General features: G+C 41.4%; 1 protein-coding gene and 1 long non-coding RNA gene across 2 annotated transcripts; both read left to right on the top strand.

The window, feature by feature from the left end:
- Positions 1-24,712: 24,712 nt before the first annotated feature.
- LOC130886974 (uncharacterized) lies at positions 24,713-62,064 on the top strand. Its single transcript, XM_057789247.1, has 8 exons — positions 24,713-24,718; positions 24,984-25,112; positions 26,647-26,773; positions 39,871-40,386; positions 48,419-48,470; positions 51,582-51,733; positions 51,913-52,092; positions 61,935-62,064. The coding sequence occupies exons 1-7, from the start codon at positions 24,713-24,715 to the stop codon at positions 51,918-51,920; spliced, it is 990 nt and encodes a 329-aa protein (XP_057645230.1). The 3' UTR covers positions 51,921-52,092; positions 61,935-62,064.
- Positions 62,065-62,266: 202 nt separating this feature from the next.
- On the top strand, positions 62,267-143,680 carry LOC130886783 (uncharacterized). The gene is made up of 6 exons (XR_009058303.1): positions 62,267-62,446; positions 62,625-62,805; positions 67,909-67,960; positions 93,407-93,577; positions 105,298-105,359; positions 142,284-143,680. It is a non-coding gene; the product is annotated as an uncharacterized LOC130886783 (long non-coding RNA).
- The last annotated feature ends 499 nt before the right edge of the window (positions 143,681-144,179 follow it).

Genomic DNA, 144,179 nt, shown 5'->3' with positions numbered 1-144,179 from the left:
CTAACTGCCTGGGAACCCATAGCCCACGTCAAGAGTGAAGGAGGTAGAAAGGATGGAAATATAAACATGTAAACCTCTAACTCTGATCTTCAAGATCTCGTTCCCTGTCTCTATCCTAAGATAGTCAGTGGAACACACAGGTCACTGCTGCCAGTGACGCTGTAGCATGAACACAGATGTTGCCTTGTGTCTCTCATCCTTGTCAGTCGAGCCGAGTTTCATTTACCGATCCGCGGCAGGCTTCAAGCCTAAGGCCTCGCTCTATGGGACCATGGATGCACCCATCTCCAGTAGACCTCTTCGACATCTCCCATCCCCTCCCTCCTTGCACACATTGATTTGTCCCCGCCCTTGCCCTCGCCCCCGCCCCAGCCCCAGCCCCAGCCCATGCCCCAGCCCCAGCTTAGCCCCAGCCCCAGCCCCAGCCCCAACAATGGCCTGGAACTCCCTATAAAACCATATAGCTCTCATGGCAGTGAAGCAGGTAGGAGGAATAGAGATATACAACTCCACCTCTGAGCCTGGAGAGCGAGTCACTGAGTGCCTGAGTTCCGTTCACAGATCTGTAGCAGAACATCTGCCTATGAGTCCCTACACCCATATCCCAACTCCAGAAATCCCACACCCAACCACTCATTGATTGACACCAGTCCCCAAAGCAAGAAACTCCCTAGCACACATAAGGCCGCTCATACCGGTGATTCAAATAAGATGACTGTGGATCTTGAGCTGTAACTCTGAATGCCATGATCCGGTCCCCGTGGTTCATCCACTGATCTGCAGGAGGGTATCTGCCGCTAATTCCCCCTCTCAAGCAGACTACTCCTCCCCAGTAGATGCCACAGATGTGCATCTGTCACTTACCTACTCTGAGTCACCGATTGCTCACAGATACCAAATGCAAGAGGAACTCACTGGAGTGTACAGGCCACTCCTTACAGTGGAACTGGTAGTAGAATTACAGATTGTCAATCTACATCCTAGCCACCAGATCCAATTGCCCAGTTCGATGGACAGACCTGGAATCGAACATCTGTGTTTGAGTTCCTCTAACCCCACCGCCTGTGGCCATCTCCAAGAGATCCCAGACACTTTACCTCACCAGTAACCTCCTCCACCTCATGGTTATGTCCAGCCCCCAAATCCACCAGACACCCCTGCCAGTGAAGCAGATAGTCTCCTTAAGGGTTTCTGCTTCTACCTCTGACCCTAGCGGTCCAGGCCCCATTCTCATCCACAGTTGTGCAGTACAACCCCTGCCACTGATGCAGATAACCTGCCCACATTTTCAACTCTGTCCGATCCTTGAGATCAAGTCCTCTCGTTCCATCCATAATCTGCAGTAAAGCATGAGCTGCTGAGTCGTCGTATGACCGACTTTGCGCCTGCCATCTCAAAGAGATGCCAGATATCTTTAACCCTCAACTACCTCCTCCAACTAACTGATTCGTCCCAGCTCATAAATCACCAGGTGCTAACTGCCTGGGAACCCATAGCCCACGTCAAGAGTGAAGGAGGTAGAAAGGATGGAAATATAAACATGTAAACCTCTAACTCTGATCTTCAAGATCTCGTTCCCTGTCTCTATCCTAAGATAGTCAGTGGAACACACAGGTCACTGCTGCCAGTGACGCTGTAGCATGAACACAGATGTTGCCTTGTGTCTCTCATCCTTGTCAGTCGAGCCGAGTTTCATTTACCGATCCGCGGCAGGCTTCAAGCCTAAGGCCTCGCTCTATGGGACCATGGATGCACCCATCTCCAGTAGACCTCTTCGACATCTCCCATCCCCTCCCTCCTTGCACACATTGATTTGTCCCCGCCCTTGCCCTCGCCCCCGCCCCAGCCCCAGCCCCAGCCCATGCCCCAGCCCCAGCTTAGCCCCAGCCCCAGCCCCAGCCCCAACAATGGCCTGGAACTCCCTATAAAACCATATAGCTCTCATGGCAGTGAAGCAGGTAGGAGGAATAGAGATATACAACTCCACCTCTGAGCCTGGAGAGCGAGTCACTGAGTGCCTGAGTTCCGTTCACAGATCTGTAGCAGAACATCTGCCTATGAGTCCCTACACCCATATCCCAACTCCAGAAATCCCACACCCAACCACTCATGGATTGACACCAGTCCCCAAAGCAAGAAACTCCCTAGCACACATAAGGCCGCTCATACCGGTGATTCAAATAAGATGACTGCGGATCTTGAGCTGTAACTCTGAATGCCATGATCCGGTCCCCGTGGTTCATCCACTGATCTGCAGGAGGGTATCTGCCGCTAATTCCCCCTCTCAAGCAGACTACTCCTCCCCAGTAGATGCCACAGATGTGCATCTGTCACTTACCTACTCTGAGTCACCGATTGCTCACAGATACCAAATGCAAGAGGAACTCACTGGAGTGTACAGGCCACTCCTTACAGTGGAACTGGTAGTAGAATTACAGATTGTCAATCTACATCCTAGCCACCAGATCCAATTGCCCAGTTCGATGGACAGACCTGGAATCGAACATCTGTGTTTGAGTTCCTCTAACCCCACCGCCTGTGGCCATCTCCAAGAGATCCCAGACACTTTACCTCACCAGTAACCTCCTCCACCTCATGGTTATGTCCCAGCCCCCAAATCCACCAGACACCCCTGCCAGTGAAGCAGATAGTCTCCTTAAGGGTTTCTGCTTCTACCTCTGACCCTAGCAGTCCAGGCCCCATTCTCATCCACAGTTGTGCAGTAAAACCCCTGCCACTGATGCAGATAACCTGCCCACATTTTCAACTCTGTCCGATCCTTGAGATCAAGTCCTCTCGTTCCATCCATAATCTGCAGTAAAGCATGAGCTGCTGAGTCGTCGTATGACCGACTTTGCGCTGCCATCTCAAAGAGATGCCAGATATCTTTACCCCTCAACCAACTCCTCCAACTAACTGATTCGCCCCAGCTCTTAAATCACCAGGTGCTAACTGCCTGGGAACCCATAGCCCACGTCAAGAGTGAAGGAGGTAGAAAGGATGGAAATATAAACATGTAAACCTCTAACTCTGATCTTCAAGATCTCGTTCCCTGTCTCTATCCTAAGATAGTCAGTGGAACACACAGGTCACTGCTGCCAGTGACGCTGTAGCATGAACACAGATGTTGCCTTGTGTCTCTCATCCTTGTCAGTCGAGCCGAGTTTCATTTACCGATCCGCGGCAGGCTTCAAGCCTAAGGCCTCGCTCTATGGGACCATGGGTGCACCCATCTCCAGTAGACCTCATCGACATCTCCCATCCCCTCCCTCCTTGCACACATTGATTTGTCCCCGCCCTTGCCCTCGCCCCCGCCCCAGCCCCAGCCCCAGCCCCAGCCCATGCCCCAGCCCCAGCTTAGCCCCAGCCCAGCCCCAGCCCCAACAATGGCCTGGAACTCCCTGTAAAACCATATAGCTCTCATGGCAGTGAAGCAGGGAGGAGGAATAGAGATATACAACTCCACCTCTGAGCCTGTAGAGCGAGTCACTGAGTGCCTGAGTTCCGTTCACAGATCTGTAGCAGAACATCTGCCTATGAGTCACTACACCCATATCCCAACTCCAGAAATCCCACACCCAACCACTCATTGATTGACACCAGTCCCCAAAGCAAGAAACTCCCTAGCACACATAAGGCCGCTCATACCGGTGATTCAAATAAGATGACTGCGGATCTTGAGCTGTAACTCTGAATGCCATGATCCGGTCCCCGTGGTTCATCCACTGATCTGCAGGAGGGTATCTGCCGCTAATTCCCCCTCTCAAGCAGACTACTCCTCCCCAGTAGATGCCACAGATGTGCATCTGTCACTTACCTACTCTGAGTCACCGATTGCTCACAGATACCAAATGCAAGAGGAACTCACTGGAGTGTACAGGCCACTCCTTACAGTGGAACTGGTAGTAGAATTACAGATTGTCAATCTACATCCTAGCCACCAGATCCAATTGCCCAGTTCGATGGACAGACCTGGAATCGAACATCTGTGTTTGAGTTCCTCTAACCCAACCGCCTGTGGCCATCTCCAAGAGATCCCAGACACTTTACCTCACCAGTAACCTCCACCTCATGGTTATGTCCCAGCCCCCAAATGCACCAGACACCCCTGCCAGTGAAGCAGATAGTCTCCTTAAGGGTTTCTGCTTCTACCTCTGACCCTAGCGGTCCAGGCCCCATTCTCATCCACAGTTGTGCAGTACAACCCCTGCCACTGATGCAGATAACCTGCCCACATTTGCAACTCTGTCCGATCCTTGAGATCAAGTCCTCTCGTTCCATCCATAATCTGCAGTAAAGCATGAGCTGCTGAGTCGTCGTATGACCGACTTTGCGCTGCCATCTCAAAGAGATGCCAGATATCTTTACCCCTCAACTACCTCCTCCAACTAACTGATTCGTCCCAGCTCATAAATCACCAGGTGCTAACTGCCTGGGAACCCATAGCCCACGTCAAGAGTGAAGGAGGTAGAAAGGATGGAAATATAAACATGTAAACCTCTAACTCTGATCTTCAAGATCTCGTTCCCTGTCTCTATCCTAAGATAGTCAGTGGAACACACAGGTCACTGCTGCCAGTGACGCTGTAGCATGAACACAGATGTTGCCTTGTGTCTCTCATCCTTGTCACTCGAGCCGAGTTTCATTTACCGATCCGCGGCAGGCTTCAAGCCTAAGGCCTCGCTCTATGGGACCATGGGTGCACCCATCTCCAGTAGACCTCATCGACATCTCCCATCCCCTCCCTCCTTGCACACATTGATTTGTCCCCGCCCTTGCCCTCGCCCCTGCCCCCGCCCCAGCCCCAGCCCCAGCCCCAGCCCCAGCCCATGCCCCAGCCCCAGCTTAGCCCCAGCCCCAGCCCCAGCCCCAACAATGGCCTGGAACTCCCTGTAAAACCATATAGCTCTCATGGCAGTGAAGCAGGTAGGAGGAATAGAGATATACAACTCCACCTCTGAGCCTGGAGAGCGAGTCACTGAGTGCCTGAGTTCCGTTCACAGATCTGTAGCAGAACATCTGCCTATGAGTCCCTACACCCATATCCCAACTCCAGAAATCCCACACCCAACCACTCATTGATTGACACCAGTCCCCAAAGCAAGAAACTCCCTAGCACACATAAGGCCGCTCATACCGGTGATTCAAATAAGATGACTGCGGATCTTGAGCTGTAACTCTGAATGCCATGATCCGGTCCCCGTGGTTCATCCACTGATCTGCAGGAGGGTATCTGCCGCTAATTCCCCCTCTCAAGCAGACTACTCCTCCCCAGTAGATGCCACAGATGTGCATCTGTCACTTACCTACTCTGAGTCACCGATTGCTCACAGATACCAAATGCAAGAGGAACTCACTGGAGTGTACAGGCCACTCCTTACAGTGGAACTGGTAGTAGAATTACAGATTGTCAATCTACATCCTAGCCACCAGATCCAATTGCCCAGTTCGATGGACAGACCTGGAATCGAACATCTGTGTTTGAGTTCCTCTAACCCCACCGCCTGTGGCCATCTCCAAGAGATCCCAGACACTTTACCTCACCAGTAACCTCCTCCACCTCATGGTTATGTCCCAGCCCCCAAATCCACCAGACACCCCTGCCAGTGAAGCAGATAGTCTCCTTAAGGGTTTCTGCTTCTACCTCTGACCCTAGCGGTCCAGGCCCCATTCTCATCCACAGTTGTGCAGTACAACCCCTGCCACTGATGCAGATAACCTGCCCACATTTTCAACTCTGTCCGATCCTTGAGATCAAGTCCTCTCGTTCCATCCATAATCTGCAGTAAAGCATGAGCTGCTGAGTCGTCGTATGACCGACTTTGCGCTGCCATCTCAAAGAGATGCCAGATATCTTTACCCCTCAACTACCTCCTCCAACTAACTGATTCGTCCCAGCTCATAAATCACCAGGTGCTAACTGCCTGGGAACCCATAGCCCACGTCAAGAGTGAAGGAGGTAGAAAAGATGGAAATATAAACATGTAAACCTCTAACTCTGATCTTCAAGATCTCGTTCCCTGTCTCTATCCTAAGATAGTCAGTGGAACACACAGGTCACTGCTGCCAGTGACGCTGTAGCATGAACACAGATGTTGCCTTGTGTCTCTCATCCTTGTCAGTCGAGCCGAGTTTCATTTACCGATCCGCGGCAGGCTTCAAGCCTAAGGCCTCGCTCTATGGGACCATGGGTGCACCCATCTCCAGTAGACCTCATCGACATCTCCCATCCCCTCCCTCCTTGCACACATTGATTTGTCCCCGCCCTTGCCCTCGCCCCCGCCCCAGCCCCAGCCCCAGCCCCAGCCCATGCCCTAGCCCCAGCTTAGCCCCAGCCCCAGCCCCAGCCCCAACAATGGCCTGGAACTCCCTGTAACACCATATAGCTCTCATGGCAGTGAAGCAGGTAGGAGGAATAGAGATATACAACTCCACCTCTGAGCCTGGAGAGCGAGTCACTGAGTGCCTGAGTTCCGTTCACAGATCTGTAGCAGAACATCTGCCTATGAGTCCCTACACCCATATCCCAACTCCAGAAATCCCACACCCAACCACTCATTGATTGACACCAGTCCCCAAAGCAAGAAACTCCCTAGCACACATAAGGCCGCTCATACCGGTGATTCAAATAAGATGACTGCGGATCTTGAGCTGTAACTCTGAATGCCATGATCCGGTCCCCGTGGTTCATCCACTGATCTGCAGGAGGGTATCTGCCGCTAATTCCCCCTCTCAAGCAGACTACTCCTCCCCAGTAGATGCCACAGATGTGCATCTGTCACTTACCTACTCTGAGTCACCGATTGCTCACAGATACCAAATGCAAGAGGAACTCACTGGAGTGTACAGGCCACTCCTTACAGTGGAACTGGTAGTAGAATTACAGATTGTCAATCTACATCCTAGCCACCAGATCCAATTGCCCAGTTCGATGGACAGACCTGGAATCGAACATCTGTGTTTGAGTTCCTCTAACCCCACCGCCTGTGGCCATCTCCAAGAGATCCCAGACACTTTACCTCACCAGTAACCTCCTCCACCTCATGGTTATGTCCCAGCCCCCAAATCCACCAGACACACCTGCCAGTGAAGCAGATAGTCTCCTTAAGGGTTTCTGCTTCTACCTCTGACCCTAGCGGTCCAGGCCCCATTCTCATCCACAGTTGTGCAGTACAACCCCTGCCACTGATGCAGATAACCTGCCCACATTTTCAACTCTGTCCGATCCTTGAGATCAAGTCCTCTCGTTCCATCCATAATCTGCAGTAAAGCATGAGCTGCTGAGTCGTCGTATGACCGACTTTGCGCTGCCATCTCAAAGAGATGCCAGATATCTTTACCCCTCAACTACCTCCTCCAACTAACTGATTCGTCCCAGCTCATAAATCACCAGGTGCTAACTGCCTGGGAACCCATAGCCCACGTCAAGAGTGAAGGAGGTAGAAAGGATGGAAATATAAACATGTAAACCTCTAACTCTGATCTTCAAGATCTCGTTCCCTGTCTCTATCCTAAGATAGTCAGTGGAACACACAGGTCACTGCTGCCAGTGACGCTGTAGCATGAACACAGATGTTGCCTTGTGTCTCTCATCCTTGTCAGTCGAGCCGAGTTTCATTTACCGATCCCGGAAGGCTTCAAGCCTAAGGCCTCGCTCTATGGGACCATGGGTGCACCCATCTCCAGTAGACCTCATCGACATCTCCCATCCCCTCCCTCCTTGCACACATTGATTTGTCCCCGCCCTTGCCCTCGCCCCCGCCCCAGCCCCAGCCCCAGCCCCAACCCATGCCCCAGCCTCAGCTTAGCCCCAGCCCCAGCCCCAGCCCCAACAATGGCCTGGAACTCCCTGTAAAACCATATAGCTCTCATGGCAGTGAAGCAGGGAGGAGGAATAGAGATATACAACTCCACCTCTGAGCCTGGAGAGCGAGTCACTGAGTGCCTGAGTTCCGTTCACAGATCTGTAGCAGAACATCTGCCTATAAGTCCCTACACCCATATCCCAACTCCAGAAATCCCACACCCAACCACTCATGGATTGACACCAGTCCCCAAAGCAAGAAACTCCCTAGCACACATAAGGCCGCTCATACCGCTGATTCAAATAAGATGACTGCGGATCTTGAGCCGTAACTCTGAATGCCATGATCCGGTCCCCGTGGTTCATCCACTGATCTGCAGGAGGGTATCTGCCGCTAATTCCCCCTCTCAAGCAGACTACTCCTCCCCAGTAGAAGCCACAGATGTGCATCTGTCACTTACCTACTCTGAGTCACCGATTGCTCACAGATACCAAATGCAAGAGGAACTCACTGGAGTGTACAGGCCACTCCTTACAGTGGAACTGGTAGTAGAATTACAGATTGTCAATCTACATCCTAGCAACCAGATCCAATTGCCCAGTTCGATGGACAGACCTGGAATCGAACATCTGTGTTTGAGTTCCTCTAACCCCACCGCCTGTGGCCATCTCCAAGAGATCCCAGACACTTTACCTCACCAGTAACCTCCTCCACCTCATGGTTATGTCCCAGCCCCCAAATCCACCAGACATCCCTGCCACTGAAGCAGATAGTCTCCTTAAGGGTTTCTGCTTCTACCTCTGACCCTAGCGGTCCAGGCCCCATTCTCATCCACAGTTGTGCAGTACAACCCCTGCCACTGATGCAGATAACCTGCCCACATTTTCAACTCTGTCCGATCCTTGAGATCAAGTCCTCTCGTTCCATCCATAATCTGCAGTAAAGCATGAGCTGCTGAGTCGTCGTATGACCGACTTTGCGCTGCCATCTCAAAGAGATGCCAGATATCTTTACCCCTCAACTACATCCTCCAACTAACTGATTCGTCCCAGCTCATAAATCACCAGGTGCTAACTGCCTGGGAACCCATAGCCCACGTCAAGAGTGAAGGAGGTAGAAAGGATGGAAATATAAACATGTAAACCTCTAACTCTGATCTTCAAGATCTCGTTCCCTGTCTCTATCCTAAGATAGTCAGTGGAACACACAGGTCACTGCTGCCAGTGACGCTGTAGCATGAACACAGATGTTGCCTTGTGTCTCTCATCCTTGTCAGTCGAGCCGAGTTTCATTTACCGATCCGAGGCAGGCTTCAAGCCTAAGGCCTCGCTCTATGGGACCATGGGTGCACCCATCTCCAGTAGACCTCATCGACATCTCCCATCCCCTCCCTCCTTGCACACATTGATTTGTCCCCGCCCTTGCCCTCGCCCCCGCCCCAGCCCCATCCCCAGCCCATGCCCCAGCCCCAACTTAGCCACAGCCCCAGCCCCAGCCCCAACAATGGCCTGGAACTCCCTGTAAAACCGTATAGCTCTCATGGCAGTGAAGCAGGTAGGAGGAATAGAGATATACAACTCCACCTCTGAGCCTGGAGAGCGAGTCACTGAGTGCCTGAGTTCCGTTCACAGATCTGTAGCAGAACATCTGCCTATGAGTCCCTACACCCATATCCCAACTCCAGAAATCCCACACCCAACCACTCATTGATTGACACCAGTCCCCAAAGCAAGAAACTCCCTAGCACACATAAGGCCGCTCATACCGGTGATTCAAATAAGATGACTGCGGATCTTGAGCTGTAACTCTGAATGCCATGATCCGGTCCCCGTGGTTCATCCACTGCTCTGCAGGAGGGTATCTGCCGCTAATTCCCCCTCTCAAGCAGACTACTCCTCCCCAGTAGATGCCACAGATGTGCATCTGTCACTTACCTACTCTGAGTCACCGATTGCTCACAGATACCAAATGCAAGAGGAACTCACTGGAGTGTACAGGCCACTCCTTACAGTGGAACTGGTAGTAGAATTACAGATTGTCAATCTACATCCTAGCCACCAGATCCAATTGCCCAGTTCGATGGACAGACCTGGAATCGAACATGTGTGTTTGAGTTCCTCTAACCCCACCGCCTGTGGCCATCTCCAAGAGATCCCAGACACTTTACCTCACCAGTAACCTCCTCCACCTCATGGTTATGTCCCAGCCCCCAAATCCACCAGACACCCCTGCCAGTGAAGCAGATAGTCTCCTTAAGGGTTTCTGCTTCTACCTCTGACCCTAGCGGTCCAGGCCCCATTCTCATCCACAGTTGTGCAGTACAACCCCTGCCACTGATGCAGATAACCTGCCCACATTTTCAACTCTGTCCAATCCTTGAGATCAAGTCCTCTCGTTCCATCCATAATCTGCAGTAAAGCATGAGCTGCTGAGTCGTCGTATGACCGACTTTGCGCCTGCCATCTCAAAGAGATGCCAGATATCTTTACCCCTCAACTACCTCCTCCAACTAACTGATTCGTCCCAGCTCATAAATCACCAGGTGCTAACTGCCTGGGAACCCATAGCCCACGTCAAGAGTGAAGGAGGTAGAAAGGATGGAAATATAAACATGTAAACCTCTAACTCTGATCTTCAAGATCTCGTTCCCTGTCTCTATCCTCAGATAGTCAGTGGAACACACAGGTCACTGCTGCCAGTGACGCTGTAGCATGAACACAGATGTTGCCTTGTGTCTCTCATCCTTGTCAGTCGAGCCGAGTTTCATTTACCGATCCGCGGCAGGCTTCAAGCCTAAGGCCTCGCTCTATGGGACCATGGATGCACCCATCTCCAGTAGACCTCTTCGACATCTCCCATCCCCTCCCTCCTTGCACACATTGATTTGTCCCCGCCCTTGCCCTCGCCCCCGCCCCAGCCCCAGCCCCAGCCCATGCCCCAGCCCCAGCTTAGCCCCAGCCCGAGCCCCAGCCCCAACAATGGCCTGGAACTCCCTGTAAAACCATATAGCTCTCATGGCAGTGAAGCAGGTAGGAGGAATAGAGATATACAACTCCACCTCTGAGCCTGGAGAGCGAGTCACTGAGTGCCTGAGTTCCGTTCACAGATCTGTAGCAGAACATCTGCCTATGAGTCCCTACACCCATATCCCAACTCCAGAAATCCCACACCCAACCACTCATTGATTAACACCAGCCCCCAATGCAAGAAACTCCCTAGCACACATAAGGCCGCTCATACCGCTGATTCAAATAAGATGACTGCGGATCTTGAGCTGTAACTCTGAATGCCATGATCCGGTCCCCGTGGTTCATCCACTGATCTGCAGGAGGGTATCTGCCGCTAATTCCCCCTCTCAAGCAGACTACTCCTCCCCAGTAGATGCCACAGATGTGCATCTGTCACTTACCTACTCTGAGTCACCGATTGCTCACAGATACCAAATGCAAGAGGAACTCACTGGAGTGTACAGGCCACTCCTTACAGTGGAACTGGTAGTAGAATTACAGATTGTCAATCTACATCCTAGCCACCAGATCCAATTGCCCAGTTCGATGGACAGACCTGGAATCGAACATCTGTGTTTGAGTTCCTCTAACCCCACCGCCTGTGGCCATCTCCAAGAGATCCCAGACACTTTACCTCACCAGTAACCTCCTCCACCTCATGGTTATGTCCCAGCCCCCAAATCCACCAGACGCCCCTGCCAGTGAAGCAGATAGTCTCCTTAAGGGTTTCTGCTTCTACCTCTGACCCTAGCGGTCCAGGCCCCATTCTCATCCACAGTTGTGCAGTACAACCCCTGCCACTGATGCAGATAACCTGCCCACATTTTCAACTCTGTCCGATCCTTGAGATCAAGTCCTCTCGTTCCATCCATAATCTGCAGTAAAGCATGAGCTGCTGAGTCGTCGTATGACCGACTTTGCGCTGCCATCTCAAAGAGATGCCAGATATCTTTACCCCACAACTACCTCCTCCAACTAAGTGATTCGTCCCAGCTCATAAATCACCAGGTGCTAACTGCCTGGGAACCCATAGCCCACGTCAAGAGTGAAGGAGGTAGAAAGGATGGAAATATAAACATGTAAACCTCTAACTCTGATCTTCAAGATCTCGTTCCCTGTCTCTATCCTAAGATAGTCAGTGGAACACACAGGTCACTGCTGCCAGTGACGCTGTAGCATGAACACAGATGTTGCCTTGTGTCTCTCATCCTTGTCAGTCGAGCCGAGTTTCATTTACCGATCCGCGGCAGGCTTCAAGCCTAAGGCCTCGCTCTATGGGACCATGGGTGCACCCATCTCCAGTAGACCTCATCGACATCTCCCATCCCCTCCCTCCTTGCACACATTGATTTGTCCCCGCCCTTGCCCTCGCCCCCGCCCCAGCCCCAGCCCCAGCTTAGCCCCAGCCCCAGCCCCAACAATGGCCTGGAACTCCCTGTAAAACCATATAGCTCTCATGGCAGTGAAGCAGGGAGGAGGAATAGAGATATACAACTCCACCTCTGAGCCTGGAGAGCGAGTCACTGAGTGCCTGAGTTCCGTTCACAGATCTGTAGCAGAACATCTGCCTATGAGTCCCTAAACCCATATCCCAACTCCAGAAATCCCACACCCAACCACTCATGGATTAACACCAGCCCCCAAAGCAAGAAACTCCCTAGCACACATAAGGCCGCTCATACCGCTGATTCAAATAAGATGACTGCGGATCTTGAGCTGTAACTCTGAATGCCATGATCCGGTCCCCGTGGTTCATCCACTGATCTGCAGGAGGGTATCTGCCGCTAATTCCCCCTCTCAAGCAGACTACTCCTCCCCAGTAGATGCCACAGATGTGCATCTGTCACTTACCTACTCTGAGTCACCGATTGCTCACAGATACCAAATGCAAGAGGAACTCACTGGAGTGTACAGGCCACTCCTTACAGTGGAACTGGTAGTAGAATTACAGATTGTCAATCTACATCCTAGCCACCAGATCCAATTGCCCAGTTCGATGGACAGACCTGGAATCGAACATCTGTGTTTGAGTTCCTCTAACCCCACCGCCTGTGGCCATCTCCAAGAGATCCCAGACACTTTACCTCACCAGTAACCTCCTCCACCTCATGGTTATGTCCCAGCCCCCAAATCCACCAGACACCCCTTCCAGTGAAGCAGATAGTCTCCTTAAGGGTTTCTGCTTCTACCTCTGACCCTAGCGGTCCAGGCCCCATTCTCATCCACAGTTGTGCAGTACAACCCCTGCCACTGATGCAGATAACCTGCATACATTTTCAACTCTGTCCGATCCTTGAGATCAAGTCCTCTCGTTCCATCCATAATCTGCAGTAAAGCATGAGCTGCTGAGTCGTCGTATGACCGACTTTGCGCTGCCATCTCAAAGAGATGCCAGATATCTTTACCCCTCAACTACCTCCTCCAACTAACTGATTCGCCCCAGCTCATAAATCACCAGGTGCTAACTGCCTGGGAACCCATAGCCCACGTCAAGAGTGAAGGAGGTAGAAAGGATGGAAATATAAACATGTAAACCTCTAACTCTGATCTTCAAGATCTCGTTCCCTGTCTCTATCCTAAGATAGTCAGTGGAACACACAGGTCACTGCTGCCAGTGACGCTGTAGCATGAACACAGATGTTGCCTTGTGTCTCTCATCCTTGTCAGTCGAGCCGAGTTTCATTTACCGATCCGCGGCAGGCTTCAAGCCTAAGGCCTCGCTCTATGGGACCATGGGTGCACCCATCTCCAGTAGACCTCATCGACATCTCCCATCCCCTCCCTCCTTGCACACATTGATTTGTCCCCGCCCTTGCCCTCGCCCTTGCCCCCGCCCCAGCCCCAGCCCCAGCCCATGCCCCAGCCCCAGCTTAGCCCCAGCCCCAGCCCCAGCCCCAACAATGGCCTGGAACTCCCTGTAAAACCATATAGCTCTCATGGCAGTGAAGCAGGGAGGAGGAATAGAGATATACAACTCCACCTCTGAGCCTGGAGAGCGAGTCACTGAGTGCCTGAGTTCCGTTCACAGATCTGTAGCAGAACATCTGCCTATGAGTCCCTACACCCATATCCCAACTCCAGAAATCCCACACCCAACCACTCATGGATTGACACCAGTCCCCAAAGCAAGAAACTCCCTAGCACACATAAGGCCGCTCATACCGGTGATTCAAATAAGATGACTGCGGATCTTGAGCTGTAACTCTGAATGCCATGATCCGGTCCCCGTGGTTCATCCACTGATCTGCAGGAGGGTATCTGCCGCTAATTCCCCCTCTCAAGCAGACTACTCCTCCCCAGTAGATGCCACAGATGTGCATCTGTCACTTACCTACTCTGAGTCACCGATTGCTCACAGATACCAAATGCAAGAGGAACTCACTGGAGTGTACAGGCCACTCCTTACAGTGGAACTGGTAGTAGAATTACAGATTGTCAATCTACATCCTAGCCACCAGATCCAATTGCCCAGTTCGATGGACAGACCTGGAATCGAACATCTGTGTTTGAGTTCCTCTAACCCCACCGCCTGTGGCCATCTCCAAGAGATCCCAGACACTTTACCTCACCAGTAACCTCCTCCACCTCATGGTTATGTCCCAGCCCCCAAATCCACCAGACACCCCTGCCAGTGAAGCAGATAGTCTCCTTAAGGGTTTCTGCTTCTACCTCTGACCCTAGCGGTCCAGGCCCCATTCTCATCCACAGTTGTGCAGTACAACCCCTGCCACTGATGCAGATAACCTGCCCACATTTTCAACTCTGTCCGATCCTTGAGATCAAGTCCTCTCGTTCCATCCATAATCTGCAGTAAAGCATGAGCTGCTGAGTCGTCGTATGACCGACTTTGCGCTGCCATCTCAAAGAGATGCCAGATATCTTTACCCCTCAACTACCTCCTCCAACTAACTGATTCGTCCCAGCTCATAAATCACCAGGTGCTAACTGCCTGGGAACCCATAGCCCACGTCAAGAGTGAAGGAGGTAGAAAGGATGGAAATATAAACATGTAAACCTCTAACTCTGATCTTCAAGATCTCGTTCCCTGTCTCTATCCTAAGATAGTCAGTGGAACACACAGGTCACTGCTGCCAGTGACGCTGTAGCATGAACACAGATGTTGCCTTGTGTCTCTCATCCTTGTCAGTCGAGCCGAGTTTCATTTACCGATCCGCGGCAGGCTTCAAGCCTAAGGCCTCGCTCTATCTGACCATGGGTGCACCCATCTCCAGTAGACCTCATCGACATCTCCCATCCCCTCCCTCCTTGCACACATTGATTTGTCCCCGCCCTTGCCCTCGCCCCCGCCCCAGCCCCAGTCCCAGCCCCAGCCCCAGCCCCAGCCCCAGCCCATGCCCCAGCCCCAGCCCCAGCCCCAACAATGGCCTGGAACTCCCTGTAAAAGCATATAGCTCTCATGGCTGTGAAGTAGGTAGGAGGAATAGAGATATACAACTCCACCTCTGAGCCTGGAGAGCGAGTCACTGAGTGCCTGAGTTCCGTTCACAGATCTGTAGCAGAACATCTGCCTATGAGTCCCTACACCCATATCCCAACTCCAGAAATCCCACACCCAACCACTCATGGATTGACACCAGTCCCCAAAGCAAGAAACTCCCTAGCACACATAAGGCCGCTCATACCGGTGATTCAAATAAGATGACTGCGGATCTTGAGCTGTAACTCTGAATGCCATGATCCGGTCCCCGTGGTTCATCCACTGATCTGCAGGAGGGTATCTGCCGCTAATTCCCCCTCTCAAGCAGACTACTCCTCCCCAGTAGATGCCACAGATGTGCATCTGTCACTTACCTACTCTGAGTCACCGATTGCTCACAGATACCAAATGCAAGAGGAACTCACTGGAGTGTACAGGCCACTCCTTACAGTGGAACTGGTAGTAGAATTACAGATTGTCAATCTACATCCTAGCCACCAGATCCAATTGCCCAGTTCGATGGACAGACCTGGAATCGAACATCTGTGTTTGAGTTCCTCTAACCCCACCGCCTGTGGCCATCTCCAAGAGATCCCAGACACTTTACCTCACCAGTAACCTCCTCCACCTCATGGTTATGTCCCAGCCCCCAAATCCACCAGACACCCCTGCCAGTGAAGCAGATAGTCTCCTTAAGGGTTTCTGCTTCTACCTCTGACCCTAGCGGTCCAGGCCCCATTCTCATCCACAGTTGTGCAGTACAACCCCTGCCACTGATGCAGATAACCTGCCCACATTTTCAACTCTGTCCGATCCTTGAGATCAAGTCCTCTCGTTCCATCCATAATCTGCAGTAAAGCATGAGCTGCTGAGTCGTCGTATGACCGACTTTGCGCTGCCATCTCAAAGAGATGCCAGATATCTTTACCCCACAACTACCTCCTCCAACTAAGTGATTCGTCCCAGCTCATAAATCACCAGGTGCTAACTGCCTGGGAACCCATAGCCCACGTCAAGAGTGAAGGAGGTAGAAAGGATGGAAATATAAACATGTAAACCTCTAACTCTGATCTTCAAGATCTCGTTCCCTGTCTCTATCCTAAGATAGTCAGTGGAACACACAGGTCACTGCTGCCAGTGACGCTGTAGCATGAACACAGATGTTGCCTTGTGTCTCTCATCCTTGTCAGTCGAGCCGAGTTTCATTTACCGATCCGCGGCAGGCTTCAAGCCTAAGGCCTCGCTCTATGGGACCATGGGTGCACCCATCTCCAGTAGACCTCATCGACATCTCCCATCCCCTCCCTCCTTGCACACATTGATTTGTCCCCGCCCTTGCCCTCGCCCCCGCCCCAGCCCCAGCCCCAGCCCCAGCTTAGCCCCAGCCCCAGCCCCAACAATGGCCTGGAACTCCCTGTAAAACCATATAGCTCTCATGGCAGTGAAGCAGGGAGGAGGAATAGAGATATACAACTCCACCTCTGAGCCTGGAGAGCGAGTCACTGAGTGCCTGAGTTCCGTTCACAGATCTGTAGCAGAACATCTGCCTATGAGTCCCTACACCCATATCCCAACTCCAGAAATCCCACACCCAACCACTCATGGATTAACACCAGCCCCCAAAGCAAGAAACTCCCTAGCACACATAAGGCCGCTCATACCGGTGATTCAAATAAGATGACTGCGGATCTTGAGCTGTAACTCTGAATGCCATGATCCGGTCCCCGTGGTTCATCCACTGATCTGCAGGAGGGTATCTGCCGCTAATTCCCCCTCTCAAGCAGACTACTCCTCCCCAGTAGATGCCACAGATGTGCATCTGTCACTTACCTACTCTGAGTCACCGATTGCTCACAGATACCAAATGCAAGAGGAACTCACTGGAGTGTACAGGCCACTCCTTACAGTGGAACTGGTAGTAGAATTACAGATTGTCAATCTACATCCTAGCCACCAGATCCAATTGCCCAGTTCGATGGACAGACCTGGAATCGAACATCTGTGTTTGAGTTCCTCTAACCCCACCGCCTGTGGCCATCTCCAAGAGATCCCAGACACTTTACCTCACCAGTAACCTCCTCCACCTCATGGTTATGTCCCAGCCCCCAAATCCACCAGACACCCCTGCCAGTGAAGCAGATAGTCTCCTTAAGGGTTTCTGCTTCTACCTCTGACCCTAGCGGTCCAGGCCCCATTCTCATCCACAGTTGTGCAGTACAACCCCTGCCACTGATGCAGATAACCTGCCCACATTTTCAACTCTGTCCGATCCTTGAGATCAAGTCCTCTCGTTCCATCCATAATCTGCAGTAAAGCATGAGCTGCTGAGTCGTCGTATGACCGACTTTGCGCTGCCATCTCAAAGAGATGCCAGATATCTTTACCCCTCAACTACCTCCTCCAACTAACTGATTCGCCCCAGCTCATAAATCACCAGGTGCTAACTGCCTGGGAACCCATAGCCCACGTCAAGAGTGAAGGAGGTAGAAAGGATGGAAATATAAACATGTAAACCTCTAACTCTGATCTTCAAGATCTCGTTCCCTGTCTCTATCCTAAGATAGTCAGTGGAACACACAGGTCACTGCTGCCAGTGACGCTGTAGCATGAACACAGATGTTGCCTTGTGTCTCTCATCCTTGTCAGTCGAGCCGAGTTTCATTTACCGATCCGCGGCAGGCTTCAAGCCTAAGGCCTCGCTCTATGGGACCATGGGTGCACCCATCTCCAGTAGACCTCATCGACATCTCCCATCCCCTCCCTCCTTGCACACATTGATTTGTCCCCGCCCTTGCCCTCGCCCCCGCCCCAGCCCCAGCCCCAGCCCCAGCCCCAGCCCATGCCCCAGCCCCAGCTTAGCCCCAGCCCCAGCCCCAGCCCCAACAATGGCCTGGAACTCCCTGTAAAACCATATAGCTCTCATGGCAGTGAAGCAGGGAGGAGGAATAGAGATATACAACTCCACCTCTGAGCCTGGAGAGCGAGTCACTGAGTGCCTGAGTTCCGTTCACAGATCTGTAGCAGAACATCTGCCTATGAGTCCCTACACCCTTATCCCAACTCCAGAAATCCCACACCCAACCACTCATTGATTGACACCAGTCCCCAAAGCAAGAAACTCCCTAGCACACATAAGGCCGCTCATACTGGTGATTCAAATAAGATGACTGCGGATCTTGAGCTGTAACTCTGAATGCTATGATGCGGTCCTGTGGTTCATCCACTGATCTGCAGGAGGGTATCTGCCGCTAATTCCCCCTATCAAGCAGACTACTCCTCCCCAGTAGATGCCACAGATGTGCATCTGTCACTTACCTACTCTGAGTCACCGATTGCTCACAGATACCAAATGCAAGAGGAACTCACTGGAGTGTACAGGCCACTCCTTACAGTGGAACTGGTAGTAGAATTACAGATTGTCAATCTACATCCTAGCCACCAGATCCAATTGCCCAGTTCGATGGACAGACCTGGAATCGAACATCTGTGTTTGAGTTCCTCTAACCCCACCGCCTGTGGCCATCTCCAAGAGATCCCAGACACTTTACCTCACCAGTAACCTCCTCCACCTCATGGTTATGTCCCAGCCCCCAAATCCACCAGACACCCCTGCCAGTGAAGCAGATAGTCTCCTTAAGGGTTTCTGCTTCTACCTCTGACCCTAGCGGTCCAGGCCCCATTCTCATCCACAGTTGTGCAGTACAACCCCTGCCACTGATGCATATAACCTGCCCACATTTTCAACTCTGTCTGATCCTTGAGATCAAGTCCTCTCATTCCATCCATAATCTGCAGTAAAGCATGAGCTGCTGAGTCGTCGTATGACCGACTTTGCGCTGCCATCTCAAAGAGATGCCAGATATCTTTACCCCTCAACTACCTCCTCCAACTAACTGATTCGTCCCAGCTCATAAATCACCAGGTGCTAACTGCCTGGGAACCCATAGCCCACGTCAAGAGTGAAGGAGGTAGAAAGGATGGAAATACAAACATATAAACCTCTTTTTTATCAGTGATGAAATTAACATATTATGTAAGTATAGTTATCCGTAATGAAGATATAATTCCAATTCATTTGTGATATTGTAAGAGCTGCCATACCAAACGAAAGAAAATTAAACTTATAAAGAATGGTAATTGTATTCCTCCTCACATTGTATGAGACATACTAGTACCTTTTATTCTGTGCTAATGCAAATAAATCATAAAGTACATGTTTAAATCCGATGGTTTATGCAGAGTAGTACAAATAACTTATTGTTCTGTCAAAAGTCTGAATTATGTTCTACTGTCATATTTCTACGATATTTTAAAGTACTTCTCAACATAGTTACCAATTTGTAACATGTAGAATCTTTTTTTTCATATTTATTCTGCCGAATTTGTATCAGATAATACAGAATTGACTTCATATTTATTCTTGTATAAGATATAATTAGGAATAGGCTTCGTTCCATATATATAACATACATATAATCCCTTACAGTTCTTCCAGGTCCTCTATCACAGTTTATTTCTGATATTGATCAATTATTTTTTGGAAACATTTGAAGTTCTCAGAATTTTACAAAAATCATCATGTCAATAACAAAAGTTTTATTAAGGACTTTTTATTTCATGACAATAAGCCAATTATAAGTCGATTCTTACTTGTTTTTTATATAACTAAGTACCATTACCAGCTGAAGTAACCCAAAGGCACTTAAAAAAGTAATCTAATGCCAATGTGTGTGTTCTATTTTGTAGCACTTGGAAAATTAAAACATGTATAGCATACCATTGATACCTATTCAGTTTTTCAATGGGCATCTGCTTTGAGATTAGAATGGGCCATTCGGTAATCACACATTTGCTACAAGTTATGGCCACCATTAGTATACTTGTCAAATGAAGATAGGCTCTTCTGCAGTATAAGTTATTATCAAAATGAAACAGTTTTTTGGTTATTATAAAACATATTACATTATACCAAACAATCCTACAGGTCAGGCAGTTATAGAAAGATAAAGTTGAATTATCAAGTCTATATGAAACAGAAAGGAATGATAGACTCCCAGAAATAGATTGTTGAAATGCTTAATTAAACTTGAATTTTCTTAATTCTAATGAGAAATGAACAATGGCTTCACAGAGACATTCTATACTAGAAAAAATTTCTGAATTAAACCTGCCAGTGTACTTCAAGGATGTGCTGACCTCATAACGGAAGCTAAGAGATGTGGGACAATAGGAAAGATGTTTTGTTCTGTTTTCCTCAGGAGAAAAAAAGCTATAAATATCATCAAAATTAATTAAAATTAGGTTTGAAAAGGAGAAACTTCTTCAGAAAGTGAAATGCTAACTCATCCAAATAGGTGGAAACATCATAAGGTTTTTGCAGAGATTTGTTCTTGTCTTTGAGGCAAAAGTCAAGAGCCCTTGTACATGTAACTGCCCAAAGAAGGAAAGATAGCTATCTAGAAAGAATCAACAAGCAAAGCAAAATTTGACCTATAATACTATTATCTCCAACAGGGCAAAATTTCACTGCCTAAATATATAAATTTCCCTGGTTCTCTGTATGATGGTAGCCACGACTCACTTAAAAATGAAAGCTGTCTTTGAAGTTGTGTGGTGGTTCTCCTTCTCCAAATCCAAGCAAGATGTTAAATGAAATCTTCATGGATTCTTTCATATGAGGAGTCATCTGTATGGGACAGAAGGAAGTTAAAATCTAGGGACTAAGGTTATCAAAAATTTTACTTCTCATACCCATTTTTCTCTGTGGGGTCCCTTTCTTTGATTATATATCTATTGAAATTCACACTTACTATTTTGATTTAAACAACACTTAAGTTTTCCACAGTGGACAATAACTTTTCCTCCAGTAATCTTTGAAGTCTCCTGGAAAAACATGGGTCCCCACAATGATTTCAACTGGGTCATATGATGCCATTGATCTCATAGCTGAGTGAGGCTATCCAGACCCAGGAAGACAAATATGGTATTTATTGGCTCACATGTGGTTATTGGCAGAGGAGAATAGAATAGGTAGTTATAGATGAATAGGGGTTGCTGGAATTGGGGGCATTAAGTAGGGAGGGGGAGGGAAGAGTGGGTGGAATGAGGTAATAATGAGACAGCTAAAATTAAGGGGGTATTTGAGGAGGAATAAAGAAATCTAATAGAGTGTAAACTTCCTAAATTATACATAGTTATGAAGGTTATCTAAATCTAATTGTCACATAATTCTCTCGTAACCAAATCAGTACTGTCACTGGGTTACATCTAATTGAGCTTTTGGTCAAAGGGGTTCTGTGGGAGTCCCAGAACTACCAAGTCTGTTGCTAAGATAATGGCTTGTTCCTCATAAACTGACAGCAAGGCCACAGTACTCAAGAAAACCCATACACAATTCGAACATAGAGAAGCAGAGTTGGTACTTACATAGAGCCTTCACCTCTTTTTGCTAGGATCTTTGGAACAGGAAGGTATTTTACATTCTACCAATGGAGAAACATCAATTAACAATCCAGTTACAACCCTTTTGATCTACATCCTGGTTAAAAAATACATTATTGGAATAGTCACAAAAGCCTTGTAGGGATAAGCAACCAATGGTTCATTTTTTTGAGACCCACTTCATGAACTGTAACCCATATTCAATGCTGCCTGGGTGACAAAAATCAGAGATTGGACAACCCAGGGACCTATGGTAAATCCAAATACTACGCACTGATCTAAAAAAAGAAAAGACAGCAACATAGTGATAAAATGACTCCTCATGATATTCAGCTATAATCATAGATCAATGCCTCATTCAGCCACTATCAGAAAATCTTCCTCCTGCAGAAGTTGGGAACATATACAGAGACCCATACCAAACATTACACAGAGAATGAAATACTTGAAACACTCAGTACTGAATAGGATGTCTTCATCAAATCCCTTCCATTTGAGTTCAATGATTCTAGTTGTCCTTTTAAATGGGATTGCTGAGTCTGAAATGAGTGGATCTCTGATACCTATGCCTTCTCTTGAACTATTTTTCTCTTCTTGGTTTATCCTGTTCAACTTTGATGTGATGGCAGTATTTTTATCTTACGGTAGTGTATTTAGTTATACTATTATTTATTTTCGTTATTATCCCTTAGAAGCCTTTTCTTTCCTAATGAGAAACAGAATAGGACTACATTTAGATTGCAGGAGATTTAGGGAGGAAGTGGCAAGTGTAAAGGAAGGCAAACTAATCAGGATACATTATGTGAGGGTTAAAAATCTATTTACAATGAAAGGAAAAAATGAAGCACTGCAAACTGGCATTGCAGAACGTTCAAGTTTAAACACCTACTCTTTTTAAGTATAGTATAGTTGTAGAAAGAGTATTTTACACACCTCACACTCTACTATGTTTATTTTATTTGTGTACATGTGTTTTACAGAACACTTAATAAAGTCAGAGACTTTATTAATGCCTTTCAAGCATTAATTTTCCTCTAAATATCTGTACATACAGTATCCAGTGAAACATTACTGTATGTTTCTTAATACTCTATTTCTGTCATGGTTTCGACATAAAATAAAACTAAATGTTCACGTGTTGTAGTTTGGTGCCTGGCAAGTGGTAGTAATAGACAATTGACTTACCCTGTCTCCTCTTGTGTGTCATGTGGTGGCATGGGTGAGAGAAAGATCTTTTCCCTCACCCATTACCCCCTGCAGCAGGTTAGAGGGCTGGGGAGAATCAAAGAATTAGCCTTGCCCTTCACCACACACAGGGAAGCAGGCCCTGTACCCTACCTGGGTAGCCTACTAGAACTAGACTTTCTATCATGGGCTTCAGTTAGCCAGCCCTGTGGTTTTGAGAGTAGGAGCTCTGGCCTCATTTGCTTCCTCCCCACCACAACAATCAGGAAAGAGGACCCTCATCTCTCCAGGGAAAAACATAATGTATGTAATGTGCATTCAAAGAGCTGGTTGTATGAGCATGGGTTACTGGGGTCTGACTGCCTTGCTGACAGCTATGCTTGGTGAGCTAACAGAGACAGTGGTGGAGAGCTCAGCATTGTAGTGAAAATGAAGAAAGTCTGGCAAACTGAACAATCTAACTCAGGCCCAGAACCAGGAGTATGAGTTGGCCCATCCCAACAGTCACATTATCTGTGAAGTGTTGAAGTATGTGAAGGGGATGGACCTACAGATCAAAACCTGTAGAAACTCAGGGACACAGGACAACAACAGCATATCGAAGAGGGACCCCAGTTAGAGCCCATTATTGGTGGTGTAACAAAAGGCAGAAGCCTCCAACCAGGACAAAGATTTATGAGTTGAAATGAACACTTGAAAGTAAATAAGAAAGCACTAAGGGGTGAAATGTGTGTGTTAGTGGGCCTCCCTACAACTTACATAGTCAGATTCTTCTTTCTCTCTCTCGGTCTCTCTTTGTTTCTGCCTCTATCCTGTTAGTTTTGGTTTGTTTTTGTTTCTTTATTTTGTTTGTTTTGTCTTTAAAATTTATTTTATTTTATTAGGGGAGGTTGCAAGGGCAGAGGGTGGATTCAAGGGGACTGGGAGAAGAGGGGAATAACAATGCTTGATGTGAAGTCCACATTGATTCAATGAAAGTTGACAATCTAAGTTTTCTTTCTTAAAAATTAAATAAAAGTAGGTAATTGAATCTTGAGATGGTCATGGTAACACTGGAGAAACCTAAAATGTGCTCACGGATGAATCAGCTTTTATGAAATCAGGACTTTTTATCTAGACTCCCTTTGTGTTTGCTTCCTGGCCATCGTGGGGTGAGCAGGTTCCTTCACCCTGTGCCCCTGCACCAGGGTGTTTTTCTTCACCCCAGGTTCATAGGAATGGGTTGGTGCCTTTTGAAAGCTGAAATCAGTCCTTCCTATCTTATATTGCTTATCTTGTGCCTCTGTAAAAGTGCAGAGGGGAAGCGACCAATCTTCCAGCTGTGCATTCAAAGAAAATTTACTCATATTCATATCTTGTTTTGGCGAGTCTTGATAGTAGATTTCTGAGGCTCAGCAGAAAATAAGTGACAGTTGCAATTTTTATTTATTTTATGCTTCCCTTTTATTTATTTTCCTTTCAGCAACTGAAAGTATTTTGGTCATCTTAAGAAAGAATATCACATGTAAATATAATAACTTCATCTCAAATCCCAACATAATCTGCAGGAAAATGAGCAATGTGGAATGTAGACACATTCAGGAATTTCCCCCCTCTATTTGATACTTTAAGGTTTTTGCCCCATTTTTTTTCTAATTTCTTTTTTCTCGTGTTTGTTTTTCTCATTTAATGTTTGTTTGCTTTGTTTTGAGACAGGGTCTTATGTAGGTTTGCCTGGCCTTGAGGTTTGCTATTTAGTAGAAGCTGGCCTTGGAGTACAAATCCCCCTCTTCTACTCCCCAAGGGCGTGAGCCACCACTCTCTGGATCAAACCCTTGGTTATAAAACTTTCACACATGCAGGTAAGTCTTTCCTTTCACAGGTGCTAACTACTTGGCCAAATGAGGCCATCTTTGAAGAAATACATGAAAGTAATAGAGAGGATGCTGAGGCTGAGTCCCAGGAGCTAGAGGCATTTGACCTTCAGGCCAGGTGAAATCCCTGAAAGCAGAAGGAGTGGGACAGACAATCTAGGGTCTTCATGGAAGGGCTTCCTCTCATCTTATAAAAGCAACATTAACCTTTTTAAGACTGTACTTTGATGTATTTAGCCTGTCTTTGAAACAGAATGACATTGCCAGGCAAACAATAGCAGCTGCTGAGCATAAAGGACCAGAAACTGCTTTTAAACACCAGATTCAGAACCTAGTTTGGAACATTACCAAGGGGTTTCCACTCCTGGAAAAAGTCATCAAGGTAAGTCTTGTGGGCACTAACATTGATGGAGAAGGACCTTGCTGTTTCCTGCCCAAGTAAGAAGCTTTTTTCTTTTTCTTTGTTCTTTGAATAATTCATCTCCTCCCCTGCTTATTCCTGACTGTTTTCAATTTTTCTTTTCTCCTCATCCTGAAGTCCACCTGGCATATCTTAACAGCGCATCAGCTTGGAAAGTCGGGAAGTTACATGTATTAAGGATGCGGACCCTAGCCCACCTTGTACTTGGATCTGTGCATGCAGATGGATAGGATTTTATGTCATCAGAGCTGCAGCAGAAAGAATCAGTGCTGTTCTGCGTTCAGTTTCAGTAGTTGGAATCCTAGGCTGAAGGTTAAATTCTGACTATTAATTACATAAATATGTACACTGTTGTAGAGTTCTTCAATTTTATAGTCATTTGATTTAACCTGGGAGATATTGGATGAGTGTTTTTATTTATTTAATCTCTCTCTCTCTCTCTCTCTCTCTCTCTCTCTCTGTGTGTGTGTGTGTGTGTGTGTGTGTGTTACACAGGAATGGTGTTTACATGTTAAAATCCACGTGTGGTTGTCAGGGGATAACTTGTGGCTATCTCTTAACTAATGACATGCGACTAGGGTTTAGGTACTTTATCTGCTGAACCACCTCACTAATCCTGTGTTTAACAGTTAGCCAGCTTCTGTTTCAATTAAATATCTTTTTTATGTTTATTTTTTATATTGGAGGGTGTTTTAATACAGGGTTTTTACCCTGTATCCTAGAACTTCCTGCATAGTTCAGATCTTTCTAGTCAACATCAGTTATCCATATGCCTCTTCCTCCCAGGTGCTGAGATTACCTGGCTTGAATCATCACTGCCCTTTAATTTAAGTTTTATTTCTTCTTTTTTCATTTTTAAAATATGTTGACTATACTTAATCCTACTCCACACCTTCAATATCCTTCTTTGCTTCCCATCCAACCATGTCTTCTTTTTCTTTTTTTTAACCTGTGAAGTCCAATTTGTGCTGCCCATAAACTCTTGTATTTATTGGGAAACAGACAAGGGGCTACACTCTTAAAGAACATTGATTTTATTTTTCCCTGCAGCTATCAATTGTCACTAGGTTCTTAACTAGCAGTGAAATTAGATGCCCACTTCCCCTCTCCATGTTAAAATTTTTCTAGCTTGAATTGTTTAGCTCCTATGTAAATGTTATCCATGTGTATATATAACATGTACATAAATATGTATTATATATTGTTTATGTGTAAGAAAGACATGAGGATCATAAGTTGTGGTGGAGTCATTTAGCCTTCTACGCTGTTACTCTTCCTGTGCAAACCATCACTGTGAATTGTAGTACCAAAAATTGCTTTTTGTTTTCCTTTTCCTTTCACATCAGTGTCTGTCTTCTTTTCAGCCCTGACTTGCTAATAGTCAATGTGTTGCTCAATTTATTGTCAACTTGGAATATGTCATGGTCTCCTGAGAATAAGGATACCTCAATTCAGACAGTGCCTTAATCCGATTGACTTATTTACTTGTCTGTAGGGCAATGTCTTGATTGGTGATTCGTTGAGAAGGGCACAACTCACCGTTGTTGTTGCTATTCTTGGGCAGGTGATCTGGAAGCTTATATTAAAGAAAACTGAACAAACTGACAGGAGCTATAAAACAGGTATGCAGCATCTCTTTATGTTCACTGCCTTAGTGTTCATATCTGTAGCTTCCTGCCCTGATATCCTTAGTGATGGATCGATTTTAATACATAAGACAATTAATTTCTTTCACTCTCCAAGTTGCTCTTTGTCATAACTTATCAAGAGAAAGCAAACTAATATAGTTACCCATTTTTTTATTGGGAGCCTTTGAATTCTGTTCTCATTGTAGGTGTCCTAAGAGTATTATAACGTCTCCAGACCATCAGCATCAGTGTTAGAAAAAAAAATTGCTAGAAATAGAGACTCCTGGCATTTGTCATGGAGAAGCAAAACCTGTGCACAGCATTTAGCTTGTTGAACCTTAGCATCCCTATAGGTTGTGACTTTGAAACACATATATTTTAAGCTGAAGGCCATTTGCCGGACCTGGAGATCTATCTTTGACCATTTATCTTCTTACTAGGAGTTCATGAGTGACCAGAATTTTTGCTTCTCCATGGTGGATTATATAAGTAGGAATATAAGTCCATTTTCTCTATGTGTTTATGTATGAGTTTGCCATGACAGAATTTCTTGACCCATTTTTTCTGATAGAAGGCCATGGTATCCTTTTTCCATAGAGGTCTTGTTTCATACCTAGAGGAAGGATGCTTTAGAGAATTTGGGAAAGTCTCCTTAGGCTTTGCTGGGTTTCTTTCCTCCCTTTGTCAGACCCTCGGTACAAATGCATTTCTATGTAGGTGTCATGTGTCAGTCACTCTAAACATAAAAATATGAAATCTACATTATGCCTACAGGACTCAACATTTTTGATGGCTTCCATGCCATGTAGATAAATTTTCTTCTTTCTTTATTGCTGCAGTGCAAGCCATAGAAGATCCTGCTGTTCTATAGCCACGTGGTTTTAATATACACTAACATCTGGAAATGTCACTATGTACTAGTTTTTCCCTTGATTACATTGTGTTGAGTTACTAGGAAGCTGATAGACTTCTGGGCTGCTTTTTAAGTGAGGATAGTATAAAAATCTTTGATTGCTCTAGCATTTAACATTTGGTGATAAAGAAAATGCAAGACCTTTGAGCATTTGCCAAGGAGTCTAATTTCTGAGTCCTAGGAGAAGTTTTGTACTGGATAATTCAGTAGATATCTTCATTCAGCTACCAATTGACTGCACTAATCTCTATTCTGCAGCAGGGGATGAGATTTGCAGATTATTAACCCCCCCCTCAATCTCCAAACACACTTGCCATTTGTCTTATTTTTAACGTTCTGTTGGTGGTTAACAGCATTCTATGTGGATTTCCCCAGCTACTAGTAGCACATCACATGTCTTTCATTTGTATGTCTTTCTCAAAGCAGGTTTTCTACCTTTCTTCCTCTTTCTCTGGAATCTTCTACCTTTATCTCACTATCATTCAGACATAGGTCTTCTTTCATAAAGAGTTCTCCCTCCTTTTTGGTATATCTGGTAATTGTAAATAAGCATTCAGCTGAAAACAAGCATACAGCCTGAAAACATGTCTTTGGAGATATTTTTTTTTACATCGCTTTTTCCAGTGGTTCACTCACCTACATTCTTAATGATACTTTGTTCCATTGGATAGCCCATTCTCATTTCATTGTATATAAATCTGACTTTATGTTAATAAAACCATGTAAAAAGTATTTATGGCACGTTAATATCCTATAGCAAACTCCACAGAAGTCTATGTATAGAGTGTATGTCCGTATGTATTCTAAGTGTCATAATCTCTACACCATCCAATAGCTGGATCCTAGGTGTCTTAAGTAACAAATTGTGGGCTGCAAAAGAGTTGTAACACACCTGGGAGTAATGAAGGAGATGACTTAATGAAGAGAAAAGAATTGTAGCTATTGTTAGGTTAGTTAGATGAAAGCACATTCAGATTTTGTTTTCAAGACATTCATGAATATTAGCTCCAAAGTAAAATGAAAGTTAAATATAAAAATTCTCACTACAAGGAAATAGAATATAATGTTTGTTAATGTTTTTTTTTACATCTTCATGGTATTGGAAATCTAAATGGGAAGATATGCAGATTGATCCATGTGTTAATTGAATACTTTGAACTTTTCAAAGCAAATGATTTAAGCAATAAAAATAAAACTAAAGTAAATATTTAAACTTTGAAGATATATGTCTGAAATAACATTTTTAATATGCAAATATCATGAATATCTGAGACTCAATGATTAAAGTACAGAGGGAAAGAGAGACAGGTAATAAGGGAGGGTCAAGAGACAGAGAGGAAAAGAGAGAAAGGAAGAGAGGGTGGAGAGAGGGAAGTGAAATGGGAGGATAATAAGGAAGGAAGAGGGTGGGAAATGCGGAAGAAAAAATAGGACAAATTAACAACTATCTTTTAATTTAAAGATGGTCTTTGTTTGTCTTTATTTTACATGTATGTCTGTTTTAACTGCACATATATTTGTGCATCACATGTATACAGTTCCTATGAAAGTAGGAGGAATTCACTAAATTCTCTAGAATGTAGTTACAATTATGAAACACCACCTGGTAGCTTAGAGCTGAACCAAGGTGCTCTGGAAGAGCAACAAGTGTCCTTAACCACCAGCTCAGCTCTCCAGTCCTAGTTCCATTGCTGCTTTTAAATAAAAATGAGAAAAAAAAGAAACTCAAGAATACATAAAGTTATTTAAAAACAAATGTATTTCCAATATGGTAGAATATTTATGACCAAAGGTAGTTTGGATTAAGGCCAAAAAAGCCTTCTGTAGTAAGAAATCTGCTTTGGCACTTGTTTTTTTCCCTGCCTCCCAGATTCTTGAAATAACCATACAAAAATTTTATTAATTAAATCACTGCTTGGCCCATTAGTTCTATCTTCTTATTGACTATCTCCTACATTTTAATTTAACCATTTCTAGTAATCTGTGTATGGCCATGAGTCTGTGGTTTACTGGGTAAAGTTCTGGCTTCTGTCTTTTTTGGGGAGCTAAATGCATTCTCCTGACTCCATCTTCTTTCTCCCGGCATTCAGTTTAGTTTCTCCCATCTTGTTCTACTCTGCCCTATCAACAGTCCTAAGCAGTTTCTTTTATTCATTAATTTATAAAAGCAACACATGTACTTAAGGACCTATCATGCCATTTTCTCTTTTCTGTTCAAATTAAAAGGAAGGTTTTAACTTTAACATAGTAAAATTACATATAACAAAACAGGTGTCAAGTAAGAATTACAGTTACAACATTTATATCTACTTTATCTTTCATTATAACTAAGAAAAAGTATAATTATAACTATCTATTATTTTCTAGAAATACAAGACCCACAAAAATGATTGCTGAAGTTGCCAGAAAAAGAGAGACAGTCTTTTGGTGTTCCTGCTTCATGAAAGAATCTGCAAGACATTCTGCCACGCACAGAAGAAAGCGACTGATGGAATTTGCCATTACAAGGCAGAAAAGGTCTTTAAATTTCCTGCTTTATTGAAAAACCTGCTAGAAACTATGGGCATTTGGGTGAAGATTGGATGCCCCAATGGTACAGAAGAACTTTGGGTGATTGTATAGGCAGTGAAATGTGTCTGTCAATTCTAGAATTTTGGAGGTGGCTTTCAATACACTTCATGTTTACTTCAGTAATATTAAATTTTTCTGTAGTTTTTGCTGGAGTTCAAAAATACGTATTTATAGTTGTAGTTTTCCTTAGTTATGATAGAGGAAAAAGTAGATGGAAATAATGTCACTGTAATTCTTACTTGATACTTGTCTTGTTATATATAATTATACAATGTTAAAGTTACAAATCTTCCTTTTTATTTAAACAGAAAGGGGGAGGTGTGCTCTGTATGCTCTGAATACCATTGGTTAATAGAAAAATTGCTTTGAGCCTATAGTAGAGCAAGCCAGAACAGAGCTAGATGAGGAAATCTCAAATGAATGCTGGCACAAAGAAGGTGGAGTCAGTGAAAAGCCAAGTAGCCCAGTTGGAGACTGATGCGGGAATGTCACCTGGTAAGCCACAGAATCATGGCAATATACAGATTAATGGAGATGCGTTAATTTAAGATATGAGTTAGCCAGAAATATGCATAAGCTGTTGGCCATGCAGTATTGCAAATATTATAGTTTTGTGTGATTATTTCAGGACTGAGCATCGAGGAACAAACAACATGGAACAGCCTTCTTCCAGGTTTCTATGATAGTGAACATACTAAGAAACATACAAAGGGCAAAGGGACAGTATGCCCTTTCCCTTCGTATGCCATTGAAAAACTGGGCATGGAGAGGTTGGGTCATAACCCCGAACCAGTAACTCCAGGAGTGGTGTGGAAAGGAAACAAGGAAATTTGGGGGAACAGAGATACACGAGTCTAGGGATGCTCTGAGGTCATCACTAATTAGAACTGGAAGTGAGTAGAGAGTGGAGGGGAGCCTAGTCTCTTGTATTTCAGAAACATCTTTCTTCATGTTGAACACAATCTAGGAGTCCAGGCTGGAATGAAGCTGACAAAGATGAATACAGCGTGTTCCTGCTTTTAAGGTGCTTAGACTGGTGAGTTGATAATCTGAATAAGATATTGATGAGATAATTAGAAATTGGCCTCTTGAATAAGATTTTATTAAATTTACCTAAAGCACTTCTACCCAGTCCCTTGCAAATGCTCCTTCCTACATGTCCCAATTCATATGAAAAACTAAAGTTGATCATGATAAAATGGATTCAATAGAAAGTATGAAATTGAACTAGTTATATTGTAAACATTACAAGCTATGAAAGTGTCTATCTTCCGAAGATTTGAAGTAAAAGTGACATAAAATAATTATTCAGACTCTGAAGAGTTAAATTTCAAGCTACACACATCTGAGTCAACTCAAAGCTCTGCAGTGTTAGGATTAGGTTTTGTCTGTGAATGCAAGACAGAAGCCTTCCAATGAACTCTTCCTTTTACTGTCTTTGAGAGCAGATCAAATATCAAGGAAGGAGAAATAGGACATGTTTAATTTTTGCAGCACACCAATTTGCATAAGGACAATCACTTCAGGAAAAGTCAAAAGTGAGGATGTACACATGGTACTAAGGACATCAAAAAGAAATCTGTTGTTTCTATGAACCAATACCATAATTTCAATTGTTTCTTACTGCTAGTACATACGTCATTTTCTGCGACCTCTGCTTCTCTTTGCAATTATGTAGTGCAGTTTATTGCTATTTCTACCTGAGGATATGTTTCACATTGTGATGCAAAATACAGTCTTTGTTTTTGTAAATGTTATGTTTGGGATATAATCATAAGTTTTGTGTGTGTAGAATTAGAAGGAGCATTCCCAAATGAGATCCAGAAATACAATTATTAGAAAGGAAAAAAAATCTTTCATGCATCATGTAACTGATGTTATGTGAAATAGTCACCCATTGTTTTCATAGTAATTATTGCATCATGAAATTAAAACTATTTCAGTACTAAAGTGTTTTTAAAACAATTACCCAGAATTGAAATTACTATATATTTTCTTCTAAAATCAGGTTTTTTGGTAGGTACAGTTACATGAAAAATGATGGACCTTTGGATTCAGCTCCACAGTTATCTTCCTTAAATTCACATCCTAAATTCTTGCCTTGGTTCCTAGAAAACCAGTGGCTATGCTGAATGTCTGCTCTGTATGCAGGTAGACAGGATTCCTCTTGTTTAAGAACAGACCTGTTTCCTTTCCTTACCCAGTGCTCCCCTTTTGTGCTTATGTCTTCCAGTCCCAAATTGCACTGACGTCCCAAATCGCAGAATTAATGTGTCTGCGAACAGACCTCTTATGCCTCCAAAAGGAACTTCTCCTTGCTAATTTCTCTTCAAGACACCAGCTTAATTGCCTTTTAAACAAATGGTCTGCTTTGCTGGCAAAATTCTAAATGAGATAACAGCAATGTTCACTCTCCAGCAGTGATGAGTGCCTCGCCGTAGATGCATAACTCCATTCAATAGCAGGTTTAATCTCACACCAGCAGATTTACTGTAGAATAAACTATGACTAAGATCATAATTAGTAAAACAACAACAACAAAAACCCAGCCCACTAAATATTATTTTTCAAATCAGCAGGAAACGTTGCGGTGGAAATTTCCATTCCTGTTCTTTGTGTGTTTTATTGATTTTGTGTATAATATTGGGAATTCATGCTATTATTTAAGGTAATGTTGTCTTATTGATCATGTAAGCACTTATTTAACTATCCAACATGAAAATGATGTTCTCCTTCTCGGAGCTAGTGACTTGCACACCTGGGAGTTAATAGTGTGACTCACTTTTAATGTCTCTTTCATTTCTATCATTTCTATGGTGTAAACGAGTATTCATTGTTAGAAAACAAAAAAAAAATGAGAGCTTTCGAAGCTATCTTCTCATAATTTTCTGTATTGCAGCTCTCAGTGACTGATTGTGATTCAGTGAAAACCGTGTTCTACAAACAGATGTTGCACAGGGATGCTCTGCATACTTTATCTAAACAAATACTAATGAGGTAATGGGAAATATTAGGGAAGGGGGAAGAGTGCTCACTGTGTACTCATCATCTAAGACAAAACTCTGGACCTTTCTAACATGTCTGTTTATCTTACACGATAGTAAAATGCATTGTAATGACATACCAAGGGACTTAGTTCTCATAATTGTCTCAAATACATGTGTAAAAATGCATGCTACATGAGTTTAAAGAGGCTCATTTGTAAGCAGAGGTGAACTAAAGCTTTTAAGTTCAAGTACAGGAAGGCATATGTATATATACATACATATTTATGTTTATATGTATTTATATGTGTTTGTGTCTCAATATAACATAAACAGATTTCAGAAAATGTTCCTGTTGTTTTGCAAATGTAGAAATATATACTATGTGATAATGAGGTAGAATAATAACAAAGAAGGCTCATAAGTAGCCTCTGTAATGTGGGTCTTTGTGCTCTTTCCAAGAGTTTTTCACCCAGAGTTGTTCCCTGCAAGCACGCCTGCTCACCTCCCATGTAGTAATGGCATGTTAGGCTTTCTTTATTCCTGTCATTAACCTATGGATAATGAGGGTTTCATCAAATGAAATTTGAGGAATCTAATGATACTGCTGTTTGGTTTATTTTTTAAGACCCCCCAAAGCAAATTAAACCTCAGTGAATCATTTATCCTATTTGCAGACAATAGCAGTGGGAAGCAGGGGAGAGGGTGCCTGAACTGGCCTTCTCCCATAGCTACACTAATGAATGTCTTGTATATCATCATAGAACTTTCATCTGGCAATGGATGGAGATAGAGACAGAGACACACATTGGAGTACAGAACTGAGCTCCCAAAGCCCAGATGAAACAGCAGAAGGATGAAGAACATGAGCAAGGAAGTCAGGACTGCAAGGGATACAACCACCCACTGAGGTGGCAGGACTGATGTAATGGGAGCTCATCAAGGCCAGCTGGACTGGGACTGAATGATCATGTGATCAAAGCAGACTCTCTAAATGTAGCTGACAATGAGGGCGGACTGAGAAGACAATGATAATGATACCAGACAACGATAATGATACAGAAAGCATGTACTGGCTTTTTGTGAGCCTAGTGTGTTTGGCTGCACACCTTCCTAGACCTGGATTGAGGGGCAAGGGCTTCGGACTTTCCACAGGGTTGGACACCCTGACTTCTCTTAGGACTGGAGAGGGAGGGGAGGGGGAGTGGCGGAAGTGGGAGGGAAATGTGAGGATGGGAGGAGGTGGATGTTTTTAATAAATAAATAAATAAAAAAGAAATAATTTCAAAAGTACCAATATACAAATCAAGCTTTTAACACTGTCCTTTTTCTTAGTGCTCATTCAAAAATTTATTCAGTTTTTTTTCTTATTGGTAAGAAAAAGAAAAGGGAAGAAATCCTGTGAGTTCTGTCCCCAGGCAATTACTCTGGTATTTGTAAGTCATAAACCCAGAGAATTTCAGTGGTCCATGGTCACAGGAGTTTCCCTAATTCACCAAAGAGGCATATAACATTCTGGAGAATGATTTGATAAGCTGTACACATTTCTTATTTTCTTCATGGTTTGATGGAAAGTTTACTATGCAGTAATATTTGAGAACAAATTACTATAAAGTCAACCCTCACTCCTTGCTGGCCCCTCTTACAACCACTTTCTAATATGAGATCATTTAGCTCTCCGAATAGTTCTGAGACAGGAGCATACTTCTCTTGAGTGCATAGAAGAGAAAATGGTGACATAATAAGGCACAGGATAGACACAAAACCAAGAACTTGAAACACACCCTTTGTGAATCTGGAATCTGAAATATTACCTGTTTTATGCATAGTGCTCAATGAAGCATATGTGTATTCTCGTGTGTATCTGACTGATCACATAGCACGCTATCGATGTTGCATACATATTTCATAAAAAACATCTATACTTTTGACAAAAAATGGCTTACATTTATGTTGAGTTTTTCAGTATTTCCATTTTAGAAATGAGATGCGGATAGGGGTTTATCAATCTTGTTGATTTTTCTCCAAGAACCAGATTTTTGTTTCATTGATTTTTTTGGATTTTTTTCTGTGTTTCTATTTTGTTGATTTCAGCCCTCAGTTTGATTTTTTTCCAGTCTTTTACTCCTCCAATTTGAGTCTGCTTCTTTTTTTCTATACCTTTTATGTGGGCTGTTAAGTCTCCAATGTGTGCTTTCTCCGTTTTCTTTAAGAGGGTACTTAGTGCTATGAACTTTCCTCTTAGCACTGCTTTCATAGTGTCCCATAGGTTTGAGTATGTTGAGTTTTTATTTTCATTGAATTCAAGAAAGACTTTAATTTCTTTCTTTCTTTTTCCTCGATCCAGGTGTGGTTCAGTATTTGACTGTCCTGTTTCCATGAGTTTGTAGGTTTTCTGGGTGTAGCACTGTTCTTGAATTCTAACTTTAATCCATGGTGATCTGATAATACACAGATGGTTACTAATATTTTTTTGTAACTGTGGAAGTTTGCTTTCTTACTGAGTATGTGGTCAATTTTCGAGAAGGTTCCATGAGCTGCAGGGAAGAGGATACATTCTTTCCTGTTTGGTTGGAATGTTCTATAAATGTCTGCTAAGTTCATTTTATTCATTACCTCCATCAATTCTCTTATTTCTCTGTTAGGTTTCTGTCTGGTTGACCTGTCTTTTGGTGAGAGAAGAGTGTTGAAGTCTCCTACTATTAGTGATTGTGGTTTGATGACTGCCTTGAGTTTTAGTAATGTTTTTTTATATAATTGGGTGCATTTTTTATTAGGGGCATAGCTATTCATGATTGAGACTTCATCCTGATGAATTGTTCCTGTTATGAGTATAAAATGTTCCTCCCCATTTCTTCTGATTGATTTTAGTTTGACGTCAACTTTGTTAGAAATTAGTATGGCCACACTTGCTTGTTTCTTAGGTCCATTTGCTTGATGAACATTTTCCCAACCCTTTACTCTGAGTAGATGTCTGTCTTTGTGGTTGAGGTGTGTTTCTTGTAAATGGCAAAATGTTTGATCCTGTTTTCGTATCCAATCTCTTAGCCTGTGCCTTTTTATAGGCGAGTTGAGTCCATTGATATTAAGTGATATTAATGACCAGTGGTTGTTAACTCCAGTCATTTTTTTTTTTGGTAGTAGTGTTTGTGTGTTTAGCTTCTTCGTGTTGTGCTGGTGAAAGGTCATTAGATGTTTGAGTTATTGTGGGCATTGTTGGACTCCTTGGTTTGTGATTTTCATTCTATTACTTTCTGGAAGGCTGGATTTATGGCTACGTATTGTTTAAATTTGTTTTTATCCTCGAAAATTTTGTTTTCTTCATTTATAGTGAGCGAAAACTTGGCTGGATATAGTAGTCTGGGCTTCGATCTATGGTCTCTAAGTTTCTGCAGTACATCTATCCAGGACCTTCTGGCTTTCATGGTTTCCATAGCGAAGTCAGGTGTAAGTCTGATAAGTTTACCTTTATAAGTTACTAGAACTTTTTCCTTTGCAGCTCTTAATATTCTTTCTTTATTCTGTATGTTCTTAGACCATCAAGTGTTTTATACAGGCAAAGAATCACAACTTCACTGAGTTATACAAATGCAGCATAAACCAAAGCAACATGCCTTAAAATAGTATTTCTCAGTACATATTACTACCAGGTTATAGGGTGTTGGGGGTTGTGTAGAGAAAGTAATCACTTATCAACTAAGCAAGAAAAAATTTAAAGGGATAAAACTGGGGATAAAAATAGCTTTGAGTATGCTGGTTAGGATTACCAAAATAAGATAGGAAAAATATATTCACAACTGACTGATAACATTTGTTTGTGATTTAATACAAATTTCAAAAGTGTGGTGGTCTGAATGAGAAACATCTCCCATAGGCTCAGACATGTGAATACTTGGTCTGCAGTTGTTGGCACCAGGAGGGTTTAGGATATATGGTTGTGCTGGAGGAATGTTATAAGTCACACATTGGGGTGACATTTGTCATGGTTCAGCCTTGATGATGTTCACACATTCCAGGGTAGGGGCATGAGGATTAAATCTATTAAGCAAAAGGAACAGATATATGAGAGAAATAAGAGACAGAGACACAGAACATCACTGGGAGGGAAATTTAGTGAATACTAAATCTGCCACATTTATTTTCCACATGCTTATTATATACTCCAGTCTAAAAGGGCAGGGGGAGGCAAGAGACTTCATTAACATGATATAAGGAATAGACGAAGTATTCTGCAGGCAGCCACTCCCTGGAATCTCCTGCCAATTCCCCCCCTTTAAGGAACAGGAATAGATTTGAATTCTCTAACCTTTGGTGAAGGTGGAACAAATCCACCTCTGTATTCAAACTACTAATTAACCACTCCCTAGGTCAGGATCTCTTATTTGGAGCCATACCTGTTGTCAAGTTTCTAGAAAATTCTTGTTGCAGATTGTCAGTGAAATTTTTGCACTCACTAGATCGTCTATGATTATAAATTCCTTACTAAGAACAGAAAGGAGTCATCCAATATGATAGAGGGAATATTTTGAGATGTAATTTCTTAAATTGCCTGTAACTGAGAAATGGAAATGTATTTGAAATATTTCCCCCAATTTTTTATTCAAGTAAATGCTAGACTAAGGGGAGTTACAAAGCAGGACAGAGAAAATTCACAACCAAGAGAGAAATAAAGTCAACTTGCCAGTTTTCAGAAAGTGACCTAATTGCCAGACAGTCTACAGCAGGTGAACAATTAGCATGTCAGACTGTGTTTCTGAGAAGGGGAAAATCCCAACAAGGGAAATGCTAATTTTAAACCTCTTAGTAAAGAAATTCTACAATTTCGTGAAAGAGGAAAATCTGTTATGGTTCTATAAATTTTAATTCATAAAGCAATCCAGATTAACTAGTCGTTGTCTCTTTTAAAGCCTACCTGCCCCCAATTTGTTTGAATTAGAACTGGAATGCAGGAACAATTTTTCTTTCAAAAGCTTTTACATTTATTTACTGCACTGTATGTCATGGCATGCATGCAGAGGGCAGAGGATAATTTGCAGGAATATATGCTTTCCTTCCACCACGTGGGTTCTGGTCATTGTACCCAGGCGATCAGACTTGGCAGCAAGTACTCTTACCTACTGAGTCATCTTTGATGACCATGGAACAATTTTTCCCTCTATCTTCATGAGCTCTCAAGTTGTGGCCCGCAAGGTCTTGATCTGTATCATATTCATTAAATCCCTTAAGAAAAGTTATTTGCTTCGATGGTACTGAAGATTGTGTTCCCACCCATTCCTGTTTCACGTGGTTCCAGGACTCCAGCTCTTTTGACATCCTACCTTAAAGGACAGTTTCCCCATCACCACTGAAGAACCAGGTGCTGAATCATTAATTTCATATGTCAGATTAGGGCCAAATGTCTTTGATATTCAACGCCAAAGTGAAATTACTAAATACGCTTTTATTGTGAATCACACACCGCTAAGGAAAAGATTTCTGCATGGTAGATGTTTGTCAGTCCATTTCTGTGAGTTCAGATTGAACACCTTGGGAAGAGCCCATGGGTTCTATTCTCTGCCTGTACATCCCCAATGATGGGATTGATTAATGCCTGTCAAATGGCAAGCTTTCAACAAATTGATTAAATTGACCTTCCCCCAACCAATAAATTCTAGTCATTTATTCATTCAAAGTTACTGGAACTAGCGCGTTAGCTAATCTCCATAGAAAGTGTGAAGGATTTTCTCCCCAAAGGATCTCTAAATGAAACAATGCATGGGTCGTTATTAAAAAAATAAACATCACGTCTAAACCTAGTGCTATGTTTTTGTATTTCTGCCCTAGGTTGACTTCTGTTCTCCCCGGAGAGTCGGATTAAGGATGTGCTTGCTGCCCTTGAGTCTCCTTCCTTTGTAGTTATTTTGGCTAGTCTGGTTATACTAGCGCCGCCCCGCCCCCCCCCCCCCCCCCCCCCGGCGGTTTCGGGGTGCGCTGCCAAGCCCGGGAGCACGTAGCTCACGCAGCAATGTGGGTGGGGCCTCCAAGAATGGTCGAGCCGCTCATTGTGGGGCGCTGCCCTCTTCCTCACCACCTCCCTTTCCCTGTGGTTTGTGGCATCGCAAGAGGGACAGAAGGAGTCCTCCTAGGTCCAGGCTCTGCCAGGCTGCCGGGAGTGCGAATGCCCGCAAGCGTGCGCCCGTGGGAGGCGACTGCGCTCTTCCCTCAGGGGCCCAGCGCTGTGGTGAGGATCCTCACGGTCAGCCTGGCCTCTCACTGGCCGTGGACCAGGACTCCAGGCCGCGCAACATAGCCCCGAGGCGCCTCGTCAATGCTCGCGCTCCACCTCACCCCCTCAGCTTCCTTCCTCCATTCTGCACTCCGGAGAGCAAGCGCGGGCTGGATCCGAACCTGGGCAATCCTCTTGCCCTTTAACTTAGTGGTTCCTGGCCCGCTGCCCGCGCGCTATTTGTGAGGTGTGACCCGGCGAAGGAAGCGCTTGTTGGGCGTGGGGCTCCGCGGCGGTGACGAAGAGGGGGCGCGGGATAATGAGCTGGGCAGCTACAAGCTGCAACCGCTTTTAGCTTGCTGAGCGGGTCCATCAGCAAGCATGGCCATGCTCGAACCAGGTGTCCCAATGCTTTAAGGCCGGAGCACCCAGATCTCGGCGCACTGCGGCTGGGGCTGTTGGGACGTTCCTTTATTAATTTATTTGTGGAGAGCTATCTCTGAGCATCCGCGGTGGCCAGCACCAGGAGCATTGAGCTGGAGCAATTTGGAAGAACGGGACAGAAGGCCACGGCCAGGGTCGCGGAGAGGTGCTCCCAGCTCCTCCGGGGCCAGCAGCATCTCTAGCCCCAAGGGCAATGGGCTCTTCCTCAGCCTGGTGCACATTGCTCACTGCAACTTCTACTGCACCTCGGATTTGCAGGACTTAAACTCAGAGAAGAAGGCCAAGAAGGCATGCTTCTACCGGAATGGGGACCGTTACTTCAGAGGCCTGGTCTTTGCCATCTCCAATGATCGCTTTCATTCCTTTGATGTGCTCCTCATAGAGCTGACCTGCTTCCTGTCTGACAATGTGAACCTGCCTCAGGGCGTCCGCACAATCTACACCATAGATGGCAGTCGGAAGGTCACCAGCTTGGACAAGCTGCTGGAAGGTAGGTGGGTTAACTCAGTGGTAGAGGGCTGCTTTACAAGATTCCAGCTCGTGGTTCTAAGCCCGTGGGTCATGACCTCCTGTGGCTGAATGACCCTTTCACAGGGGACATAACAGATATCCCGCATATCAGATATTTTGATTGCAATTCATAACAGTAGCAAAATTGCAGTTATGAAGTAGCAATGATGTAGCATTAATTCTAATTGCTATTAATAATAAAAACCGAGAGTCAGATACTGGGAGTTAATGCTGAAGATCAGAGAAACAGAGTGTCAGCCATTACAGATTTTTTACCTCTACCAGGGCTCAAATTGAGGTGCATCTCCAGACTGTATCTGTCTCCACTAAACCTTCAGACTGCAGTGCTCTTGACTCCTCCCTCCTTACAGTCCTGTCTAGTCCTATCTACCTCCCTATTGCTGGGATCAAAGGTGTGAGCCCCCACTCCCTGGCTTCTAGTGGTTTAGCTCTGCACTAGAATCTTCAGACAAGCTTTGTTCAGTACACCGTGAAATATGGACTGGGGTCACCACAGCGTAAGGAACTACTTTAAAGGGTCACAGCTTTAATAAGGTGGAGATCCACTGCTCTAGCGCACCACCACCAATAGTGGTAAAACAAACAATCTACATAAAAATCTTGCATACAAATGATAGATATTGCTAACTGAATTGCAATTTAAAGATATTTATAAATATAAATACGATATCCAAAGGTTCCATACTGCAATGCTATCCAAGCACAGTGGCCATGAAAGAACTGGGCAACCTTCACAACCTGTGAAAATGTAAGCTTGCAGGATAAAGCTGCAGGTACTGTTTGTGCTAACTGAACTGCTATTCACGGTTCCCTTCAGTGCTTAATGCTATGTTGGTGTGTAGAATTGATGTAATGGCCTTCAGAATGCCATGCACTGAGCCAGCTATATAGCTAACTGACTTCTATTCCTAGTAAGTGTATGTTCTCTGCCCTTAACTTGCTGTGAGCATATCTTTATATTAGGTATTATCTTATTTTCCCAACCATTTTCTCTCCAAGTTACATACTTTGCACTCAAAGAGTTAGAGCTTTGGGTAGTAATTTGTGTGTCTGTGCTTCATTTAGAAGTAGTTATTTAGATGTATTTCTCAATGGGGTGATGCATACATTTTATCATAAAAACCAACACAAAATTAAAATTCCCATTGTGAACTCTAAGGATATCTTACCCTTGACCAGGTCTGGGGAACTGAAGGCAGACCACGGATCTGTTAGTTTACACTACTGCATGAGAATTATTTTTGTTCTCATTAGTAGAATTTCAGTTTTCACATTTAGCTAATTTCTTAGGTCTTAAGACAAACTTCTGTATTGTCGTTTTATTTGTATTTTAAAAAATAAAGCTTGCCTGAAGCTTGGAAAAGTAAAACAGCCATGTTGGCCAGTCTTACTTACTATGCAGCATACTTTAATCCCAGTAGTTACAATGACATACACCTTAAATCCCAGTAGTTACAATGACATACACCTTTAATCAGTAGCCATCCTAGTTTACCATAGAAACCAAGCAGTGGTGGTGCATGCCCTTAATCCCGGAACTAGAGATGATTATAAAAAGGGAGGCGACAGCTCTCAGTCACAGTCTCATTCTGAGACTTCCCGGAGGCAGCATCACCATTTTCAGACTGAGGTTAAGGTCAGAGTCAGTGACTGACTGCTTTGCTTTTCTGGTCTTCAGGTTGAACCCTAATACCTATCTCTGAGTTTTTATTAATCATGCTCCCACTCCTATATCTCTATGTGGAAACCTCTGTATATAGACATACCTTTCTTCATATCTGCATCCACAGTAGCTTCTCTGCACCTTCCCTGGTGGAAAGGATCATAAACCCAACAGTTGGATGTATCTTCAGGAGAGGACTGTGCTTAGCTTTCAGATGTGTTGAAAATGTGGTCATAGAGGTCACCCACCTCCTTTTGTGTCCACCACAGATGGAAGTGACAGGGATGCTCCTGGGGCCTGACACAGGGGTTCAGTGCACATAGTACTGCAGCTGGAGCAGGGGATTTTGTGTTATCTTGATGTTTCCCATAATTTTTACTTCAGCCAGTGCACAGTTTGGTTAGAAAACCCAATTAAATCGTTTGACACAGTAAACGAATAAAACAGTCTTACTTTTTCCTACTCTGTATTTTTCTTAGCAACTATGTGGGGTACTCATCTTCTGATGTAAATGAGCATCTTTGATTACAATCCACTCAGAAGCTCACCCACATTAGGCTTCACTAAGAGCACACATAACTGAATGTGGTTTTCCTTGGTTGCATTCTTTTGGGGAAATTTTTCCTTACGTTTGAAAATTAGGAAAGCATTGAAATTCCTAAGATTTACCAGTATTAACTATTAAATGTCTTTCTACGTTTTCTTCTGCATTCCCTTGTTTAAGTGTGATGAATGCATGTCTTTCAATATGTCCGTCATTTTCTCCAGGAGTGAAGAGCCTGTGTTTCAGGCTTAATCAGGTTTTGTTTACCTCATAAGGTTGTCTGCTTGCTCCTTCTACAAGAATGAAGTAAAACCATGGGCTCCAGATTTCATGTCACAGAATTTGACTTGAATGTCAGGATTATTTATAAACTAGTTAGTGACCTAAATAATTAAATTGTAGCAAATGTGAGAACGATATTGACTTACACACAAGTAGTCTAAAACTGCTGGTGTATGAATTCCCTACTTTGTAAATCATATGTAGTTCTCCCACAGCCAGCATCACTCTCAATAGTGGAAAACTTCAAAGCTTCTACTTCAGGAGGCGGAGGATATACTCACACTCACCCCATAAGCAACTGAGGGCCCCCAAAAGAAGAGATTATTTAATTTTTTTAATTTTATATTTATTTATTTATTTATTTATTTATTTATGTTTTTCGAGACAGGGTTTCTCTGTGTCTTTGGAGCCTGTCCTGGAACTAGCTCTTGTAGACCAGGTTGGTCTCGACCTCACAGAGATCCGCCTGCCTCTGCCTCCCGAGTGCTGGGATTAAAGGCATGCGCCACCATCGCCTGGCGAAGAAGAGATTTTTTATAAAGCCAAAGGTGTTGGAAGAAGTGGCTATGTCAGCAGTTCTCAACTAGTGGGTTGTGATTCCTTTAGAATTTGGACAACTCTTTTGCAGGGGTATTCTAAGTGTCTAAGACCACTGGAAAACAAAAATATTTACTTATGACTCATGACACTAGCAAAATCATTTATGAAGTAGCAATGAAAATAATTTTATGGTTGGGAGTCAACACAGCATGAGGAACTGTATTAAAGGGACACATCATTAGGAAGGTTGGGAACCACTAGTATGTCCTAGATTATAACCAGGCTTTGTTTTTTGAGTAACTAGGGAAAGTAAAAACTTTACCTATGCTTTTATAACCTGTCTACTAGTGATTGTTTCAGCTGGACCAGGGTGAGGCTTGGATCTGCTGAAGGAACAAGATCACCTAATTTATTAAAAATAAAAAAACTTTCTTAACTAACTAGAGAATGATGAGAAACCAATATCTTGTAAGCTCAGTGTGCAGAAAACTGTATGTGCACATGCACACCATGGAAGCGTGAAGCTCTATTCTGTGGACACCTTGACTCAGAAATTTCCAAATTATAGAATTGGTCTACATGTTTCTAGTAGGGACATTATGAATAGAAAGGGGGGACAGGGAAGGAGTTAACTACCTGTAACTGCACAATCACATGAAGGGCTTGCTCTTATTCTTGTTTCTGTTCTTCCAAGCCCATGCACAGAGGGAAATTAAGACATGAGTTGAAAAGCGTGTGTTCTGGGTGGTTTGTTAGCTGTGCAGGGCCTGGTTGATCAAAGGAGATGGACATAGAAAATCTGTTCACTTTCTTTTTACCTTGTTTTTTTTTTTATTTTTAAGAAGACTTTACCACTGACTTAATATCTCCCTGTCTTAAGAAACAAATATTTTCTCTTGCTAAGGTTATTTTTATATAGTCTTCTATTACACATTTTGAGTCAGACCATTCATCAAGTTTTCATCAAAAATAAAAATGGCAATAATTTTTTTGATATGGCTTGTATTTTTTTTGTAAAATTGAATGATAGCACCATCATATTTTTCTCACTAATACATACATGTGCATTGTATGGCTTTATTAATTTGATATCTACTTTTGAAATTTTGTACAATTTTCTTACTGTCAAATGGTTCTATGGAGACGACAACTTGGGTGATGATGGTTGGGGAAGACTTCAGGGTGCTGCTGTAGGAGTGTTAATATAGTTCAGAATTGGTTTCCTGCATCTCCCAGGCAGAACCCTAACAATGCATCTATACAGAAGACATGGCATGTCCTCAGCATTCTTTTCCACATCCCTGATCTGTCACTCATTGTGCAGGAGCCTTTGGTCATCTCTGATGTTCTCTACAGATCAGGTCCTGGAGAACATTTTGGTAATAGTCGATATTGACATTATTAGCTTATCCTCAGGCTTTCTTTTTCATTATTTTGGTTAAAACATTTATGACTCATCTGGTATAATTACTATATCAAGAATGAATCTATTTGTACTAAGTATTTGGAATAATGTGTTCTTTGTAATTATATCTCAGATTAAATCTTAGCATGTAACCTTACATGTCAAAAAGTCACTACCAAACTAACTGAGTAAGTTATATATTTCTTGGAAAAGTACCATCTTTTCAGTAGGAATGATAGGCAAGCAGTATAGCCTCTGTGCCCTTCTTAATTAAACAAAAGCCTGATTAAGCTTTGTGAGAAATGACTGTATCATTTTAGCTTAATATCTGCTGCCATTTAGAAGATATAAAAAAAGTTGTCCACTTGACGTTTTAGTTTTATTTTAAATTTATATTCCTCTAGAGAAAACAGTGCCAGCAGTATGCTGCTTTGAGGAGCCAAACCTTTCATGCATGATTAATATGTTAGCTCCTTTCTGAATTTGTATACTTCCTTTTTAACCGAACCCATTTATTTACATTTGCCAGAGACTTTCTGTTGAATTTGACTGAAACCTCCAGTCAATCTGGGCTAGGTCTGTCCTTAGATTAGCAGCCAGTGCTGCAAATGCTGTGCCGTGTCTCTTTCTGCTCAACTGGTTTTGTCACTCTGACCTCACTAACCAATGAGAGCCTCCAGCCGACCCTACAGTCAAATGGGAGGGTTCTTCCAGGAGCCAGGCTTCCGGTTTAGTGCTTCCCGAAGAAACCACATCCTCTTCCATGCACTGCGCCTGTAGGGAGAGAGAGTTTATCAGCTAGGCAGCTGCACCATGGTTAGTGTTTGTTCTCCACAGATGGGAGGAGCGGTGGGCTAAGGTGAGTGAGGGGCCAAAGTCCCCAGGTGGGGAGGAATGGCCGGTCTTGGTGCACGTGGCAGCTCTCCCCATGTGCAGAGGAGTGGCTTGGCTTGGCGGGTGAAGTCGGGGGTCGCTGTTCCCAAACTAGGTTGAGTTGTGGCTGTTGTGTGGTGCGTCTTTTCCTGGCTGGGTGGGAGCCAGTGGACAGTCAGAGTTTAGCGTGTTCCTGCCTATTTCTAAGTAGTCCTAAGTGATCCTTGCAACACCCTGCTTGCAGCCTCTGAAAAAATTCACTGCATGGGCTGTGTCTGCAGGGAGCAGATTGCCTGGAGCTGCAAATGGTGGAGCTTGTAAATGGTTTCTCCTGTGTAGAGTAGCACTCGTCTGTTAAACTGTGAAGTAGGATTGCATAATTTTTTTTTTGCTTTTAATAAAATTTTTTATTTTATTTTTATTAATTAATTAATTAAATTAATTTAATTATTAAAGATTTCTGCCTCTTCCCCCCACCACCTCCTACCCCCCCCTAATCAAGTCTTCCTCCCTCCTCAGCCCAAAGAGCAATCAGGTTTCCCTGCCCTGTGGGAGGTCCAAGGACCACCCACCTCTATCCAGGTCTATTAAGGTGAGCTGCAGTCCTGGTGTGATAGGATATTCTGCTTGTTATATCACTGTCCAGTGTACAAACAGAGTCATGCTTTTTGTGTGCAGTTCGAAGATAGACTGTAAAACTGACAATATGGTTTCTATGAAGTTCTAAATATTGCAGTCTCCTTTCAAGTTTGTCTTATAAATGTTTAAAATAGTTTAATAGCTGGTAGAACTACAGTGCTGTTGATTTAGCAATGCATGATTAAACTGTTCTAACTTTCTGCTACCACCAGTTGTAATGGTATTATTCATTGATGTTTAGTTCCAGGATACTAAATTAAATTCCATTTTTTAAATATTTTTATAAATATTTATCCTAAATATTTTTATCCTAAATATTTTTATAAATACTTATCCTAAATACTTTTATAAATATTTATCCTTAATATTTATCCCATTCCTGATTGCTATACCTTTGTTTTAAGGTCTTTTTTTTTGAGTTTTGGGTTTCTGTGGCTTTGAACTCACAGAGATCTGCCTGTGTCTGCCTCCTAAGTGCTGGTAGTAAAGATGTGCACCACCACTTAGATGTGAGTTAGCCAGAAACAGGCTTATGCCAAACAGTGGTGCATGAGAATTGTCTGAATTCTGTCAATCATACTTTAAATAAACGCTGATTGGCCAGGCAGGAAGTATAGGTGGGTCAACCAGATAGGAAGTAGAGGTGTGGTGATGAGGACAGGAGTATTCTGGGAAGAAGGAAGCTCTTCCCATACTCCTGCCCAGACTCCTAAGAAGCAACATGTGATCTGCCCTGCTGTGAAAGGTACTGAGCCACATGGCTAATTTACCAATCAGTTTTATATATTATGTAGATCTTTGTGTGATTTTCCTTAGGGTTTGCCAGTTGTGGGGAACTGGGCAGTGAAGAAATCCCAACATGCAGGTCCCTGCCATGTTACAGAATGGCGTCTATGGTGTAAACTGCATCTACAGAAAGCCTGATAAAGTTTGGAACGAATATAGTTAGCATGTTTTCTTGGTAGCAGCAATTTCTTGGTTCTGCTTCCTAGAGGCAAGCAAGCTCTCTCATCCAAGAGAAGCTTCCTGACTCAGTTTTAGCTGCAAAACCCTGAAGCTCTTTAAGAGGTCTTGCTTTGAAACACTTAAATGGTGTTGATGAAAACCTGAACATGTGCTTCTCAGTTTTCAGCTGCAGCAGAAAAAAAGCTGCACCATTTTAATATGCTTGCTTTCTATTCCTTCCTGCCAGGGCAAACTCTGATTCTTTTAGGCAGGCATTCTGACTAAGAAAGCAAGTGATTATGGTCTGTGAGCAGAATGCTGCTGCTTTCTTGCTGTCTGGAAATTTGAAACACTGTAGAGTTGTGGCAATGAAGGCTGCTCTGGCTGGTACCTCAGCCACAAGGCTAGAATCACAGAAAGCTAAGGAATGTGCTAGATCCAGCTGATATATACAGTAAAGAGAGATTCAGAGCTGAAGAAAACCACTAAATGGTTTATGGTATGTTTAAAATATATGCATGGCAAAGGTCAAAGGTTTTTTTTTTTGGTTTTTCGAGACAGCGTTTCTCTGTGGCTTTGGAGCCTGTCCTGGAACTAGCTCTGTACACCTGGCTCAAAGTTCTTAAAGTGGAAAAAAAGAGTACTTGGTTGTGGTGGTACACACCTTTAATCCCAACACTTGGGAGCCAGAAGTAGATCTGTTGTGAGACTTCAGTCTCACTTGGGGCAGAGGAAGATTGACCTTTGTGACTTCAAGGTGTGGCAGGACACACCTTTAATCCCAATGCCTGGGAGGCCTGGACAGACAGGTCTCCATGATAGCACACACCTTTAATCTCAGCACTGCTAACTCAGATCTCTTTGAGTTCAAGGACAGCGTTCAGAGTTATTCCAGGACAAAGTTACACAGAGAACCTGTCTTTTTAAGTAAAAGTGAAAATAGAAGAAATACAGGTTCAGTAAAGCCACATAAAGATGGAAAATACACAGGGAATCTTGTTACTAAATCTTGTTATGCTCTCTTTGAATTGTTTCAATGTTGGCCGTTCATGTTACAAAACAGCATTACTAATAATATGGTTTCTTTGTCATTATTTCAGGTCTGAGCACTTGGGAACAAACAAGCATCCACCCATCCAATCCTTACAGAAGGTAAGGCACATTGCATTGTGGAAGTTCCAAGGCATTCTCTACTAGGTAGGATGTAACAAGGTATCCATCTAAAGAGAATACTTTCCCAAAAAGCCAGTAGAAGCAGTAGAGATAAATTCTGGTTCCACTCCCAGTGACCCATCAGTCTTCCTGAGCCATATCACTGTCAACCACATTCCAAATGAATAGTTTGGACCTATGCTGGTTCCTTCCCAGTCTTAGTGGTGTTGGTTAGCTCCCATTAGCTCAGTTAAACTGTTTCAGTGGGTGAGCCCATCATGGTCTTGACCTCTTTGCTCATATTCTCACTCCTTCCACTCTTCAATTGAACTTTGAAAGATCAGTCCAGAGCTTTGATGTGTGTCTCTGCCTCTGTTTCCATCATTTGATGGATGTGTGTTCTTTGGTGATATTTAAGTTATTCATCATTCTGACTACAAGAGAAGGCCAGCTCAGGTCCCCCCTTCTCTATTGCTTAGGGTCTTATCTGTGGTCATCCTTGTGGATTCCTAGGAATTTACTAAAGTCATGTTTCTTGATAACCTCATAATGACTCCCTCTATCAAGATATCTCTTTCCTTGCTCTCATCTCTGACCTTCCTCTATCTCAATGATCCCATTTCCTCAAGTTCTCTTCACCCCTCCCCTTTCCCCCTTCTCTTCTCCTACCTTTCTTTTTCCCCATCCTTGTGTTCCCATTTTATTTCAGCTGATCTTTTATATTTTGAATTCCAAGTGGATTTATATGTTTTTCTTAGGGTTCACATTGTTACTTAGCTTCTAGGATCATGAACTATAGAGTCAATATCCTCTTTTTATAGCTAATATCCACTTATCATTGAGTACATAATACCATATTCATCTTTTTGGGTCTGAGTTACCTGACTCAGAATGGGGTTTTCTAGTTCCATCCATTTGCATGTAGAATTTAACATATCTTTTTGTTTTACCACTGAGTAGTAATCTAACTATGTGAATATTCCACATTTTCTTTATCCATTCTTCAGTTGAGGGGTATTCAGTGTGTTACCAGGTTCTGACTATTACAAAAAATGCTTCTATGAACATAGTTGAACATATATCTTTGTAGTATGATTGCACGTCATTTTGTTATAATTCCAATAGTGGCATTTTTGGATCTTGGGGTGCTTTGATTGCCAGTTTTCTGTGAAACATCCATAGTTACTTATAAAGTGGTTGCACAAGTTTGCATTCCCAACAGTTACTTCACATCCTTTTCAGCTTATGTTATTATCATTGGTGTTTTTGGACTTAGCCATTCTGACATGTGCTTTTATATTTTTTAGATATCTTTCTTGTACCTCTGATCTCTCCAAGACCTTTATCATGATGGGGTATCATATTTTGTCAAATGTTTTTTCAACATCTAATGAGTTGGTCATACGGTTTTTTCTTTTCTTTTATAGGTGAGTTGACACCATTGATATTAAGTGCTATTAATGACCAGTGGTTGTTAATTCCTGTTCTTTTTCAGTTGGAGTTGTTGTGTGTTTCCCTTCCTTTGGTTTTGCTGATGTGAGGATATCTGTTGCTTTAGTTTTTATTGGTGAAGTGAGCTTCCTTTGTTCTGGATTTCCTTCTAGTACTTTCTGTAAGGCTGGGTTAACTTAGTTGTTTATATCCCTTGCCATCTATCTAAACCTGTTAGGACCTCAAGGATAAATTAATCACCTTATATCTTCATCAGTGTTCCAAATTAGTCACACCAAAAATATCATGTTTATTACTTTTATTTATAATTTTTTCTTTTTTCTTTTTGTTTAAAAAATATCCTCATTATGAATCTCTGGCTGTCCTGGAACTCACTGTATAGACTAGAATCTTGTAGAGAATCAGCGTTATTTGCCCACCTTATCTCCAATGTATCTGAATTATAGTTGGGCACATCACAGACAACTAAATTAATACATTTTTGTTGTTTAAGACAAGGTTTCTTTGTGTAGCTTTGGCTGTCCTGAAACTAGCTTTGTAGACCAGGCTGACCTTGAGTTTATATAGACCAACTTTTCTCACACTATATAGTTTAGAATTGTTTTGAACACTTAGTCCTGCTTCTGTGTCTCAGTGCTGGAAAGAAATTCTTGTAACCGCTGCAAGGCTGGGTCTTAAGTGGTCAGTGAGAAGGAAAATAGATAAGTGTCCTCCAATTTATCTGCACTATAAGGGAAAGGGTTTATTATACTGGTCACTAATTCTGTAATGGGCTAGGGGTGGGGCGTTGGTAGAGGTGGTTGGCGCTCTGGGTAGGTGGGGCGTTGCCACGGCCGGGGAGGGGCTCGGGTGACCGGGCACTCTGGGTCAGCGGGCCCTTAGGGGGACTGGGTGGGCTGTGGTTATGGCTTGGGCTGGCTAGGGCTGAGGCTTGGCTAGGGGTGGGGCGTCGCTAGGGTTGGGTGGCGCCGGGGGTTGGGCGTTGCCAGGGCCGGGGAGGGGCCCTAAGGACTCGGGGTGACTGTGTTGCCGGGGGCGGGGTGTGTGGTCCCCGCGGTGCGTGTCCGGGACCGTGGACACTCCCCCGTCGTGCGAGGATGGCCCCGCCGCTCCCCGTGCCCCCCCACCCCCCGGGGGCTCCGCGACCCGGTTCCTGGTCCAGGACTACGTCTACCATGATTCCTCTCGGCGGCCATTTTTCCTGTAGTCCGGTACCAGTCTGTGACGGACTCGTTCTCCCAGGATCCCCGGGCTGGAAGCCAGGGCTCCTTCTTTCCTTCCTGCTTTCGCGCCGCTCCTGCCACGGTGGGAGCCGTCTCCCAACAGGCGTGAGAAGTAGAGAAACCGCCGCTCCCCCCCCCCCCCCCGCCTCCTCCAGCCATCGCTTGTGGAGCCGTGATCTTTGCGGGTGAATTCGAGGGGCCGGCGGGGGGCGGAAGGAGCGACTCGTGGGGCTTCCGGCCAGAACCGGGGCGGGGGGGGGGGGGGCGAACTAAGGGAGGGAGGAGGGAGGGGGGAGGGAGCGAACCACCCGCGCGGCCGGCGGCCCCCCCCCCCCCCCCCCCCGGCGGACACAGGACACTCGGGAGTCCCCCGGACTCCGGCCAGAGTCCGCCCGGCCCAGACGCTGACCCCACGTCTCCCCTGTGCCCTCTGTAGGCCCCTGACTGGACTCAAGATGCCCCCGCACCCCGAGATCCCTCGCTGGAGACTGCAGGAAGATTCCCAGAGCGCCACAGTGTCCACAGACTCTGCCCAGAAGGCGACCAGGACTCCACAGGTTGCCTGGGCCATGCCCAGAGAGGCTTTAGGTACGTGCTGATGGTGCTGGGGGGTGCAAAGCCCATGCCCACGGTGTCTTGGTCGCCCCTGTGCAGACACAGGACACTCAGGAGGCCTCCAGACTCTGCACAGACAGAGACCAGAGTCCGCCAGGCCCCCTTTGCGCGTCCCAGACCCTGACCCCACGTCTCCCCCGTGCCCTCCGCAGGCCCTTGACTGGACTCAGGATGCCCCCGGACCCCGGGATGCCGCGCTGGAGGCTGCAGGAAGATTCCCAGAGGGCCACATAGGGCACAGAGGGCCACAGTGCGCCCCAGTGTCCACAGATTCTGCCCAGACAGCGACCAGGACTCCACCGGGGCCTGGGCCATGCCCAGAGAGGCTTCAGGTATGAGCTGATGGTGCTGGGGGGAGGGGGCGCCAGAGCCCATGCCCACGGTGTCCTGGACGCCCTGGGGAGAGGAAGGGGAGAGGAAGGGGAGACCCTTCAAGCCTGGATATTTTGCTTGTAATACCACAGTCCAGTGTACAAACAGAGTCATGCTCTTGGTGTGCAGTGGGAAGAGAGATTTGAAAATTGATGGTGTGGTTTCTAGAATTTTTGAATATTGCATTCACTTTCCAGTTTGTCTTATAAATGTTTCAAAGCTGGTAGTATTATGGTGATGTTTATTGTCTTTTTAGCAATACATAATTATAATGCTTCTAACTTTTTGCTATCACCAGCCACAATGACATGATTCAGTGCTGTTTAGTGGAACAAAGTCATAGTCTCTTATTAATGCCATTCTTTCTCTCAGGGAAGGGACTACTCCATTTCAAATTTAGGATAGATAAGTGTTCTATTATTAATTTTTTTATCATTTTAAATTATCATTTGTTGGCGTTATTTTTAACATTTATTTAATTTAGACGCATTACTGGTATATTTTTCGATGTTTTCTAGTTTAAGTATTTCATTCCATTTTTTCTCAAGTGCTGTTTATTTATATCAGTTTATAGCAGGGTTTCTTAACTTTTGTGGTCACAGCTTCCTATCGGGATCAAATGATCCTATCACAGGACTGGCCTAAGACCATCAGAGTGGTGGCCTGAGTGGTTGTGGCAGGACATGTGGTGGCAGGCAGAGGTCCCTGGGAGCAGCCAGTCCCATGCAGAAATGGCTGCCAGTCCCAGAGTGGTGGCCTGAGTGGGGGTGGCAGGCTATGTGGTGTCAGGCATTGGGCCCTGAGAGCAGCCAGTCTCAGGCAGAGATGGCTGCTGGTTCCCTAGTAGTGGCTGGTCCCAGACAGGGACACACATGGCAGGCCGGCCAAAGATAGAGACAGGGATAGACAGGACTTGCAGAGTGAGGTCTACTGCGCATGCATGGCCTTTTAGTGGAACTCTGGGTGATTCTGGGAAATGTGGTCTTTTAAATCAGGCAGGCAGATGCAGTACTCTCCACGTGCATGGCATCTTTGTCTAACTCTGGGTGCTTCTGTGAAATGTGGTCTTTTAGATCAGGCGGGCAGACGCTCTACTATGCGCATGCGCGGCCCTTTTCTCAAACGCTGTGTGATTCTGTAAAATGTGGTCTTCCCAGGTTAGGCTCAACATTATGGCCTCTATGCACAGAGGCCTTCTGTGTGATGTCGTCCCCCAGAAGAAAAACAGACATGACTTGCAGAGTGAGGTTGAATACCATAACACTTAGCATTTAGGTTTACGTTGCCTCTGTAGTTATTTTTGTGGAGCTTGTAAATGGTTTTTCCTCTGTAGAGTAGCAGTCTACTGCTAAACTGTGAAATAAGATTTCATGATTTTCTAATAGAATTAATGGTATAAGCATTTCCCATAGTAACACATGGCCGTAAAGCTTGCTTCAACTTTTCACAATAATTTTTCGAGATTATAACTACATCATACTTTGAGCTTCCCTGTGTATGGATTTCCTGGGGAGATGGAGACTCTGCAGTCCTGTTATAGTAGCATATTGTGCTATATAAGCTGATATGTGATATACATGCTGAGAAAATATTTATTACAGTGGCTTGTAAAATGTTTCTCCTGTGTATAGTAGCACTCCACTGCTAAACAGTGATCTAGAAGAGTATAATTGATAATAGAATTAATGGTATAAGGATGTAGCAGTTCTTACGAGACATTAAGACACAGAAAGAGTTAGGTTGGGAGCTTAGGCCCCAGTCCTTAGCATCTATCCCAGCTACCAGGCCTGTTCTGGACTTCAAATCCCAGCATGCCAGGTCCTGACCCCTCCCCAGGATACTTAATTCATCCCCCCCCTCCCCAAAGAGAAACATGTGGTCTTCCTTTCTTCCTCCCAGGTGTTGCATTCCTGAGGTTTCCCATTTCCCTCTCAGGGCCACCCTAGAGCACAGATCTCCCTTTAAACCTGGATATTTCTTAATTTTTATGGTTTTGATTTGGCTTGTTTGGCAATTTTTGCTTCCTCAGAGAGCTCGCTTAGGAAATATTTCTAACATTTGGAGGTTCCCACCTAGCCTAGGGCAGGTCCTTTCTACATGGCAGGCCTCATTTTGAAAGGCCCCTAGTCTTCAGTTCCAGCTCTCTATGCCAAGCTTAAAAACTGCTTCTGGGCTACAGCTGCTGTGTCCTGGTGAGTTCCTTTTCTTGTCTATGCTATAGTGTTTGGGGAGACCCATTCGTACTTATTCTTGTCATTTTCGGATTTCCATTTGAAATCATGTGCTCACGCTGGGAATTTAAGTCAGGTTGCGGCCAATCCTGCGGGATCTGGGTTTGCTGAGGCGGAGATCTGTTTGTATTGGGATGTCGGTTATTCAATCTCTCCGACCCCTTTTTGACCTAAGAGCCACTTTTGAGGATGTTCTGAAATGGACTTAGGCCACCTGGTTGTTCAAATTCTCTAAATGGGCACATACAGTTTAAAGCCAGGTCTTTTTTTGCCCCTGTAAGCCTCTTAAAAAATATATTAAATTGAACCTGTCTGATACAAATGAGCAAAACTTACATATATATGGTTTTCTTTCCACGGTTTTTTGGTCTCTGTGCTCTCGGTCCACCCCCACGTTAGCCAGCATCAGCACCATGCTGCCTGAGGCATTGGCCCCTCCCCTACCCCCTCAAGCCTACACTCCCTACCTCTTCTGGTTGAGCTACATTCATTCCCCAGTCCTTTGCTTCTATCTGTTTTTTTCCCCTGTAAACCTCTTACAAAAAAAATCTTTTAAATTGGGCTTGATTGGTAATTTTTGCTTTGTCAAAGAGCTCACTTGGGAAATATTCCTAACACAAAGTAGAATTTAAATATTCTATTTTTCTAAATCCTTGCGGTACTTTCCCTATCACTCCTAAGACAGATTTCTTTCTCCAATACTTTCTTTTGTCAAATGTTTTGTTTTATTGTTATCAATAGTTATATTAGAATATGTTTCTAAATATTTTTCTTAAATATTATTCACATTCCCGATTGTTATAGCCTTGATATAAGTTTTTTTTGATGTTTGGGTTTCTCTGTCTCTGCTGTGTCTGCCTCCAAAATGCTGTGATTAAAGATGTACACCACTACTTTCCCGCCATAAGTAATATTATGTCAGTCTGTGTACTATGTTTTTATAATCTTATTGATCACTCTGAGTGTTTCCACTATGAATGAAGCTTTGTAATCAGCTTTTCTGTTACAAATTTTTGGAAATTGTCATTGAATTGTATTCATTATATTCTGCAACTTTACTATACACAGCATATTTGTTTTTAGGTATTAAGTTCCCCAAAATTAATTATATGCTTCTTTATTTACTTATTTTTAGTTTTCTTGTTGCTGTTAATCTTTGAAATACTTTTTGTTTTTTGGATACAATGTCTTTGCAGGTTGGTTTTGCTGATGCGAGGTTATCTGTTTTATGAGATTTTGTGGGTTCTGTTAGCTTTCTTGGTTTGGGGTTTTCCTTCTAGTACTTTCTGTCAGGCTGGGTTTGTGGCTATGTGTTGTTTAAATGTGGTTTTGGCATGGAATATCTCATTGCCTCCATTGATGGTGTTTGAAATATTTGCAGGGTATATATATCTGTGCTTGCATCTGTGGTCTCTTAGTGTCTGCATCACATCTGATCATTGCCTTCTGGCTTTCTTGGTTTCCATTGAGAAGTCAGGTGTAATTCTGATCATCTACCCTTGTTTTGTATTTGACCTTTTCCCTTTGCAGCTCATAATAGTCTGTCTTTAGTTTATATGTTTTGTATTTTAATTATGGTGATAGGACTTTATTTTCATCCAGTCTATCTTGTGTTCTGTATGCTTCTTCTATATTTGTAGGGCTATCCTTCTTTAAGTTTGGAAATTTTTCTTGTATAATGTTGGAGAATGTGTTTTCAGTGTTTTTGAGCTTGGGTTCTTCTATCACTGTCATTCTTAGTTTTTGTCTTTTGATGTTTTCCCATATTTCCTGGATATTTTCTGTAAGAATTTGTTATATTTAATTTTTTTCGTCTTATTAATTTCTTTCATATAGCTATCTTCAACCCCTGAGATTCTCTCTTCCATCTTTTCTATTCTGTTGGTCCAATTCTTCCAGTTGCTGCCAGAGTCTTTGGGAATTGTTCTTGGTCTGCTCTGTGTCTCAGGCAGCCTCTCAGGTTTCCTTTAGCATGCTCTCTTGCTCTGTTCTCCTGGCTTGCTCTCACAGCTTGTGGTTTATAGTTCTCCTCTTGGTTCTCTCAGCAGGAACCTCTCCTGCTGTCTTTTTAACTAACCCAGGTTTTTGAGGACCTCGGCTGGGTATCTTTTCACTCACCTCTTGGTCCTCTGTTATGAATCTCTGGCTGTCTTGGAACTTACTGTATATACTATGATCATTTAGAAAATCATCGTGATTTGCCCAAATTATCTCTAATGTATCTGAATTATAGTTGGGCACATCACAGATAACTAAATTAATACATTTTTGTTTTTCAAGACAAGGTTTCTTTGTGTAGCTTTGGCTGTCCTGAAACTAGCTTTGTAGACTGACCTTGAGTTTAGAGATCTGCCTTTTCCAAATTTATGTATTTTAGAATTGTTTTGAACACCCAATCCTTCTTCTGCTGCTCATTGCTGGAAAGAAAGTCTTGCATCTGCTTCAAGGCTGGGCCTTAATGTGTGCATGAAAGCATTCCCCCTTTGACCATAGCTCACATAAGAAATAGGTAGTGAGTCAATCCATTTTATATGATTGCTAAATGTTCTGAGTGTCCATTTCTTGCATCCACAGAATAAAGAATCAAGAACTCGGATAAAGAACCAAACTCATGAAAACAAATTATAGCAGTTGCACTAGTCTGAGAAAAATAGAACTTGATAAAATTGTGTTCCAGTTTCTAAAAGAAATGTTATTTTCCATATTTAAGCTGTACAGCCAGAGAGCACATGACCATAAACCCTTTTCACCTTTTTATATTAATTTTTGTGGATTATAATTACATAATTTAAATCATCACCCTCTTGCCTCTAAGACTTCCCAGAAATGAGAAAAATCATGAATTTTGCTTTATTTATCAAGGATTGTTGTTTGCATGTGACCTATGTTTGGCTTCAGAATTTCAGAGCTGTAAGGGAAAGGGTTTATTACACTGGTCAGTTACTCTGTAATGGTACACATACAAGGAATACTATGAATGAATAGTTTGGACCTATGCTGGTTCCTTCCCAGTCTTAGTGGTGTTGGTTAGCTCCCATTAGCTCAGTTAAACTGTTTCAGTGGGTGAGCCCATCATGGTTTTGACCTCTTTGCTCATTCTCACTCCTTCCACTCTTCAATTGAACTTTGAAAGATCAGTCCAGAGCTTTGATATGTGTCTCTGCCTCTGCTTCCATCATTCGATGGATGTATGTTCTTTGGTGATATTTAAGTTATTCATCATTCTGACTACAAGAGAAGGCCAGCTCAGGTCCCCCCTTCTCTATTGCTTAGGGTCTTATCTGTGGTCATCCTTGTGGATTCCTAGGAATTTACTAAAGTCATGTATCTTGATAACCTCATAATGGCTACCTCTATCAAGATATCTCTTTCCTTGCTCTCATCTCTGACCTTCCTCTATCTCAATGATCCCATTTCCTCAAGTTCTCTTCACCCCTCCCCTTTCCCCCTTCTCTTCTCCTACCTTTCTTTTTCCCCATCCTTGTGTTCCCATTTTATTTCAGCTGATCTTTTATATTTTGAATTCCAAGTGGATTTATATGTTTTTCTTAGGGTTCACATTGTTACTTAGCTTCTAGGATCATGAACTATAGAGTCAATATCCTCTTTTTATAGCTAATATCCACTTATCATTGAGTACATAATACCATATTCATCTTTTTGGGCCTGAGTTACCTGACTCAGGATGGTGTTTTCTAGTTCCATCCATTTGCATGTAGAATTTAACATATCTTTTTGTTTTACCACTGAGTAGTAATCTAACTATGTGAATGTTCCACATTTTCTTTATCCATTCTTCAGTTGAGGGGTATTCAGTGTGTTACCAGGTTCTGACTATTACAAAAAAATGCTTCTATGAACATAGTTGAACATATATCTTTGTAGTATGATTGCACATCTTTTTGTTATAATTCCAATAGTGGCATTTTTGGATCTTGGGGTGCTTTGATTTCCAGTTTTCTGTGAAACATCCATAGTGATTTATAAAGTGGTTGCACAAGATTGCATTCCCAACAGTTACTTCACATCCTCTTCAGCTTATGTTATCATTGGTTTTTTTGGACTTAGCCATTCTGACATGTGCTTTTATATTTTTTAGATATCTTTCTTGTACCCCTGATCTCTTCAAGACCTTTATCATGATGGGGTATCATATTTTGTCAAATGCTCTTTCAGCATCTAATGAGTTTGTCATATGTTTTTTTCTTTCATTTTATTTACATGATGTATTATATTAATAGTTTTTTTTATTTTTTACCATTCTTTCATCTCTGGGATCAAGTTGACTTGAAAATGAAGCATTTTTTTGATTTTTTTTTCTTCGATTCTGTCTGCTAGTATTTTCTTGATTATTTTTGGATATCTAAGTTCATAAGTGAGTTAACTCTCTTTCTTGGTTTAGTCTTTGTGTGGTTTGGGGATCATGGTAACTAGTCTCATAAAAAAGATTTTGGCATTGTTCCTTCTTGTTCTATGATGGGGAACACTTTGAGGAGTATAATTCAGCATTAAAACTGTTTGTCCCTGGGATATTTTTGTTTGTGAGGCTTTTGATGATAGCTTCTATTTCCTTATAGTTTATAGGTCTATTTAAATTGTTCACCTGGTCTTGATTTATTTTTGGTATATGGTACCTAACCAGAAAAATGTCCATTTCTTTTATGTTTCCTAATTTTGTGGAGTACAGGTTTTTGTAGTATGATCTAAGAATTCTCTTAGCGTCTGTTGTTAGGTATCCCTTTTCATTTCCGATTGTGTTAATTTGGATGTTCTATCTTTTTTTTTGTTAGTTTAGAAAAGAGTTTATCTAGTGACCTTTCTCCACTTTTTTTAAACATTTATTTATTTGTTATGTATACAATATTCTGTCTGTGTGTATGCCTGCAGGCCCGAAGAGGGCACCAGACCCCATTACAGATACCTGTGAGCCACCATGTGGATGCTGGGAATTGAACTCAGGACCTTTGGGACAGCAGGCAATGCTCTTAACCTCTGAGCCTTGTCTCTAGCCCCTCCACTTTCTTTATGTGCTATGAACTTTCCCCGTATCATTGCTTTCATAGTGTCCCATATGTTTGGGTACTTTGTGGCTTCATTTTTGCTTAATTTTAGGAATTCTTTAATTTCTTTTTTTATTTTTTCCTTGACCTAGGGGTGGTTCAATAGTTTACTCTTTTATTTCCATGAATTTCTATGATTTCTGATAGTACTGTTGTTTTTAAGTTCTAACTTTAAACCTTGTTGATCCACTAAGATACATAGGGTTACTCCAATTTTTTTTTTCCTGTGGATATTTGCTTTGCTATGCAGTATGTGGTCAGTTTCAGAGAAGGTTCTGAGGTGCTGAGAAGAAGGTTTATTCATTTGTGTTTAGGTGAAATGTTCTGTATATGTCTGTTAACTCCTTTTCATTCATGACATCTGTTAGTTTCCTTATTTCTCTATTAATGTTTTGTCTTGTATAACAAAGTAATATTGTGGTTAGTGGAATATCGAAGCCTCCTACTATTAGTGTGTGGATTTTTATGTATATTTTAAGCTTTTTTAATGTTTCTTTTACACATGTGAATGCTCTTGTATTTGGGGCATAAATGTTAAGGATTGAGACTCCAGTTTTATAGATTTATCTTGTTATGAATATAAACTGTCTTTCTTCATCTCTTCTGATTTATTTTATGTTAGATATTAGGATAGCTACACCTACTTTTTTCTTAGGTGCGTTTAATCGGAAAAACTTATCCTGTACTCTGATGCAATGTCTGTCTTTGAGGTTGAGGCGTGTTTCATGTATACAACAGAAGTCTGGATCTTGTATTCCTATCCATTTTCTTAGTTTGTGTCCTTTTATAGGTGAGTTGACACCATTGATATTAAGTGCTATTAATGACCAGTGGTTGTTAATTCCTGTTCTTTTTCAGTGGGAGTTGTTGTGTGTTTCCCTTCCTTTGGTTTGCTGATGTGAGGTTATCTGTTGCTTTAGTTTTTGTTGGTGAAGTGAGCTTCCTTTGTTCGGGATTTCCTTCTAGTACTTTCTGTAAGGCTGGGTTAACTTAGTTGTTTATATCCCTTGCCATCTATCTAAACCTGTTAGGACCTCAAGGATAAATTAATCACCTTATATCTTCATCAGTGTTCCAAATTAGTCATACCAAAAATATCATGTTTATTACTTTTATTTATAATTTTTAATTTTTTCTTTTTCTTTTTGTTTAAAAAATATCCTCATTATGAATCTCTGGCTGTCCTGGAACTCACTGTATAGACTAGAATCTTGTAGAGAATCAGCGTTATTTGACCACCTTATCTCCAATGTACCTGAATTATAGTTGGGCACATCACAGACAACTAAATTAATACATTTTTGTTGTTTATGACGAGGTTTCTTTGTGTAGCTTTGGCTGTCCTGAAACTAGCTTTGTAGACCAGGCTGACCTTGAGTTTATATAGACCAACTTTTCTCACACTATGTAGTTTAGAATTGTTTTGAACACTTAGTCCTGCTTCTGTGTCTCAGTGCTGGAAAGAAATTCTTGTAACCGCTGCAAGGCTGGGTCTTAAGTGGTCAGTGAGAAGGAAAATAGATGAGTGTCCTCCAATTTATCTGCACTATAAGGGAAAGGGTCTATTATACTGGTCACTAATTCTGTAATGGGCTAGGGGTGGGGCGTTGGTAGAGGTGGTTGGCGCTCTGGGTAGGTGGGGCGTTGCCACGGCCGGGGGGGTGGGGGCCGGGTGACCGGGCACTCTGGGTCAGCGGGCCCTTAGGGGGACTGGGGGGCTGTGGTTATGGCCTGGCTATGGCTGAGGCTTGGCTAGGGGTGGGGCATTGCTAGGGTTTGGTGGCGCCGGGGGTTGTGCGTTGCCAGGGCCGGGGAGGGGCCCTAAGGACTCGGGGTGACTGTGTTGCCGGGGGCGGGGTGTGTGGTCCCCGCGGTGCGTGTCCGGGACCGTGGACACTCCCCCGAGCCTTGCATGGACGGCCCTGCCGCTCTCCGTAGCCCCTGGGGCTCCTGGACCCGATTCCCGGTCCAGGACTACGTCTACCATGATTCCTCTCGGCGGCCATTTTTCCTGTAGTCCGGTACCAGTCTGTGATGGACTCGTTCTCCCAGGATCCCCGGGCTTCCAGCCCGGGTCCGTCCGTCCTTCCTTCCTTCCTTCCTTCCTTCCTTCCTTCCTTCCTTCCTTCCTTCATTCCTGCTTTCCCGCCGCTCCTGCCACACTGGGAGCCAGCTCCCAGCACGCGGGAGTAGCAGAGAAAGGAGAAAAAAGAAGAAAAACCGCCGCCGCCGCCGCTGCCTCCAGCCATCGCCGCTATCTCCAGCCTTCGCTTGTGGAGCCGCGATTGCTGCGGGTGGGGAAGGAGCGCTCCACTAGGCTTCCCGCCAGAACCGGGGTGGGCGGGCGAACAGAGGGAGCGAGAAGGGAGTGGGGAGGGAGCGAGCCATCAGCGCGCCTTCCCTCCTGCAGTGGCGGCCAGAGGACACAGGACACTCGGGAGGGCCCCGGACTCTGGACAGAGTCCGCCCGGCCCAGATGCTGACCCTACGTCTCCCCTGTGCCCTATGTAGGCCCCTGACTGGACTCAAGATGCCCCCGCACCCCGAGATCCCTCGCTGGAGACTGCAGTAAGATTCCCAGAGGGCCACAGTGTCCACAGACTCTGCCCAGAAGGCGACGAGGACTCCACCGGGGGCCTGGGCCATGTCCAGAGAGGCTTCAGGCACGTGCTGATGGTGCTGGGTGGGGGGCAAAGCCCATGCCCACAGTGTCCTGGTCGCCCCTGTGCAGACACAGGACACTCAGGAGTCCTCCAGACTCTGCACAGACAGACCAGAGTCTGCCAGGCCCCTCTGCCCGTCCCAGACGCTGACCCCACGTCTCCCCCGTGCCCTCCTCAGGCCCCTGACTGAACTCAGGATGCCCCCGGACCCCGGGATGCCGCGCTGGAGGCTGCAGGAAGATTTCCCAGAGGGCCACATAGGGCACAGAGGGCCACAGTGCGCCCAAATGTCCACAGACTCTACCCAGACAGCGACCATTACTCCACCGGGGGCCTGTGCCATGCCCAGAGAGGCTTCAGGTACGAGCTGATGGTGCTGGGGGGGGCAGATCCCATGCCCATGGTGTCCTGGTCGCCCCTGTGCAGACACAGGACACTCAGGAGGCCTCTAGACTCTGCACAGACAGAGACCAGAGCCCGCCAGGCCCCTCTGCCCGTCCCAGAAGCTGACCCCATGTCTCCCCCGTGCCCTCCGCAGGCCCCTGACTGGACTCAGGACGCCCCCGGACCCCGGGATGCCTCGCTGGAGGCTGCAGGAAGATTCCCAGAGGGCCACATAGGGCACAGAGGGCCACAGCGCGCCCCAGTGTCCACAGATTCTGCCCAGACAGCGACCAGGACTCCACCGGGGGCCTGGGCCGTGCCCAGAGAGGCTTCAGGTATGTGCTGATGGTGCTGCGGGGTGGGGGGGACACACCAGAGCCCATGCCCACAGTGTCCTGGATGGCCGTGGGGAGTGGAAGGGGAGACTCTGCAAGCCTGGATATTATGCTTGTAATACCACAGTCCAGTGTACAAACAGAGTCATGCTCTTGGTGTGCAGTGACAAGAGAGATTTGAAAATTGATGGTGTGGTTTCTAGAATTTTTGAATATTGCATTCACTTTCAAGTTTGTCTTATAAATGTTTCAAAGCTGGTAGTATTATGGTGATGTTTATTGTCTTTTTAGCAATACATAATTATAATGCTTCTAACTTTTTGCTATCACCAGCCACAATGACATGATTCAGTGCTGTTTAGTGGAACAAAGTCATACAGTCTCTTATTAATGTCGTTCTTTTTCTCAGGGAAGGGACTACTCCATTTCAAATTTAGGATAGATAAGTGTTCTATTATAATTTTTTTATCATTTTAAAGCATCATTTATTGGTGTCATTTTTAGCATTTATTTAATTTAGATGCATTACTGGTATATTTTTCGATGTTTTCTAGTTTAAGAATTTCATTCCATTTTTTCTTAAGTGCTGTTTGTTTATTTATATCAGTTTATAGCAGGGTTTCTTAACTTTTGTGGTCACAGCTTCTTATGGGTGATCAAATGATCCTATCACAGGACTGGCCTAAGACCATCAGAAAGCACGGATATTTTATATTATAATTCATAACAGTAGCAAAAATATAGTTATGAAGTAGCAATGAAAATAAGTTTTTAGTTGAGTTTCAACACATCAGGAGGAACTCTTTTAAATGGTCACAACATTAGGAAGATCGACAACAACTGGTTTATATCAGTGTCTCCTGTGACTCAGGCTTACCTCACAATATCTAATTGGGAATTGCTTTGAACACCTAATCCTGCCTCTGCTACCCAGTGCTGGAAAGATAGTCCTGCAACTCCAACCAGGATGGACCTTGACTGCTCTGTGTAAAGGAGAAATAGATCAATGAATGAGTACACTCCAACTTCTCTAGATTTTATTGTGAATTTACAAGTGTAGTAGGACTGATGTAAGAATTTAGTTCACTGAGCAACTGTAAAGCAAACATAGTCACAATGGAAAAATGGATGGGCAGGAAAGAGTATGAAAGTTTTCCTGCTGGGACGGTAGTTGACATTAGCAATGAGTAGTGACACACCACAAACTTTGCATTCAAGAATCTATATAAAAACATAATTAAACAGGTTGTTTCCTGATTCTCTTGTTTTGCTCTAAGGATCTGTTTGGAGGACCACAAGCCATGCTATGTTGAATCTATGAGCTACTGTCCTCAGTCCAGGAAGAGCAGTTTGGCTGAGCTGTCAGAACTGCTTGGATAGGGATGAATCAGGAGTCAGACATGTTCTGTTGTTCTTTGTGGTGACCTGGGTAGTGGCTCTTGAAGTCTGAGCTTTTTTGAGTGTGGTGGAGGCTCTGCCATCCTGGCATGGAAGACTATGAGCTTGTAATATTGTTTCCTGATGCTTTGTAATTGCGAATTTCTTTAAACAATGCTGGCTATATTTCAGGATTAGGCTTTGACTGGTCTATGAGAGCCAAAATAAACCAGCTAATGAGTGACCTCTTGTCTCTCTGACTTTTCCTGTGTGATTGTAGATAAAGACGCATCTGTGAATGAATTGAGTGCATAGACAAAGTTTGAAGCTGGTAGATTCACAGTACAGAAAAGGAGAGACAGGAGAACTTTCCTATTTCAACAGTAACTGAGATTAGCAATGTTTAACTATGTACTGATTGCCTAATTAGGAATTAGGTAATTAATTTTAGATGCTCCATAAATGTCCTGATGGTCATTTCTTGGTGTCCACAGAATAGGCAATGAAGAATCTTGACTGACCTTATTATGAAACCCAATTGCTATAGTTACAATAGTTCAAACAAAATAGATCATAGTTAAATGTTGTGTCCCTGCCTAACAGGACTGTTACTGGTTTTAGATATATACCCTGAGTTAAACGATTTAGATATCTTTGATGTGCTTTATTACAAATCCCTAGATTATGGAGCCCATGGCCATAAATCCTGTTTCAACTTTTCAAAATAATTTCTTGAGATTATAACTATATCATATCCACATTTTCTTTTCTGTCCCCAAGCCCTACTATGACTCTCCAGTGCCTTCTAATTTATGGCCTTCTTTACTTTATCAATAGTTGTGAATGTGACCTGTGTTTGGCTGCAGGTTTTCTCAGGTATTATATGATGGGTTGGCTACACTGCACATTGAGTGTTTAATGGCATGTCCACACAAAGGACATCCCTGTGGTTTGGATGAGGAACAGGATATGCTCTCAGAACGTTGATGAAACCCGTACTAAAATACAAACTTTCTGGACAAAGGCCCTGCCTCCTGGTCTGTAAGGGCAGAACATAAAGTTCTGTTATATGTTAGTAATTTGCTCTCTGATCATCCATTATTGGAGCTGATAATATTCTGAGGCCCAGCAGGGTGGTATTAGCCAGTGATGGACTCTGCGAAGGCTTAGTAAGCAGGAATAATAATGTGTGCTAGCTTACAGGTGGTTCTTTTCATGATTCTTCGCTGCTTTTCTTGTAATGACTTGTATGGAAGACCACAATCTATGCCATGGTGAGTGTAGGGTGTTCATATAAGGTCTGTTGAGCTGGCATATCTGCTGACATTTGGATGGAACATGAGCCAGGCTATGTTTCTGTTGTTCTGCGTAGTGACCTGGCCAGTGGTCCTTGTCCTCTGAGCCTCTGTGAGTATGGATTTTCTGGGAAGAGGGAGACTCTGCAGCTCTCGTATGGTAGAATATTATGCTTGTAATATCATTTTAGAGTCTACACACAGCGTCATGCTTTTGGTGTGCAGTGGGAAGATAGATTGGAAAACCGATGATATGTTTTCTAAAATTTTTGAATATTGCATTCCACTTTCAAGTTTTTCTTATAAATGTCTCAAATATTTTAAAAGGTGGTAGAACTATAGTGGTGTTGATTGTCTTTTTGCAATACATGATTAGAATGCTTCTAACTTTCTGCTCTCACCAGCCACAATGATATGATTCAGTGATCTTTAGTTCTAGTTGACAAAAGGAACTACCAAAGTTTCTCAGGTGTTCATGTTATTGGGCAGGTAGATAGTGCAGAATCTGTATCTTGTGATATAATCCTTGTGACAGGAAGCAGATATTAAATTATTTTTCATAATTATTTTTTAATAACTTCATTGATCACTCTGAGTGTTTCCACTATGACTGTAGCTTTGTAATCAACTTTTCTGTTATAAATTTTTTGAAATCGTCATTGAAATATATTCATTATATGCTTCCAATTTACTATACACAGCATAATGTTCCCAAGAATTGGTTATTTGCTTCTTCATTTACTGAGGTTTTGTTTTTCTTGTTGCTGTTAATCTATGAAAGATTTTGGTTTATTGGCTAAAATGTCTTTGTAGGTGGTTCCTCATATATTCTGAATTCCAATACCAACATTCAAGTTTAGAGGCTCACAAATATCTATTATTCCATATCCTGTATACGTGCAGAGAACATTCATTCTCATGTGCAAAGATTTGTAAAAAATAGCAATAAACTTGTTTTCAAAAGTGCCTGTACACAGGCAGTGGTGGTGCATGCCTTTAATCCTATCACTCATAACACAGAGGCAGGCCAACCTGGTCTACAAGAGCTAGTTCCATGGCAGGCTCCAAAGCTACAGAGAAACCCTCTCTCAACCCCCCCCCCCCACCAAAAGCTTGTGAAACAATTTTCAACAGAGTTGCTTTAGGTATATATTGATTCTTTAAAAGTCTTTTATCTTGTATTTTGTTCTTTTAATTAATTAATTTTTTTCATTCAGAAATTTACACTTTCTCCTCTCCTCCCATTCCCTACCCACTCCGCCATTCCCCCTCTTCCCTCCCCTGCCTAACATGACTGTTATTTTACTGGTTTTACATATACACTCTCAGATAAAAGGGCTGGCCAGTTCTGGTTAATTTGGCAGGGCAGAAATTCCAATGTGCATGTCCCCCTCATGTTACATAATGGCGCTCATGTGTATAACTGCATCCACAGAAAGCCTTACAAACCTTTGCAAAAAATACAGGTAAGCATCTTTTCTTGGTAGCAGCAATTTCTTGGCTCTGTGTCTTATAGGCAAGCAAGTGCTCTCATCTAAGAGAGGCTTCCTGACTCTGCTTTAGCTGCGAAATTCTGCAGCTCTTTAAGAGGTCCTGCCAGGAAACACTTAAACAGTGTTGATGAAAAGCTGAACGCATGCTTTTCTGGTTTCCGTGTTAGCAGCAAAAAAGTTAAGCAGTTTTAAAATGGCTGCTTTCTTTGAGTTTCTGCCATGGCAAACTCTTATTCTTTCAGGCAGGCAGTCTGAATATGAAAGCACTTGAGTATGGTCTGTGAGCAGAATACTGCAGTTTGCTTTCTGGCTGTTACCTTGAAACACTGTAGAGTTGAGGCAATGAACAGGGCTTTGGCCTGTACCTCAGCCTCAAGGCTGGAATCACATAAAGCTAAGGAATGGGCTCGATCCATCTGTCAAAGCCATGGCTTTAATCTCCATAAAGACTCATGTGGTTAGAAAAAGATATACAATAGAGATTCAAATATGAAGAAAACTTCTAAATGGTTTAAAGTATATTTAAAACATATGCAGAGTAAAGGTTAAAGTTCTTAAAGTGGAAATACAGAGTATTTGGGTGTGTTGGTACACACCTTTAATCCCAATACTTGGGAGCCAGAGGTAGATTGACCTCTGATACTTCAGGACACACGTTTAATTCCAATGTGTGGGAGGCAGGGATGGACAGGTCTCTGTGAGTTCAAGGACAGCCTGGTCAACAGATTTCTTCCAGTTCAAAGATGAATAGAACCTGTCTCAAAAAGAAAAAGTAAATATAAAAAAAAAGAGGTTAAGTAAAGTCACATAGAGATGGATTATATACAGAGAATATTGATACTGTATGTTATTATGCTCTCTTTGAATTGTTTTAATGCTGGCCCTTCATGTTACAAAACATCATTACAAATAATATGGTTTCTTTGTGATTATTTCAGGTCTCAGCAGCTGGGATCAAAGAAGCAGCCACCCATCCATTCCTTAGAGAAGGTAAGGCACATTGCTTTGTGGAAGGTCCAAAGCCTTCTCTACTGTATCTAGTCTTATATGTAAGTTCTAATTTTTAGGGCGTTCTATTATTTATTGTTGCTCTCAGTGTCTATGCTACTGGTGTTATATTTAAAAAGTGGTCTCTTGTCCCCATGCATTGAAGGCTACTTCCCACTATCTCTTTTATCAGGTTTACAGTAGTCAGATTTATATTGAGGTCTCTAATCCTTTTGGACTTAAGTTCTGTGCATGGGGATAGATATGGATCTATTTTTATTCTTCCACCTGTTGCCATCCAGTTATGCCAACACTATTTTTTGAAGATGCTTTTATCCCCATTGTGTAATTTTAGCGTCTTTGACAAAAATCAGGTGTTCATAGGTTTGTGATTTAGTATCTGGGTCTTTGATTTTATTTCAATGTTCAACGTCTCTGTTTTTATGCCAATACCAAGCTGTTTTCATTAGTGTAGCTTTGTAATTGATGTTGATGGATTGTGATGCCTCTGGAAGTTCCATTCTCATACCGGATTTTTTTTGGTATCCTGGGTTTTTAGTTTTTCTGCATTAAGTTGATTATTGTTCTCTAAATGTCCATGATGAATCTTGTTGTTATTTTGATGTGAATTGCTTCTAATCTATAGAATGCTTTTGGTAAGATTGACATTTTTATTATTGTAATCCTATCTATCCAAGTACATGGGAGATCTTTCCATTTCCTGGTGTTTTCTTCAATTTCTTTCTACGAAAAATTAAATTTCATTTCATAAAGGTCCTTAAATTATTTGGTTAGTGGTACCCCAAGATATTTTATTTAATTTGTGGCTATTTTGAAAGGTAATGTTTCTCTGATTTCTTTCTCAGCTCCTTTATCATTTGTATATAGGAGGCCTACTGTTTTTTTTTTTTTTTTGATTTTATCTTGTATCTATCCTGCCACATTATCGTAGGTATTTATCACCTGTAGAAGTTCCCCTGTAGTGTTTTTAAGGTCACTTATAAATACTATCATATTGTCTGCAAATAACAAATTTCCAATTTGAATCCCCTTGATTCCTTTTTTTGTTTTTATATTGCTCTAGGTAGAACTTCAAGAACAATGTATAATAGATATGGAGGTGTAGTGGACAGCCTCATCTTCTTCCTGATTTTAGGGGAATCACTTTTTCTCCACATTTAATTAGATGCTGGCTGTCAGTTTGATGTATATTGCTTTAATTATGTTTAGATATATTCCTTGTATCCCTGTTGTCTCCAAGATGTTTGTCATGAATAGGTATTATGTTTTGTCAAATGCGTATCTAATGAGTTGGTTATAGGTATTTTTTCTTTCAGTTTATTTATATGATGGATTACATAGATTTTTTTTATGTTGTACCATCCCTGCATCTCTGGGATGAAGCTGACTTGATCATGGTGGATTTTTTGATGTGTTCTTGGATTCTGTGTTATGCATTTTGTTGAGTATTTTTGCATCTTTGTTCATAAGTGTGATTAGTTTGTAATTCTCTTTCTTGTTTGAGTCTTTGTGGTTTTGGTATCATGTTAACTGTAGTCTCATAAAAAGAGTTTGGCAATGTTCCTTCTGGTTCTATTATGGTGAACACTTTGAGGATAATAGGAAGTTGGTATAGAATGCTGCATTAAAACCATTTTTCCCTGGGATATTTTTGTTTGTGAGGCTTTTCATGATAGCTTCTATTTCCTTACAGTTTAAACATCTATTTAAATTGCTCACCTGTTCTTGATTTAATTTTGTTATATGGTACTTATCCATCCAGAAAATTGTCCATTTCTTTTATGTTTTCTAATTTTGTGGAGTACAATTTTTTTGTAGTATTATGTAAGGATTATCTGGATTTCCTTAGTGTATGTTGTTATGTTCCCCTTTTTATTCGATTGTGTTATTTTTGATTTTCTTTCATTGCTTTTTTATTAGTTCGGATAAGGGTTCGTCTATCTTGTTGATTTTTCTCAATGAACCTGCTCTTTGTCTCATTGATTCTTTGTATTTTGTAAATTGTTTCTATGTAATTTATTTCAGTCCTCAATTTGATTGTTTTCTGTCTTCTGCTCCTTCTGGTCATGTTTGCTTTTTTGTTCTAGTGATTTCATATGTGGTGTTAAGTCACTTTCGTGAGCTTTCTGTATGTGCTACGAGCTTTCCTCTTAGTACTCCTTTCATATTGTCCCATAGGTTTGGGTACATTGTTAATTTTAGGAAGTCTTTAATTCATTTCTATCTTGACCCATGGGTGGTACAGTAGGTTACTGTTCAATTTCCATGATTTTTTAGCATTTCTTATAGTATTGTTGTCTTATGTTCTAACTTTAAACTTTGGCGATCCACTAAGATACATAGGGTTACTCCAATTTTTTTGTATCTGTGGATGTTTGCTTTGTTCAGTATGTGCTTGATTGTCGAGGATGTTCCATGAGGTGTTGAGAAGAAGGTACATTCCTTTTAGTTTAGGTGTAGTGTTCTGTACGTTTCTGTTAAGTCCATTTCATTCATGGCATCTGTTAGTTTCCTTATTTCTCTTAAGTTTCTGTCTGGTTGACCTGTCCATTGTGGACAGTGGAGTGTAGAAGTCTCCTACTCTTAGTGTGTGGATTTTGTTGTGTGTTTTAAGCTTTAGTAATGTTTCTTTTACCTATGTGAGTGCTCTTGTATTAGATGCATAGATGTTAAGGATTGAGATTTTATTTTGATAGATTCATCTTTCTATGAGTCTAAAGTGTCCTCCTGCTAATTTTAGTTTGAAATTTAATGTTAGATAATATGATAGATACACCTGCTTGTCTGTTAGGTCCATTTGATTGGAAAACCTTTTCCCAACCCTTTACTCTGAAGTAATGTCTGTCTTTGAGGTTGAGGTGTGTTTCTTGTATACAACAGAAGTCTGGATCTTGTTTTCCTATCCATTCTCTTAGCCTGTGTCTCTTTATAGGTGGATTCAGTTCATTCATATTTAGAGTTATTGTGAGAGTACTTTTTTGATCTTGTCTATTTTAAGCTTCTCCTTTTGTATGAATATTTTTCTTTAAATTGGGAAAGTTTTCTTGTATGATTTTGTTGAATATAGTTTCTTTGTCTTTGAGCTGGAGTTCTTCTTCCATTCCTATTATTCTTAGGTTTTGTATTTTTATGTTTTTGCCGATTTCATGGATGTTTTGTGTTAAGAATTAGTTACATTTAATGTTTTCTTTGACTGATGAATTTATTTTATCTATCTGTTTTCAACTCCTGATATTCTCTCTTCCATCTCTTTTATTATGGTGTTTTATACCTCCCTCTGTATAATTTCTGTTCATTTATCTAGATTTTCCTTCTATCCCTATCATGCTTAGTTTTTTTTTATGTTTTCCCAGATTTCCTGGATGTTTTGTGTTAAGAATTTGTTAGATATAATGTTTTCATTGGCTGATGAATTTATTTCATATATCTTCAACCCCTGATATTCTCTCGTCCATCTTTTCTATTCTGTTGGTCCAATTCTTCCAGTGGCTGTCTGTAGAATAGAATATTTTATTAAACTACAAATTAGGGTCTTATTTCACCATAGTGTGGAAGGACAAACCTGGAGGACTTTTGCTCTCTGAGATATTTGATCTCTGTTCACCCAGTAGGTTAACTGGTTATGTCTTGAAGCCCAGATGGGTGACCCTAGGTAATGAAGGACTTGACTTGCTAATCAGTATCACCGGTACCTTATTGGCTTTTTTTTAAAGGATTCCCTTTTTCTGCTGTAGGGATCACCAGGAAGTTCAGGTTGGCTGGGTTATTAGCTGCTTATAAACCAATGGACCATGAGCCAGAGATGTTCTGTTAGTTTGTGTGGTGACCTTGTTAGTAGCCCTTGTCCTCTGATCTTTGTTGAGTTTGAATTCCCTGGGCGAGGGTGAGGCTTTGCCATACTAGCATGGGAGACCATGAACTTATAATGTTGTTTCCTCATGCTATGTAATTGAAAATTGCTTTAAACACTGCTGTCCAGTGCTGGTTAGGTAGTCCTGCAACTCCTTCATGACGGGACCTTGTTGGTTTTTTGAGAAGGAAAAATAGATCAGCTAATGATTGACCTCCAGTATCTCAGTCTTTTATTGTTTATCATAAATGAAGATTGATCTGTGCAAGAACTGAGTACTTAGGTTCAGCTTGAAGCTGGTAGTAGATTCACAGTGCAGAAAGGGAGAGACAGGACATTGGTGGAGAAGGTTCCTACTTCAGCAGTAGTTGAGATTGGCAGTGATTAGCTATGTAATAATTATCTACTTAGTAATTAGGTAATCAATTTTAGATGCTCCATAAATGTCCCAGGTGGTCATTTCTTGTCCACATGCCAGTATAATCCAGAATCTGGGTAAAAAACTGATTTTGTCTTAAAGCCAAATTGCTATAGTTACAGTAGTTCAACCAAAATCTATCTGAGTAAAATGTGGCCCTGCCTAACAGGACTGTTATCACTGGTTTTAAATATACACTTTTAGACAAAATGTTTTAAGAAATCTTTGATATTCTATAATATAAATCCCTCTTTACTGAAGCACATGACCATCCATCCTGTTTCAACTTTTCAAAATAATTTTTTTAGATTATAACATCCATTTTCTCTTTCCTCTTTAAATATTGGAACTGTTTTATGTTTATTAGTGATGATTCATTCATGTCTACAGTAAGCAGAAAACAAGTCCTGAAATAAATGAAAATGAAAGGTAGTTACAGGTGGCAACCAATTACTAGGATAAGCAGGGATTTTCAAGGAGTTTATTACTGTTATAGAGAAGGCCCTTGCCATGGAATGGAAGCCTAGCAAGATGCTCTAGGAGTAAGACTCCATCCACTTAAACCTTCCATTTATGTAATTAGTAAGCAAGATGATTCCTAGTCCTAGGAAGCAACTTCTATACAAAACCTTCTATGCCTGTGGTCCAAGTGTGTTACTGTCTTTCAATTAAGAAGTTAAACTTTTCAGGACCACTCATCATCTGCTGGTCCTGGAAACCAGAAAAAAATCAAAATTTAAGGTACTATGTTCTGAGTTTGTGGTTACAACTCAGCATTCATTCTTACTGGCATCCATGATTGGCAGAGTCAGAAACCCAGTGAAGAGATTGTGAGAGTTCATGCCATGAAGCTGTGAGTATAAAACCTGTTGTTGTTTTTTCTTTTAGTGGGGCCTCCACCCGACTCTAAAAAAATGACATACACAGAGCCAAACTCGGAGACTTGTGGTCTCTCCTTGGTTTTCTGAACTTCTGCATTTTTAACATTCATGTTTACGATTCGTCTGTAGTTAATTTTGTGGGTCTTGTAAAAGGTTTCCTGTGTAGAATAGCACTCCACTGCTAAACTGTGATGTAGAAGAGTATAATTGATAATAGAATTGATGGTATAAGGATGTACCAGTTCTTAGGAGACATTAAATCACACAAAGAGTTAGGTTGTGAGCTTAGGCCCCAATCCTTAGCATCTATCCCAGCCACCAGGCCTGGTGTGGACTTCAAATCCCGTCATGCCAGTTTCTGACCCCTCCCTGGGGGTGGTGCTGGCACCCCTACACAGGGTACTTAAGTCATCCCCTCCCCAAAGAGAAACACGTGGTCTTCCTCTTTTCCTGTTGCTTTCCTGGAGCTTCCTGTTTCCTTCTTGGGGCCACCTGATAGCACAAATCTCCCTTTAAGCCAGGATATTTCTAAATTGGCATGGTTTTGATTTTGCTTGATTGGCAATTTTTGCATAGTCAGAGAGCTCACTTTGGAAATATTTCTAACATTTGGAGTTTCCTACCTAGCTAGGACAGGTCCTTTCCACGTGGAAGCCCTCGTGTTGAAAGGCCCCTAGTCTTCAGGTCCAGCTCTCCATGCCAATCTTAATAACTGCTTCTGTGCTACAGCGGCAGCGTCTTGGTGAGTTCCTTTTCTTGTTATGCTATACTGTTTGTGGGTATCCATTTGTACTTATGTTGTTTTCGGATTTCCTTTTGAAATCATGTGCTCACACTGGGAATTCCAGTTAGGTTGCGGCCAATCCTGAGGGATCTGTTTTAGCTGAGGTGGACATCTGTTTGTATTGGGACGCTGGTCATTCAATCTCTGATATCACTTTTTTACCTAAGAGCCACTTTTGTCAAATCTCTGAAATGGACTTAGGTCACGTGGTTGTTCATATTTTCTAAATGGGCACGTACAGTTTAAGCCCAGGTCTGTTTTTGCCCCTGTAAGCCTCTTAAAAAAATAACTCTGGGTTATTCTGGGAAATGTGGTCTTTTAAATCAGGCGGGCCGATGCAGTACTCTCCACATGCATCTCCTCTTTGTCTAACTCTGGGTGCTTCTGGGAAATGTGGTCTTTTAGATCAGGCAGGCAGAAGCTCTACTCTGCACATGCGCGGCCCTTTTCTCAAACGCTGTGTGATTCTGGGAAATGTGGTCTTTCCAGGTTAGGCGCAACATATGGCCTCTATGCACAGTGGCCTTCTGTGAGATGTAGTGCCCCAGAAGAAAAACAGACATGACTTGCAGAGTGAGGATGCTTTGAAATGGACTTAGGCCACGTGGTTGTTCAAATTCTCTAAATGGGCACATATTGTTCAAGGCCAGGTCTGTTTTTGCCTCTGTAAGCCTCTTAAAAAAATCTATTAAATTGAGCCTGTCTGATACAAATGAGCAAAACTTACATATACACGGTTTTCTGTCCATAGTTTTTTGGTCTCTGTTCTCTCGGTCCACCCCCACCTTAGCCAGTGTCAGCACCATGCTTCCTGAGGCACGGGCCCCTCCCCTACCCCCTCAAGCCTACACTCCCTACCTCTTCCGCTCGAGCTACATTTGTTCCCTAGTCCTTTGCTTCTGTCCCAGCCACCATGCTTGGTCTCGACTTCAAATCCCAGCATGCCAGGTACTGACCCCTCCCTTGGTACTTAATTGATGTCCCAAAAGAGAAGCACGTGGTTTCCCTTTCCTCTTCCCTGGGTTTGCTGTCCACATGGCTTCCAGGTTTTCTCCTTGAGGCCACCCGAGAGCATAGATCTCCTATTAAACCTGGATACTTCTTAATTTTGATTGTTTTTATTTCTCTTGATTGTGAATTTTTGCTTCGTCAGAGAGCTCGTTCAGAAAATGTTCCTAACATTTGGAGGTTTCCTCCTTGCTAGGGCAGGTAATTTCCACGTGGCAGGCCTCGTGTTGAAAGGCCCCTAGTCTGCATTTTGAGCTCTCTACACCATGCTTAAAATTGGCTTCGTGTGTACAGTGGCTACATCTTGGTGAGTCCTTTTCTTGTCTATGCTATAGGGTTTGGGGGTCCCATTCGTACTTATTTTTGTCTTCTTATTTTCATTTGAAGTCGTGAGCTCATGTTGGGTATTTGAGTCAGGTTGTGGTCAATCTAGTGGGATCGGGGTTGGCTGAGGCAGATTTCTGTTTGTATCTGTACACTGGGCACTTACTAAAAAAAGCCAGGTCTGCTTTTGCCCCTGTAAGCCTCTTACAAAAAAAAATCTTTTAAATTGGGCTTGATTGGGAATTTTTCCTAACCCAAATTAGAATTTAAGTATTCTATTTTTCTAAATATTTATCTTAAATATTGTTCATATTTCCGATTTTTATAGCTTTGATTTAATTTTTTTCTTGAGTTTTGAGTTTCTCTGTCTTTGAACTCAGAGATCTGCCTGTGCCTGCCTCACAAATGCTGTGATTAAAGATGTACACCACCACTTTCCTACCATAAGTCATTATGTCAGTGTGTAGTATTTTTTTTTAATCTTATTGATCACTCTGAGTGTTGCTACTATGAATGTAGCTTTGTAATCAGCTTATCTATTATAAATTTTTGTTAATTGTCATTGAATTTTATTAATTTTTTTCTGTAAATTTACTATACACAGCATAATTGTTTTTAGGTATCATGTTCCCAAAAATTAATTATGTTTCTTTATTTACTTATTTTTATTTTTCTTGTTGCTGTTAATCTGTGAAATACTTTTTGTTTATTGGATACAATGTCTTTGTAGGTGGGTTTTGCTGATGCGTGGTTATCTGTTTTTTGAGTTTTGTGGGTTCTGCTAGCTTTCTTTGTTTGTGGTTTCCTTCTAGTACTTTCTGTAATGCTGGGTCTGTGGCTATGGGTAGTTTAATTGGGGTTTTGATATGGAATATCAAAGCACTTCTGACTTTCTTGGTTTCCATTGAGAAGTCTGGTGTAATTCTGATAGGTCTACCTTTCTATCTTACTTTACCTTTTCCCTCTGCAGCTCATAATATTCCGTCTATATTCTACAGCTTTGTGTTTTAATTATTATATTTTGATACAGTCTATCTTGTGTTCTGTTCTCTTCTTCTATCTTTGTAGGTCTATATTTCTGTAAGTTTGAAAAGTTTTCTTGTATGATGTTGGTGAATGTGTTTCCAGTGTTTTTTACCTGGAGTTCTTCTCCTTCTTTCCCTATCATTCTTAGTTTTTGTCTTTTGATGTTTTCCCATATTTCCTGGATATTTTGTGTTAAGAATTTGTTATATTTAATGTTTTATTTTGCTGATGCATTTATTTCATATAGCTATCTTTAACCCCTGAGATTCTCTCTTCCATCTTTTCTATTCAGTTGGTCCAATTCTTCCAGTGGCTGTCTGAGTCTTCCTTAACTGTATGCTCTGTGTCTCAGACAGCCACTGAGGTCTCGTTTAGCCTGCTCTCTTGCTCTGTTCTCCTGGGTTGCTCTCCCAGCTTGTGCTTTATAGTTCCCCTCTTGGTCCTCTTAGCATGAATCTCTCCTGCTGGCTGTCTAGGTAACCCAAATCAGGTTGTGAGGACCATGGCTGGGTCGCTGTACACTCACCTCTTGGTCCTCTCAGTATTGTATTTCAGTACCACTGAGGTTGCAGGATCTTTGAATTTGGGTGCAGGATGGTGTTTGTTGCTTGTGTGGGTCCAGTGGATGGATGGGAGTGGGTATTCTTTTGGCTAGAGAAACTGAGTCATTCAAGGTAGAGGTCCACAGTTTTGTCTCACTATGGTTGGCCTAGAAAGATTGTTGTCGCAGGGCGGTGGTGGCGCACGCCTTTAATCCCAGCACTTGGGAGGCAGAGGCAGGTGAATCTCTGTGAGTTCGAGACCAGCCTGGTCTACAAGAGCTAGAGCTAGTTCCAGCACAGGCTCCAAAGCCACAGATAAACCCTGTCTCGACAAATCAAAAAAAAAAAAGAAAGAAAGTGTGGTGTCATACCCAGTGGCTTGTCACTCACCTCTTGTTTCTCTCAGCGGTTATATTTAGGGGCCCAAAACCTCCATAAAATGATGGTAAATAACAAAGATAATCAGGATGGAGACTGACAGTAAAATACTTTAAAAGATGCTTGACCGTTTAACCAGAGTCAAAATAATGTTTTGATTAATAGACATCTATTGGAACCAATAAGCTCGCATGTCAGATGGACCCCAGGTTGAGTTTTTACTTCCTATTAAGTAAAGAAAAGGAACTTGCAGTCATATAGTCTGACTTCTTTGAATGGAATCATATTGTGCTTCCCTGATGCCTAGAAGATCTCTAGTTAGGTGTTTTGAATGATGGTGACCACATGACATCCAGATTGTGGTTAGATCCTGAGATTTGAACTGAAGTCACTGTAAGGCTAAGTTAATCAGATACTTACATGGAGCTGTCTTTGAAAGAATTGTTTGCTAAAGCCCAAGGCTCAAATGCCAAAGAGCAATGCATAGGGTTCACTTAAGTAGGTTGGCACCTTCTGTGCTCTGTATCCACTCTTCTATGGTGGTTCAGCCTCCTCCAGGTCTTCTATTATTTACTTTTTTGGCTCCTCATGTAACTGTCAGTGACAGTATCCTATAACCCCTATTTTCTAGTCTCACCAGGAATGTAAATCTCTTTAGTCTCCATCCCATCAATCCCCAAATATTGTCTGCCTGGCAAGAATAAGGATATTCTAAGATACACAAACGATGGTGCCTTATGTTGTCTTGCTTATGTTGTCGTACGGGGAGAGCTATCACCAAATTTGCCAAACTCAGAGACTACTGGTCTCTTCAGTATCTTCAGAAGTTCTTCGTTTTTTTTATAATTTTTAAAAAAATGCTGGAAGATCCCTGGTGGCAGTGTGCATCTGTAGTTCCCAAAATGGTGGTAGCAGGCCATGTGGTGGCAGACAGCGCACCCTGGGAGCAGCCAGTCATAGGCAGAAATGGCTGCTGCTTCCAGAGTGGTGGCCTGAGCGGTTGTGGCAGGACATGTGGTGGCAGGACATGTGGTGGCAGGCAGAGGTACCTGGGAGCAGCCAGTCCAAGGAAAAAAATGGCTGACAGTCCCAGAGTGGTGGCCTGAGTGGTGGTGTCAGGCCATGTGGTGTCAGGCAGTGTGCTCTGAGTGCAGCCATTCTCAGGCAGAGATGGCTGCTGGTTCCCTAGTAGTGGCTGGTCCCAGACAGGGAGACACATGGCCAGTTGTGCCAAAGATAGAGACAGGGATAGACATGACTTGCAGAGTGAGGTCTACTGTGCATGTGTAGCCTTCTCGTTGAACTCTGGGTGATTCTGGGAAATGTGATCCTTTGTATCAGGTGGGCAGATGCAGTACTCTCCACATGCATGTCCTCTTGGGTCCTTCTGGGAAATGTGGTCTTTTAGATCAGGTGGGCGGAAGCTCTACTCTGCACATGCGCGGCCCTTTTCTTAAAAGCTCTGTAATTCTGGGAAATGTGGTCTTCCCAGGTTAGTCGCAACGTTATGGCCTCTATGCACAGCGTCCTTCTGGGAGATGTAATCCCCCAGAATAAAAATAGACATGACTTGCAGAGTGAGGTTGAATACCATAACACTTTTAGCATTTAGGTTTACGTTTACTCTGTAATTAATTTTGTGGAGCTCGTAAATGGTTTCTCCTATGTAGAGTAGCACTCCACTGCTAAACTGTGAATTAAGATTGCATGATTGATAATAGAATTAATGGTATACGCATTTCCCATAGTAACACATGGCCATAAAGCTTGCTTCAACTTTTCACAATAATTTTTCGAGATCATAACTATATCATACTTTGAGCCTCCCTGTGTATTGATTTCCTGGGTTAGAGGTAGACTCTGCAGTCCTGATATGGTAGCATATTGTGCTATATATGCTGATATGTGATATATATCCAGAGAGAATATTTATTACAGAAGAGAGGGGCAGAGAGAGAGGGGGGGGGACAAAACCTGTGTGCACCCCAAAAGAGCAGAGAGAGATACTCCATGGCCTGTTTTTAACAGTTATTGTTTGAATGTGACCTGTGTTTGGTTGCAGTATGAATTAAAGGGTTCACTACACTGGACACTGAGTGTATAATAGTGTGTATATTCATAGGACCCTGTGCCTTGGATGAAGAACAGGAAGTGCTCTAGGAGAATAGAAGATTTTATTAATCTACAAATTTGGGTGTTATCTCACCATATTGTGGAAGGACAAACCTTGAGTACTTTTGCTCTTTGAGATATTTGATCTCTGTTCACCCGGTCGGTTAACTCGTAATGTTTTGAAGCCCAGATGGGTGACCCTAGATAATGAAGGACTCTACTTGCTAATCAAGATCACCAGTATCTTACTGGTTTTTTAAAGGATACTCTTTTTCTGCTGAAGGGATCACGAGGAAGTTCAGGTTGGCTGAGTTATTAGCTGCTTACAAAGCAATGGACCATGAAACAGACAGGTTCTGTTAGTTTGAGTGGTGACCTGGGTAGTGGCCCTTGGCCTCTGATCTTTGTTGAGTTTGAATTCCCTGGGCGAGGGTGAGGCTTTGCCATACTATAATGGGAGACTATGAACTTATAATGTTTTTGCTTCATGCTATGTAATTGAAAATTGCTTTTTTTTTTTTTTTGGTTTTTCGAGACATGGTTTCTCTGTGGCTTTGGAGCCTGTCCTGGAACTAGCTCTGTAGACCAGGTTGGTCTCGAACTCACAGAGATCTGCCTGCCTCTGCCTCCCGAGTGCTGGGATTAATGGCTTAGTGGTTAACAGCATTGCCTGCTCTTCCAAAGGTTATGAGTTCAATTCCAGGCAATCATATGGTGGCTCACAACCATCTGTAATCAGGTCTGTTGCCCTCTTCTGGCCTGCATACATACACACAGACAGAAAATTGTATACATAATAAATTAATATTTAACAATAAAAAAGAAAATTGCTTTAAACACCTAATCCTGCCTCTGCTGCCCAGTGCTGGGTAGGTAGTCCTTGAACTCCTTCATGACGGGACCTTGTCTGTTTTTTGAGATGGAAAAATAGACCAGGTAATGAGTGACCTCCAGTATCTCTGTCTTTTATTGTTGATCATAAATGAAGATTGATCTGTGCAAGAACTGAGTTCTTAGGTTCATCTTGAAGCTGGTAGATTCACAGTGCAGAAAGGGAGAGACACGACAGTGGTGGAGAATTTTCCTACTTCAACAGTAGTTGAGATTAGCAGTGATTAGCTATGTAATAATTACCTACTTAGAAATTATGTAATCAATTGTATATGCTCCATAAATGTCCCGATTGGCTATTTCTTGTCCACATGCCAGTATAATCAAGAATCTGGATAAAAAACTGATCTTGTCCTAAAGCCATATTGCGATAGTTACAGTTGTTCATCCAAAATAGATCTGAATAAAATGTGGCCTTGCCTAACAGGATTGTTACTACTGGTTTTAAATATACACCCTGAGATAAAAGGTTTGAGAAATCTTTGATGTTGTCTAATATAAATCCCTAGTTACTGAAGCCCATGACCCTCCATCCTGTTCCAACTTTTCAAAATTATTTTTTGATATTATATCCATTTTCTCTTTCCTATTGGAATATTTGATCTGTTGGATGGTTGTTACTGATGATTCATTCAGGTCTACAGTAAACAGAAAACAAGTGCTGAAATAAATGACAATGAAAAGAGAAACACGTGGTCTCTCTTTCTTCCTCACAGGGTAGCATTCCTGAGCCTTCCTGTTTCCCCCTCAGGGACACCTGAGAGCCCATATCTACCTTTAAACCTAGATATTTCTTAATTAGTATGGTTTTGATTTGGCTTGATGGGGAATTTTTGCGTCGTCAGAGAGCTCATTAAGGAAATAGTCCTAATATTTGGAGGTTCCCACCAAGCTAGGGCAGGTCCTTTCCACGTGACAGGCCTCGTGTTGAAAGGAACCTAGCCTGCAGTTTGAGCTGTCTATGCCAAGCTTAAAACCTGCTTCTGTGCTACAGCGGCTTCGTCTTGGTGAGTACCTTTTCTTGTCTATGCTATAGGGTTTGGGGGGACACATTCGTAATTATTTTTATTGTTTTCTGATTTCCATTTGAAGTTGTGAGCTAACACTGGGAATTCCAGTCAGGTTGTGGTCAATCTTACAGGATCGGGGTTGGCTCAGGTGGAGATCTGTTTGAATCATGATGCCAGGCTTTCAATCTCCAAGATCCCTTTTTGACCTAAGAGCCACTTTGGAGGACGCTCTGAAATGGACTTATGCCACGTGGTTGGTCAAATATTCTAAATGGTCACTTATAGTTCAAAGCCAGGTCTTTTTTTGCTCCTGTAAGCTTTTTACGACAAATAAAATCTTTTAAATTTGGCTTTATTGCGAATCTTTGCGTCTTCAAAGATTCACTTTGGAACTATTCCTAACACAAAGTAGAATTTAAGTATTCTACTTTCCTAAATATTTTTCTAAATATTTATCTTAAATATCGTTCACATTCATGATTGTTATACCTTTGAAGTATGCTTTTCTTTTTTTTTTTTCAGTTTTGGGTTTCTCTGTCTTTGAAATCACAGAGATCTGCCTGTGTCTGCCTCCCAAATGCTGGGATTAAAGAAGTACACCACCACTTTCCTTCCAGAAGCCCACTATTTTTTATAATCTTATTGATCACTTTGAGTGTTTCCACTATGAATGGTTGCTGGTTCCCTAGTAGTGGCAGGTCTCAGGCAGGGAGACACGTGGCCAGCTGGCCCAAGATAGAGACAGGGATAGACACGACTTGCAGAGTGATGTCGACTGCGCATGCGTGGCCTTTTCTTGGAACTCTGCGTGATTCTGGGAAATGTGGTCTTTTAAATCTGGTGGGCAGATGCACTACTCTCCATGTATCGCCTCTTTGTCTAACTCTCGGTGTTTCTGGGAAATGTGGTCTATTAGATCAGTCGGGCAGACCCTCTACTCTGCACATGCGCGGTCCTTTTCTCAAACGCTGTGTGATTCTGGGAAATGTGGTCTTCCCAGTTTAGGTGCAACATTATGGCCTCTACGCACAGTGGCCTTCTGGGAGATGTAGTGCCCCAGAAGAAAAAGAGATGAGACTTGCAGAGTGTGGATGCTTTGAAATGGATTTAGGCCACGTGGTTGTTCAAATTCTCTAAATGGGCACATACAGTTCAATGCCAGGTCTGTTTTTGCCTCTGTAAGCCTCATAAAAAATCTATTAAATTGAGCCTGTCTAATACAAATGAGCAAAACTTACATATATATGGTTTTCTGTCCATGGTTTTTTGATCTCTGTTTTCTCGGTGCACCCCCAACTTAGCCAGTCTCATCACCATGCTGCCAGAGGCACTGGCCCCTCCCCTACCCCTCAACCCTACACGCCCTACCTCTTCCAGTTGAGCTACATTCATTCCCTAGTCCTTTGCTCCTATCCCAGCCACCATGCTTGGTTTGGATTTCCAACCCTAGCATGTCCTGACCCCTCCCTCGGGTACTTAATTGATGTCCCAAAAGAGAAGCACGTGGTTACCCTTTCTTCTTCCCTGGGTTTGCCTTCCTTGTGGCTTCCTGGTTTTCTCCTTGAGGCCACCGGACAGTGTACATCTCCCATTAACCCTGGTTATTTCTTAATTTTGATTGTTTTGATCTGGCTTGATTGGGATTTTAGCGTTGTTAGAGAGATCGTTCTTGAAATGTTCCTAACATTTGGAGGTTCCCTCCTAGCTAAGGCAGGTAATTTCCACATGGCAATCTTCGTTTTGAAAGCCCCCTAGTCTACATTTTGAGCTCTCTACACCATGCTTTAAACTTGCTTCAGGGGTACAGCGGCTGGGTCTTGGTGAGTACCTTTTCCTGTCTATGCTATATGGTTTGGGGGGACCCATTCGTACTTATTTTTGTCATTTTCTGATTTCTAATTGAAGTTGTGAGCTCACGCTGGGAATTCGAGTCATCTTGTGGTCATTTATGTGGGATAGGTGTTGGCTGAGGCAGAGTTCTGTTTGTATCTGGACACTGGACAATTAATAAAAAAAGCCAGGTCAGTTTTTGCACTTGTAAGCCTTTACAAAAAAAAATCATATAAATTGGGCTTGACTGGTAATTTTTCCTAACCCAAATTAGAAATTAAGTATTCTCTTTTTCTAAATATTTTCCTAAATATTTATCTTAAATATTGTTCACATTTCCGATTGTTATAGCTTCGATGTAAGTTTTTTTTGTTGTTGTTTGGGTTTCTCTCTCTTTCAACTCATAGAGATCTGACTGTGTCTGCCTCCCAATTGCTGTGATTAAAGATGTACAGCACCACTTTCCCGCCAGAAGTCATATTATGTCAGTCTGTGTACTATTTTTTTATAATCTTATTGATCACTCTGAGTGTTTCTACTATGAATGTAGCTTTGTAATCAGCTTTTGTGTTATAAATTTTTGGAAATCGTCATTGAATTGTACTCATTTTATTCTGCAACTTTACTAGGCACAGCATATTTGTTTTGAGGTATTAAGTTCCCCAAAATTAATGATATGCTTCTTTATTTTCTTTGGTTTGATCTTTCTTGTTCCTGTTAATCTTTGAAATACATTTGGTTTATTGGATGCAATGTCTTTGCAGGTGGGTTTTGCTAATGTGAGGTTATCTGTTTGAGTTTTTGTGTGTTCTGTTTGCTTTCTTTTTTTTTTTGTTTTCCTTCTAGTACTTTCTCTAAGGCTGTGTTCGTGTCTATGTGTTGTTTAAATGTGGTTTTGTCATGGAATATCTCATTTCCTCCATTGATGGTGATTGAAAGGTTTGCTGGGTCTAGATATCTGTGCTTGCATCTGTGATCTCTTAGTGTCTGCAGCACATCTGACCAGGGCCTTCTGGCTTTCTAGGTTTCCATTTAGAAGTCAGGTGTAATTCTGATCACCCAAAACCTCCATTACATGCTGGTAAAGTATAAAAATAATCAGGATGGAGACTGACAATAAAATACTTTAAAAGATGTTTGACCATTTAACCAGAGTCAAAATAATGTTTTGTTTAATAGACATCTATTGCAACCCATAAGCTCGCATGTCAGATGGACCCCAGGTTGAGTTTTTACTTCCCATTAAGAAAAGAAAAGGAACTTACATGCATCTATTCTGACTTCTTTGAATGGAATCATATTGTGCTTCCCTGATGCCTAGAAAATCTCTAGTTAGGAGTTTTGAATGACGGTGACCACATTCGGGGAGATCTATCACCGAATTTGCCAAACTTAGAAGACTACTGGTCTCTCCAGCATCTTCAGAAGTTCCTCACTTTTTCTATAATTTTTTAAAAAAAGTTGCAAGATTCCTGGCGGCAGTATGCATCTGTAGGTCCCAAAATGGTGGTATCGGGCCATGTGGTGGCAGACAGCATGCCCTTGGAGCAGCCAGTCATAGGCATAAAAGGCTGTTGCTCCCGGGGTGGTGGCCTGTGCTGTTGTGGCAGGACATGTGGTTGCAGGCAGAGGTCCCTGGTAGCAGCGAGTCCCAGGCAGAAATGGCTGCCAGTCCCAGATTGGTGGCCTTAGTGGGGGTGGCAGGGCATGTGGTGTCAGGCAGTGGGCCATGAGAGCAGCCATTCTCAGGCATAGATGGCTGCTGGTTCCCTAGTAGTGCCTGGTCCCAGGCAGGGAGACACATGCCAGGCGGGCCAAAGATAGAGACAGGGATAGACAAGACTTGCACAGTGAGGTCTACTGCACATGCATGGCCTTTTCGTGGAACTCCGGGTTATTCTGGGAAATGTGGTCTTTTAAATCAGGTGGGCAGACACTCTACTCTTCACATGCTCGGTCCTTTTCTCAAATGCTGTGTGATTCTGGGAAATGTGGTCTTTTAGATCAGGCAGGCAGACGCTCTACTCTGCTCATGCGTGTCCCTTTTCTCAAACACTGTGGGATTCTGGGAAATGTGGTTTTCCCAGGTTAGGCGGAACATTATGGCCTATGCGCACAGCTGCCTTCTGGGAGATGTAGTCCCCCAGAAGAAAAACAGACATGACTTGCAGAGTGAGGTTAAATACCATAATACTTTTATCATTTATGTTTACGTTGCCTCTGTAGTTATTTTGGTGTAGCTCGTAAATTGTTTTTCCTGTGTAGAGTAGCAGTCTACTGCTAAGCTGTGAATTAAGATTTCATGAGTTTCTAGTAGAATTAATGGTATAAGCATTTCCCATAGTAACACATGGCCATAAAACTTGCTTCAACTTTTCACAATAATTTCTTGAGATTATAACTATCATTCGTTGAGCTTCCCTGTGTATGTATTTCCTGGGGAGAGGGAGACTCTGCAGTCCTGTTATGGTAGCATATTGTGCTATATATGCTGATATGTGATATATATGATGAGAAAATATTTATTACATGGGCCTGTAAAATGTTTCTCCTGTGTAGAGTAGCACTCCACTGCTAAACAGTGATGTAGAAGAGTATAATTGATAATAGAATTAATGGTATAAGGATCTACCAGTTCTTAGGAGACATTAAGACACAGAAAGATTTAGGTTGGGAGCTTAGGCCCAAGACCTTAGCATCTATCCCAGTTACAGGCCTGTTCTTGACTTCAAATCCCAGCATGCCAGGTCCTGACCCCTCCCCTGCATACTTAAGTCAACCCCCACTCCCCAAAGAGAAACATGTGGTATTCCTTTTTTCCTCCCAGATGTTGCATTCCTGAGGTTTCCCATTTCCCTCTTGTGGCCACCTGAGAGCACAGATCTGTCTTTAAACCTGTATATTTGTTAATTTGTATGGTTTTGATTTGGCTTCATTGTCAATTTTTGCTTCCTCAGAGAGCTCGCTTGGGAAATATTTCTAACATTTGGAGGTTCCCACCTAGCTAGGGCAGGTCCTTTCCACGTGGCAGGCCTCATGTTGAAAGGCCCCTAGTCTTCAGTTTCAGCTCTCTATGCCAAGCTTTAAAACTGCTTCTGGGCTACAGCTGCTGTGTCCTGGTGAGTCCCTTTTCTTTTCTATGCTATAGTGTTTGTGGGGACCCATTCGTACTTATTTTTGTCGTTTTCTGATTTCCATTTGAAATCATGTGCTCACGCTGGGAATTAGAGTCAGGTTGCGGCCAATCCTGCGGGATCTGGGTTTGCTGAGGCGGAGATCTGTTTGTATTGGGATGTCGGTTATTCAATCTCTCCGACCCCTTTTTGACCTAAGAGCCACTTTTGAGGATGTTCTGAAATGGACTTAGGCCACCTGGTTGTTCAAATTCTCTAAATGGGCACATACAGTTTAAAGCCAGGTCTTTTTTTGCCCCTGTAAGCCTCTTAAAAAAATATATTAAATTGAACCTGTCTGATACAAATGAGCAAAACTTACATATATATGGTTTTCTTTCCACGGTTTTTTGGTCTCTGTGCTCTCGGTCCACCCCCACGTTAGCCAGCATCAGCACCATGCTGCCTGAGGCATTGGCCCCTCCCCTACCCCCTCAAGCCTACACTCCCTACCTCTTTCGTTTGAGCTACATGCATTCCCCAATTCTTTTGCTTCAATCCTAGCCACCATGCTTGGTCTGGACGTCAAATCCCAGCATGCCAGGTCCTGACTCCTCCCTCCGGTACTTAATTGATGCCCCCAAAGAGAAGCACGTGGTTTCCCTTTCTTCTTACCTGGGTTTGTCTTCCATGTGGCTTCCTGGCTTTTGGGTACTTTTCTTGAGACTACCCGAGACCATAGATCTCCCATTAGACCTGGATATTTCTTAATTTTTATTGTTTTTATTTTGCTTCATTGGGAAATTTGCGCCGTCAGAAAGCTTGTTCAGGAAATGTTCCTAACATTTGGAGGTTCCCACTTAGCTACGGCAGGTCTTTTCCACGTGGCAGGCCTCGTGTTGAAAGGCCCCTAGTCTGCATTTTGAGGTCTCTACACCATGCTTAAAACCGGCTTCTTGGTGAGTCCCTTTTCTTGTCTATGCTATAGGGTTTTGGGGGACCCATTTGTACTTATTTTTTCCGTTTTAGATTTTCTAATTGAAGTCGTGAGCTCATGCTGGGAATTCGAGTCAGGTTGTGTTCAGTCTGGCGGGATAGAGGTTGGCTGAGGCGGAGTTCTGTTCCTATCTGGACACTGGGCACTTACCAAAAAAAATCCAGGTCTGTTTTTTCCTCTGTAAACCTCTTACAAAAAAAAATCTTTTACATTGGGCTTGATTGGTAATTTTTGCTTCGTCAAAGAGCTCACTTGGGAAATATTCCTAACACAAAGTAGAATTTAAGTATTTTTTTCTAAATATTTTTCTAAATATTTATCTTAAATATTATTCACATTCCCGATTATTATAGCCTTGATATAATTTGTTGTTTGATGTTTGGGTTTCTGTTTCTGCCTGTGTCTGTCTCACAAACACTGTGATTAAAGATGTACACTGCTACTTTCCTGCCATAAGTCATATTATGTTAGTCTGTTTACTACTTTTTTATAATCTTATTGATCACTCTTATTGTTTCCACTATGAATGTAGCTTTGCAATCAGCTTTTCTGTTACAAATTTATGGAAATTGTGATTGAATTGTTTTCATTTTATTCTTCAACTTTACACAGCATATTTGTTTTGAGTTATTACGTTTCCCAAAATTAATTATATGCTTCTTTATTTGCTTATTTTTATTTTTTTGTTGCTGTTAATCTTTGAAAAACTTTGTTTTTTGGACACAATGTCTTTGCAGGTTGGTTTTGCTGATGCGAGTTTATCTGTTTTATGAGATTTTGTGGGTTTTGTTAGCTTTCTTGGTTTTGGGTTTTCCTTCTAGCTTTTTATTTAAGTCTGTGTTTGTGGCTATATGTTGTTTAAATGTGGTTTTGTCATGGAATATCTCATCTTTTCCATTGATGGTGATTGAATGTTTGCTGGGTCTATACTTCTCATGTAACTGTCAGTGACAGTATTCTACAGCCCCCATTTTGCAGTCTCCCCAGGAATGTAAAGCTCTTTAGTCTCCTTCTCATCAATCCCCAATTATTGTCTGACTGGCAAGAATAAGGCTATTCTAAGATACATGAACGGTGGTGCCTTATGTTGTCACGCTTCTGTTGTCGTACGGGGAGAGCTATTACCAAATTTGCCAGACTCAGAGACTACTGGTCTCTCCAGTATTTTCAGAAGTTCTTTGCTTTTTTAATAATTTTTAAAAAAAGGTTGCAAGATTCCTGGCGGCAGTGTGCAGCTGTAGTTCCCAAAATGGTGGTAGCATGCCATGTGGTGGCAGACAGTGGGCCCTATGACAGCCAGTCATAGGCAGAAATGGCTGTTCCTCCCAGAGTGGTGGCCTGAGCGGTTGTGGCAGGACATGTGGTGGCAGGCAGAGGTCCTTGGGAGCATCCAGTCCCAGGAAAAATGGCTGACAGTCCCTGAGTGGTGGTGTCAGGCCATGTGGTGTCAGGCAGTGGGCCCTGATAGCAGCCATTCTCAGGCATAGATGGCTGCTGGTTCCCTGGTAGTGGCTGGTCCCAGGCAGGGATACACATGGCAGGCTGGCTAAAGATAGAGACAGTGATAGACCTGACTTGCCTAATGAGGTCTACTGAGCATGTGTGTTCTTTTAGAGTAACTCTGGGTGATTCTTGTAAATGTGGTCCCTTAAATCAGGTGGTCAGATGCACTACTCTCCACATGCATGGCCTCTTTGTCTAGCTCTGGGTGCTTCTGGGAAATGTGGTCTTTTAGATCAGGCGGGCAGAAGCTCTACTCTGCTCATGCCTGAACTTTTTCTCAAAAATATAATTTTTTCTCAAAAAATTTTTTTTGATATTATGTCATATCCACATTCTCCTTCCTATTGAAATATTGGATTTATTGGATGTTTATTACTGATGATTCATTCAGGTCTACAGTAAAAAGAAATAAGTGAAAATGAAAAGTTAGTTTCAGTTGGCAAACAATTACTAGGATAAGCAGGGATTTTCAAGGAGTTTATTACTATTATAGAGAAGGGCCTTGCCATGGAATGGAAGTCTGGCAAGATGCTCCAGGAGAAAGACTCTATCCACATAAACCTTCAATTTATGTAAGTAGTAAGCACAGTGCTTCCTAGTCCTAGGAAGGGACTTTATGCAAAACCTGCTATGCCTGTGGTGCAAGTGTGTTAGTGTCTATCAATTAAGAAGTTAAACTTTTCAGGACCACACTCATCATGGGCTGGTCCTGGAAACAAGAAAAAATCAAAATTTAAGGTATTGGGCTCTTAGTTTGTGGTTACAAGTCAGTATTTTACTGTTATCCATGATTGGCAGAGTCAGAAACCCAGTGAAGAGATTGTGAGATTTCATGCCATGAAGCTGTGAGTATAAAACCTGTTGTTGTTTTTTCTTTTTGTGGGGCCTCCACCCGACTCTTAAAAAAATGACATACATGGGCTGGAGAGATGGCTCATAGGTTAAGAGTATTGCCTGCTCATCCAAATGTCCTGAGTTCAATTCCCAGCAACCACATGGTGGCTCACAACCATCTGTAATGGGGTCTGGTGCCCTCTGCTGGCCTGCAGGCATACACACAGACAGAATATTGCACACATAATAAATAAATAAATAATTGCCGTGCGATGGTAGAGCACGCCTTTAATCCCAGCACTCGGGAGGCAGACGCAGGCGGATCTCTGTGAGTTCGAGACCAGCCTGGTCTACAGAGCTGGTTTCAGGACAGGCTCCAAAGCCTCAGAGAAACCCTGTCTTGAAAAACCAAATAAAAAAAAATGACATACACAGAGCCAAACTCGGAGACTTGAGGTCTCTCCCGGGTCTTAAGAAGTTCTGCACTTTTAACATTTATGTTTAGGATTCATGTGTAGTTAATTTTGTGTGGCTTGTAAAAGGTTTCTCCTGTGTAGAGTAGCACTCCGCTCCTAAACTGTGATGTGGAAGAGTAGAATTGATAATAGAATTAATGATGTAATGATTTACTAGTTCTTAGGAGACAATAAGTCACCCAAAGTGTTATGTTGGGAGCCTAGGCCCCAGTCCTTAGCATCTATCCCAGCCACCACGTTTTTTATGTACTTCAAATCCCAGAATGCCAGGTCCTAACCCCTCCCTAGGGTACTTAAGTCATTCCCCCATTCCACCCCATCCCCTCGAACGGAAACACGTGGTCTCCCTTTCTTTCCTACTGGGCCTCATTCCTGAGGCTTCCTGTTTCCCCCTCAGGGACACTTGAGAGCCCATATCTACCTTTAAACCTGGAAATTTCTTAATTTGTATGGTTTTGATTTGGCTTGATGGGGAATTTCTGTGTCGTCAGAGAGCTCATTTAGGAAATATTCCTAATATTTGGAGTTTCCAACCAAGCTAGGGCAAGTCCTTTCCACGTGGCAGGCCTCGTGTTGAAAGGCCCCTAGCCTGCAATTTCAGCTGTGTATGACATGTTCAATACCGGCTTCTGGGCTACAGCGGCTTAGTCTGGGTGAGTTCCTTTTCTTGTCTGTGCTATAGGGTTTGGGGGGACACATTCATAATTATTTTTGTAGTTTTCGGATTTCCATTTGAAGTTGTGAGCTAGCGCTGGGAATTCCATTCAGGTTGTGGTCAATCCTATAGGATCTGGGTTGGCTGAGGTGGAGATCTGTTTGAATCGTGATGCTGGGCTTTCAATCTCCGAGATCTTTTTTTTACCTAATCGCCGCTTTTGAGGATGCTCTGTAACGGACTTAGGCCACGTGGTTCGTCAAATACTCTAAATGGGCACTTACAGTTCAAAGCCAGGCCTGTGTTTGCCCTTGTAAGCCTCTTACAAAAAACCTTTTCATTTTGCTTTATTGCGAATCTTTGCGTCTTCAAAGAACTCACTTAGGAAATATTCCTAACACAAAGTAGAATTTAAGTATTTTAGTTTTCTAAATAATTTTCTAAATATCTATCTTAAATGTTTTTCACATTCATGATTGTTATGCCTTTGATGTACGTTTTTTTTTTAAGTTTTGGGCTTCTCTGTCTTTGACCCCACAGAGATCTGCCTGTGTCTGCGTCCCAAATGATGGGATTAAAGATGTACACCACCACTTTCCCGCCAGAAGTCAGTTTGTGTACTGATTTTTTATAATCTTATTGATTACTTTAAGTGTTTCCACTATGAATGGTTGCTGGTTTCCTAGTAGTGGCTGGTCTCAGGCAGGGGGACATGTGGCCGGGTGGCCAAAGATAGAGAAAGGGATAGACAGGACTAGTAGAGTCTGCCCATGCATGGCCTTTTCCTGTAAATCTGCGTGATTCTGGGAAATGTGGTCTTTTAAATCTGGCGGGAAGATGCACTACCCTCCACACGCATGGCCTCTTTGTCTAACTCTGGGTGCTTCTGGGAAATGTGGTCTTTTAGATCAGGCTGGCAGACGCTCTACTCTGCACATGCTTGGCCCTTTTCACAAACGCTGTGTCATTCTGGGAAATGTGGTCTTCCCAGGTTAGGCGGAACATTATGGCCTATACGCACAGCGGCCTTCTGGGAGATGTAGTGCCCCAGAAGGAAAACAGACGTGACTTGCAGAGTGAGGTTGAATACCATAACACTTTTATCATTCAGGTTTATGTTGCCTCTGTAGTTAACTTTGTGGAGCTCGTAAATGGTTTCTCCTTTGTAGAGTTGCACTCCACTGTTAAACTGTGAATTAATATTTCATGATTGATAATAAAATTAATGGTATAAGAATTTCCCATAGTTTCTGTAACACATGGATATAAAGCCTGCTTCAAATTTCACAATAATTTCTTGAGATTATAACTACATCATACTTTGAGCTTCCCTCTGTACGCATTTCCTTGGGAGAGGGAGACTCTTCAGTCCCGATGTGGTAGGATATTGTGCTATATATGCTGATATGTTATATATATACTGAGAAAATATTTATTACAGGAGAAGGTGCAGAGAGAAGAGAGGAGAGACAAAACCTGTGTGCACTCCGAAATAGAGAGAACTACTCCATGGCCTCTTTTTAACCGTTATTGTTTGAATGTGACCTGTGTTTGGTTGTAGTACCTCCCAGCTATGAATTAAAGGGTTCGCTACACTGTACATTGAGTGTATAATAGTGTGTATATGCATAGGACCCTGTGCCTTGGATGAAGAACAGGAAGTGTTCTTTGAGAATAGAAGATTTTATTAGGCTACAAAGTAGCGTCTTATCTCACCATAGTGTGGAAGGACAAACCTGGAGGACTTTTGCTCTCTGAGATATTTGATCTTGATCTTGATCCCCTAGTAGTGGCTGGTCTCAGGCAGGGAGACACGTGGCCAGCTGGCCAAAGATAGAGACAGGGATAGACACGACTTGCAGAGTGAGGTCTACTGCGCATTCGTGTTCTTTTCATGGAACTCTGCGTGATTCTGGTAAATGTTGTCTTTTAAATCTGGTGGGCAGATGCACTACTCGCCACATGCATGGATGTGTTGTTCGGCGCCGGGGGTGTGGCGTTGCCAGGGCCGGGGTGGGGCCGCGGTGACTCAGCACACGGGGTCCTTGGGGACTCGGTGTGCCTGGTTGGTCTGGGGCCTATCGTGGGTTACCCGCGGGTCTCTGGTTCCCGGTCATGGACTACATCTCCCATGAATCCTCGCGGCGGCCATTTTGCCAGCCTGGGACGGACTCGGTCTCCCAGGATCCCCCGGCTGGAATCCCGGGCTCCTTCCTTCCTTTCTTCCTGCTTTCCCGCTGCGCGTGAGAAGCAGAGAAAGGAGAAAAAAAGAAAAACTTCCGCTCTCCCCCCCCCCCCCCCCCCGCCGCCTGCATCTGCCGCTTGTGGAGCCGCGATAGCCTGCATCTGCCGCTTGTGGAGCCGCGATAGCGGCGGGTGTATCCGAGGGTCCGGTTCAGAGCATGGAAGAGGGGGAGGGTGTGGAGCTCTGTGGCCGCTTCCCGCTGGTTCCCGGGAGTGACCGGAACCGGGGTTCCTGTGCTGGCGCGCGGTGGGGTGGGTGGGTGGGTGGTTCTGAGTGGGGCGTGGGTGGTGCAGGGAGGAGCAGCGAGCCGCGCGGCTTCCCGGAGGAACCAGGGCTGGCGGGCATGCAGGGGAGCGAGGAGGGAGGGGGGAGGGATTGAGCCAGCCGCGCGGCCTAGGTCCAGACAGACTTCCGCGGTCTCTGGCTCTTGCTCCCCGCCCACCCATGGCGGACACAGGACACTCTGGAGGCTCCATACTCTGGCCAGAGTCCGCCAGGCCCCTCTGCCCGGCCCAGACGCTGACCCCACGTCTCCCCCGTCCCCTCCGCAGGCCCCTGACCGTACTCAGGACGCCCCAGGACCCCGAGATGCTGCGCTAGAGGCTGCAGGAAGATGCTTACAGGGCACAGAGGGCCACAGTGCGCCCCAGTGTCCACAGACTCTGCCCAGACAGCGACCATGACTCCACCTGGGGCCTGGGCCCTGGCCAGAGAGGCTTCAGGTACGTGCTGATGGTGCATGGTGGGGGATATAGCACAAGTCCATGGTGTCCTGGCTTCCTGTGGGGAGCGGAAGGGAAGACTGTGCAGGCCTGGCATGGTAGGATATTATGATTTTAATACAACAGTACAGTGTACAAACAGAGTCATGCTCTTTGTGAGCAGTTGGAAGAGAGATTTGAAAATTGATGTTGTGGTTTTTATAATTTTTGAATATTCCCTTCAGTTTTAACTTTGTCTTATAAATGTTTCAAATAGTTTCAAAGCTGGTAGTATTATGGTGATGTTTATTGTCTTTTAGCAATACATAATTAGAACGCTTCTAATTTTTTGCTATCACCAGCCACAATGACATGATTCAGTGCTGTTTAGTGGAACAAAGTCATACAGTCTCTTATTAATGTCATTATTTCTCTCAGGGAAGGAACTACTCCATTTCAAATTTTGGATAGATAAGTGTTCTACTATTTCTTTTATCATTTTAAAGCATCAATTATTGCTCTCATTTTTAACATTCATTTTATTTAGGTGCATTATTGCTATATTTTTCAATGATTTCTAGTTTAAGAATTTCATTCCATTTTTTTCTTAAGTGCTGTTTGTGTATTTATATCAGTTTAGAGCAGGGTTTCTTAACTTGTGGTCACAGCTTCCTATGGGGGATCAAATGATCCTATCACAGGACTTGCCTAAGACCATCAGAAAGCACAGATATTTTATAATTCATAGCAGTAGCAAAAATATAGTTATGAAGTAGCAGTGAAAATAATTTTTTAGTTGGGGTTCAACACATCATGAGGAATTGTTTTAAATGGTCAAAACATTAGGAAGATCGACAACTGGTTTATAGGAGTGTTGCCTGTAGCTCATGCTTACTTCGCACTATGTAATTGGCAATTTCTTTGAACACCTAATCCTAACTCTGTTACCCAGTTCTGGAAAGATAGTCCTGCAACTCCAACCAGGATGGACCTTGACTGCTCTGTGGAAAGGAGAAGTAGATCAGTGAATGAGTACCCTCCAACTTCTCTAGATTTTATTGTGAATTTACGTGTGAAGTAGGATCGATGGAATAATGTAGTTCTCTGACCAATTGTAAAGCAAACATAGTCACAATGGAAAAATGGAAAGGCAGGAAAGAGTGTGAAAGATTTCCTGCTGGGACAGTATTTGACATTAGCAATGAGTAGTGACTCACCACAAACTTTGCATTCAACAATCTCTATAAAAACTTATGATTAAACCAAATTACTGTAGTTACAGTAGTTCAAGCAAACTTGAAGTACTAGGTAAAAGGGTGTGGTCCTGCCTAACATGACTGTATATCCTGAGAGAAATGATGTGAGTTGTACTTGGTGTGCTCTAATACAGATCCCTAGTCTCTGGAGCACATGACTATGAAGCTTGATCGAACCTTTTAACCGTATTCTTTTGTTATTGTCATTACATTATTTTCACTCTCTGTCTCTTGCTTCCATTTGTTCCCATGGACCCTTTATTGTTTTCTAATCCATTGCCTCTTTTTAACAATTACTGCTTGAATGTGACCTGTGTTTGGTTGCAGGACCTCCCAGCTATGAAGTAAAAGGTTGGCTACACTGGACATTGTGTAATGGAATGTGTACACATAGGGCTATTTTCCTTGGAGGAGGAACAGGAAGTGCTCTGGCAGAGTAGAAGATTTTATTAAACTACAAATTAGGGTCTTTTCTCACCAGATTGTCTCACCATATTGTCTCACCATATTGTGAAAAGGCAAACCTGGAGGGTTTTTGCTCTCTGAGACATTTGATCTGCTATTGTCTTGAAGCACAATGGGTGGTTCTAGCTAATGAAAGACTGTACTTGGCAATCAGGAGCATCAGTAGGAGGTAGTTCACAGGTTCTTTTCAGGATTCTCTTGTTCTGCTGAAGGGAGCTGTAAGGAGGACCACAAAGCCATGCACTGTTAAATGTAGTGGCCACTGTCCCCAGCCCAGGAAGAGCAGGTTCGCTGAGCTATTAGCTGCTTGGAAAGGAATGGACCATGATCCGGACAGGTTCTGTTATTTTGTGTGGTGATCCGTGTAGTTGCCCTTGGCCTCTGAGCTTTGTTGAGTGTGTATTCCCTGGGTGAAGGGGAGGCTCTGCCATATTGGTGTGGGAGACTATGAGCTTATAATATTGTTGCCTCATCCTGTTTAATTGAAAATTTCTTTAAATACTCAATCCTGCCTCTGCTGCCCAGTCCTGGGTAGATAGTCCGGAAACTCCTTTAGGACAGGGATTTGACTGGTCTGTGATAAGGAAAAATAGACCATCTAGTGAGTGACCTCCAGTATCTCAGTCTTTTAGTGGTTGAGAACTTTCCTACTTCAATAGTATTTGAGATTAACAATGTTTAGCTATTTACTAATTACCTAATTAGGGATTCGGTAATCCAATTTTAGATGCTCCATAAATGTCCTTGTGGCCATTTCTTGTTGACCACAGGCCAGGACAATCAAGAATCTGAATAAAGAACTAATCTTCTCATGAAACCAAATTACTATAATTATAGTAGTTCAACCAAAATAGATCTGAGTAATATGTGGCCTTGCCCAACATGACTTATATTGTACTGGTTTTAAATATACATCTGGAAATGAAAGGTTTGAGAAATCTTTGATGTGCTCTAATATAAATCTCTGGTTTCTGAAGCACATGGCCATGAATCCTGTTTCAACTATTCAAAATATTTCTTTGAGATTATAACTATCATATTCACATTCTAATTCCTGTCCCCAATCTTTACCATGACCCCTTATTATCTTCTAATTCATGGCCTATTTTTCTTTAACAACAGTTATAAATGTGACCCATGTTTGTCTTTTGAGCTTCCCTGTGTATGGATTTCCCGTGGAGAGGGAGACTCTGCAGCCCTGGCATGGTGTGATATTGTGCTTGTAATATCACTGTCCAGTGTACATACAGAGCCATGCTTTTGGTGTGCAGTGGAAAGACAAATTTAAAATGATCTGATTTCTATAAGTTATGAATATTGCAGTCTACTTTCAAGTTTGTCTGATAAATGTCTCAAATAGTTTAAAAGCTAGTAGAACTACGGTGATGTTGATTGTCTTTTAGCAATACATGATTAAAATGTTTCTAACTTTCTGCTACCACTAGCTAGCTGCAATGGTGTAATTCATTGATGTTTAGTTCCAGGGGACAAAGGGAGTTTCTGCGCTACAGATGTTTCTTAGGTTTTTATGGTATTTGGCAGGTCGATAGAGCAGAATCTATATATTTTGCTACAATCCATTTGTCAGGAAGCAGAAGTTATTCTCTATTGTTTTGTGATTGGGCATCAGTGTGTCTGGGTTTACCTGAAAATACAAGGAGGTCTAATGGGCTGCATAACCATAGCAGTAGATCATCTCTTTTTGCAGCGATGGCTCTAGAGCATGAGGGCTCTCTGGAAGAAATAACAGTAGCTGGAAGGTCTGAAACAACTGTTTAAGGTTCACATTGAAGTAATTTTGTGTTATGTAAGCTTCTTCTATCTTTGGAGGGCTATCCTTTAAGTTTGGAACTTTTTCTTGTATGATGTTGGATTATCTGCCCATGCTTTGGGAGGTTTTTCTAAGGCCCTGATGTATAGAGCAATCAGGAATAATCTTGAGAGAGCTGGTAAAAATGAATAGTGAGGGTTGTTTCAGATTCTCAACCAAAGACTTTTCACAGAAGGTTGTAAACTATGGTTATTATTTCCAATTCCAATGTAGACTTTGTTTAGAATGTTCTTGATTTACCCAATATTCCTCTTGTACAACATTGTCTGATTAGCTCCTTTCTGAATTTGTATGCTTCCTTTTAAAACCTAATACAGTTTTACATTAGCAAGACCCTTTCTGTTGTATTTGCCTGAAACCTCCATTCAATCTGTGATAGGTCTGTCTTTAGATTAGCAGACAGTGCTGGGAATGCTGTGCTATGTCCCTTTCTGCTCAACTGGTTCTGTCACTCTTACCTCACTAATAAATCATAGCCTCTAGTAGTGTTCTTCCAGGAGCCATGCTTCCAGTTTAGCAATGCCTCTTGTAAGAGAGTTATCAGCTCGGCAGCTGCACCATGATTAGCGTTTGCTCTCCATAGATGGGAGGAGTGGTGTGCTAAGGTGAGTGAGGGGCCAAAGTCACCAAGTGGGGATGAGTGGCCTGCCTTGGTGCATTTTGCTGCTATCCCCATGTGTAGAGGAGTGGCTGTGCTTGGTGGGTGAGGTGGGGCTTCCCTGTTCCCAAACTCGCTGGAGTGGTTTCCTGAGACTTGTGGCTGGTGTGGTGTGTCCTTCCCTGGCTGGGCGGGAGCCTCTGGACAATCATAAAGTTTAGTGATGTAGTTTCCAAGAAGTCCTAAGTGATCCTTGCAACATTCTCCTGTAGGCCTCTGAATAACTTCACTTCCTGGGCTGTGTCGGCATGGTGCAGTGTGCTTGTAGCCGCAAATGGTGGTGCCTCTAGTGCTTATGTTGTCGCATGTTGAGATAGATCACCAAACTTGTCAAACTCGGAGACTACTGGTCTCTCCAGTACCTTTAAAAGTTATGCAACCCCCTTTTTAAAATAATTTTTTAAAAACTGATTCAGCATCCCTGGCGGCAGTAGGGAGCAGAAATGCTTTAGGTCCCCAAATGTTGGTAGTGGGCATGCCTCTGTAGACAGCAGGCCCTGTGAGCTGCTGGTCCCAGAGTGGTGGCCTGAGCAGTGGTGTCAGGTCATGTGCCAGCAGGCATTTGGCCCTGAGAGCACCCAGTCCCAGGAATCCTCTTGGCTAGCTCCTCGAAGCCCCCTTCACCCCTCCTCCCCACTGCTCGCCCCATCCTGGTTTTCCTGATCCTGGTACTGTCTCGAAGGGCTGCTTCAGCTGGTACCCAGAGCTCCGCCTCCTCCCTATGCTGCCCCCCCTCCAATGGGCACTTCACTTCCCTTGCGGCAATCATGGCTCCACCATCATGTGTTTCAGTACAACTCTGATTGTCTAGGCAGGAGGAAAATGCGGTTAAACCGCACAGGAAATAGATGCATGGTGAGGATAACTGGAGCATGTTTGAAGGGAGAAAGCACACTTCCTCAATTTTTGTAATGTGGCCATTTATTGCTATGAACTTACCTCTTAGAGCTGTTTTCAGTTTGTTTATGTTGTGTCTTTATTTTAGTTGAATTCCATGAAGACTTTTTCTTTTTTTAATTTTTCCCTGACCCACGGGTAGTTTAGTTGTCGACTGTTCGGTTTCTATAAGTTTGTCGTTTTCAAGGGATTTGAACTGTTGTTATATTCTAACTTTGATCCATGGTGGTCTCATAAGGCTCATGTGGTGGGTGGCAAAAATTCTTTTAGATTTAATTTATTTATGTACTTATTTCTTCATTTACTGATTATGTTTGCAAAAGTCTGTCAGTGTGTATGACTGTAGGCCAGAAGAGGGCGCCAGAGATAATTACCGTAGGTTGTGCGCCACCTTGTGCTTGCCAGTAATTGAAGTCAGGACCTTTGGAAGAGCAGTCAATGGCTCTTAACCTGCCCCATCTCAGTATTTCCCCCCTCATAAAACATTTGGTTTTATGATCCCTCCTTTCCCCTGGTGGCTGTCTGCGAGACCCCTCCCTCCCTATCTTAGCTTTGGCCTGTGCTTTGTATCCTGTGCCTTGTGCATCGAGCTTGCAGTTTAATATTAATTATCACGCTGTGGCTTTTCTTCCTTCAGTTCTTCGTATTATCCCTTTAGACACCTCATATTGACTTCTATTCCTCAATCACCCTACCGTTTGCCTCCCCACGTGGATTGAAACTACACAGGCCCACATAGTCAATTCTGACATTGGCCCAACCAATGCATGTCGACAACAGACAGCCAAGGCAACCCGATACGTTCTGGAAAGTCCTTTAATGGCCTCTCCCATGCTCCCAAGCCTACATTGGCCCAGTCATTTTTATTCACAATGGAGAGCGTTGCTGACCAAGAAAATTAACAGCTCCATTTTCTGCTGAAAAAGGTCATATGAATTACGCAAGGTGGAGGGGTCAAAAAACCCAGTAAGACAGAGTAAACCTATTATCTGTGCTCCTATCAAGCAGGAAATATAATGGAATACGCCCATAATCCCAAAAATTGTATTATGGGTATTTTCCTTTTCTTAACAAAAGGGAAGTTGTGCCTGAGATTTTTCTGTATTTTTTCAGTTGTGTGTTTTGTTTTACAATGACTGCTTTCTGTGATATTCTATTATGGCAGATGCATGCTAATGGGCAGGCAGTCCCAATTAGCGTGGTCTGTGATTGTAATATTTCACCTTGCTTACTGGCATTGAGTTTTAAATGGCACAGAGTTGTGCCCATGAAAATGTCCACAGCATGTAACTCTGACATGAGGTTGTAAAGCTAAGTAATGTGCTTGATCCTGCTTACAGAGCAACATCTTGAACTATCTCTGTAGAAAATCAATTATTCAGAAAAGGAGAGATAACGCTATGCTTTCTTGTACCTGCCACTGGTTCAAATTCCGGTTGCGCCTCGTTTCTTATCATTTAATGGATAAATTAGCTGAGACCATGTCCATTGCTCGGCTATGCCTGCTTGAGTAGGCAGCATGATCAGGTCTTCTAGTTTGTAGCTTTTTTTACGTACCATTTTCAGGGTAATTTTGCAATCTTGCTTTCTGTCTATCTCCTGTGTATTTGGAGTAAAGTACTATGATCTCTTTGATGGCAACCAGACTCACTGTGTTCCTCAAAATCCCTAAGTGGTGACTGTTTTATAAAAACATGTGTGATTGTGATAGAGAAGCAGATCTTAAAGTTCTTAAAAATATTTGTGTGCGGTGGGACACACCTTTAATTCCAACACTTGGCAGTCTGATGTAGATTGACCTTGTGACATCGAGGGTCACAGGTAGATTAACACCAGTGACTTCAAGGTACGTGTGGTACCACAGGCCTTTAATCCCAATGTCTGGCAGGCAGGGACTTGCCTACTTCTGGTTTGGTGGTATATGCCTTTTATCCCAAACCTTGGGGGTTCCAGGATCTTTGTGAGTTCAAGGACAGCATGGTCCACAGTGTTATTCCTTCCCAAAGATATACAGAGAGCCTCTCTCAAAAATTAAAATTGAAAATAAAGGAATTAGAATTTAAAATCAAGCCGCTCAAAGAGGGAAAATACACAGAGAATCTTTATCCTCTTTGTTATTTTTCGATCTTTGAATTTTTTTTTACTCATGTGGAGTATCTATCTCTGCGAAAAGATATTTGTTGACAAATACTGCTAAGTAAATCCTAAGATAGATATTTTCAAATACCTTGTAATGCAGAAAGAATGTTAGTTTGGAGAATAGAATTTTCTTTTTTTTTCACATGAAATGAGAGATTATGGATTCATTCTGATGTTAAAGAAATTACTGTACAGTTTTTTTTCCTTAAAGGATTATCAGTGCCCGTAAACGATAAGGAATTAGCCAGTATTGCTATGCAAACATTTCCCAAAAATGCACTCTGTATTTTCCTCTGTTTAACCAAAATAATTAAATTTGTGCTATGTGATTATCTGTATTCTGTCAATCATGTGTTTCAGTAAAACGCTGATTGTCTAGGCAGGAGGAAAATGCATTTAAAGCACACAGGAAGTAGATGCATGGTGATGATAACTGGATCATGTTGGAAAGGAGAAAGCACACTCCCCCACTCCAGCACAGACTCTGAAGAAGCAATATTGGATCTGTCCCACAGTTTAAGGTTCTGAGAGTAATGAGTTTAAGCTACAGGAGATAAGAATGAGGTAGTTGGCGAGTTAGTCTCACGACCTAGTGACATCTCTGATTTTCTCTGTGGCATTTTTGTTTTGGGTTACCGGGTGACACAGTGACAACGAATAGCCAGCCCACAATATTACATGATTTCTTTGCTATCCTTGCTTTTTGGTTTTTTATATTGAGTTTAAGAAAGTTTTCTCAAGGTTCTTAAAGAATTTTGTTGAGATTTTAATTGGTAATGCATTAAATTTATTTATTGCCTTTGCTTTAACTCCCATTTTTACTATGTTGATCCTATTCATTCAAAGCCTTAAAGTCTTATCAAATAGACCTTCAATTTTTGAATACTGTAACTGCAGGATACTTTATGCTCTCTTTGGCTGCTGTGAAATATGAATTTTCTCTTATTTCCTTGTTCTGATTTCTATTGATTTGATCTTGTGTCCAGCCACATCACTGCAGATACTGATGTATGAGATCATACAATTTTTTTAGTTAGTAAGTTTTACTTTTTCCTTACCTATTCTAATACCCTTGATCTCTGTATTTCGTATACTTGTTGTTGTTATAACTTTACACATTATGTTTAAGACAAAGTATGAGTTGACAGATTTGTCTTTTTACTAATTTTAGTGTAATGGATTTGAGTTGCTCTCCATTTAATTTATATCAGCTGTTGGTTTGCTTTATATAGTTTTTTTATATTTAGATGTCATCATTGTATACATAACCTCTCCCAGCAATTTATCATTACGTACTGTTTAACTGTGTCAAATGGTTTTCCAGAAACTAATGAAATTATTGTATTGTTTCTTTTTCTTTCAGTGTATTTATATGTATTGTATTGTATGTATATATGTATAATAGCTTTGATTTATAGGTTTTCATGTTTCCTGTCAGCCCTGCATCTCTGTTATCAAGCCTCTTATATCGTGATATAGTTTCACTTTGTATTTTCTTTGATTAGGTTTTTCACTTTTTTTTCATCTATGTTTATAAGCAAGAAGGTTTTTTAAGTTTTCTCTATGTCCATTTATTTTTTTTTTTAGGTTTTGATATCAGGGCAATGTTGTAGCTTCATAGAAAGCTTTGCAATGACTCTTCTGTTTCTATTATGTGAAACACCTTAAGGAGTATAAGTATCAGCTCTTGAAATTTCTGGTAAAATTATTCTTTAAAACTAATTAGTCCTGTCCTTTTCTTGGTTTGTAATTTTTTTACGGCTCCTTATATTTCCTCACTGCTTCTCAGGCTATTTCATTGTTCCCCTTGTCTTTTTGATTATTGGTAAATGATATTTATCTACAAACAGGTCCATTTCTTTTACATTGTCCAACTTAGTGTCATATAGGCCTTTCTAGCAAGATTAAATTATTTCTGGGTCTCCTTAGAGTCTGTTATTTCCCCCATTTCATTTCTTATCTAGTTAGTTTCCATGTTCTCTTTCTGTGCCTGTTTATTAAATTGGATAGCCGCTTGACAATCTTGTTTTTCCTCGAATAACCAGCTCTCTGGTTCATTGATTTCTTTGTATTTTCTGTGTTTAAATTTTGTTAGTTTCACTCCTTCAGTTGATGATTTTCTTCCTTCGACTCCTGTGTGAGATTCCTTTTTTTTAAGATCTTTTAGCAGTGCTGTTAAGTGTTTAATGTGAGCTTCTTCTATTTTTGTTATGTGTGAACTTAGTGTGATGAACTTACCTCTTAGAGCTGCTTTGCAAAAGTCTGTCTGTGTTTATGACTGTGGGCCAGAAGAGGGCGCCAGAGATAATTACCGTTGGTCGTGCGCCGCCTTGTGGTTGCTGGGAATTGAAGTCAGGACCTTTGGAAGAGCAGCCAATGGCTGTTAACCTGAGCCATCTCTGTATTCCCCCCTTCCCCTCTGTCATTTTCTATGCAGGGTTTCTCTGTTGCTTTTGGATCCTGTTCGGCGACTAGCTCTTGTATACCAGGCCAGTCTCGAATTCACAGAGATCCACCTGGCTCGGCCCAAAACTCTTTTTGGTCTGTTAAGTTTACTTTGTTGCCAGGTATGGTGTCAATATTTAAGAAGGTACCGTGAGATGCTCATGAGGTATATTCTTCAAATTCGCTGTTAGGTTTCTGTCTGGTTGTTGTTTCCATTGTTGAGAGAGGAGTGCTGTGGTGTCCTACTATTAGTGTGTTCTGAGGCATACTCTGATATCTTGTAATATTTTTGTTTTTATTTTACTGAAATTTATATTTGGTATTGATATTTCATTCTGATGAAAGATTCCTGCTATGAGTATGAACTGTCCATCTTATTTTTTTATGCCTGCTTTAAGTTTAAGGTAATTCTTGTTAGATATTAGTGATTAGTTTGGTTTTTAAAATCTGATCAATTAGGTTTTCCGTATGTGCTTGTACCTTAACAGGATTATCCTTCCTCATGTTTGGAAAGACTTTTATTTTTATCGATCTATTTTCTTGGTCTTTGAGCTGTATTTCTTCTCCTTTTACCTTTATTGTTATTTTCGTTCTTTTCGTGGTGTCCCAGATTTCTTGGATTTGTATCTTTAAGAATTTGTTATGTTTGCTGTTTTCTTTCGTCATTGCGTTTACTTCCTCTATTATCTTCGATTTCTGAGATTCTTCTATGTCTTCTATTCTACTGTTTATACTTGTCTCTGGATCCATTGTCTTTTTGCCAATATTGTCTATATTCCTCTTTTATTTTTAAAGATTCTTTCCATTTCCGGTTTGATTCCTTTTTCTTGTTTTCCTTTTCCCCGGTATCTTTGAGTGATTTTTCATTTCTTAAGTTTTTGAGATTCTTCTCATCTATTTTTTTAAAAATTTTTTTTCACATTGTTTGATGCCCCTTATCTCTTTTATAAAATTACCTTTAATGTACATTTCTTTTTTATCCTTTGGATTAGCGTTTTCAAAATCTCTGTAGAGAGCCGCGTGCAGTCACACCTGATGGCTATGTGTAGAGTCCTATGTGGAGTTGCAACAGATGGTGCTGTCTCCCGCCTTCAGCGGTCACGAAAGAGAGTGCTCTCTGTGAGTGCTCTCTGTGATAATCAACTCCTAATATCAGCTATTCCTGACTTGTGCTATTCTCGCGCATTGATTGTCCGCTGCTTGCATATGCGTGGACCTAAGGGTAGTGCCCACCTGGCAATCTGTGTTTGGTTTTCCAAGTTCTACTTAAATGCGTGGAGAGGTTTGCACAGAGAGAGCAAGAGAGACAGAGACCGCATTGTGTCCTGAATTTTCTGCAGCAGGAAAAGCTTCTGGTGTTTCTTGCTCTTGTATGTTTGCTGGATTCTCATGCTATTAAGCTGTCTTTCAGATTGTCGGAGGGAGTTTTACACGCATGTACATCTGTGCTAAGTCTTGGCTGGTGTTACTTACTTTGCTGTGGCAACATGTGTACTTGTGTTTTTTTCTTGGTCTTCCTTTTCTTTGTTATTTTATCTCTGGATTCTCTTATATCCACTCCACCATGGAGAAGTTGATGGTCCACAGCACCATGCAGATTCTTCTGAATCCTTGTACTCTATCTGGGATGGGGTAGGTAGAGAAATTTATTAGGCAGGGAGAAGCACCTCTGAATGGTCTGAAAACTTTGCAGATTTTTGGGTGCCTGATTTCTGTTTGCTCCTTTCACTCATGCTTAAGGTCATATCAGAGTCCTCTCTGTGTGGTGTTAATTCCGTTGTTTAGTGAGCAATCTCTTTCATATATTAACTTTGCTGTGTGATAGTCATTCGGTAAATAGAAGTCAGTCCTGACTGAGAGATGGTGTATTAAGAGAAAAACAATGTAGTTATGCTGGAGAGAGATGCAGGAAATTCACAATGTAGTCCACAGCCTTGTTATAGTATACATTAATTTTGATGGGTTCATTTATGATGACTTAGTCAGACATATGCTTAAGCTAATTGCCAATCACTGCTACAAATAATATGGTTTCTGTGTTGTTACCTAGGTATCACCATCCGTGAACAAACCAGCAGCTTCCCTACCACATCCATACAGTCGTCAGAGAAGGTAAGGCATCTTTCTTTTGGTACAGTCCAAGGACCGCTCTACTATATCTCCATTGAACAAGGTGTCCATTCAAAGCTAGTAGCTTACGTAACAGCAAGTACAAGCAGTAGAGATAAATTCTGGTGACACTGCCAGGGGGGTTTCGGGGTTGTAGATAGGGTTATGGGGTTTGTGTTAGGAGGTTATGGTTAGTTTGTTAGTTCTTTAGTTGATTAGGGGTTTATGTGGCTGTGGTTAGGGTTATAGGGTTACGGTTTGGGGGTTAGGGTTAGTTGGTTAGTTGGTTAGCTGCTTAGTGGGTTATGGTTTTGTTAGGGCTATGTGGTTTGTTTTAGTTGGCTAGTTGGTTAGTTGGTTAGCTTGTTAGCTCGTTGGGGGTTAGGGTTAGTTGGTTAAGTGGTTAGTTTTTTAGTTGGTTAGGGCGTTAGAGGTTTGTGGTTATGGTTAGGGTCAGGGTTTGGGGTTAGGGTTAGTTGGTTAGTTGTTTATTATTGTAGTTGCGTCGTTGATTAGTTGGTTATCTGGTTAGCAGGTTATGGGGTTAGAGTTATGGAGTTAGGGTGTCTTAGGGTTAATTGCTTAGTTCGTTATTTGGTTAGTTAGTTGGATGGTTAGCTAGTTAGGAGGTTATGGTTATGGGGTTAGGGTTATGTGGTTCCCGTTTGTTGGTTAGTTGTTTGGTTAGTTAGTGGTTTGTTTTGGTTTATGTTTATGTTATGTTTATGTTATGTTTATGTTTAGGTGTCAGGGTTGGGGTTTCTGGTTGGTTGGTGTTTAGTTGGTTAGTTTGTTAGTTGGTTAGCTGGTTAGCAGGTTAGGGGGTTAGGGTGTATTATGGTTAATTGAGTAGTTTGTTATTTGGTTAGTTCAATGTTTAGCTGGTTAGCTGTTTGGGGGTTAGGGTTATGGGGTTAGGGTTATGGTGTTGGGGTTTGTTGGTTAATTGTTTGGTTAGGGTTAGTAGGTTTGGGTTAGTTGGTTAGTTAGATAGTTGGATATTTGGTTATCTGGTTAGTGTGTTACGGGGTTGTGATCAGGGTTATAGGGTTAGGGATATGGGGTTAGGGTAAGTTTGTTATTTTGTTTGTTGCTTGGCTAGGGGTTTAGGTGGTTTCGGTTAGGTTATTGGGTTGGGGTTAGTGGTTTATGGTTAGTTGGTTAGTGGATAGTTGTTTACTTTGATAGCTGGTTATTGGGTTAGGGTGTTGGTGTTAGGTTTATAGGACTAAGTTAAGGGTTTAGAGTAAGTTGTGTATTTGGTTGGTTAGTTGGTTAGTGGGTTATGTTTATGGGGTTATGGTAATGGGGTGTTCATGCTTGTTGGTTAGTTGCTTAGTTGGTTACAGGGTTAGGGGGTTTGGGTTAGGGTTATGGGGTTGGTGTTAAGTGGGTTAGGGTTAGTTGGTTAGTTGTATAGTTGTTTAGTTGGTTAGCTGGTTAGTGGGTTAGGGGTTGTGGTTAGGGCTATAGGGTTAGGATTAGGGGGTAAGGGTAAGTTTGTCAGTTTGTTACTTGCTTAGTTGAGGTTGTTAGGTGGTTCAGGTTAGGGTTATGGGGTTGAGGTTAGTGGGTTATGGTTAGTGGGTTGGGGTTAGTGGGTTAGTTGGTTAGTGGGTTAGTTTGATAGTTGGTTTGTGGATAGTTTAGTTTGATAGTTTGTTAGTTGGTTAGCTGTTTATTGTTTTAGGTGGTCGTGGTTAAAGTTATAGAGTTAAGGATAGGGTGTTAGGGTAAATTGGTTATTTGGTTAGTTTGTTAGCTGGTTAGTGGGTTAGGTCTTTAGGGTTTTAGTGGTAGGGTGAGGGGGTTAGGGTAAGTTGGTTAGTTGGTTAATTGGTTAGGTTGTTATGGTTATTGGGTTAGGTTTATGGGGTTAGTGTTTGTTGGTTGGTTATGGGTTTAGGGGCTTTGGGTTAGGGGCTTAGGGTTAGTTGGTTAGTTGGATAGTTGGTTTGTTGGTTAGCTGGTTAGTTGGTTAGGGGGTTGTGGTTAAGGTTATAGGGTTAGTGTAATGTGGTTAGGGTAAGTTGGTTATTTTGTTAGCTGGTTAATTTGTTAGTTAGTTGGTTAGTTAATTGTGTAGTTCGTTATTTGCTCAGTTAGTTTGTTCCATGGTTAGCTGGATAGTTGGTTAGGTGGTTATGGTAATTTGGTTAGTTGGTTAGTTCCGAGTTGGTCAGGGGGTGTTATGGGGTATTTGTTGGTTAGTAGGTTATTTGGTTGTGGGGTTAGTGATTTTGGGTTTTGGGGTTAGGGTTAGTGGGTAACGGTTAGTTGGTTAGTTGGATTGTTGGTTAGTTGGTTAGCTGGTTAGTGGGTAAGGGGTTTGTGATAAGGGTTATGGGGTTAGGGTAGGGATAGGGGGTTAGGGATAGTTGGTTGGTTAGTTTGGTTTGTTAGAGGGCTAGGGATTAAGCGTTAGTGTGTTAGTTGGTTAGTTGTAAGGTTGGTTAGTTGGTTATCTGGTTAGTGGGTTTGGGCCTTGGGGTTATGGTTCTAGGGTTAGGAGGTTAGGGTAAGTTGTTTATTTAGTTAGCTGGTTAGTTGGTTATGGGGTTAGGGTTAGTTGGTTAATTCTTCCGTTTGTTAGTTGGTTAGGGGGGTTAGAGGGTTGGTTATGGTTAGGTGTCAGGGTTGAGTGTTAGGGTTCGTTGGTTATTTGGTTATTAGTTTAGTTGATTTTTTTTTCGTTAGTTCATTAACTGTTTAGCAGGTTTGGTGGTTAGGGTAATGTGGTTAGAATGGGTTTGGGTTATTCGGTTAGTTCATTATATGGTCGGTTATTTAGTTGGATGATTAGCTGTTTAGCTGTTAGGTTTATGTGGTTAAGGTTATGGGGCTCGTGTTTGTTGGTTAGTGGGTTAGGCGGTTTGGGTTATGCTAATGGTGTTAGGGTTAGTGGGTTAGGGTTAGTTGGTTAGTTGGATAGTTGTTTTGTTAGTGGGTTAGCTGTTTAGTGTGTTATGGTTATAGGGTTTGTGTTATTGGTTTAGGGTAAGTTGGTTATTTGGTTAGCTGGTTAGTTGTTTAGTTGGTTAGGTGGTTAGGGTGATGGTGTCAGGTTTCGTTGGTTAACTGCTTAGATTGTTAGTTGGTTAGTTGTTTAGGGGATTAGGGTGATGGGGTTAGAATTGGTTGGTAAATTGGTTAGTTTGTTGGTTAGGGTGTTATAGGGTTGGTGTTATGGCTAGGGGTCAGGGTTGGGGGTTAGGGTTAGTTGGTTATTTGGTTATTTGTTTAGTTGGTTAGCAGGTTAGTGGATTATGGTGATGGGTTTATGGTGGGTTAGGGTTAATTGGTTAGTTAATTATTTGGTCAGTTTCTGATGGTTAGCTTTTTAGCTGGTTGGCTGTTAGGGTTATGGGGTTCATGTTTGTTGGTTAGTTGGTTAGTTAGGGGGTTAGGGATTTGGGGTTAGGGTTAGTGGGTTAGGGTTATTTGGTTAGTTTGATTGTTGGCTAGTTGTTTACCTGGTTAGTGGGTTAGGGGGTTGGTGTTAGGATTATAGCGTAAGAGTGTTAGCGTTAGTTGGTTAGATGGTTATTTGCTCTAGTTTGTTAGGGGGTTAGGGGTTTTGGTTTAGGGTTATGTGGTTACGGTTATCGGTTTAGCTTTAGTTGGTTAGTTGGTTAGTTGTTTAGCTGGTTACTGGGTTAGTGGGTTGGGGTTAGGGTTAGTGCGTTAGGGATTGTTGGTTAGTTGGTTAGTTGGTAAGTGGGTTACGGGGGTAGGGGTTAGGGTTATAGGGTTAGGGAGTTAGGGTAATTTGGTTAGTTCGTTAGTTGGTTAGGGGGTTAGGGGTTTTGGGTTAGGGTTGTGGGGTTTATGGTTAGTGTGTTAGGGTTAGTTGGTTAGTTGGATAGTTTGTTATTTGGTTAGCTGGTTAGTGGATTAGGGTGTTTTGGTTAGGGTTATAGGGTTAGGATTAGGGGTTAGGAAAAGTTGATTATTTTGTTGCCTGGTCAGTTGGTTAGGTGGTTAGGTGGTTAGTTGGTTAGTTGGTTAGGTGGTTAGGGTGGTGGTATTAGGGTTCGTTGGTTAATTGTTTAGATTGTTAGTTGGTTAGGGGGTTAGAGGATTGTGGATTTTCATTGTTCCCCTCGTCTTATTGATTATTGGTATATGCTGTTTTTCTACAAACAGGTCCATTTCTTTTACATTGTCCAACTTCGTGGCATATAGGCCTTTCTAGCAAGATCAAATTATTTGTGGGTATCCTTAGAGTCTGTTATTTCCCACATTTTTCTTATCTTGTTAGTTTCCATGTTCTCTTTCTGTGCCTTTTTATCACAGTGGATTAAAAGTGGATAGCCGCTTGTCAACCTTGTTTTTCCATGAACAACCAGCTCTCTGATTCATTGATTTCTTTGGATTGTTTTCTGTGTTTACATTTTGTTAGTTTCACTCCTTCATTTGATGATTTCCAGCCTTCTCCTTTTTGAGATTCATTTTTTTTCAAGATCTTTTAGCTGTGCTGTTAAGTGATTATTGTGAGCTTCCTCCATTTTTGTTATGTGTGCACTTAGCACGATGAACTTACTTCTTAGAGCTGCTTTCATTTTGTTTATGTTGTGTCTTTATTTTCGTTGAATTCCATGAAGACTTTATTTTCCTTTTTTTAATTCTTCCCTGACCCATGGTTAGTTTATTCGTCCACTGTTTGGTTTCCATAACTTTGTCAGTTTTTTGTGCTTAGAACTTTTGTTATATTCTAACTTTGATCCACGGTGATCTGATAAAGCTCATGTTTTTGCAAAAATTCTTTCCGAGTCTATTTATTTATTTACTTACTTATTTATTTATTCATTTACTTATTATGTCTGCAAAAGTCTGTCAGTGTGTATGGCTGTAGGCCAGAAGAGGGCGCCAATGATAGTAACAGCAGCTTGTGCGTCACCTTGTGGTTCCCGGGAATTGAAGTCAGGACCTTTGGAAGAGCAGTCAATGCTCTTAGCCTGAACCATCTCAGTATTCCCCCCTCCACTTTGTCATTATCAAGACAGGGTTTCTCTGTTGCTTTTGGTTCCTGTTCTGTGTCTGGCTCTTGTATACCAGGCCAGTCTCGAATTCACAGAGATCCACCTGTCTCTGCCAAAAACATTTTTTGGCCTGTTAAGTTTACTTTGTTACCAGGTATGTCATCAATAGTTAAGAAGGTATCATAAGATGCTGAGTAGGTATATTCTTTGAATGTAATATAGATTTCTGTTAAGTCCATTTGTTTCATTATCTCCATTATTTCTCTTAAATCTGTTTGGTTTCTATCTTGTTGTCCTGTCCATTGTTGAGAGAGGAGTGCTACGGTGTCCTATTGTTATTGTGGTTTGATGCATACTCTGATATCTAGTAATATTGTTTTTATTTTTCTGAAATTTAGATTTTATATTTATATTTCATTCTGATGAAAGATTCCTGCTATGAGTATAAAGTGTCCATCTCATTCTCTTATGCCTGCTTTAAGTTTAAGGTAATTTTTGTTAGGTATTAGTGATGCGTAATAGAGCTTTTTCCTTTGCAGCTATTAATATTCTTTCTTAATTCCGCATGCTTTATGTTTTATTGTATTTTGGGTGCTTTTTAAAATCTGGTCTATTAGGTGTTCCGTATGTGCTTGTACCTTAATAGGAATTTTCTTCTTCATGTTTCGAAGGACTTATTTTTATGGATCTATTTTCTTGATTTTTGAGCTGTATTTCTTCTCTTTTTACCCTTATTGTTATATTTGTTCTTTTTATGGTGTCCCAGATTTCTTGGATTTTTTTAGTGTAAAGATTTTGTTATGTGTGTTGTTTTCTTTCATCAGTGCGTTTATTTCCTCTATTATCTTCAACGTCTGAGATTCTTCTATCTCTTCTATTCTACTCTTTATACTTGTCTCTGTATCCACTGATTTTTTGCCGATATTGTCTTTATGCAGCCATTCCCTTTCTTTTTTGAAGATTTCCTCCATTTCAGTTTTCAAGACCTGTACTCTTTTCATTTCATGTTTGATTCCTTTTTCTTGTTTTCCTTTTCTAAGGTATCTTTGAGTGATTTTTCATTTCTTAAGTTTTTGAGATTCTTCTCATCTATTTTTTTAAAAATTTTTTTTCACATTGTTTGATTGCCCCTGTCTCTTTTATAAAATTACCTTTAATGTACATTACTTTTTTATCCTTTGGATTAGCATTTTCAAAATCTCAGTAGAGAGCCGCGTAGAGTCACACCTGATGGCTATGTGTAGAGAGCTACGTGGAATTGCACTTGATGGTGCTGGCTCCCGCCCTCCGCGATCCCGAAAGCGAGTGCTCTCTGTGATACTCAACTCCTAATATCAGCTAGTCCTGACTTGTGCTATTATCGCACAATGATTGTCCGCTGCTTGCATATGCGTGGACCTAAGGGTAGTGCCCATCTGGCAATCTGTGTTTGGTTTTTCAAGTTCTACTTAAGTGCGTGGAGAGGTTTGCACAGAGAGAGCAAGAGAGACAGAGACCGCATTGTGAATAAAGTCCTGAATAAACTGCAGCAGGAAAAGCTCTTGTGTTGCTTCCTTCTTGCTGTACGAGGTGGACCGTCATAGTTCTCCTGTTGTATGTTTGCTTGATTCTCATGCTGATATGCTGTCTTTCAGATTGTCGGAGGTAATTTTACACATCTGTGCTAAGTCTTGGCTGGTGTTACGATCTTTGCAGTGGCAACCTGTGTACATGTGTTTTTTTCTTGGTCTGCTTTTTCTTAGTTATTTTATTTCTGTATTCTCTTGTATCCACTCCACCATAGAGTAGGTGATGGACCACAGGACCATGCAGATTCATATGAGTGTTTGGAGTCTATCTGGGATGGTAGGTAGATAATTTTAGTAGCCAGGGAGAAACACCTCTGAATGGTCAGAAACCTTAGCGGATTTTTTAGTGCCTGTTCTCTGTGCTTCAGTTTTGTGCATGCTGATAGATATGCATCTTTTTTCATTTTTCTACATGTTGACATCCAGTTATGCCAGCACCATTTGTTGAAGATGCTTTCTTTGCTTGATTGGCGTATTTTAGCTTCTTTGTTAAAAATCAGCTGTTCATCTGTGTTTATTACTAGGTGTGTTTTTGATTTTATTCCACTGGTCAAGTCTCAGTTTTTATACCGATACCAACTCGTATCCATTACTGTCTCTCTGTGGTGGAGGTTGATGAATTGTCATGCCCCTGGAAGTTCCTTTCCTTTACATGATTGTTTCTGCTATCTTTTTTTTTTCTTGATGAAGTTGATTTTTTTTATTTACACCGACATTAGTAATTTATTGAAATTTTGATGTGGGTTTCAATTATTATATAGATTTCTTTTGGTATGAATGGATTACCATCCATATCATGTTACACCTCTCTATTCAAGAACATTGGGAGATCTTTCCATTTCCTGCTGTATTCATCAGTGTTTTTCGAAAAAAGCTTAAAGTTCATTTCATAGATGTCTTTAACTTTGGTTAGTGTTATTGGTTATCATTTATTGCTTTTTGGACCCTGGGTTGTGTTTTAATTTAAATCAGGACACTGGATGAAGAGTATGAATAACTGCATAAGATTAATTTCGTATGACCTTTTATACAGAGTAAAAAGGATTACTTCAACTTTGAAACCCCCCTTTACTAACATACATGTTCATGACAAACTTTTGACTCTCCTTGCAAGAGACAATACCTCAATAAAAATGAAATGAATTACACAGAAACCAGGCCAAAAGAATGCAGAGGCAAAGCACTTTTTTAAAACTGGTAGAGTGTGAAGAACTGAGCTCAAAAGCCAATTCTTTATCCATTGTATAGATTCTCACACAACATTTGAGAAATGTGCCGAGTTAGCTTTCATCTATTCTTGGTTTCCCATGCAATTGTTTCCTAACTTCATCTCATCTGTCCAGGAGTTGCCTTAATTCTGACCCATTTCCGTGTCTACACAATTTCATACTTTTATGAACAGTAGTTTTAGCCATAAAGTATGTTAACATTATGTCCTGTTTGAATATAAGACATACATCACCATAAAAAATTATAAGCATAATTATAATAAGCATATCACCGGGGGTATGAATTATACTTTGTGAGAATCTCTTAGGATCTAATCCTGTCAATTTGTCAGCAAAAATACGTTCAATGTTAGAGCCACCTGACTCCGAAAATGATTTAGCAAATGTTCTGTATATTCATGTAAGTGAGCATTGAAAGATCTAGCAGAGGCATTGCCCAAATGATAAGCTTTAATAACCATCCATTCCTGTGAAGAATCATTTTAAGAGATCTCATTAGTTACGAAAGGGTTTAAATTCCAATCATAATGCGAAGTAATTTTTTCTTGCAATACAAGTTTCTTTCCAAACCTACTCGCAGTTTGCTTAAGTACAACAGTCTATGTGTGGGGTTGTGCATACGTTTAAGCCTTCTGAATCCATTTCATGAGAATCTTTATGACATTGCTCTACAAAATGTTGGTCTGCAAGGATGTATGTAAAACAGTAACAGCCATATAGGCAGTAGTAACAACAGAAATTTGGTTAAGAATTACAGCTATTGCTGAACTGAACATGAAATTTATTTTCTCTAACTTATTGAAGAGTTATAAAACAACATCATGTATAGAATCTGGAGGCGAATAACGAGTTATGTTAATCATAAGTGATTTTCAGTATTAAACATAACGGAGGAATTATTACATGATTACAATTAACTAATTACATCAACTAATTTCAGTAGTAAAATTCATTCTTCCAAATAAAAATACGTTGGTGACACAATCAGTAGAAGCGGATACTTCTTTTTCAAGTAATGACCCATTAAAAACATGACCAGGTTTTAATAAGGCAGCTATGATTTTCCAAATATGCGTCTGTAATGCAGTAGGAACTGTGAATAATGCGTTGAGATCATCACTGATTCTTCCATATCTCCATGCCAGAAAACTGCTTCCATTTATCTTTTCATTCTCGGTTAGATTTATCCTGGTATTATATAAACCAGATGACAGAGTGAATATACCATTAAGAACCAGTGTTAATAAATTTACTAGTTATTATTATTTATTTTCCATATTTCCCCAAATGAGTTTTCCCTATAACGGACTGATATTTCAAGCTATAATATGTAAAATCTGGACATGCAGGTGAAGGCGCAGGTCATAAATAATCCAACAACATTGGTATTTATTTAAAGGGGAATGAACTTATAGATCACCGTCCCTGACAACAGCCCTCTGCCAAATTAGGAAGAAGTCTATTCTCTGGAACCTGAGCAGGAAGTAAAGAGAGCTAGGAGTGAAGTGGCCACATTTTTAAGGGTAAAGAGACCAAGCCGAAATGGGCTGGTATCTCAGCGGCTATTGACTGGAGTAGCAGAAGGACCTCCCGCAACACATCCCCTTTTGTTTAAGTAAGAGAGTTCTAAACCTATTATGAAATGATATACAATAAGTTCAAATATCCTATTTTAACTATCTTAGGTCTTATATAATAAATGTCTTGTCAAAGTCATGAGTCGAAAGTAACTAGATTTATAGTCTTCAACACCATCGAAGATCTGAGAAGGGAAATAATGTTACCTGAGTAATTCTGAGGTGCAATCAAAGAACTTCCAAAACATGCAACAAATAACAGAGACCATTGTTTAAAACTGCAGAGACTAACTGATGGAAATCGTGGGTTGGTAGTCCTAGCTTTAGAACCTCAAGTCCTTATCATTTCCTTAACATATGCATAGTGTAAGCCAAAGGTAACAAAAGATTGCTTAATTTCTTTTAGATCATTCATTGCTATTGGCATAGATCTAGCTTTTGTGACTCCCTTTTAGCATTTAGAAGTGGGCGCTTTGTTAGAATGAATTACAGGGTATGTCGCTAAAACCCTGGGTAAGCCAGTTCTAATAGCTGGTGGTGTGGCATTGTATCCTATCATGTCCCCATTCTGCACCTTTGATTCCCAAGCTTTTGAATCCTGAATCTCCTGACCTGATTGAGTTTTTAGTAAATTTTGTGTGGTTCTTAGGAGTGCCATATTTTTCCTAGATGATAGAATATTCTAAAGGATACTGAAACCTAGTAACCAGTAAATTAAGTTATCCCCATAGTCATCTAAACCTTGCATGACAGAACCCATTGTTTTGTTGAGCAAAAACGTAAAATTCGTGTTGGCAACGAAAACTGCGTTATTACCTATTGTCCAGCATGTGGTGCTGTTGCCAAGTCGTGATGAAAACTGGGTCTTGTTTCATTGTCTGCCTAGTATTAGTTAAAAACTGGGAGTTGAAAGTTGCTCGACAAAGTAAATGTGATTAAATCAATTCCGTACACGAACCATAAGCCCAGAATCCAGGGGGAGAGAAGAGTAACCCGGAAACCGTGTATGCCTCCACGTGACAGAGTCGTCCCAAGGGGTTGCAGCTTCCGGTAACCGGTAACCGCATGCTCTGGTTTGCTCCGCTTAATAACTGCGCTTGCAAGTGATATGTGAAAACCACATGGGCAGAGACTACGCGAGCCTATGGATTTGAAATCCACGTAGGAAGGCCAACGATAGGCTGCGTGGGGACTTGAGTCAATCTGAGGTGTATAAACAACTGCAGCAAGAAAAGCCACTGCGTGATGATTTACGTTGAACTGCTGGCTCCACTGCTATTCCTAAAAATGTGCCAGTAAAAAGTTGAACAGGTTTTAAGGTAGCTATGATCTTCCACATTTTCATCGGTATTGCAGTAAGGGCTGTGATGAAGGCAATCCATGCCAGGACACGGCTTCCTGTTAATGTTTTGTTATGTTTGATTCTTCCTGGTGACAGTGATCAAATCACAAGTGGTGAGTTTTCAGAACAAGTGTTTCTTAGTACACCATATGTAACCTAATTGATCAATTTATTTTGAATTGTTTTGCCAAACTAGCTCAAACAAGTTTTTCCAAATAAATCGCTGAAATTTTAAGATAATATCTGAAATCTGGACATACAGGTCATGGTAATTCCTGATTTTCATTAATATTATCTTAGGTCTGATTAATGGATTATGTGTGCGGTCTTTGAAGACAAGTATGGGATGTAAATTGGTCGTATGTATTTTTTCTTTAGGTTTATTTATATTATGGATTAAGTTAATTGATTGACTATAGTACCATCCCTGCACCTCTGTTAAGAAGGTGACTTGATTATGAAAGAATTTTTTATGTATTCTATGATTTGGTTTGAGTATTTAATTGAGTTATTTTGGATTCATGTTCACTAGTGTGATTACTTAGTAATTCTCTTTTTTCGATGAGTCTTCCTGTGGTTTTTTCTATCAATCTAACTGTAGTCTCATAAAAGAGTTTGCCTATGTTCCTTCTGGTTATATTCTGTTTGAAACTTTGAGGACTATGTGAAGTTCTGATAGAATTCGTCATTAAAACCATTTGTCCCTGGGATATTTTTCTTGCTTTTCATGATACCTTCTATGTCCTTAAAGAGTATATGCGTATTTAAATTGCTCACCTGGGCTTGATTTAATTTCGGGATATGGTCCCTGACTGGAAAATTTTCTGTTTTTTTTTTTCCCCTAAATTTGTGGAGTACAGTTATTTGTGGTATGATCTAAGAGTTCTCTGTATTTCCTTAGTGTCTGCTGTCATGTTTCCATTTCTATTTCTTGAGTGTTAGTTGGTATATTTTCTTATCGTCTTTTTTATTAGTTTGCATAATGGTTTCTCTGTTTATTTAATTTCCACAAAGAACCTGCTCTTTGTCTCTTTGATTCATTGCATTTTTTATTTGCTTTAATTTAATTAATTTCAGCCTTCCTTTAGATATTTTCCTGTTCTTTACGACTTCTGTGCATGTCAGCTTTTTGTCTTCTACAGCATTCATATGTATTGTTAACTAGCTAGTGTGAGCTGTCTGTATATGCTATGACTTTTCCTCTTAGCACTGCATCCATGGTGTTCCATGGGTTTGGGTGTTAGTGTCATTTCATACTTTAATTTTAGGAAGTCTTTAATGTCTTTATTTATTCTTGGTTGTTATAAGAAGCGTCGGGGCTGCGTCCCCGGCACCCGGCTGTCCGCATGGCTTTACCCAAAATAATTACATGGAAACTGTTCTTTTAATCACTGTCTGGCCCCTTAGTTCCAGCCTCTTATTGGCTAGCTCTTATTGATCTATCACATTCCTAAAATTAGCTTTATTGTCTATGTTCTTTTTCTTCTCTCTCAAGCCTGCGTACACTCATCCAACTTTGTGGTCTTTCATGTCTGAATCTGTTTCATTGTGATTCTGTAAGTTTTTTACTATCCAGGATCACTTTGTTTTGAGCTTTTCAATCGTTAGGGCCTTAAGCATCTAAGCTGTGACACTTCTAGCTCAAAAACAGGTCCTGCTAGCTTGCTCCGCCCAGTACAATATGGCGGAACCGCTCCTGTCACTGCACATTGCACCAGTAGCATGAGCTGCTTGTGCGTCTGAGCCGCAGCACGCAATGACTTCCTTTTATGCACATAGTTAGTCTATTTGCGATCAAACAAATCGTAGCCATTTACTCCAAATGATCCATTGAAAAGGTCTGTCTTCCACAGGAGCCCGACAGATCGCAGTGGCGGCACAGCCCAGAAAACCGGCATTTTAAAGCAGCCAGTATTTTCCTGCTGCTGAGTCAGGATAATTTCTTTGTGGCAATCAACACAGAAACAGCAACAAGCTGTCTTAAATTTTCTCTCTCTCCTTTTTAAGCCCTCAGGTTTTATGTGTAGTTCATTATCACGGTGGGTGCCACTGTTGAATTAAGAGTGGCAGGGCTGCGTCCCCGGCACCATCCCGCATGCATGGCTTTACTCGAAATAATTACACAGAAAGTGTATTTTTTTAAACACTGCATGGCCCATGAGTTCCAGCCTCTTAGTGGCTCTTACATAATTATCTAACCCATTTCTAATATTTTGTGTATTACCACGAGGTGGCTTACAGGGAAAGATCTTAACCTGCGTCTGTCAGGGTGAGTCCCAAATTTGGCTTCTTTCCCCCATTATTCTGTTCTGTTTACTCCACCCACCTAAACGAAAGCAACAGATAAATACAAGACCCACCTCCATCACTTACTTGACTCTGTGCTGGTTCAATAGTTTTCTGTTTACATTACTTTGTAGGATTTCTGAGAGTACTGTTTTTGTCCAGTTCTAACCTTAAACTTTGTGATCTCCTAAGACACAATGTAGTTGTTCAAATTTTTTGTGTCTGAATTTTTGCTGTATTACATAGTGTTTGGTCAGTGCTATAGAAGGTCTCATGAGATGCTGCGAATATGCCGTATTCTTTCTGGTTTGGGTTGAGTATTCCATAGAAGTTTGATAAGCCAATTTTATTCATTACATCTGTTCTCTTATTTCTGTGATAAATTTTTGCCTGGTTGACTTGTCCATTTTCTAGATAGGAGTACTGAGATTCCCTACCATTACTGTGTGTGGTTTGATGAGTATTTTGAGTTCTAGTTAGTTTCTTTTATGTGTGTTAGTGCTCTTGTATTATGGGCATAGATGACGATTGACACTTCATCGTGATAGACTGACTTTGTTATTAACATAGTGTCCTTCTCTATGTGTTTTGATTAATTTTACTTGAAAATCAAATTTTATATTGTAAGATAGCCACACCTGCTTGTTTCTTGGGTCCTTTTCACTACCCTTTACTCTGAGGTACTGTCTGTTTTTGAGGTTGAGGTGGGTGTGTTTTCTGTATACAACAGATGGCTGATTCTTGTTTTCCTGTTTTCTTAACTTTTGTCATTATTTGAGCATTTAGTTCATGTATATTAAGAGATATTAATGACTACTAGTTGATATATATATATAGATATATTTTTAAACAGTGGCTGTGTGTTTACCTTTCTTGAGTTTTGCTGATGTGAGTTTGCTTGTTGCTTTGGAATTTTTGTTGATGTTGGCTTTCTTGTTTGGGTTTTCTTTCTGGTTAGTCTGGGTATTTTGATGCGTATTTTAAAAAGGTTTATTTCTTGTCATGTGAAATCTTGTTTTCTCCAATGGTTAAAGAAAGCCTGGCTGGTTTAGTAGTGTGTATTTGTGTCCAAGGTCGCATTGTGTGCTGCATATGTAACCAAGATCTTTTGGCTGTCATGTTTTCCATTGAGAAGTTTGGAGTAATTCTTAGGTTTCCATAAATGTTACTTGGCTTTTGTCTTTTTCGGTTCCTAATATTCTTTCTTTATTCTGTAGGCTTTGGTCTTTGATGTTTTATGATGTGACGACGGGATCTTTTAAATCTATTTGTTCTTTATGCTTTTTATATCTCCACAGGGATATCCTTTAATTTGGGAAACTTTTCTTTAATATTCGTCATTATATTTTCTGTGTCTTCTATCCCAAATTTTCTTAGGGTTTGTCTTTTGTTTTCTTTTCTATTTTTCCTGTACGTTTTGTTAATTTGTTAGGTTTACTGTTTATTTTTTTCATGAACTGATCGAGTTACCTTCAAACCCTGAGATTCTCTCTTCAATCTCTTTCATTTTGTGTGTTATAATTGCCCTTATAATTCCTGTCAATTTTCCCTTGTTTTTCATATCCAGTCTTTCTATATTTTGTGTTTTCTTTATTGCATATACTTCGGTCTTAAGTCTTAAACATTTCCTTCAAAAGTTTGAGTTTTTTTCTTGATAATCTGGGTCTTTCTGTGAGTGGTTCATTATTTTCTTTCAGTTTTTTGGCTGTTGCTTTTTTTTAATTTTAATGGTCCGTTTTCACTTTAAAGATCTCTATACTCTCAATAATTATTTTTTTTAAATGATTTTAGTCTGATTATTCTTGGTTATGATGTCTGCCTGGTCTGTGATCACCTGATTCTGATGTTACTCTGATGCTTTTTAGGTTTTTTGATAAATTCTTTTATTGGAGTATGCCCATGTTTTCTTTTCATTTGATCCTGGCAGCGTCTTTGTATCTTGTTCCGATTCTTACCGTGGCTATCTGTCATTTGGCAACTGTTTTTGGTCTGCTCTGTGTCTCATTCTTGTTTCATTTTATTGAGTTGCTCTTTTGGTCTACTCTGTGAGGTCATGGCTTCTTTTTTGAGTTCCCGTCTTTTTTTTCTAACCTGAGGCAGGTTTGGTAGGACCCCAAATATTTGTTCTACTATGGATGTTCTAGAGAGTGGGGTGTTGTGCTGTGTTGCTGATCATGCACCTCTTGTTTCTCTCTGTTTTGTAACACATTGCTTTCATAGATTCATCGCTGTGGCACGAGAAACGGTGAGTTTTTTGGGTCCGATGGGATTAGCATCTTTCAGGGTACAGTTATTTCTTTTGGTATTAGGTTAGAGTGCACTCAGGCAACTCTCTCCTGTTAGTTAGCTAGATATTCGTCCCAGTATGAATGTTCTAGATGTTTGGTTTTCCTACCGGTTACCTGGACACTCTGTTCTTGTTCCTTGCTTAGGATAAGGTTTTATGGCTGTGGTTTGGTGCTAAGTTCTAGGATTAAGGCTAGGTTTAAGGGTTACGGTGTATGGCTAGTGCCTAGCGAGTTACAGTTGTGCTTTTGCTGGGCTAGAATTGGGTTAGAGTTAAGGTTTAGTTTTAGGGTTTAGGGGTTTAGGTTTTAATTCTAGTTATGTCTCAGGTTTTGGTTAGGGTTCTGTTTTTGGATAGTGTTTTGTTTTGTGTTTGGGTTGGGCTTAGGCTATGTTTTAGGTTTATGGTTCATGATGTGGAAGAGGTATGATGTGTTTTGGTTTTGGTTCATGTATTGATCTAGTGTTTTGTTGCTTGGATTCTTGTTAGTATTTTGTTTTTTCTTATTGTTCTTGTTAGTGTGTCACTTATGGTTTTTTTTTGCTTGTGTTTATGTTTTTCTGGTTTATGCTTTAGAGGTTATGATTTAGGGGTTAGGGTTTGGGGTTATGGTTAGTTGGTTGGTTAGGGGGTTGGGGTTGGTTATGTGGTTAAGGTTAGTGGGTTATGGTTGGTTGGTTAGTGGGTTAGGGGGTTGTGGTTACGGGGTTGTGGTTAGGGTTATGGGGTTAGGGTTAGTTGGTTAGTTGGTTAGTTGATTAGTTGTTTAGTTGTTTAGTATGTTAGTTGATTATGGGTTTAGTGGGTTCGTTTCAGGGTTATGGGGTTTGGGTTAGCTGGTTAGTTGGTTCGTTATTTGTTTAGTTCATTAATTGGTTGGTTGGTTGGGTGGTTAGGGGGGTTAGGGTTATGGGGTTAGGGTTATGTGGTTTGTGTTAGTTGGTTAGTTGGTTACATGATTATTGGTTTGTGGTTAGGGTTATGGCGTTAGGGTTATTTGTTTAGTTGGTTAGTTGATTAGTTGGTTAGTTGGTTTGTTGGTTAATTGGTTAGTTTGTTATCTGATTAGAGGGTTGGTAAGGGTTAGTTGGTCAGTTTGTTAGTTGGTTAGTTGTTTTGTTGGTTAATTGGTTATTTGGTTTGTGGGTTAATTGGTTAGTTGGTTATCCGATTATGGGGTTACGGGGTTGTGGTTAGGGTTATGGGGATAGGGTTGTGGCTTAGGGTTAGTTTGTTTAGTTGGTTAGTTGGTTAGCTCATTAGCTGCTTATGGGGTTAGTTGGTTGTGGTTAGGGTTATGGGTAAAGTTTGGGGGTTAGGGTTAGTTGGTTAGTTGGCTATTTGGTTAGTTGGTTAGCTGATTAGGGAGTTCAGGTTAGGGTTATGGGATTATGGTTGGTGAGTTGGTTAGCCGATTAGGGGGTTATTGGGTTGTGGTTAGGGTTATGGGGTTAGTGTTGGTGGTTAGGGTTAGTTGCTTAGCTGGTTAGTTGGTTACTTGGTTAATTGTTTAGTTGTGTTATATAGGGGGTTAGGGTAAGTTGGTTGATTAGTTAGGTTGTTAGGGTTATTGGGTTAGGTTTATGGGGTTATTGTTTGTTGGTAAGTTGGTTAGGGGGTTACTGTTTTGGGTTAGGGGATTAGGTTTAGTTGGTTATTTGTATAGTTGGTTAGTTGGTTAGCTGGTTAGTCGTTTAGGGGTTAGGGATATATGGTTAGGTTTAGGTGGTTAGGATAACTTGGTTATTTGGTTAGTTGGGTTAATTTGCTACTTTGTTAGCTGGTTGGGTAGTTAATTGGGTAGTTCGTTATTTGCTTAGTTGGTTCCATGGTTAGCTGGATAGTTGGTTAGGTGGTTAGGGTAATTTTGTTTGTTAGTTCGTTATTTGGTTATGGGTTAGTAGGTTTGCTTAGGGGGTTTGGGGGTTGTGGATAGGGTTATGGGGTTTTTGTTATGGGCTTATGGTTAGTTGGTTAGTTGTTTAGTTGATTAGGGGTTTATGGGGTTGTGGTTAGGGTTATGGTGTTAGGCTTTGGGGGTTATGGTTAGTTGGTTAGCTGTTTAGCGGGTTATGGTTTTGTTAGGGCTATGTGGTTGGATTTTGTTGGCTAGTTGGTTTGTTGGTTAGGTGGTTAGTTGGTTAGCTCGTTGGGGTTAGGGTTAGTTGGTTAAGTAGTTAGTTTTTTAGTTCGTTATTTTGTTCGTTAGTTGGATGGTTAGCTGGTTAGGAGGTTAGGGTTATGGGGTTATGGTTATGTGGTTCGTGTTTGTTAGTTGTTTCGTTAGTTATGGGGTTAGGGGTTTGTTTGGGTTTATGTTTCTGCTGTTTATGTTTAGGTGTCAGGGTTGGTGTTTTGGGTTGGTTGGTTGTTTAATTGGTTAGTTAGTTGGTTAGCTGGTTGGGGGTTAGGGTTATGGGGTTAGGGTTATGGGGTTAGGGTTATGGTGTTAGGGTTTGTTGGTTAATTGTTTGGTTAGGGTTAGTATGTTAGGGTTAGTTGGTTATTTGGATAGTTTGTTAGTTGGTTAGCTGGTTAGTGTTACGGGATTGTGGTCAGGGTTATAGTGTTAGGGATTGGGGGTTAGGGTAAGTTGGTTATTTGGTTAGTTGCTTATGGGGTTAGGGGGTTAGGTGGTTTGGGGTTCGGGCTAAGGTTAGGGGTCACGGTTGGTTGTTAGTTGTTTAGGTGGTTATGTGGTTAGGGGTTAGGGGGTTGGTGTTAGGTTTATAGTATTAAGGTTAGGGGGTTAGAGTATGTTATTATTCGGTTGGTTAGTTCGTTAGTTGGTTAGGGTTAAGGGGTTAGGGTAATGTGGTTCATGTTTGTTGGTTAGTTTCTTAGTTGGTTAGGGGGTTACGGGGTTTGGGTTAGTGGGTTAGGGTTAGTTGGTTAGTTGTATAGTTTAGTTTGCTAGCTGGTTAGTGGGTTATGGGGTTGTGGTTAGGGTTATAGTGTTAGGGGGTTAGGTAAGTTGGTCAGTTTGTTACTCGCTTAGTTAAGGTTGTTAGGTGGTTCAGCTTATGGTTATGGGGTTGGGGTTAGTGGGTTAGTTGGATAGTTGGTTAGTTGGATAGTTTGTTAGTTCATTAGCTGGTTAGTTGGTTAGCTGGTTAGTGTTTTATGGGGTCGTAGTTAAGGTTATAGAGTTAAGGATAGGGTGTTAGGCTAGGTTGGTTATTTGGTTAGTTGGTTAGCTGGTTAGTTGGTTAGGTGGTTAGTGTTTTAGTGGTATGGTTAGGGGGTTAGGGTAAGTTGGTTAGTTGGTTAATTGGTTAGGTTGTTAGGATTATTGTGTTAGTTTTATGGGGTTGGTGTTTGTTGGTTGGTTATGTGGTTAGGGCTTTGGGTTAGGGTTAGGGGCTTAGGGTTAGTTGGTTAGTTGTATAGTTGGTTAGTTGGTTATTTATCTTGTTTATTTGGTTTGTTAGTTGGTTAATTTGTTAGTTTGTTGGTTGGGTAGTTAATTGGGTAGTTCTTATTTGTTCAGTTAGTTGGTTCCTTCGTTAGATGGATATTTGGTTACGTGTTTAGGGTAATTTGGTTAGTTGGTTAGTTGCTAGTTGGTCATGGGGTTAGGGTTATGGGGTTAGTGTTTGTTGGTTAGTTGGTTATTTGGTTGTGGGATTAGGGGTTTGGGTTGTGGTTAGGGTTAGTGGATTAGGGTTGGTTAGTTGGATTGTTGGTTACTTAGTTAGCTGGTTAACGGGTAAGGGATGTGGTTAGGGTTATAGGGTTAGTGTTAGGGGGTGAGGGATAGTTGGGTAGTAGGTTTGTTGGTTAGTTGTTTGGTTAGGTAGAGTCTTAGTGGTTCAGGGGTACTGTTTTAGTGTTACTTTACTATTTGTATGGTTGGTTATTTGGTAAGCTGGTTAGTGGGTTATGGGCTTGGGTTAGGTTTATAGGGTTAGGGCATTAGGGTAAGTTTATTTGGTTAGCTGGTTATCTGGTTCATTGGTTATGGGGTTAGGGTTAGTTGGTTAATTGGTTAGTTACTTGGTTAGGGGGATAGAGGGTTGGTTATGGTTAGGGGTCAGGGTTGAGGGTTAGGGTTCGTTGGCTATTTGGTTATTAGTTTAGTTGATTATTTTGTTAGTTCGTTAACTGGTTAGCAGGTTGTGTGGTTAGGGTAATGGGGTTAGAATGGGTTTGGGTTATTTTGTTAGTTCATTATACGGTCAGTTATTTAGTTTGATTAGCTGTTTACCTGGTTAGGTGTTAGGGTTATGGGGCTAGGGTTATGTGGTTTGTGTTTGTTGGTTAGTTGTTTAGGGGGTTAGTGGGTTAGTTGGTTTTGGTTAGGCTTATGGTGTTAGGGTTAGTGGGTTAGGGTTAGTTGGATAGTTGGTTATTAGGTTAGCTGATTAGTTGTTTAGTTGATTAGGTAGTTAGGGTGATGGTGTTAGGGATCATGGTTAATTGGTTATACTGTTAGTTGGTTAGGGGGTTAGGGTGATGGGGTTAGGATTAGTTGGTAAATTGCTTAGTTGTTAGTTGGATAGGGTATGATAGGGTTGGTGTTATGGCTAGGTGTCAGGGTTGGGGGTTAGGGTTCGTGGTTACTTGGTTATTTGTTGGTTAGTTTGTCAGTTGGTTAGTTGGTTAACGGGTTAGTGGGTTAGGGTGATGTGTTTAGTGTTGGTTAGGGTTAATTGTTTAGTTTATTATTTGGTCAGTTTTTGATGGTTAGCTTTTTAGCTGGTTAGGTGTTAGGGTTATGGGGTAAGCGTTGGTTAGTTGGTTAGTTAAGGGGTTAGGTATTTGGGTTTAGGGTTACTGGGTTAGGGTTATTTGTTTAGTTTTAGTGTTGGCTAGTTGCTCACCTGGTTAGTGGGTTAGGGGGTTGGTTTTAGGGTTATAGTGTTAGTGGTTTAGGGTTAGTTGGGTAGTTGGTTAGTTTATTAGGGGGTTAGGTTAGTGGGTTAGGGTAAGTTGGTTAGATGGTTATTTGTTAGTTTGTTAGGGGGTTAGGGGTTTTGGTTTAGGGTTATTGGGTTAGGGTTATTGTTTTAGCTTTAATTGGTTAGTTGGTTAGTTGGTTACTGGGTTAGCTGGTTGGGGTTAGGGTTAGTGCGTTAGGGATTGTTGGTTAGTTGAGCTGGTTAGCGGGTTACGGGGTTAGGGGTTAGGGTTATAGATTTAGGGGTTAGGGCAATTTGGTTAGTTGGTTAGTTTGTTAGGCGGTTAGTGGGTTTGGGTAGGGTTATGGGGTTATGGTTAGTGGATTAGGTTTAGATGGTTAGTTGTATAGTTTGTTATTTGGTTAGCTGGTTAGTGTATTAGGGGGTTAGGATTAGGGGGTTAGGAAAAGTTGGTTATTTTGTTGCCTGGTTAGTTGGTTAGGTGGTTAGGTTGATTGTGTTAGGGTTCGTTGGTTAATTGGTTAGATTGTTAGTTGGTTAGGGCTTTAGAGGATTGTGGTTACGGTTAGGCGTCAGGGTTGGGGGTTAAGGTTCTTTGGTTAGTTGGTTAGTTGTTTAGTTCGTTACTTCGTTAGTTCGTTAGCTGGTTAGCAGGTTAGGGGGTAGGGTGTGTTAGGTTTATTTTGTTCGTTATGGTCATTTGGATGATTAGCTGTTGGTTAGTTCGTTATTTTGTTAGTAGGTTTCTTTAGGGGGTTTGGGGGTTGTGGATAGGGTTATGGGGTTTGTGTTAGGGGGCTAGGGTAAGTTGGTTAGCTTTTTAGTTGATTGTGTTTATGGGGTTGTGGTTAGGGTTATGGGGTTACGGTTTGGGGTTTATGGTTAGTTGGGTAGTTGGTTAGGTGCTTAGCGGGTTAGTTGGTTAGCTCTTTGGGGGTTAGGGTTAGTTGGTTAAGTGGTTAGTTTTTTAGTTGGTTAAAGCGTTAGAGGTTTGTAGTTATGGTTAGGGGTCACAGTTTGGGGTTAAGGTAAGTTGGTTAGTTGGTTATTTTTTTAGTTGCGTCATTGATTTGTTTGTTATCTGGTTAGCATGTTAGGGGGTTAGGGTGTCTTAGGGTTAATTGCTTAGTTCGTTATTTTGTTAGTTGGATGGTTAGCTGGTTAGAAGGTTAGGGTTATGTTGTTACGGTTATGCGGTTCGGGATTGTTGGTTAGTTGTTTGGTTAGATAGGGGGTTAGGGGTTTGTTTTGGTTTTTATGTTATGTTTATGTTTAGGTGTTAGTGTTGGGGTTTAGGGTTGGTTTTTTAGTTTGTTAGTTCATTAGTTGGTTAGCTTGTTAGCATGTTGGGGGGGTTAGGGTGGGTTATGGTTAATTGGGTAGTTCGTTATTTGGTTAGTTTGATGGTTAGCTGGTTGGGGGTTAGGGTTATGGGGTTATGGTTATGGTGTTAGTGTTTGTTGGTAAATTGTTTGATTAGGGTTATTAGGTTAGGGTTAGTTGGTTATTTGGATGGTTGGTTACCTGGTTAGTGTGTTATGGGTTGTGGTCAGCGTTATAGGGTTATAGTGATGGGTGTTAGGGTAAGTTGGTTATTTGGTTATTTGCTTGGTTAGGGGACTAGCTGGTTTGGGTTAGGTTAATTGGTTGTGGTTAGTGGTTTTGAGTTAGTTGGTTAGTGGGTAGTTGTTTAGTTTGTTAGCTCGTTAGTCGTTTAGGGGGTTGGTGTTAGGCTTATAGGATTAAGGTTAGGGTGTTAGAGTAAGCTGGTTATTTGGTTGGTTAGTTGGTTAGTGGGTTAGGTTTATGGGGTTAGGGTTTTGGGGTTTCAAGTTTGTTGGTTGGTTGCTTAGTTGGTTAGGGGGTTAGGGGGTTTGGGTTAGGGTTATGGGGTTGGGGTTAGTGCGTTAGGGTTAGGTGGTTAGCTGCATAGTTGGTTAGTTGGTTAGCTGGTTAGTGGGTTATGGGTTTTTTGTTAGGGTTAGGGGGTTAGGGTAAGTTGGTCAGTATGTTGCTTTCTCAGTTGAGGTTGTTAGTTTGTGCGTGTTAGGGTTATAGGTTTGAGGTTAGTGGGTATGGTTAGTCGTTTGCGGTTAGTTTGTTAGTTGGATAGTTGGTTAGTTTGATAGTTGGTTATTTGTTTAGCTTGTTAGTGTTTTAGGGGGTTGTGGTTAAGGTTATACAGTTAAGGATAAGGTGTTAGGGTAAGTTGGTTATTTGGTTAGTTGGTTAGCTTGTTAGTGGGTTAGTGGGTTAGTTGGTTAGGGTTATAGTGGTAGGGTTAGGGGGTTAGGGTAAGTTTGTTAGTTGGTTAATTGGTTCGGTTTTTAGGGTTATTGGCTTAGGTTTATGGGGCTAGTGTTTGTTGGTTAGTTGCTCAGGGGGGTTAGGGGGTTTTGGTTATTGTTAGCTGCTTAGTGCTAGTTGGTTAGTTGTATATTTGGTTAGTTGGTTAGCTGGTTAGTCGGTTAGGGGGTTGTGGTTAGGGTTATAGTGTTATGGTTAGGTGATTAGGGTACGTTTGTTATTTGGTTAGCTGGTTAGTTGGTTAATTTCTTAGTTTTTTGAGCAGTTAAATGGGTAGTTCGTGATTTGCTCAGTTGGTTCCATGGTTAGCTGGATAGTTGGTTAGGTGGTTAGGGTAATTTGGTTAGTTGGTTTGTTGTAAGTTTGTCAGGGGATTAGGGTTATGGGGTTAGTGTTTGTTGGTTAGTTGGTTATTTGGTTGTGGGGTTATGGATTTGGGGTGTTGGGGTTAGGGTTAGTGGGTTAGGGTTAGTTGGTTAAATGGGTTGGTTAGTTGGTTAGTTGGTAGGTGGGTAAGGGGGTTGTGCTTATGGGGTAGGGTTAGGGTTTAGGGGTTAGGGATGATTAGTTGGTTAGTTGTTTTATTAGTTATAGGGTTAGCTGTTTAGTGTGTTAGGGGCTAGGGGTTAGGGTTATATGGTTAGGGTGTTAGGGTAAGTTATTTATTTGGTTAGCTGGTTAGTTGGTTATGGTTTTAGGGTTATGTGGTTAGGGCTAGTTGGTTAATTGGTTAGTTTGTTACTTGGTTGGGAGGGTAGAGGTTTGGTTATGGTGTTGGGTCAGTGTTGAGGGTTAGGGTTCATTTGTTGCTCAATTATTATTTTAGTTGATTATTTCGTTAGGTCGTTAACTGGTAAGCAGGTTGGGTGGTTAGGGTAAGGGGGTTTTAATGTGTTTTGGTTATTTGGTTAGTTCATTATATGGTCAGTTTGATGATTAGCTGTTTAGCTGGTTATATGTTAGGGTTATGGGGTTAGGGTTATGGGGTTCGTGTTTGTTGGTTACTTGGTTAGGGGGTTGGTGGGTTAGGGGGTTTGGGTTATGCTTATGGTGTTAGGCTTAGTGGGTTATGGTTAGTTGGTTAGTTGGTTGTTTAGTGGGTTAGATGGTTACTGGGTTATGGTTATAGGGTTAGTGTTCGTGGGTTAAGTTGGTTATTTGGTTAGTTGGTTAGGGTGATGGTGTTAGTGTTTGTTGGTTAATTTCTTAGATTGTTAGTTGGTTAGTTGGTTAGGGGGTTATGGTGATGGTGTCAGGATTAGTTGGTAAATTGGTTAGTTTGTTGGTTGGTTAGGGTGTTATAGTGTTGGTGTTATGGCTAGGGGTCATGGTTGAGGATTAGGGTCCGTTAGTTAGTTGGTTATGTTTAGTTGCTTAGCAGGTTAGTGGGTTATGGTTATGGGTTTAGGGTGGGTTAGGGTTAATTGGTTAGTTAATTATTTGGTCAGTTTTTGATTAGCTTTTTAGATGGTTAGGTGTTAGGATTATGAGGTTAGGGTTATGTCGTTCGTGTTTGTTGGTTAGTTGGTTATTTAGGGGTTTAGGGATTTGGCGTTAGGATTAGTGGGTTAGGGTTATTTGGTTAGTTTGATTGTTGGCTAATTGTTTACCTGGTTAGTGGGTTAGGGGGTTGGTGTTAGGGTTATAGGGTTAGTGGGTTAGCGTTAGTTGGTTTGATGGTTATTTGCTTAGTTTGTTAGGGGGTTAGGGGTTTTGGTTTATGGTTATGGGGTTACGGTTATTGGTTTAGCTTTAGATGGTTAGTTGGTTAGCTGGTTAGTGGGTTAGTGGGTTGGGGTTAGGGTTAGTGCGTTAGGGATTGTTGGTTAGTGGTTAGTTGTTAAGTGGGTTACGGGGGTAGGGGTTAAGGTTATAGCGTTTAGGGAGTTAGGGTAATTTGGTTAGTTCGTTAGTTGGTTAGTTGGTTGGGGGTTTTGGGTAAGGGTTCTGGGGTTTATGGTTAGTGTGTTAGGGTTAGTTGGTTAGTTGGATAGTTTGTTATTCGGTTACCTGGTTAGTGGATTAGGGTGTTTTGTTTAAGGTTATAGGGTTAGGATTAGGGTGTTAGGAAAAGTTGGTTATTTTGTTACCTGGTTAGTTGGTTACTTGGTTAGGTGGTTATGGTGGTGGTATTAGGGTTCGTTGGTTGTTTAGATTGTTAGTTGTTTTTGGGGTTAGAGGATTGGGGTTATGGTTCTTTGGTTAGTTGTTTAGTTGGTTATTTCGTTAGTTCGTTAGCTGGTTAGCAGGTTAGGGGGTTAGGGTGATGAGGTTATTGTGTGTTAGGTTTATTTTGTTCGTTATATGGTCCGTTGGATGATTAGCTGTTTAGCTGGTTATGTGTTAGGGTTATGTGGTTATGGTTTTTGGTTAGTTGGTTAGGGGGTTTGGGTTAGGGTTATGGTGTTAGGGTTAGTGGGTTAAGGTTAGCTGGTTAGCTGGATAGTTGGTTAGTTTGTTAGCTGGTTAGTTGTTTAGGGTGGGGTTAGGTTTATATGGTTAGAGTTAGGGGTTAGGGTAAGTTGTTAGTTGGTTAGTTCGTTAGGGGGTTATGGTGATAGGGTTAGGGTGGGTTAGTGTTAATTGGTTAGTTCGTTATCTGGTCAGTTATTTGGATGATTGACGCATTGTTAGAATGAAATACAGGGTATGTCACTAAAACCATGGGTAAGCCAGTTCTGATAGCTTGTGGTGGCATTGTATCCTGTCCTTGTGCCTTCTTACTCTGTTCACCAGCTCCAATAATTTCTTCAATCATTTCAAGTCTTTTTCATTGGTTCTCTTAAATCCTGAATCTCCTGAGTTACATGTGTTTCTAGTGGTTTCACTGAGGTATCAATTTTTTGGTCCCCATGATGCACCTTTGATTCCCCAGCTCTTGAATCCTGAGTTTCCTGACCTGAATGAGTTTCTAGTAGAGATTGTATGGTTCTTAGGAGTGCCATATTTTTTCTTAATGATGGAATTTTCAAAAGGATACTGAAAGCTAGTAACCAGTAAATTAAGTGATCGCCATAGTTGTCTAAACCTTGCATGACATAACCCATTGTTTTGGTAAGCAGAAACGTAAGATTCTTGTTTGAAATGAAAACTGCCATATTACCTATTGTCCAGCAGGTGGCGCTGTTGCCAAGTCATGATGAAAACTGGGTATTGTTTAAGTGTCCATATGTACCCAAATTATAAATTTATTTAGAAATATTTTGCCAAAATGGCTCCAACAAGTTTTTCAAGATAAATGGCTGAAATTTTAAGGAAATATCTGAAATCTGGACATATAGGTCATGCTAATTCATAATTTTCATTAATATTATCTTAGGTCTGAGTAATGCATTAGGTCGACAGTCTGTGAAGACAAGTATGGGATGTAAATTGGTCATATTTATTTTTTCTTTAGGTTTATTAATATTATGGATTAAGTTAATTGACTGTAGTAACCTGTTATGAAGGTTACTTGATTATGAAAGAATTTTTTATGTGTTCTTGGATTTGGTTTGAGTATTTAATTGAGTTATTTTGGATTCATGTTCAGTAGTGTGATTAGTTAGTAATTCTGTTTCTTCGATGAGTCTTCCTGTGGTTTTTTCTATCAATCTTACTGTAGTGTCATAAAAAGAGTTTGGCTATGTTCATTCTGTTTATATTCTGTTTGAAACTTTGAGGACTATGTTAAGTTCTGATATAATTCGTCATTAAAACCATTTGGCCCTGGGATATTTTTCTTGTTTTTGATGATACCTTTTATGTACCTAAAGAGTATATGCCTATTTAAATTGCTCACCTGTGCTTGATTTAATTTAGGGATATGGTCCCTGACTGGAAAATTGTCCGTTTCTTTTTTTTTCAGTACATTTGTGGAGTACAGGTATTTGTGGTATGATCTAAGAATTCTCTGTATTTCCTTAGTGTCTGCTGTCAGGTATCCATTTATATTTTTGTAGTGTTAGTTTGTATATTTTCTCTCGGCTTTTTTATTAGTTTGCATACTGGTTTCTCAATTTAGTTATTTTTCGCTAAGAATCTGCTCTTTGTCTCATTGATTCATTGCATTTTTTATTTTCTTAAATTTAATTAATTTCAGCCATCATTTAGATAATTTCCTGTTCTTTAATACTTCTGTGCATGTCTGCTTTTTGTCTTCTAGATCGTTCATATTTATTTTTAGGTAGCTATTGTTAACTGTCTGTATATGCCACGATATTTCCTCTTAGCACTGCTTCCATGGTGTTACAGAGTTTTGGGTGTTAAGTGTCATCTCGTAGTTTAATTTTTGGAAGTCTTTAATGTCTTTCTTTCTTCTTGATTGTAATAAGAAGCGTCGGGGCGGTGTCCTCGGCACCCGGCTGTCCGCATGGCTTTACCAAAAATAATTACATGGAAACTGTTTTTTTAGTCACTGCCTGGCCCCTTAGTTCCATCCTCTTATTGGCTAGGTCTTACATATTGATCTAACGCATTTCTAATATTCTGTGTAGTACCACGGGCTGACTTACCAGGAAAGATTTTTACCTGCGTCTTTCTTGAGTGTGAGAATCTTGGCCACTGCCCGACTCGGCTTCTTTCTCCCAGCCTTCTGTTCTGTTTACTCCACCCACCTAAGGGTATGCCTATAAAATAGGTCTAGGGAGTTTCTTTATTAATTAACGAATGAAAACAACAGATTAATACAAGAGCAACCTCCATCATTTCCCCCTTTTCTGTTTAAACATAAAAGAAAGGATTTCACTTTAACATAGTGAGATTACATGTCACAAACCAGTTATCAAGCAAGTATTATAGTTACAATATTTATCTCTATTTTATCGTTTATCATAACTAAGGAAAACTATACTTATTCTTCAACTCCATCAAAGTCTTTAGAGTGATATAATATAAACAAGAGAACTCTAGAAATTACAGAGAAATTTCACTGCCTGGACAGTCGCCCAAAGTTCTTTTGTACTGTTTGTGCATCCATCTTCAGCCTTCAGGCACATAGTATCCAGCAGACGTTTTCATCAAGCATGATATTCCAGAGAAAGTACGATCACTTTTTGCTGTGTCCTGCCCGATGTCTTGCAGGCTCTTTCATGAGTCAGGAACAACAAAAGACCATCTTACATTCCGGCGAGTTTAGCAGTCCTCTCTCTGAGGGTTGTCTCTGTCCATTTCCTGCAACAGTCCAGGCAAGTGCAGTTTGTTTCCCAAATGGCTATCAAACTATAATGGAACCTCTTCAATGCCCATTTTCCACTTGAAGAAGATTGGTGCTTACAGGAGCAGATGTGTCTCATTGTCATGAAAATCCCTAAGTTATTAAAATATTTTAAATGCCATTTTCTGCAGTCTTTGAAAGATATGAAGAATGCCTATCTAAGTGAAATATATGTCTATATATCTAGAAAATCTAACATGGCTACAAGATTGACTATTATTGATGACTGTCCTTTAACAGCGTACATTTCCTGATTATACGTTGCATTTTAAATGAACTATATAATCACAATACAGTAATCAAGATCAGAAATACAAAATTGACCTTATCATATCCCCCCTTTAATGTAAAAAAATATTTATAAAAAATATTTGGTGACATGGGTGCAGTTTTTTTTCTCCAAACTGCTTCCTGATGTACGGGGACGCTGTTATTTATTCCGGTCTTTTATGGGATAACCTGTGTGCCATGGTCATCTTAGTTGACAGTTGAATGAAGTAATTTTTGGTGGGTGTTCACGGTAACCTTTCAGGAGGGCATGGTCTTTCAAATCATATGGGCATAGAAGAAATCAACAGGGTTGCATCCATTGTGAAAACAAAAACCCATATTATGAAATCATGCTATCCTTATATCCATTGTGGTTTATCTTGGCAGGCCATATAATGAAATGTCTCTGTAAATACTGTACCCTTTTTTAAAAAATACATTAGCTTTATTGTGTATGTTCTTTTTCTCTCTCAAGCCTGCGTACACTCATCCAACTTTGTGGTCTTTTATGTGTGAATCTGTTTGATTGTGATTCCATAATTTTTTTACTATCCTTGATCACTTTGTTTTGAGCTTATAAATCATTTTTGCCTTAAGAATTTAAGCTGTGATACTTCTATGTCAAAAATAGGTCCTGCCAGATTGCTCCACCAAGTAGAATATGGCGGAACTGCTCGTGTCTCTGATCCTTGCACATTGCACCAGTAGCATGAGCTGCTTGTGCCTCTGAGCACCCGCACGCAATGACTTCCTTTTATGCACACAGTTACTCTTGTTGCGATTTTACAAATCGTAGCCCTTTACTCTAAATGATCCATGCAAAAGGTCTGTCTCCCATAAGAGAACGAAAGATGGCAATGGCGACACAGCCCATAAAGCCGCCATTTTAAAACAGCCAGTTTTTTCCTCCTGCTGAGTCAGGACAATTTCTTTTTGGCAATCAACACAGGAACAGCAACAAGCTGTCTTAAATTTTCTCTCTCTCCTTTTTAAGTCCTCAGGTTTCATGTGGAGTTCTTTATCACGCTGGGTGCCACTCTGTTGAATTGATAGCAGCAGTCCTGCCTCCCCGGAACCTGCACATCCGCCCGCATGAAAATTACCCGAAATAATTATACATAAACTATTCTTTTAAACACTGCATGGCCTGTGATTTCCAGCCTCTTATTGGCTAGCTCTTACATATTACTGTAACCCACTTCTAATATTTTGTGTAGTACCACGATCTGGCTTACCAGGATAGATCTTACCCTGCGTCTGTCTAGTGAGGGAGAATCATGGTGACTCCCAAATTTGACTTTCCACCATCATTCTGTTCTGTTTACTCCACCCACCTAAAGGAAAGCAACAGAGAAATACAAGACCCACCTCTATCACTTACTTTACTCTGTTGTGGTTCAATAGTTTTCTGTTTACTTTACATTACTTTGTAGGATTTCTGAGAGTACTATTGTTCTCAAGTTCTAAACTTAAACTGGTTTGATCTCATAAGACACGATGTAGTTGTTCAAATTTTTTTTCTGTGATTTTTTTGCTGTATTACACAGTGTGTAGTCAGTTTTATAGAATGTTTTATGAGCTGCTGAGATTATGTTAGATTCTTTCTGGTTTGGGTTGAGTATTCCATAGAAGTTTAAGCCAATTTCATTCATTACTGAGATTCCCTACCATTACTGTGTGTGGTTTGATGAGTATTTTGAGTTTCAGCTACGTATCTTTTATATGTGTTAGTGCTCTTGTATTCAGGTCATAGATGATGATTGATGCTTCATCTTGATCGATTGACTTTGTTATTAACATAGTGTCCTTCACCAAGTGTTTTTATTTATTTTAGTTTAAAATCAAATTTTTTAACGTAAAATAGCCACACCTGATTGTTTTTTGGGTCCTTTTCACTACCCTTTACTCTGAGGGACTGTCTGTTTTTGAGGTTGAGGTGTGTTTCCTGTATACAACAGATGGCTGATTCTTGTTTTTCTGTCTGTTTTCTTCGCTTTTGTCATTATTTGTGGATTCAGTTCATGTATTTTAAGAGATATTAATGACTAGTAATTGATAGTTTTTGTTATTTTCAGTCATAGTGGCTATGTGTTTCTCTTTCAAAAATTCTTGTTGATGTGAGTTTGCTTGTTGCTTTGGAATTTTTGGCTGAACTTTGCTTTCTTGTTCGGGTTTTCTTTCTATTAAGTCTGGGTATTTTGATGCGTAATTTAAAAATATGTTTTTTTTTTTTTGTCATGGGATGTCTTGTTTTCTCCAGTGGTGAAATAAAGCTTTGCTGGTTTTAGTAGTGTGCATTTGTGTCCAAGGTCTCATTGTGTGCTGCAAATGTAACCAAGATGTTTTGGCTGTCATGGTTTCCATTGAGAAGTTCGGGGTAAATCTTAGATTTCCCTATTCTGTAGGCTTTTGTGTTTGATGTTTTATGATGTGACGAAGGGATCTTTTAAATCTATTTGTTCTTCATGCTTCTTATATAACCACAGGCATTTCCTTTAAGTTGGGAAAGTTTTCTTTAATTTTCGTCATTATATTTTCTGTGTCTTCTATTGTAAGTTTTCTTAGGGTTTGTCTTTTGTTTTCTTTTCTTGTTTTCCTGTAACTTTTGTTAATTTGTTAGTTTTACTTTTTATTTTTTTTTATGAACTTATCTAGTTATCTTCAAACCCTGAGATTCTCTCTTCCATCTCTTTTCTTATGTGTGTTAAAATTCCATTTATAATTCCTGTCAATTTTCCCTTGTTTTTCATATCCAGTCTTTCTATATTTTGTGTTTTCTTTATTGCATATATTTCGGTCTTAAGTCTTAAACTGTTTCCTTCAAAAGTTTATTTTCTTGATAAACTGGGTTTTTCTGTGAGTGGTTCATTAATTTCTTTCAGTTTTTTTGTTGTAGCTTTTTTTTTTTAATTATACTGGGCCGTTTTCCCATTAAGGATCTCTATCCTCTCCATAATTTTATCTTTTTCAATGGTTTTAGTCTGATTATTCTTTTTTTTTTTTTTGGTTTTTCGAGACAGGGTTTCAGTGATATTCTAGGCTAGTGTTCTTCAACATAGTGGCAAAGATATTATGTGGTGGCTTTGGTACATCATGTTGTTGCATCTTTTTTTTTGTTTTTTGTTTTTTGTTTTTTTTTTTTTTTTGGTTTTTCGAGACAGGGTTTCTCTGGTTTTGGAGCCTGTCCTGGAACTAGCTCTTGTAGACCAGGCTGGCCTCGAACTCACAGAGATCCGCCTTCCTCTGCCTCCCGAGTGCTGGGATTAAAGGCATGCGCCATCACCGCCCGGCCTAGTCTGATTATTCTTGGTTACGATGTCAGACTGGTCCTTGATCACCTGATTCTGATGTTACTGTGATGCTTTTTAGGTTTTTTTGAAAAATTCTTTCATTGGAGTATACCCATGTTTTCTTTTCATTTGATCCTGGCAGTGTTTTTGTATCTTGTTCCGATTCTTACCGTGGCTACCTGTCATTTTGCAACTGTTCTTGGTCTGCTCTGTGTCTCAGAGCTCTCATTTAGCCTGCTTTCTTGTTTTATTTGATTGAGTTGCTCTTTTGGTCTACTTTGTGAGGTCATGGCTTGTTTTCCGAGTGCCTCTCTTTTTTTTCTAGCCTGAGGCAGGTTGGGTAGGACCCCAAATATTTGTCCTACTATGTATGTCCTAGAGAGTGGGGTGTTGTGATCTCCTACATTGTGTGGTGTTGTGCTGTGTTGCTGATCATGCACCTCTTGTTTCTCTCTGTATTGTAAGACATTGCTTTCTTAGATTCATCGCTGTGGCACGAGAAACGGTGAGTATTTTGGGTCCGATTGGATTAGCAGCTTCCAGGGTACCGTGATTTATTTTGGTATTAGGTTAGAGTGCATTCGGGCAACTCTCTCCTGTTAGTTAGCTAGAGAAGAAAAGACATTTGGGAATGGGCCTGGGGATTAGACCAGGTTTTATAGCTAGGGTTTTGTGCTAAGTTCTTAGAGTTGAGGCTAGGTTTAAGGGTTAGTGTGTATGGCTAGTGCCTAGAGAGTTACAGTTGTGCTTGTGCTGGGCAAGAATTTGGTTAGAGTTAGGTTTCAGTTTTAGGGTATTGGGGTTTAGGTTTTTAATTTTAGTTATGTCTAAATATGTCACTTATGGTTTTTTTTGCTTGTGTTTCGGTTTTTCTGGTTTATGCTTTACAGTTTTGGATTTAGGGGTTAGGGTTGGGGGTTAGGGTTGGTTGGTTAGGTGGTTAGGTTGTTGGGGTTAGGATTATGGGGTTAGGGTTATGAGGTGAGTGTTAGTTGGATAGTTGGTTAGGGGGTTAGTGGGTTGTGGTTAGTGTTATGTGGTTAGGGTTAGTTGATTAGTTGGTTAGTTGGTTAGTTGATTGGTTGCCTAGTTGGTTAGTTGGTTAGCTGATTAGGGGGTTAGGCGGTTGGTGTTAGGATTATGGTGTTAGGGTTAGTTGGTTAATTGGTTAGTTGGTCAGTTGGTTATGGGGTTAGGGGTTTGCGGTTGGGATTATGGGGTTAGGGTTAGTTGGTTGATTAGTTGGTTAGTTGTCTAGTTATTTAGTTTTTTGGCTGGTTAGCTGGTTAGGGGTTAGGGTTTTGTGGTTAGGGTTATGTGGTTGGAGTTTGTTGTTAGTTGGTTAGTGTGTTAGTTGGTTAGGGGGTTAGGGGTTTGTGGTTAGGGTTTGTGGTCAGGGTTTGCGTTTTGGGTTAGTTGGTTAGTTGGTTAGTTGGTTATGGGTTTGGCGGTTGTGGATAGGGTTATGTGGTTTGTATTATTGGGTTATGGTTAGTTGGTTAGTTGATTATGGATTTTGGGGGTTGTGGTTAGGGTTATGGGGTTAGGGTTAGGGTCAGTTAGTTGGTTCCCTGATTAGGGGTTTGGGGGGTTTGGTGTTAGGGTGATGGGGTTTGGTTTACCTGGTTAGTCATTTAGTTAGTTGGTTAGTTTGTTAGCTGGTTAGGGGGTTGGGGTTAGGGTTGGGTTCAGGTTTGGGGGTTAAGGTTAGTTGGCTAGTTGGTTAGTTTCGTATGTTAAGTAGCTGGTTAGCTGTTTAGCTGGTTGTGGGTTAAGTTTATGGGGTTAGGCTTTTGCGGTTAGGGTTTGTTGGATAGTTTGTTAATTGGTTAGGGGTTTAGGGGTTGTGTTTAGGGTTAGGGGTCTGGGTTGTGAGTTTTGGTTAGTTGGTTATTTTGTTATTTGGTTTGTTGGTTACTTGATTAGTTGGTTGGTTAGTTGATTAGGTGGTTAGGGGTTTGGCGTAAGGGTTATGTGGTTAGGCTTAGTTGGTTAGTTGGTTAGGGGGTTAGGGGGTTAGGGGTTGGGGTTAGGGTTGGGGTCAGGGTTGTGGGTTATGGTTAGTTGGCTAGTTGGTTATTAGTTTGTTAGCTGGATATTTGGTTAGCTGGTTAGGGGTTTAGGGTTATGGGGTTAGGGTTAGTGGTTAAGTGGTTAGTATTTTGGTTAGAGGGTTAGAGGGTTGGGTTATGGTTAGGGGTCAGGGTTGGGGGTTAGTGTTAGTTGGTTAGTTGGTTATTTCTTTAGTTGGTTACAAGCAATTTATCATTACGTAGTGTTTATCTTTAACAAATGCTTTTCCAGCAACTAATGAAATTATTGTATGGTTTCTTTTTCTTTCAGTGTATTGCATTGTGCTTATATCTGTATAACAACTTTGATTTATAGATTTTCATGTTTTCGGTCAGCCCTGCATCTATTATCTCAAGCCTCTTATATCGTGATATATTTTCTGTTTGTGTTTTTTTGGATTAGGTTTTTCACTGTTTTTGCATCTATGTTTATGAGTAAGCATGTTTGGTGATTTTCTATATGTTGAATTTTTTGGGGGTTTTGATATGAGGACAATGATGTAGCTTCATAGAAAGCTTTTCAATGACTCTTCTGTTTCTATTATGTGAAACACCTTAAGGAGTTTCACCTCTTCTTTGAATTTCTGTTAAAGTTCTTCATTAAAGCTAATTAGACCTGTGCTTTTCTTGGTTTGTAGGTTTTTTACGGCTCCTGATTTTTCCTGACTGCTTCTCAGTCCATTTTCATTGTTCCCCTCGTCTTATTGATTATTGCTATATGTTATTTTTCTACAAACAGGTCCATTTCTTTTACATTGTCCAACTTTGTGTCATATAGGCCTTTCTAGCAAGATCAAATTATTTCTTGGTCTCCTTAGAGTCTGTTATTTCCCCCATTTCATTAATTATCTAGTTAGTTTCCATGTTCTATTACTGTGCCTGTTTATTAAATTGGATACCCTCTTGTCAATCTTGATTTTCCTCGAATAACCAGCTCGCTGGTTCGTTAATTTTTTTTTTTTGTATTTTCGGTGTTTAAATTTTGTTAGTTTCACTCCTTCAGTTGTTGTTTTTCTGCCTTCGACTCCTGTGTGAGATTCCTTTTTTTTTCAAGCTCTTTTAGCAGTGCTGTTAAGTGTTTAATGTGAGCTTCTTCTATTTTTGTTATGTGTGCACTTAGTACGATGAACTAACCTCTTAGAGCTGCTTTCATTTTGTTTATGTTGTGTCTTTGTTTTCGTTGAATTCCATGAAGACTTAGTTTTTTTTTTAGTTCTTCCTAGAACAACGGGTGGTTTAGTTGTTTACTGTTCGGTTTCCATAAGTTTGTCGGTATCCTGGGATTAGAACTGTTGTTGTATTCTAACTTTGATCCATGGTGATCTGATAAGGCTCAAGTGGTGTCAAAAATTCCTTTAGATTTTAGGGATTTATTTATTACTTCATTTACTGATTATGTTTGCAAAAGTCTGTCAGTGTGTATGACTGTGGGCCAGAAGAGGGCGCCAGAGATAATTACCGTTGGTCGTGTGCCACCTTGTGGTTGCTGGGAATTGAAGTCTGGTCCTTTGTAAGAGCACTCACTGGCTCTTAACCTCAGCCATTTCAGTATTCCCCCCCTCCCCTTAGTCATTTTCTAGACAGGGTTTCTCTGTTGCTTTTGGTTCCTGTTTGGTGACTAGCTCTTGTAGACCAGGCCCATCACGAATTCACAGAGATCCACTGGGCTCGGCCAAAAACTTTTTTTGGTCTGTTAAGTTTACTTTGTTACCAGGTATGGGGTCAATATATAAGAAGGTACCGTGAGATGCTCAGGAGGTATATTCTTCGAAATTGCTGTTAGGTTTCTGTCTGGTTGTTTTGTCTATTGTTGAGAGAGGAGTGCTGCGGTGTCTCCTACTATTAGTGTGTTCTGAGGCATACTCTGATATCTGGTAATATTTTTGTTTTTACTTTTCTGAAATTTATATTTGGTATTGATATTTCATTCTGATGAAAGATTCATGCTATGAGTATGAACTGTCCATCTTATCCTCTTATGCCTGCTTTAAGTTTAAGGTAATTCTTGTTATATATTAGTAATTATGGTGGTTTTTAAAATCTGATCTATTAGGTGTTCCGTATGTGATTGTACCTCAATAAGAATATCCTTCCTCATGTTTGGAAAGACTTTTATTTTTATCGATCTATTTTCTTGGTCTTTGAGCTGTATTTCTTCTCCTTTTACCTTTATTGTTATTTTTGTTCTTTTCGTGTTGTCCCAGATTTCTTGGATTTCTATCTTTAATGATTTGTTATGTTTGCTGTTTTCTTTCATCAGTGTGTTTATTTCCTCTAATATCTTCGATTTCTGAGATTCTTCTATCTCTTCTATTCTACTGTTTATACTTGTCTCTGGATCCATTGTTTTTTTGCCGATAATGTATATATCCAGCCATTCCTTTTTTATTTTTAAAGATTTCCTCCATTTCAGTTTTCAAGTCTTGTACTCTTTCCATTTCCGTTTTGATTCCTTTTTCTTGTTTTCTTTTTCTAAGGTATCTTTGAGTGATTTTTCATTTCTTAAGTTTTTGAGATTCTTATCCATTTTTTAAAAATTTTTTTTCACATTGATTGATGGCCCCTATCTCTTTTATAAAATTACCTTTAAGGTACATTTCTTTTTTATCCTTTGGATTAGCGTTTTCAGATTCTCTGTAGAGAGCCGCGTGGAGTCACACCTGATGTCTGTGTGTAGAGTCTTATGTGGAGTTGCACCAGATGGTGCTGGCTCCCGCCTTCAGCGATCACGAAAGCGAGTGCTCTCTGTGATCATCAACTCCTAATATCAGCTACTCCTGACTTATGCTATTATCGCGCAATGATTGCACCCTGCTTGCATATGCTTGGGCCTAAGGGTAGTGCCCACCTGGCATTCTGTGTTTGGTTTTCCAAGTCCTATTTAAGTGCGGGGAGAGGTTTGCACAGAGAGAGCAAGAGAGACAGAGACCGCATTGTGTCCTGAATTTTCTGCAGCAGGAAAAGCTTCTGGTGTTTCTTGCTCTTGTATGTTTGCTGGATTCTCATGCTATTAAGCTGTCTTTCAAATTGTCGGAGGGAGTTTTACATGCATGTACATCTGTGCTAAGTCTTGGCTGGTGTTACTTACTTTGCTGTGGCAACATGTGTACTTGTGTTTTTTCCTTGGTCTTCCTTTTCTTAGTTATTTTATCTCTTCTCTTGTATCCACTCCACCATGGAGTAGTTGATGGTCCACAGCACCATGCAGGTTCATCTGAATCCTTGTACTCTATCTGGGATGGGGTAGGTAGAGAAATTTATTAGCCAGAGAGAAGCACCTCTGAATGGTCAGAAAACTTAGCAGATTTTTGGGTGCCTGATTTCTGTTTGCTGCTTTCACTCATGCTTAAGGTCATATCAGAGTCCTCTCTGTGTGGTGTTAATTCCGTTGTTTAGTGAGCAATCTCTTTCATATATTAACTTTGCTGTGTGATAGTCATTCGGTAAATAGGAGTCAGTCCTGACTGAGAGAAGGTGTATTAAGAGAAAAACAATGTAGTTATGCTGGAGATAGATGCAGGAAATTCACAATGTAGTCCACAGCCTTGTTATAGTATACATTAATTTTGATGTGTTCATTTATGATGACTTAGTCAGACATATGCTTAAGCAAATTGCCAATCACTGTTACAAATAATATGGTTTCTGTGTTGTTACCTAGGTATCAGCATCCGTGAACAAACAAGCAGCTTCCCTACCACATCCATCCAGTCGTCAGAGAAGGTAAGGCATCTTTCTTTTGTGACAGTCCAAGGACCGCTCTACTATATCTCCATTGAACAAGGTGTCCATTCAAAGCTAGTGGCTTACGTAACAGCAAGTACAAGCAGTAGAGATAAATTCTGGTGACACTGCCAGTGGCCCCTTATTTTGCCTCAGACATACCATTGTCAACCTCATTCTGATTGCCTAGTTTCCTTAAGATTGTGGCTTTCAGCCATTTGTGATTCCTACATTGATTGATCTGTTTATTTTTTTGTTTAATTTTAACTTTGGTTATTTGACTTTATAATTTCCCCTTTTTATGTCTAATTTCTTGAGTTGTTTATATTTTTGGTATATCTATGTAATTGAGTTTTGTGCCTGTTGATTGATATGCCTCTTTTTTCATTTTTCTACATGTTGAAATCCAGTTATGCTGGCACCATTTGTTTAAGATGCTTTCTTTGTTTGGTTGGCTAATTTTACCTTCTTTGTAAAAGATGAGCTGTTCATCAGTGTTGATTATTATGTGTGTTTTGGATTTTATTCTAGTAGTCAAGTCTCTGTTTTTATACCATTACCAAGCTGTTTCCATTACTGTCTCTCTGTGGTGGAGGTTGATGGATTGTCATGCCTCTGGAAGTTCCTTTCCTTTACAGGATTGTGTCTGCTACCTTCGGTTTTTTTATTATTGATGAAGGTGATTGTTTTTATCTAAACTGACATTAATAATTTATTGATATTTTGATGTGGGTTACAATTATATAGATTGCTTTTGGTATGATTAGCAGTCATATCATGTTAATCCTCTGTTCAAGAACATTGGGAGATCTTTCCATTTCCTGCTGTATTCATCAGTGTTTTTCTACAAAAGCTTTATGTTAATTTCATGGATGTCTTTAACTATAGTTAGTTTTATCAGTTATCATTTATTGCTTTATGGTCCCTGGGTATTGATTTCATTTAAATGAGGACACTGGATGAAGTGTATGAATAACTGCATAAGATTAATTTCGTATGAACTTTTATACACACTAAAAAGCATTGCTTCAACTTTGAAACCCCCCTTGACTCACATACATGTTCATGAGAAACTTTTGACTCTCTTTGCAAGAGACAATACCTCAATAAAAACGAAATGAAGTACATAGAAACCAGGCTAAAAGAATGCAGAAGCAAAGTACTCCTTTATAACTGGTAGAGTGTGAAGAACTGAGCTCACAAGCCAATTCTTTATCCATTGTATAGATTCTCACATAACATTTTAGGATTGTGCATAGTTAGCTTTCGTCTATTCTTGGTTTCCCAAGCAATTGTTTCCTAACTTCATTTTATCTGTCCCAGGAGTTGCCTTAATTCTGGCCCATTTCCGTGTCTCCACAATTTCATACTTTTATAAAAATTAGTTTTAACCATAAAGTATGTTAACATTTTGTCTTGTTTGAATATAAGACATACGTCATCATATATATTAAAAACATGATTATAATAAACATATCACCGGGGTATGATTATTACTTTGTGAGAAACTCTAATCCTGTCCATTTGTCGGCAAAAATATGTTCAATGTTAGAGCCATCTGACTCAGGAAATGATTTAGCAAAAGTTTTGTATCTTCATGTAACTGATCATTGAAAGAGGCATTGCCCAAAAGATAACCTAGAATAACCTTCCATTCCTGCAAAGAATCATTTTAAGAGATATCACTACTTCCGAAAGTGTTTAAATTATAATCATAATGTGAAGTAATTATTTCTTGCAATAATGCAAATTTCTTTCCAAACCTACTCGCAGTTTGCTAAAGTACATCAATCTGTGTATGAGGTCGAGCATATGTTTAAGCATGCTGAATCCA

Source organism: Chionomys nivalis, chromosome 14, assembly GCF_950005125.1.
Source record: "Chionomys nivalis chromosome 14, mChiNiv1.1, whole genome shotgun sequence".
Lineage (NCBI taxonomy): Eukaryota > Metazoa > Chordata > Mammalia > Rodentia > Cricetidae > Chionomys > Chionomys nivalis.
This window is presented reverse-complemented; position numbering and strand designations above follow the sequence as displayed.

Coding starts and splice junctions, on each gene's coding strand:
- LOC130886974 (XM_057789247.1), top strand. Junction 26,774..39,870: donor TGACAGGAGCTATAAAACAG/GTATGCAGCATC, acceptor CAATGCTTTAAG/GCCGGAGCACCCAGATCTCG. Junction 48,471..51,581: donor CCATCCAATCCTTACAGAAG/GTAAGGCACATT, acceptor TGCCCTCTGTAG/GCCCCTGACTGGACTCAAGA.